The following is a 115228-nucleotide window of genomic DNA, read 5'->3' as shown; positions in this document are numbered from 1 at the left end:
AAGCTAACCTATCTTGTATAGTTACCAGTTTTGTGTGTGTATGTGGTGAGAGCACTTGAAATCTACTCTCAGTAAATTTCCAGTATTCAATACAGTGTTAACTATAGTCATCATGTTGTAGGTTAGATCCCTAGACTTACTTATCCTGAATAACTGCAACTTTTTATCCTTTGACCATTATCTCTCCATTACCCTCACTTCCCCCTACCTGGTAATAACTATTCTCTCTGCTACTATGTATTTGACTTTTTTTAGATTCTACAGATAAGTGAGATCATGCAAGGTTTTTCCTTTCTGTGTCTGGCTTATTTCACTTAGCCTGATGCCTTCCAGTTTCATCCTTGTTGTTGCAAATGGTAGGATCCCCCTTTTAAAGGCTGAATAATATTTCATTGTATATATAAACCTCCATTTCTACTTTTTTTAATGTAAAAAGATTTCTTTTGATTTTTTTGTTCAAAACTTAACACATCTTCAGTTTTCTGAGCCAGTAAGAATGTTCTCTAACACCATATTCTACAAGTGGATATTGACATAAATTTTAGCTAAAATATATCAACAGAAGAATTCCTGCTATTCTTAGAAAAGTTGAACATTTTTGGTTTTTAGCATTCAGTTTATTTAAATTCTTCTAGTACTTATATTGGATTATGATGATTTTTCCCCCTTTTCCCCAGTGTTATTGAGATATACTTGACATATGATATTGTATTAGTTTTAGGTGTACAATGTAATAATTTGATATATGTATATATTGCCAAATGATTACCACAATAAGCTTAGTTAACACCCATCCCCTCACGTAGTTACAATTTTTTTCTTGTGATAATAACTTTTAAGATCTACTCTCTTAGCAAGTTTCAAATATACAATACCGTATTGTTAACTATAGTCACCGTGCTATACATTACGTGTCCAGAACTTATTTATCTTATGACTGGAAGTTTGTACCTTTTGACCACTTTCACCCATTTTTCCAACCTCTTCAAACCCCACCTCTGGCAACCACCAATATGCATCTATGAGTTTGGTTTTTTAGATTCCACATATAGATGAGATCATATAGGATTTGTCTTTCTGTGTCTGACTTATTTCACTTAGCATAATGCCTTCAAGGTCCATCCTTGTCGTTGCAAAAGGCAGGATTTCTTTCATTTTTATGGCTGAATTCCCTCTCCTGTCTCTCTGATATTTATTGATATATTAATATCAATCACATTTTCTTTATCCATTCATCCATCAGTGGACACTTGGGTTGATTCCACATCTTGGCTATTGTAAGGAATCCTGCAATGAACATGAGGGTGCAGATATCTTTTTGAGATAGTGACCTTTCCTTTGAATACATACCTAGTAGTCGGATCGCTGGGTCATATGGCAATTCTATTTTCAATTTTTTTGAGGAAACTCCATACTGTTTTCCATAGTGGCTGCACCTACATTCCCATCAACAGTGTACAAGTGTTCCCTTTTCTCCACATCCTCACCAACATTTGGTATTTGTGGGGGTTTTTTAAAATTTTTATTGGAGTATAGTTGCTTTACAATGTTGTATTAGTTTCTACTGTACAGCAAAGTGAATCAGCTATACGTATACATATATCCCCTCTTTTTTTGGATTTCCTTCCCATTTAGGTCATCTATTTGTGTTTTTTGTTTTTTGGCTGTGTTGGGTCTTAGTTGCTTAGTTGCACACGCAGGATCTTTGATGAGACATGAGGGATCTTTCATTGTGGCGTGCTGGTTTTCTCTTCTCTGGTTGTGGTGTGCAGGTTTTCTCTTCTCTAGTTGTGGCGCGTAGGTTTTTTCTCTCTCTAGTTGTGGCACTCGGGCTCCAGAGCGCGTGGGCTCTGTAGTTTGCAGCATGTGGGCTCTCTAGTTGAGGCATGCGGGCTCAGTAGTTGTGGCCTGTGGGCTTAGTTGCCCCGTGGCATGTGGGATCTTAGTTCCCTGACCAGGGATTGAACCCATGTCCCCTGCATTGGAAGGCGGATTCTTTACCCCTGGACCACCAGGGAAGTCCCTACTTGTTTTTTTTTTAATGATAGCCATTGTGAAGTGATATCTTACTGTGGTTTTACTATGCATTTCTCTGATGATTAACGATGTTGAGCATCTTTTCATGTGCCTGTTGGCCATCTGCATGTCTTCGCTGGAAAAATGTCTACTCAGGTCTTCTGCCCATTTTTAAACTAGGTTGTTTGTTTTTTTGATGTTGAGTTGTATGAGCTGTTTATATATTTTGGATATTAACCCCTTATCTGTCATATCATTTGCAAATGTTTTCTCCCATTCAATAGGTTGTCTTTTTGTTTTGTTGATGGTTTCCTTTGCTGTGCAAAAGATTTTGAGTATAATTAGTTTCCATTTGTTTATTTTTGCTTTTATTTCCTTTGCTTTAGGAGGTAGATCCAAAAAAATATTGCTGCAATTTATGTCAAAGAGTGTTCTGCCTATATTTTCTTTCTCTTTTTTTAAAAAAATAAATTTATGTATTTATTTATGCCCGTGTTAGGTCTTTGTTGCTGTGCGCGGGCTTTTTCTAGTTGCAGTGAGCGGGGGCTACTCTTTGCTGTGGTGCGTGGGCTTCTCATTGTCGTGGCTTCTCTTGTTGCAGAGCACGGGCTCTAGGCACGCAGGCTTCAGTGGTTGTGGCACGTGGGCTCAGTAGTTGTGGCTTGCGGGCTGTAGAGCTCAGGCTCAGTAGTTGTGGCGCATGGGCTTAGTTGCTCCGTGGCATGTGGGATCTTCTCGGGCCAGGGCTCGAACCTGTGTCCCTTGCATTGGCAGGCAGATTCTTAACCACTGCGCCACCTGGGAAGCCCCTGCCTATGTTTTCTTCTAGGAGTTTTATGGTTTCCAGTCTTGCATGTAGGTCTTTAGTCCAGTTTGAGTTTATTTTTGTATATTGTGTTAGAGAATGTTCTAATTTCATTCTTTTACAAGTAGCTGTCCAGTTTTCCTAGCACCACTTATTGAATAGACTATCTTTTCTCTATTGGATTGATATTAATTCTTCTTTTAGTGTTTGGTAGAATTCAGCAGTGATGTCATCTGTTCCTGGATTTTTCTTTGTTTGGAGATTTTTGATGACTACTTCAGCCTCCTTATATGTTACTGGTTTGTTCAAGCTTTCTACAATATTTCTTCTTGATTCAGTCTTGGTAGGTTGTATGTTTCTTGGAATTTATCCATTTTTTTGTAGTTTATCTAATTTGCACACACATAATTGTTCATAATAGTCCCTTCTGATCCTTTTTATTTCTGAGACATCCATTGTAATGTCTCCTCTTTCATTTCTGATTTTATTTGAGTCTTCTCTCATTTTTCTTACTTGAGCTATGGGTTTGTTGGTTTTAGTTTTTCAAAAAACCCAACCCTTAGTTTTGTTGATTTTTCCCTCTATTCTCTATTTGATTGATTTCTTCTCTGATCTTTATTATTTCTTTTCTTCTGTTAATTTTGGGTTTAGTTTATTCTGCTTTTTTCTAGTTCCTTGAGGTGTAAAGTCTGGTTGTTTATTTGAGATCTTTTTAAGGGTAGGTTTTCATCACATCGTCCTAAGTCCTCTTAGTCCTGCTTTTGCTGCATCCCATAAGTTTTGGTGCATTGTGTTTTTGCTTTTGTCTCAAGACGTATTTTGGATTCCCTTTTGGTTTCCTGTTTGCCCTAGAGATTTATTCAAGAGTGTGTTGTTTAGTTTCCATGTATTTGTGAATTTTCCTGTTTTCTTACTTTATTGATTTCTAGTTTTTCCATTCTGATCAGAAAAGATACTTGGTATGATTTTGATCTTAAATTTTTTAAGACTTGTTTTGTGACCTAATGTGATTTATCCTGGATAATGTTTCTGTATGCACTTAAGAAGAATGTGTATTCCTCTGCTGTTTGGTGAAAAGTTCTGTATATATCTTTGGTTTATAGTGTTGTTCAAATCCACTGTTTATTGATTTTCTGTCTGGATGTTCTGTCTATTATTGCAAGTGGGGTATTGAAGTCTCATATTATTATTGTATTGCTTTTAATTTCTCCTCTCAGATCTGTCAATATATATATATATTTTTTTGTGGTACGCGCGCCTCTCACTGTTGTGGCCTCTCCCGTTGTGGAGCACAGGCTCCGGATGCGCAGGCTCAGCAGCCATGGCTCATGGGCCCAACCGCTCCGCGGCATGTGGGATCTCCCCGGACTGGGGCACGAACCCATGTCCCCTGCATAGGCAGGCGGACTCTCAACCGCTGTGCCACCAGGGAAACCCCTAAAGTGAGTTTCTTATGGGCAGCATATAGTTGAATCTTGGTTTTCATATTCTTTTAGCTACTCTGTATCTATTTATTGGGGAGTTTAGTCTATTTACATTTAAAGTAGTTATTGATAGTGAAAGATTTACAGTTGCGATTATGTTAACTATTTTCTCTTTGTCTTGTAGTTCTTTTGTCCTTCTTTTCTCTCTTGTTATCTTCCTTTGTGTTTTGTTTTTGTTTTGTAGTGTTTCGATTCTTTTCTCTTTTTCTTTTGTGTAACTTCTATAGGCATTAACTTTGTGATGACAAAGGGCCTACATAAAATATCTTATAGTTTTAACAGTCTAAAATAGACTTAAAATAAGCTGATAAAAACTTAACTTCACTTGCGTATAAGAACTCTCCATTTTTACGTCTTCTCTACATTTTATACTGTTGATGTCATAATTTACCTCAATTAATAGTATGTATCCATTAATATAATTTAGTTATAGTTGTTGAAATAGAAATTTGAACTCGTATAGAATAACTGCAGGGTCTACTTGCCTAATAATAGGCCGTACTACCCCCGTAAAAATATAACATTGTTCTGTCCTTGGTCTCTAAGTAGATGAATGAATTAGTTTTATTCAGTATCATTCATTCAGAACTTATCAGTGTTTTCAGGATACTGAAGCTTCCTAAGTTAGGATACTCCAGATCCACCTTACAGCCCTTTTTAGTGTGCTATACTCTACAAATACAGGTATTCCATTCTTCCATTCACTTATTCAAATGTCTCATCCTGTCCATCTGATACACATCTGTAACTTGCCTTAATGGGGGAAGAAAAAGCCATTGTTTATCATCGTACTATCATTGAGGCAACAACTAGCACCTTGCTTTGTATTCTGGACTAAAACTGATTAAAAACAGTGCTGTTTTTCAGAAAAAAATAAAATAAAATAAAAAATATTTGAATATTGGGCTTCCCTGATGGCACAGTGGTTAAGAATCCGTGTGCCAATGCAGTGGACGTGGGTTCGAGCCCCAGTCCGGGGAGATCCCACATGCCGCGGAGCACCTGAGCCCGGGCGCCACAACTCCTGAGCCTGCGCTCTAGAGCCTGCGAGCCACAACTACTGAAGCCTGTGCGCCTAGAGCCCGTACTCCACAACAAGAGAAGCCACTGCAATGAGAAGCTCGTGCACTGCAACGAAGAGTAACCCCTGCTCGCCGCAACTAGAGAAGCACGTGCACAGCAACAAAGACCCAACGCAGCCAAAAATTTTAAAAATAAATAATAATTACAAAAAAAGAATACCTTGTAATTAAAAAATTTTTTTGAGTATCTTGTATATGTAGGGCACTATGTTAACATATGTGCAAGACAGGAAGTTAAAATATCCTCCCTTGCTCTAGTTTATGGAAATAAAACATACAGCAAAATGTCATAATACAAAATAGTGTATGGAAAATCTCATTATATTCAAACTCAATTTCATCTCCTTGGTGACATCTGTTCTGGGATCCTCAGTGTCTCCTCTACAGGTGAACTGATCTCCTTTCACTATCATTCTGGGATTTCCTTCCCCTTTCTTAAGTACCCTTTTTCCTTGATCCTATCCGTTCCTCATTTTTTACCTTATTCACTCACTTGGTGGAACACATTTTCCAGTAGCTTCCTGATAAAAAGCATGAGAGCAATAAAAGTTTCAAGACATTGCCTTTCTGAAATTGTCTTTATTTTTACTCTGACATTTGGTTGGTTGGAAACAATATTCCCTCAAAGTCTTAGAGGCATTACTCCATTGTCTTTTAGCTTCTAGTAAGTCTGATGCCTGTTAATTTGTGTTTGATCTATTTACTATTATTATTATTGATCTATTTTTTCTCTCTTAAAAACGTAGATTTTCTCATTATCTCTGGTGTTCTGAAACTGAGCCCCAGTTTGCTTTGTGCTGGGCCTTCTCATGTCCTTTAATTCTGGAAAATGTTCTGGACTTTTTTGATGCTACATTTCTTCTGTATTCTCTGTTCTCTCTTATCCACACTCCAGTGATCTGGATATTGGATCTCATGAACTATCCTCTAATGCTTTTATATTCCCTTTCTTATTTTCTATTTGTCTTTTTGTTCTGTTTTCCAGGAGATTTTCATCATCTTAATCTTCCATCTCTTCTTTGGAGCTTTAAATTTTGGTATCATATTTTAAATTTCCATAGGCTATTTCTTTTTCTGATAGTTCCTTTACAAATATAAATTATTTTCTTGGACAAAACATCTTTTACCTCTTTGAGGATCTTGGTAACATTAAGGAAAGTTTTCATCTCTGTTTAGTCTTGATTTCTTCCAAATTTCTTTTGTTGGTTTGTTTTGTTTTAGTCTGTCTTTTTCATGTTAGAAACTTTCCTCAATTGTCTAGTGATTTTTGGCTGTCTGCTCCTATTTAAATTCATTTAAAGCCTGTGGGTAGCACTGGCAGACTATGAGGTTCATTGGAAAGTCATCTGGCTGAGCCATTTCTTTGAGGAAACTTCTGTTGCCTGCATCTTTAGGCTTGTTCTGTTTGGCTGCTTTGATTCTTCCAAGATTCTTCTGCTGGGCTGGGATGAATATAAGCCTGATAAATAACATTCTGGTCATTCTAGGAGAAGAAAACCAGTGTCCTAATATTCAGTTTATAGGCAGACTTCACTTAATCCTCCTGTTTTCAACATGGTACTCCATTCCTCAATGTCCTTGGTGTTCCCCCAATTCATAGACACTCTGGTTTACTCTTTTCAGGGAGTAAAAACTGATAAGTGTTTGGGATTAGTGGGTGAGGAGCAATTGCCTGGCAATCTGGAATTGGGGAGGGGATCTGTGGGTCTAATTGCTTCATTTTTTAAATTACTGAGGGATAATTGATGTATAATATTATATAAGTTTCAGTTAGACAACATATTGATTCACAGTGTTTAAAGGTGGTTATATTCCATTTATAGTTATTATAAAATATTGGCTATATTCCCTGTGTTGCACCATATATCCTCTAACTGCTTCTTAAACAGGTCTTCAATCAGTCCTTCTGTTTCTAGTGTTCTACTGTCACTGATGCTGCTGAATCTTGAACATTTTGGAGGTTCTGTGGTAAAAATAATTCTTCTTCCCAACTTTCTCTGCTGTTGGCTAAGGATTCAGTTTTCTTGGGTCAGCTAAGTCAGGCACCATTCTTCCTTGTGCTTTTCTGCTTCCCCAAATTTGATGCTATTATCTCTTATTCTATCTTTGTCCATACCCCGTCCTCCCATTACTCTCATTTTAGTGGGATTTTGGAGAGAGAAAGATAAATCTGTATGTTTAATCTACCACCTTGTTTGGAAATAAGAAAAATCTTTACCTAAATTATTCAAAACTGAATAATAATTTGATAATGACACTGAAGGGGACTTTTTGCAAGTGATTTCTTTTCTTAAAAAATTTTTTCTTGACTGTACACCTGAAACTAACACATTGTAAATCAACTCTACACCAATGAAATTGAAATATTAAAAAAAACTTTATTGAGGTATAATCTACTTACCATAATTCATCCATTGTATATAAGGTACATTTCCATTACCACAGCTCATTTTTAGAATATTTCTATCACACCACCCCCCACCAAATTTCTCTTGCTTCTGTTTGCAGTCAGTCTCTACTCCCAACCTGAGACCCATGCAACTACTGTTTTGCTTTCTGTCTCTATAGATTTGCTTTCTCTAGAAATTTTATGTAAGTGGAATCATATAGTTATTTTGTATCTTGCTTCTTTCTCTTAGCATAAGGTTTTTGAGGTTCATCCAAATTGTAACATGTTTCAGTATTCCATTTATTTTATTGCTAAATAGTGCTCCATTGTATGAATATATACTACTACATTTTGTTCATTCACCAGTTGATGGAAATGGGGATTGTTTCCAGTTTTTATGCCATTATGAATAATGCTACCATAAACATTCATATTAAAGTTTCTGTATGGACACATGTTTTCATATCTCTTGGGTAAATACCTACGGGTAGAATTACAGTAAGTATATGTTTAACTTTTAAAGAAACTACCAAACTTTTTCATAAGTGGCTGACCCATTTTATACTCCTACCAGCAATGGATGAGAGTTCCACTTTTTTCAGATCCTTGGGAACAATGTTGGTTTATAGCCATTCTAATGGATGTGAGGTGGACTCTCATTATGGTTATAATTTGCATATCCCTAATGATTATTGATGTCATAGATTGTGTTGGGGGTCCTGAAGACCACCCTCCAGGTTCCATGATTTGTTAGGAGGACTCAGAGGAATTAGCATGTTGTCATGCTCATGGCTATGATTTATTACAGTAAAAGAACTCATAACAAAAGTAGCAAAGAGAAAAGACACATGGAGTAAAGTCTGGAGGAAGTCAAGCACAGGCTTCTAAAAGTCATTTCCCAGTGGAGTCACACAAAATATACTTAATTCCTCCAGCAACGAGTTGTGACAATACGTGTGAAATGTTGTCTACCGTGAAATATCATTGGGAACCCAGAGCCCAGGGTTTTTTATTGGGGGCCCGTCATTTAGGCACCATTTACCTACCATGCACCAAAATTTCAGGTTCCTAGAAGGAAAGTAGGTGTTCAGCGTAAACTACAGTGTTTACACTTTAGGCACAGTGAGTTATTGTTACTAGGGAATGGTGGGAACTCTCCTGAGATCCAAGTTCTCAGCCAAGGGCAGTCCTTGCAAGTAGGACTTTCTAAGCATAGCAGTCTCAGGCTTGCTTTGTTAACTCTTTTCTGCACAAGTATATTTTCATGTGCTTATTAAGCATTCATATATTTTCTTAGGTGAAGTATCTCTTAAAATCTTTTGCTCTTTTAAAATTGGGTTGTGTTACTAAGAGTTGTAAGAGTTCTTTGCATGTTCTGGATATGGTCCTTTATCAGATAAATGATGTGCAAGTATTTCTCTCAGTCTGTACTTATCTTTTTTATTTTCCTTTATCAACTATTCTTTATTTAATTTTCACTAAATTATTTTCTTTCTGTTGGCCTTATCACTGACATCAGTTCCAAGTTGCTTCAGTGGTCACTCACATAGTAGCAATTTTTTTTTTCTTTTAAAAAATTTTATTGAGGGGACTTCCCCGGTGGTGCAGTGGTTAAGAATCCACCAGCCAGTGCAGGGGACATGGGTTCGATCCCTCGTCCGGGAAGATCCTACATGCCGCAGAGCAACTAAGCCCATGCGCCACAACTACTGAGCCTGCACTCTGGAGCTCGTGAGCCACAACTACTGAACCCACATACCATGACTACTGAAGCCCGTGTGCCTAGAGCCCATGCTCTGCAACAAGAGAAGCCACCACAATGAGAAGCCCGTGCACCGCAATGAAGAGTAGCCCCTGCTCCCCGCAACTAGAGAAAGCCTGTGTGCAGCAGTGAAGACCCAACACAGCCAAAAATAAATAAATAAATTTATTAAAATAAATAAAATAAAATAAAAATTTATTGGAGTATAGTTTATTTACAATGTTGTGTTAGTTTCAGGTGTACAGCAAAGTGATTTAGTTATACATGTATATATATTTATTCCTTTTTAGATTCTTTTCTCATATAGGTTATCATAGAATACTGACAAGCATTCCCTGTGCTATACAGTAGGTCCTTGGTGGTTATCTATCTTTTTTTAAGTAGGCACTATCATTTTTTCTTTACTATTTATTTATTTATTTATTATTTGGCTGTGCCGGGTCTTAGTTGTGGCAGGTGGGCTCCTTAGTTGCAGCAGGCTCCTCAGTTGTGGCTTGCCAGCTCCTTAGTTGTGGCATGCAAACTCTTAGTTGCGGCATGCATGTGGGATCTAGTTCCCTGACCAGGGATTGAACCCCAGCCCACTGCATTGGGAGTGCAGAGTCTTAACCACTGCACCACCAGGGAAGTTCTTTGTTATCTGTCATATATAGCAGTGTGTGTGTGTGTTCATACCAAGCTCCTGATTTATCCCTCCCTTCCCCTCCCCCTGCCATGTTTCCCCTTTGGTAACCATAAGTTTGTTTTCAACATCTGTAAATCTGTTTCTGTTTTGTAAACAAGTTCATTGGTTTCTTTTCTTTTTTAAAAAATTAGATTCCACATACAAGTGATATCATATGATTTTTGTCTTTCTCTGTCTGACTTAGTATGCTAATCTCTAGGTCCATCCATATTGCTGCAAATGGCATTACTTCATTCTTTTTTATGGCTGAGTAATATTCCATTGTATATATGTACCTCATCTTCCTTGTCCATTCTGCTGTCGATGGACATTCAGGTTGCTTCCATGTCCTGGCTATTGTAAATAGTGCTGCAGTGAACGTTGGGGTGCATACATCCTTTAGGATCATGGTTTAGGATTATGCTGAGGAGTGGGATTGCAGGATCGTGTGGTAGCTCTATTTTTAGTTTTTTAAGGAACCTCCATACTGTTCTCCATAGTGGTTGTACCAATTTACATTCCCACCAACAGTGTAAGAGGGTTCCCTTTTTTCCACACCCTTCCAACATTTACTGTTTGTAGACTTTTTGATGATGGCCATTCTGACTGTTGTGAGGTGATACCTCATTGTAGTTTTGATGTGCATTTTTCTGATAATTAGTGATGTTGAGCATTTTTTCATGTGCTTTTTGGCTATCTGTATGTTTTCTTTGGAGAAATGTCTATTTAGGTCTTCTGCCCATTTTTTGATTGGGTTGTTTGTTTTTTGACATAGAGCTAACATGAGCTGTGTGTATATTTTGGAGATTAATCCTGTGTTGGTCACTTCATTTGCAAATATTTTTTCCCATTCTGAAGTTTGCCTTTTCATTTTGTTTATGGTTTCCTTTGCTGTGCCAAAGGTTTTAAGTTTAATTAGGTCTAATTTGTTTATTTATTTATTTTATTTTCATTACTCTAGGAGGTGGATCAAAAAAGATATTGCTGTGATTTATGTCAAAGAGTGTTCTGCTTAAGTTTTCCTCTTAAGAGTTTTATAGTATCCAGCCTTGCATTTAGGTCTTTGATCCATTTCGAGTTTATTTTTGTGTATGGTATTAGAGAGTGTTCTGATTTCATTCTTTTCCATATAGCTGTCTAGTTTTCCCAGCACCACTTATTGAAGACACTGTCTTCTCTCCATTGTTTATTTGTGTCTCCTTTGTCATAGATTAATTGACCATAGGTGCATGAGTTTCTTTCTGGGCTTTCTATCCTGTTCCATTGATCTATATTTCTGTTTTTGTGCCAATACCATACTGTTTTGATTTCTGTAGCTTTGTAGTATAGCCTGAAGTCAGGGAGTCTGAGTCCTCCAGCTCCATTTTCTTTCTCAGGATTGCTTGTACTTGTCTTTTCATTCTCTTAATTGTCTTTTTAAATATTAATTAATTAATTTTTGGCTGCATTGGGTCTTGCTCTGTGCAGGCTTTCTCTAGTTGCAGTGAGTGGGGGCTACTCTTCATTGCAGTGCATGGGCTTCTCATTGCGGTGGCTTCTCTTGTGGAGGATGGGCTTTAGGCGCGCAGACTTCAGTAGTTGTGGCCTGCGGGCTCAGTAGTTTGGGCACACAGGCTTAGTTGCTCCGTGGCATGTGGGATCTTCCTGGACGAGGGATCGAACTCATGTCCCCTGCAATGGCAGGCAGATTCTTAACCACTGTGCCACCAGGGAAGTCCCTTAATAGTGTCTTTTGAAGAGTAAATTATTTTTATAAAGTCCAATATGTCAATTTTTTATTTTTATGGATCATGATTTTGGTGTATGTCTAAGATATCTTTGTCTAACAAAGGTTATAAAGATTTACTTATATGCTTTCTTCTAGAAGTTTTACAGTTTTAGGTTTTCCATTTAAGTTTGTGGTGTATTGTGAGTTAATTTTTGTGTGAGGTGGTGTGAGTGTTTAAGCTCTTTTTTTAAATTTCCTGTATATGGATGTCCAGTTATCCCAGTGTCATTTGTTGAAAAGACCATCCTTTCCTCACTGAATTGCCATGACACTTTTTTGGCATCAATCGACCACAAATGTAAGAGTTTATTTATGGATTCTCCATTCTTTTCCTTGATCTGTATGTTTATCTGTAGCTAATATCATACTGTCTTGATTACTTTAGCTATAATTTTGATACTAAGTTTTGAAATTGAATGGTTTAAGTCTTTTTTGTTGTTTTTTTTCAGAACTGTCTGGCTATTTTAGGTCCTTTGCCTTTTGTATACAGTTTTAGGATCAGCACACCAATTTCTGTAACAGAAAGTTTGCTGGGATTTTGATAGGGATTGCACCGAATCTATAAATCAGTTAGGGGAGAATTGCCTTCTTAACAATATTGAATATTCTGATCCATTCATTTATATATATCTCTCCATTCATTTATATCTTATTTAATTTCTCTCAGAAATGCTTTGTAGTTTTCACTGTAAAGTCTTGCACTTAAGGGGTAAATTTATTCCTAGGTGTTGTATTCATTTTTATGCTATTGTGAATTGCATTGTTTTATTAATTTAACTTTTGGATTGTTTGTTGCTAGTATGTAGAAATTCAATTGATTTTGTAATTGATCTTGTCTCCTGCAGCTTTGTTTAACTTTCTTGTTTTTGGTAGTTCTGTGTGTGTGTGTAGAGTTCTTAGGATTTTCTAAGTATAGGACCATGTCATCTGTAGATACAGTTTTATTTTTTCCTTCCCAATCTGGATGCCTTTAACTCTTTTTTCTTTTTTTTATTCCACTGGCAAGAACCTCCAGTAGGGTGTTGAATAGAAGTGGTGAGAACAGACATCTTGTTTTGTTCCTCACAGTGGCAGGGAATATTCAGTCTTACTGCTAAGCATGATGGTAGTTGTAGCTTTTTTGTAAATGACTTTTATCAGGTTGAGGAAGTTCCCTTCTTTCTCTAATTTCCTGAGGATTTTGTAAAAAAAAAAAGAAATCAAGAACGGTTATTTGATTTTGTCAAATGCCTTTCTGAATCATTGAGAAGATCAAGTAGTTTTGTCCTTTATTCTACTGATGTGGTATATTACATTAATTGATTTTCCAGTGTTAAAACCACCTTGTATTTCTGGTATAAACTCCTCTTGGTCATGGCATATAATCCTTTATAAATATTGCTGGTTCAGTTTGCTCATATTTTTAAAGGATTTTTACATTTATATTTACAAGAGATAGTGGTCTGTAGTTTTCGTGTGACAATTTTGTCTGGCTTTGGAATCCGGGTAATATTGGCCTTGTAGAATTAAGTAGGAAGTGTTCCCAAATTTTCTAAAAGATCATGTGTAGGATTGGTGTTACTTCTTTCTCAAATATTTGATAGAATTCACCAGGTCCCCCTATTTATCCTTCTTGATACTTAACATAGTTCATAATGATACACTTGGGCGATATTTTGGTCACCTGCTTCTCCTTCTATATTAAGGTTCCATGAGGTTCCTGTTCCTTGTCTCTGTCATTCAGCACAGTGTCTGATTCATCATAGGATATCAGTAAGTGTTTGTGGAGTGAATGGTAGATGCCCAATTTATGTGTCATGATGGGCTAGTCTTCTATTGGTGCCAATGAAGTTTAGCAATTCCAAATAATTAAAGATGGTAAAAAAGGCAATGTTTGCTAAAGTGCTTTGTACTCAGAGGAGTAACTATAGAGTTTTAACAGTGGTCTACAAAGAGTAGATTTTCCGATGGTATACAGCAGTGAGTTTGGGGTTGGATCGGTTTTAAGGCCACAGGAAAGAAATTGTATAGCTTCACTGAGTGTCAATTTTACAAAAAGAGTTTGGGGAAATATTAAAGATGGCCATATTAAGAAGTAAATATAAAATTTTAAGATAAAATACCATTTGCAGTGGTCCCTAAGATCTCCAGCTTACCCATTCATTCTTTATCCTGGGAGGAAAAGTTTGAAAAGAAAGATCAAAGTGGGCCTGAATCTCAGCTCTAGTACTCATTAGCTGTGTGATCTTGAGTGAGTTTACCTCCTAGCTTCAGTGTTCTTGTTTGCAATATGGGTAAGACAGATTTATGCCAGTTTTAAGAGATGGACAAGAGAGCTTAAGGGAAAGTATGCAAAAGTGTTTAATGCATAGCAAGCGACAGTAAATTCTTCATAGGCAAGGACGTTTTGGAAAAGGATTAGAGAGTTGTTTATATGAGTTAGGGTAGAGTTGTCTGGAACTAACAAGACATGGGCAGTAATTGTAACAGGGAGGGGGAGGAAAGGTTGTCTTGTCCAGCACCAGCTCTACAAAAGTACCAGTGTTGATGCCATTTTATCCATACCATCTTCATCTTTCAAGATCTCCACCCTCTGTTGAGAGCAGGGATGGGGAAAGTTGGGAGTGCCATGGGTTGTTGACAAAGCTGCTCTCCACAAGGGCAGTTTGAAAGGTGGGGGGGTGCTTCTTATCCAAGTCTGGGGGCATGAGTGTGACATTTTTCTTCTGGAAGATTCATAGGTAATGTTAAGACAGCTGTCAAGAGAAGGCTGGTGTTCATCACTGTAGTTCCTCTGTAAGGCCCATGTGATGTTCCCTGTCAATGGCAAGGGATGGCATGCAGGCTTTTCCTCGGCTTCCAATAGCCTCCCTGTCTCCATCCTGTCCGCTCAGGTTTCCATCCTCAGCTGTTAGGGCCCTGACCTCCTACTGAGAAGGCAAGGAGGAGCTTCACCCTCCCCTGTTCTTAAGAATGATCAGTAAGCTTTGCTCCCCTCTGGATCTCCCTCTTTGACTTTTTAGAGCTGAGGTCAGCAAACTTTCTCTGTAAAAAGTCATATAGTAAATATTTTAGCTTTTGTGGGCCAAGAGGCAAAATCAGGAATATTTCTACAAATTTTGTAGACACCGAAACTTGAATTTTATATGTTTCATGGGTCGTGTATTATTCTTTTGACTTTTTTCAACCATTTAAAAATGTAAAAGAACATTGTTAGCTTGCTGGTCATACAAAGACAGGTGGCCGGCTGAATGTGGCCTGTTGCCAATACTTTGCTGAGCTCTATTCTAGAGCCGAATGTGGAAGAACAAAATACAGAAAACTCTGAATATTAAGTGTTCTGCAGTCTAAAATGCCTCTGACTTACTGACTCACTCCTTCACAAAAACTAATGGGAAGAGTGAGGAAGTGTGGGAAAGAAAAACAACCATAGGATTGTCAATACTTGAAGTTCCCATGTCCCACAATGGGGAAGTCATCGTGTTTAATTCCAAACCACCCATCAGAGCAGTCTCCTGAGTTTGCTTTGTGATTCAAATCACCTGGCTTCTTGTTGAAACTAGGGTCCCAGATGAGAGTTATTGATGCCAGTGGTTTCTAGGTAGGCTCTGTAGTGGTTCTCAGGGTCAGGTGAGCTGAAGAAACACTATAATAGGGGAAGGCTGCTTATAGAGAGGGCAAAATAATCTCCCAAACTGTGCTTCTTAAAGTGTGGCCCCTGGCCTAGCGGCATCGGAGTGGCTCAGAACTTGCTAGGTCCACTGAATCCGAAACTCGGGGGTAGGGTGTGGCTATCTGGCTTTTATCAAGCCAGGTGATTCTGATGCACACGGAAACTTGAAGACCACTGCCCCGGCATCATTACTATCACCTGGGGCAGTGATTGAGCACCCACTTGAGCAGTCAAGGCCGAGGCGCCCTGAAACTGCTTTGTTCTCAGAGTGCGAGGCCTGTGTGAAGAGCTGAAGGCATCGATTTCCACAAGGAAGATCTGGAAATGGATGCCTTTCTACACCAAGGGGCACCATGGATCCTAGAGATAGAAAATGCCACCCAGTGTGATGAAGGTGGGGTTTTCGGCCTTTTTGCCCAAGTGAGCAGGGCGTTTGCTGACTTGTGCACCCACGAGCTTTCCAAAGTCGTCACAGTCTTCGCTTTTCCCGAGGTTTCAACAAGGCCCAACGGGGGACCTTGGTCCTGGGCCTGCCAGGCAAGCCGCTGCAGGATTCCTGACCTCACAGGTGCACCCGTGGCCCCGGTGACGTCACAGAGGCCCAGCGGGCCTGGGGCGGGCAGAGGCGGGGCCGGTGCGTGGAGGGGCCGGGGCGGTGCGTGCAGGGGGCGGTCTCCCGGGCCCGCGTGGTCCACGCTCTGTTCTGCCCCGGTGCAAGGCCGGCTCAGGGAAGGAAACGGAAGACCGGAGTTTGCAAAAGGGTCACTTAAGTTTTCTCTGGAGTCAGTATTCAGGATATTTGCCAAGACCCAGGAGACTCGGCGCGCCCCCTGCGAGGCGGTCGGCGTCTAGGAGGCAGCGGCGTGGGATGCCCTGCGCCGGCCTCCAGGCCTGTGCATGGCCCCGATGAAGAGGAAGTGCATCTGCGACCTGTGCTCCTGCGGGTAAGGCGTCCGCGCCCGCGCCTAGGGCCCGGGAACCTGGAATTTCAGACTCTGAAAGCTAGGCTGAGCCCTGACCCTGAGCTTCGAGATCAGGAAGCACCACGGTGGGTGCGTCCACTTGTCGGCGGCCTCTTTTAGGCTGCTGCTAACTGTTGTTAGCAGTTAACGCGCCACGTTGAATCAGCCCCGATGAACGTGGCTGTTCTCAGGCCTTCTCCGTTTTCCTTCCCGCCGAGAGCTGCGCGGACGTTGAAAATGAGCACAGACCCGCAGAGTTTGTGCTCCCCTCCCTGCAGCCTAGAGAGTGTCAGACAAGGATAGAAACCCCCCTGGCCAGGTTGGGCCAAGTCTTGCATCTTTTGTTGGTCTCCTTTTGGGGAAGAGGAATCCTTTCATGTAACTGAATTTCTCATTCAGAGAAATTCTTACTACTTAGGAGTGTAAGGTATTCTAAAACTTATGTCCACACTGGTATAGAGTTGAACAAGAATAAGGAAAGGAAATTATTTTTGCGCTCCCTTGTCCTGGCCTTGCCAGGTGTCTCTCCTGACCATTGCCTTTATTAACCATGCTTGGGTGAAGCAGGTGGTTCCAGGGAGAAATCCCGGGTTTTAGTCAAAGTTCTGCCGCTGACTCCTTTCCTGTATCTCACAACGCCTGAGGTGCTTCTTTCACCTCCTTCTTAGGACATGTAAGAATTGCTGGGCTTGAGGACAGCACAGGAGCAACAGAAAAGAGGGGCGGCTCTGGGGTCAGCCCTCATGGGCTGTTGTTCATTGTGGGGTCTTGGGCAGGTAACTGAACTTCTCCAGGATTCTCTAAGTAGTCAATGAGGTAATGTGTGTGAGACTCCTGCTAATGGGTTGTGCTTAAAATACGCTAGCATCTGGAAAGCTGCAAAAAACACTTGCTAACTTTGTTACGTGAATATTGAAAATGTCATCAGTAGTGGGGAGAATTAAAGGGAACTCTAGTAACTGGGTGAGAAATCTTACACATCTCTGGCATCAGTGGGTGGTTCTCAACCGTGGCTGCCCCCTAGAGTAACCTGGGGAGCTTTAAAGTGATACTGGTTTCCCAGGCTGTTAAATCATCCTCTCTGAGGGTGGGCCCCACAGCAGTCTGTCGGTGATTTCCCCATTTGCCAGGATTGGGAACCGCTGAACTAGATCACATAGAAGCATGGGTCCTGCTTTTTAAGGTTGGTTAGGGGGATCCAGAGCAGTGTTTTAATCTAGGGCTAATTTTCCACACGACTGAGGCAAAACCTCTACGGCTCACCCTCTGCTGGGGCCCTTTACATACCCTCGCGTCTCTTCTTGAGGTATTGAGTTATTCAGGTAGGACTGGGGCTTAATTTGCTCCCTTGTGGACATTGGGATTGAAATATCTGATACAGTCTCCATCTTTGCCCAGTATGCATTCCAGTTAGGAAGCCAGGAATGCTCATTGAAGAGGTACAGAGGGTATGCAGTGAGAAGTCTCCGTCCTGTCCCTGTAGTAGGGGACGTTCCTTCTCTGTTTCTCCTTCACCCCTGAAAAGGGGCTGTTTCCCATTGGATGCAGAGTCTGTCCATGGGTCTCTTCTTTGCTTCCTCCTACTCCTGTACCTACCCCTCTACTCTGATTTCAGTCAGGGATCTCTGGTTTGACTCTCACACCCCTCAGCCTCTCTTCTCTTATTTCAGTCTCCTTTCACTTCTCAGAGTGCTTGTTGGTCCATCTGGTTATCTCATCAACCTCAACTTCAACAACCTTCAGATAGTCACCACGTTCCCTTTCTCCAGTATCTGCCCCATTAATGGTGGCTTCTATTGTCCATTTACCCTGGGTGTATTTATTTATTTATTTTTAAATTAATTTTTATTGGAGTATAGTTGATTTACAATGTGTGTTAGTTTTAGGTATACGGCAAAGTGAATCAGTCATACATATATCCACTCTTTTTTAGATCCTATTCCCATGTACGTCATTACAGAGTATTGAGTAGAGTTCCCTATACTATACAGTAGGTTCTTATTAGTTATCTATTGTATATATAGTAGTGTGTATATGTCAATCCCAATCTCCCAATTTATCCCTCCCCTCCCCTTTCCCCCTTGGTAACCATAAGTTTGTTTTCTACATCTGTGACTCTATTTCTGTTTTGTAAACAAGTTCATTTGTACCATTTTTTTTTTTAGATTCCACATATAAGTGATATCATATGATATTTGTCTTTCTCTGTCTGACCTACTTCACTCAGTATGACAATCTCTAGGTCCATCCATGTTGCTGCAAATGGCATTGTTCCATTCTTTTTTATGGCTGAGTAATATTCCATTGTATATATGTACCACATGTTCTTTATCCATTCATCTGTCTATGGTTACTTACATTTAGGTTGCTTCCATGTCCTGGTTTTCGTAAATAGTTCTGCAGTGAACACTGGGGTGCATGTATCTTTCCGAATTATGGTTTTCTCTGGATATATGCCCAGGATTGGGATTGCTGGACCATATGGTAGCTCTATTTTTAGTTTTTTAAGGAACCTCCATACTGTTCTCCATAGTGGTTGTACCAATTTACATTCCCACCAACAGTGTAAGAGGGTTCCCTTTTTTCTACAGCTTCTCTAGCATTTACTGTTTGTAGACGTTTTGATGATGGCCATTGTGACTGGTGTGAGGTGATACCTCATTGTAGTTTTAACAATTTTTTTTTTTTTTGGCTGCATTGGGTCCTCGTTGCTGCGCGCAGGCTTTCTCTAGTTGTGGCGAGTGGAGGCTACTCTTTGTTGCGGTGCGCAGGCTTCTCATTGCAGTGGCTTCTTTTGTTGTGGAGCACGGGCTCTATGCACATGGGCTTCAGTAGTTGCAGCACGTGGGCTCAGTAGTTGTGGCACGTGGGCCCTAGAGCATGCAGGCTTCAGTAGTTGTGGCTTGTGGGCTCTAGAGTGCACACTCAGTAGTTGTGGTGCATGGGCTTAGTTGCCCCGCGGCACATGGGATCTTCCCGGACAAGGGATTGAACCCATGTCCCCTGCATTGGCAGGTGGATTCTTAACCACTGTGCCACCAGGGAAGTCCCCTTCATTGTAGTTTTGATTTGCATTTCTCTAATAATTACTGATGTTGAGCATCTTTTCACGTGCTTTTTGGCCATCTGTATGTCTTTTTTGGAGAAATGCCTGTCTAGATCTTTTGCCAATTTTTTTCAGTGGGTTGTTTGTTTTTTTGATGTTGAACTGCATGAGCTGTTTGTAAATTTTGGAGATTAATCCCTTGTCAGGATTAATTTGCAAATATTTTTTCTCATTCTGTGGGTTGTCTTTTTGTTTTGTTTATGATTTCTTTGCTGTGCAAAAGCTTTTGAGTTTAATTAGGTCCCATTTGTTTATTTTTGTTTTTATTACTCTAGGAGGTGGATCAAAAAAGATCTTGCCACGATTTATGTCACAGTGTGTTCTGCCTATGTTTTCCTCTAAGAGTTTTATAGTTTCCGGTCTTACATTTAGGTCTTTAATTCATTTTGAGTTTATTTTTGTATATCATGTTAGAGACTGTTCTAATTTCATTCTTTTATGTGTAGCTGTCCAGTTTTCTCAGCATCACTTATTGAAGAGACTGTCTTTCTCCATTGTATATTCTTGCCTCCTTTGTCATAGACTAGGTTACTATAGGTATGTGAGTTTATCTCTGGACTTTCTATCCTGTTCCATTGATCTATATTTCTGTTTTAGTGCAAGTACCATGCTGTCTTGATTACTGTAGCTTTGTAGTATAGTCTGAAGTCAGGGAGCCTGATTCTTCCAGGTCCATTTTTCTTTCTCAAGTTTGCTTTGGCTATTTGGAGTCTTTTGTGTTTCCATATAAATTATAAACTTTTTTTTCTAATTCTGTGAAAAATGCTATTGGTAATTTGATAGGGATTGCATTGAATCTGTCAGTTACTTTGTGTAGTATAGTCATTTTGACAATATTCTTCCAATCCAAGAACATGGTCTGTCTCTCCATCTGTTTGTGTCATCTTCAGTTTCTTTCATCAGTATCTTATAGTTTTCTGAGTACAGGTCTTTGCCTCCTTAGGTAGGTTTATTCCTAGCTATTTTATTCTTTTTGATGTGATGATAAATGGGATTATTTCTTTAATTTCTCTTTCTTATCTTTCATTGTTAGTGTATAGGAATGCAAGAGAGTTCTGTGTATTAATTTTGTATCCTGCAGTTTTACCAGGTTCATTGATGAGCTCTAGTAGTTTTCTGGTAGCATCTTGAGGATTTTCTATGTATATTATCATGTCATCTGCAAACAGTGACAGTTCTTATTTTCCAATTTGAATTCCTTTTATGTCCTTTTCTTCTCTGATTGCTATGGCTAGGACTTCCAAAACTATGTTGAATAAAAGTGGCTAGGTGGACATCCTTGTCTTTTTATCCTGGGTTTAAAAATTTGAATCATCTCTTATCCTTCACCATCCCCAGTATTCATATCATCTCCAAAGTCTCAAACCATCCTCTTTTGAAATCTATATTGGTACCTTCCTTTTTATTCTCATTGGTCTCCCCTTGGGTCTCTAATTTTTATGTTTGGAAGCTGGTCCTAATGTACCTTTCTAGTTCTCTCCATGACCCCCTTACATAAAACCACTCATACTGGATTGGGCTTCCTGGCATCCCCTAAGCAGACCTTGTGACCCTCCCCATCTCTTTTCCCCTACGCTTACTGCCCCTTTTCTAAAATGCTTGTGTCGCCTCCTCCTGTTGCATGATCTTTTAAGGCCCTGCATCTGTTGCCTGTCTCAGTAATCGAGCCCCGTAGCTCCCCTTTGGAGAGGGACCCCATTTTCTGTTAATGGTTCTAGTTATCTGTCTGCATGCTTTCTCCCCTCTTTGTGTACTCGTGGAAAGCAGAGCCCATGTTTTCTATTTGTGTGTGTGTGCTGTATAATACTAACACACTGTTCTCCATAGAGCAGTCAAAACATATCCTTTTGAATAAATAGATGGATTTTGTTTGTCAAGGTGTTATACTGGAATGGATTAGGGAGCCTGGGTTTACAGCTGTGCTGTCCCGTAGGTTAGCCACTAGCAACATGTGGCAACTTCATCTAAATTGTTTGAAATTCAATAAAATATACTCAGTCACGTGTGTAGCCACATTCCAAACACTCAGTAGCTATGCATGTGCAGTGACTACTCTATTGCACAGTGCAAATAGGGAGCATTTCCATCATTGCAGAGTTACACTGGACAACCCTGACCTAGAGTCTCATTATTTGGAAGGCTTCCTCCTCACCCCCAATTAAATCTGCTTAGAAATGGGTTGGGAAGGAATGAGAGGAATTATATAGGTGTTCTCTAAGCTTTAGAAGTCGAAGATTTTTTACTTTGCCAGCCTGAGATTATGGGAAAAAGTGATGAGAAATCTGGTGGAAAAGCATGTGTGAAGATGAACACTACTGGTCAGAGGAGAGAGTGTTTCAGTGGGAGAGGGGAGCCTGGGGTTTCTGAGTGAGTCATTTGATCTCCCAGGGCTTCAGTTCCTCCAAGTTTTTAAAATCAGGAGACTTGTGGAGGCTCTTGGGACTGCCAGGGAGGGAAGGAAGCCCACATCTCTTTTTTCCTCTTCCACTGCATTTTCCTCCTGAGGCTTTGTTTGAGCAAATAGTTCTTTAATGTCCTTTCAAGTTTAATTTTTAAAAAAAATTTATTTATTTTTGGCTGCATTGGGTCTTTGTTGCTGCACACAGGGTTTCTCTAGTTGCGGCGAGCGGGGGCTACTCTTCGTTGCAGTGCGCGGGCTTTTTGTTGCGGTGGCTTCTTCTGTTGCGGAGCACGGGCTTGAGGCACACAGGCTCAGTAGTTGTGGTGCATGGACTTAATTGCTCCGTGGCATGTGGGATCTTCCCAGACCAGGGCTTGAACCTGTGTCCCCTGCATTGGCAGGCAGATTATTAACCAGGGCACCACCAGGGAAGTCCTCAACTTTAACTTTGGGAGACTCTGTTCTTGTTACTGGGGAGGCTCAGGATGCACACGGATAGCTGGATAGGTAGCCGTCCTCTGTGGGAGCAGCTGTCAGAGGCTCGAGGAATGGGAAGCGCTCTTGGAGCCAGTTCTTTCTTTTGGCCACAAGATGGCAGCCTTCTCCCAACCAAGTCTCACTGCTAGATCAGCCTAAAGGGAAAACAACACCTCGTTCTGGGTTTTTCTTCAGCGTAATTTTTTATAGATTTACCTTAAGTTTTATAGAATGAGCAATTAGAGTTTAGGGCCCAGCAGAGCTCAGGAAGTGGTATACCTTGAGAGTAGATCACAGATGACAAAGTGAAGGTGTTGCAAATATCTAAATCTGGAGATTTCAACCCCTCATAAAACTTTTTAATGAGCTTTGCAGGTTTTAAAAAACCAGGCGCGTTTTCCTGAATTAAGCTCAAGGCTTTCCATCCACAGCAGCACTCCACTTGACAATCAAGATCTGGCGATCGGTATTATTACCATAAAGTGTTATACTCTCTTTTCAGTGCGATCAATGCCAAGTAAGCAAAAATATTCATGAGTTATAGAGATACAGTAATGGAACAGTTTTAAAATTGTTTCTAACCATCCCATCACTTAATCATCTTGACACAACAGAGCTACATTGGGGGATTGGAGTGTTTGATTGTAGTCACCTTACTTTTGTATATGAGAAAATAAGATCATCTGAATGTCCCCAGTACTTCTTGTTACTGAAAAAAAGGCCACCTTTCACAGTTTTCAGTATTATACTACCTTACATTTCTGTAGTGTTTCGAAAATTTTAAAAGCACTTTCTTATACATTATTATCTTTCGGGATTGGCGGGGGTGGGGGGTGGTCCCTCAACGTGGGGAGCATTGCTTAGCTTGGAAATTTGATTCCTTGATCTTAGCCTTCATTTTCCCTGGGGATGTTTTCTGTTTACTGAGCTGTTCTTGTCCCAGATTACTAAATTTGCAACTGGGGGTGGGGAGGAGGAGGGTTCTGGGGAGGGCTGTAGATAAAATAAATTGCTAATTAGCTTTTTTTTTTTTAAATAAATGTATTTATTTATTTATTTGCCTGTGTCGGGTCTTCGTTGCTGTGCACAGGCTTTCTCTAGTTGCCGCGAGCATTGCGGTGCACGCGGGCTTCTCATTGCGGTGGCCCCTCCCATTGCGGGGCACGGGCTCCAGGCATGCAGGCCTCAGTAGTTGAGGCATGCGGGCTTCAGTAGTTGTGGAGCACGGGCTCAGTTGCTCCGCGGCGTGTGGGATTCTCCCGGACCAGGGCTCAAACCCGTGTCCCCTGCATTGGCAGGCAGATTCTCAACCACCGAGCCACCAGGGAAGTCCTGCTTATTAGCTTTTTAAATCTGAAAGGAATCTTAGCAGTCTCTAGCTCTTCTTATTTTACAGATAAGGAGTTTGAAGCATTGAGGTTAATTTTAATATACAAGAACACATTTTGTTAAGCTTTAGGCACAATTAGGTCAACAATTAAATTTTTTTTATCTTTTATTGTGTATCAGACTCTGCTAGATGTTACAATTCAGTCTATGATCTGTTTTCAAGTCACACTGGGTAAGGTTTGAGCGTAGATTATAACGGAAAGGTTCCTGTCCATTTGAGAAATATTACCTGATGTAAAAAAAGAGGTGTAATTCTAAAAACCTTTCAGTAAAGTAATATAAATAGCAAATCTCTCTCCTGAGATTAAGATGTAGTAACAGTACTTTTTCTGAAATTCTTGTAAAAAAAAATTGTGGTTAATCAAGGAATTGATACAGCTTACTTTTATATCTGATTATTTTATGGCTTGCAGTGCAGTGTTTTAAAAACTTTGTGCAATCTTGCAGGAAATTCCAGGACTGGGTAATGTATCATGAAATATTTATGTAGCATTGGTAGTATGTGCAGCATTTCATAAAAAAGGTAGTCCCATAGAGGACTTGCAAATTGTTGAAAAGGATGTGAATTTGGCCTTTTCACAGACCTTGGGGAGGAAGGTGATCTCAGGGGCAGCCATGTATCTGCAACTTAAATCAGTTATGTTAACCAGGGAGGAACTTGTTATTTTAATTTTGGAAAATATTTTCTTCACATCGATGGAAATTTCCTTAACCTTAGATTTTATTTTCTTAGAGTCTCTGTTATAAATTAAGAGGAAGGAAAAAAAATCGAGGAGTTGGTTTGATATTACATGTTTCAAGAAGAATTCTTGTTTTTAATTTAAATAAAATTGACTTCATAAATTCTGATTAAGAGAAAAAGACAAAGAACAGCTTTTAATAGATGCTTGCTGGTGACTTTTTATCTTTAACAGAATCCAGATAGAGAAGCCAGGACAAAAAAAAAAAATCTTTCACTTTAACACTGAATTATTTTTATTGTAGAACTTATGCACTTGAATGTTATATGCTCATCAAAAATAATGGTATTTTTGTGATATCAGAATTATTATTTGTTTGTATATACCCTTAATCTTGTAAAATGAGTATAAGTCAGTATACATAATTAGTCAAATTTCAGATATTAGGAAATTGCTGAGTACAGCTTAGTAGTAATTCAAATTAGTTGTTAAAATGATCTCCTCAGTCTTAGAGTTTCTAAGCAGATGAGTTTAGAGAACCCCACTCCAATTCCATTCTGCCCTGGGTAGTTTTAAACACCCTTCCCTCCATCGATATAAATAGACATCGATTAAAATAGACTGGCCTTCAGGTGATAAAGTTCATTTGAGGAGATGACATGTCCCATGGGGGGAAAGCATAGCTAAGCTACAAATGAACGGGATGAATACAATAAGTGACGTAGGATTTCAGAGGTGGGACAGATCACTCTGGGAGGGGGTACCGTGCAAGCTATAGGAAGGGGAAATGATATGCTTGGGGTGGTCAGGAAAGTAAGCTCCAGGGTCAGGCTGCCTGGTTTTGAATCCTGGCTCTGCCGCTTTGTAACTGTGCAAGCTTGTGCAAGTTGAAAACAGGGGTAATAACTATACCTTAGCAGGCGGGGCAAGCTCTGAAGGAAAATGTTATGTTGGTGAGGGCTTGTCTCCACCAGCTGCAGGGGCCTGGGGGGCAGAGACATGGAGACATCACACCCACGTTGAGGGCTCAGGCCTGAAGCGGGGGGGATCATACCAGAAGCTCCATGGAGGCAGGTTGCACGGGGGCCCGTCCATGCCTCAGAATGTGAGCTCACGCAGCAAAGAGAGCCACTGACGGGTTGGAGCAGGCGAATAACAGATAAAGCACTCTTCTCCCCAGAAGAAGTACTTAAAGGAGCAGCATTTCCCTCTCTCGCTGTCTCTCTCTCTTCTCTTTTTCTGTTAAAATAGATGTCCAGTGTCTGAATCAGAGCGACGTTAAGCCTGTTATTCAGTTAGATCTCCAGAATGGATTTGTAGTTCGTTAATATTTTTTTTTTAAATGTATAATCTCCACTCTATTCTTGGCATTTAAAAAAATTCAACAAATAATTTATTGATGAATTTAGTATGAGAGCCAGCTGAGTATAGGTGTTAGCACAGATCGTGAAGCCAGACCACCTGGGTTCAAATCCCAGCCTTTCCACTCGCCAGCTGTGTCTCGTTGACCCATCTTACAGCACAGTCTCCTGTGTGCCGCAGGGTCCTCATCTGTAAAATGCAGATGACAGCAGAGCCTACTTCATAGGGTTGTTGTGAGGCTTATGTCCTTATTAAGCAAACAGAACAATGCCTGGCGTCCATCGGAAGGCATAGATAAGTGTTACTATTTAAATATAAATAAGATGCCGGTCTGTGTTCTAGGTCATGAGGTTCTGGGAGGTGTGAATAAGATCTCTGCTCTCATGAAGAGCTTGCACTCTAGGGGAGAGTTAATTTTGTTTATTCACTGGTAGGTAGTGAAAAATGCTCTGAAGAGAATGAAAGCAGAGTGATGTGCTGAAGTGCTTGGGGACCTTGATTAAATGTGAAGGATGTAGGGATGGTCTGCAAAGATTGAATCTGCTCTTGACACAGCTGGGAGGCCCTCTGCCCTTGTAGGGCCGTCTGCCCTTGAGTCCAGCAATGATTATACTTCTCAAGTTCCGACTGACATTAACAAACATTAAGGTTGAGTTTCTGTTCAGTTTAGAGCTTTCCAAGTCTTAAATACAATGACCCAGGGATTAAAGGCATCCTCACTGCATAGCATACTCTACCATTCTGTTCTGGAGTTTTCTTTACGGGCTCATTCAGAATAACTTTGAAGTATCTGTGATTGTTTCTCTAAGAGGAAACGACAGTGTTTCTAAATGGCTGTCAAGTTAACCACTTAGCCAGATATATCCATGTATTTTAGATATCCAGGATATCCAAAAGCCCCTCCTTCTTATGTCAACAAATTGAGTTGTAAGGTAAAGAACAAGTTAAATTTCTGCCTGTGCTGGTCAGTTACTTAGTTTAGAAACGTTACCATTTACGTGATTATTTTTAAAAATCAAAACTTTTCCTCTTAAACTACCATTTTCTCTTTCAAGTATATCTCAACTCTGTTCTCCAAATAAAGTCTACATAAATCTGTGAACAAGAGCTCAAGATGAAAAGCAAAGAATTGACTGAATCCCTTGTTTTGTATCCTGCTTCAAATGGGAGGGCAGTGGGTAGTGTTAAGGAAAGAATTTGGGACAATGAGTCAGAATGTCTGCATTCTAGTCCTGGTTTTGATTAATGATAAAGTTTGTGAACTTGTTCAGGTCCTTTAACATCTCTGGGCTTCTAAAAATCAGTGATCATCAGTTTTGTTTTTTGATAATAGTATTGTTAAATAACAAATAGTATTTTTTTTTAATAAATTCATTTAATTTTATTTTTGGCTGCTTTGGGTCTTCGTTGCTGTGCACAGGCTTCCTCTAGTTGCGGTGAGCGGGGGCTACTCTTCGTTGTGGTGCACGGGCTTCTCATTGCGGTGGCTTCTCTTATTGCGGAGCACAGGCTCTAGCTGCACAGGCTTCAGTAGTTGTGGCTCGTGGGCTCTAGAGCTCAGGCTCAGTAGTTGTGGCGGACGGGCTTAGTTGCTCCGTGGCATGTGGGATCTTCCAGGACCAGGGCTCAAACCCATGTCCTCTGCATTGGCAGGCGGATTCTTAACCACTGCGCCACCAGGGAAGCCCAGTATTTGTTTTTTAATAATGGGGTATCTCATTGTGGCTTTGCTTTGCATTTGCCTGATGATTTGTGATGTTGAGCATTTTTTCCCATATATCTGTGTCTATTCAAGTCCTAGGCCCATTTTGAAATCAAGTTATTCTTTTTGCTATTGAGTTATATGAGTTCCTTAGGTATTTTGGAAGTTACCCCTTATTGGATATATATTTTCTCCCATTCTGTGTACCTTTTCACACTGTTGGTGGGAATGCAAAGTGGTGCAGCCATTATGGAAAACAGTATGGTGGGTTCCTCAAAAAAGCAAGAATAGAGCTACCATATGATCCAGCAGTCCCAGTTCTGGGTATTTATCCAAAAGGATTGGTATCAGGATCTTGAAGAGATCTTAGCACTCTCATGTTTGTTGCAGCAGTATTCACAATAGCCACGATGTGGAAGCAACCTAAATGTCCACTGATGCATGAACGGATAAAGAAGATATTGTACATATACACAATAAAATATTCTTTAGTTTAAAAAACCAAGGAAATGCTGTAATATGTGACAGCATGGATGGACCTCAAGGATGTTATGCTAAGTAAAATAAGCTAGTTACAGAAAGACAAATATGATTCTCCTCATCCTGTTGTCTAAAATAGTCAAATTTATAGAATTAAAAAGTGGAATGGTGGTTGCCAGGGATGAGGGGAGGGGGAAATGGGGAGTTTCTAATCAACACATATAATTTCAGTTGTATAAGGTGAATAAGTTTTAGAAATCTGCTGTACAGCATTGTACCTGTAGTCATCAGTACTGTACTGTGCACTGAATATTTAGAGGATAGATCTAAAGTTCTCTATAGATCTAAAGATCTAAAGTGTGATAAGTGCTCTTATCACAATAAAACTAAAATTAAAAATTAATGATCTTCAGACAGTGAGGTAGCCCCTATTTTTTTAAAATATGTATTTATTTGGTTGCACTGGGTTTTAGTTGTGGCAGGCGGGCTCCTTAGTTGCAGCATGAGAACTCTTAGTTGCGGCATGCATGTGGGATCTAGTTCCCTGACCAGGGATCGAACCTGGGCCCCCTGTATTGGGAGAGCGGAGTCTTATCCACTGCGCCACCAGGGAAGTCCCAATGCAGTAGCCCCTATTGTCCATAACAGCTTTTTTTTCTAGACCCAGAGAATTTCCATCTCAGGGTTCTGAAGGTGTCTGCAGAGGTCTCCTGGGGCCTCTGTTGGTGATCTCAGAGAAGTGAGGGAAAAGTGGAGATGTGTCACAGAGCTGAAGATGGACAGCTGTTCTCTTGAGTTTGCCAAAAATTACTCAGTAGCTGCTGAGAATGAATGTCTTTCTCAGGCCTCGTTGTGGCCTAGTGTGATCTTGGGGGCATGTCTTACCTGGCTTCCTCTCAGCACTCTGCACCTGTGCCATGTGTGGCTGCCCAGCCCTTGCTTTACACTGCTTACCGTTTCAGGTAACCAAAGAGACTGAGTAGAATTCAGTGTACTGTACATTTCAAGGGGAAGAGGGCCTGGTTGGATCAGCCTGTGACCTGGTTCCTCTGGCATCCGGGGTCCTTCCTCTTGGTCCAGTCAGCTGAGCTGAGCTGTGGGAGTTACATGATAAAAACTGGGCAGTTTGGGGAGGGGGCTGTTTTGTATAAGAGGGAATGGGTAGGAAGAAGAATGATTAGGAGAAATGAATAGCTTCTTGAAGACTCTTGCCGAGATATCCTTGAAGATGAAGTTGGTGAAAGATGGATTGGATGATGGTATAATGAGGTGGATTCCTAGCTCATTGAACAAGCAGGCCCATTAGAGTGTTGACTGATGGCTTTTTGCCTACTTGGAACAATATCACTAGTACCATGCCATAGGACTCCATCATTAGCTCTGTCAGTTCCACATTTTTATCAAAACTTGGACGAAGACGTAGAAGTCATCCTTATCAAATGTACCGAAAACACAAAATGAGAAGAAGATAGCAAGTGACAGACGACAGAGTCAAAATTCAAACTTATCTTGACCGGCTGGAATGCAGGGCCCAAAACCAAGCTGAGACTTAAGAGTAAACATGAAGTTCTACACTTGGGATGAAAAATCAGTTCCACACATTCATAATGGGAGAGGTTTGTCTTGGCCATAGTTTGTGAAAAGGTCTTGGGGGTTTTACTTAACCACAAGTTTCATATGATCTTGATGGTATGATGTGACTGATAAGAAACATTAACTTCGTTTCATGCTAAATGACAGTAGGGTGTCCAAGTCAGCAGATGTAATTACTTCGTTGGACTCGGGCTTGATCCGATCACAACTGAAGGTTGCTTTTCCATTTGGGCACTGTATTTTTAAAAGCCTACCAGCAAGTGATCACGAAGGCCAGGTTGTGGGGAATGCATTCTGGAAGTGAGAGAACTTGAACTTGACAGGGTCAGTAGACGGATAGACAGTCAGTGAGCCTATATTCTGCAGAGGAGGGTCTGTACTTGTTCTGGGTTGTTCAGAGGGTAGGACTAAGACCATGGAGTGGTCACTTCAGGCAAGCTTATCCGAGGTGAATACGAAGAAAGAAGAGTTTTGTAGCAGTTAGAACCGTAGGGACTTGAAGGGGCCTGCCTTTCGCCCTTGAGCTGGGCATGCGCCTGTTGGGATGCTGTGGAAAGGATTCCTGCTTGGACAGGAGCTTTGACGAAAGGATCTCTAGGGTCCCTTTGAGCGCTGAAAACCCAGATTTCTGGAAGGGGAGCATACCATTTATTTTAATATGATGATTGAACTTGAAAGACTACTGCAGAGGAAAGAACTATGGGTACATGTGATATGAAGAATAAGCTGAGATCCATATGTGCCTGAAAAACCAAGGACGTTGAGGGTTATTAAGACGTTTGTATTTAATGCGTAAAGCACATGTGCAGACTTGAGCCTCCTGTCTCCATCCGCTGCTCCTTCTGAACCTGCCTCATTACTTGGTGCCCCTTCTTTTCTGAGAGCCCTTTGATAACCTTCGGATAATGTATAAAGGAGCTTCATTGTTTTGCTTCCGTAACTTTCCCTGATTATGTCTACGTGTAGAAGTTCATATTTAGGAGGCTTTTGTGGGCTAGCCTGGGACTCTAGCCATCACATGAAGCAATACTTTTGTGGGAAATGTATTTCAAGTCCAACAAGCAGTGTATGGACTTTTGAAACGTGTTGCATTGCAATGCTGGAGAGACCCATGCTTCTTTTGCCTTGTGACGATTCGCTGCACACCACCTTGGGGCCTTTTCTAAGCTGGGCTGTGGGCTTGAAAGCCCCTCCTTGCTCCTTGCTGCCAATGATGGCAGTTCCTGAAATTCTAACACTTCCATGAATCAAGCCTTCCTGTTTCTCTTCTACTGCTCTATTTAGAAATGGATTTTATTAAGGTGCTTTCTTCCCCAAAAGGAATTTGGGGAATCTTAAGTAACGTCACATAATGCAGTACCATAGGAAAGAAAAACATGGTGACTAGGTCCAAGTCTTCCATCCCCATAGCGCACTTGGGTGCCTTCTCTCTGAGTCCTTATAGTGTGTGGATTTAGGGTCTCTGTTTTGCTGTCCTTAGCTTCTCAAGCTTCTAGTCCCCGCATAAGGTGTAGGAACTTGGTGTGGCTATCTTTTAATGATGATGCTGGTACTAACGAGAGCTTTTAAGATGGTTATAGTATTCAGAATTCTTGGTTGAAGCAACTTAAATGGACACTGACTGGCTTAAGCAGGTTTAAACAAATGAAAAGCCGTAGTGCAATGCACAGAATGATGGGGAAGGGTGGAGAGCCGAGGATGGCAGATGGGAAGGTATAGAAGAGGCCAGGAGGCCAGAGCCACAGCCCAAGTCATTCTCCAGAGACCATCTGGTGAGGACGCTGCGGACGTAGCTACTGCCCCTGGACATAGCCCTGGCCCTGCCGATGTCACTCCTCTAGAGCAAATTCTTCACTCTCACCCCACTTTTTATTTATTTATTTTTGCATCACTTGTTCTATATTAAAATTTCCAGGTGGGTGTTTCTGATTTGCTGTGCTTCCGTCACGTGCTCAGGCCTCACTGTGGACTTGGGTGTTGGGAGGCGTGTTTTATGTTTTGGTTTCTGGAGGTGGGCGCTGCCTCTCACAAGATGAACATGGTTGGGAGTTCCTTAAAGGAAGGGTTTCGGATGTTAGGCAGCTAAAAAAAGAAATTGCTGAAAATTAACTTGTTTACATTTCAGTACCAACTTAGGAAAATAGAATTAGCTCAGGGTTTCTCAGCTGTGGCACGTTTTGGTATTTTTGACGTGGAGGTCTGTCCCGTGCATGGTAGGACGTTGAGCAGCATTCCTGGCCTCTGGCCACTAGATGTCGGTGGCAGCCACCCAGGTGTGACAATAAAAAATGATTTCAGTTATCTCCGCATGTTCCCTGGGGGGTAAAATCCGCCTGGCTGAGAATCACCGGGCTAGAGGCATTCTCAAACCACGGATTATGATTTGATAGCCTTGCAATGACGACTGTAGCACAGGAATGGATCTTATACTACTGTCCTTGGAGAGAGACAAAGCTTTCCCCACCTGGTGCCCTTCAGACATGCGAATGTCTGAAATTGCAGTGCTCTTCAACTTAAGTGTACTTAAGAATCCGCTGGAGAGCCCTTTGAAAGACGTGAATTCCTGGGCCCTGCCTCTGTATAGTTTGATTCTGTGGGCCTGAGGGTCCAGGGATCTGCAAGTTTTAACAATGAACCCTCGTGATTCTGATGCAGGTGGGCTACGGACCACACGTTAAGAAACGCATAGCTCCTACGTGGAGTATTGGCCTCAAAAATAAAAGGCATGTGTTTCTTTAAGGAGAAGAGACATGGTTTTGAGTCTTTCAGATCTTTTCAGTTGTTGATTAAAAAGAAGCAAGGTAAAGATGTAGTCTGTTCTTACAGGAGTTTTTGGCAAAGGGTTGTTTGGAAGCAGCCTTGACGTGTGATGCGGGCACTCATCGCTCTCCATCGCCATCAGCGAGAAGTGTCTTCTGTTTGGAGCTCTGACTTGCCTCTCAATCCCCCTTGGGAAAGGACCTTTCACTTCAACCGCCACCGCCCCCCATAAGTATTAGTCAAACCTCGCAGGGAGGTTTTTAATGCTTTCCAGTTCTCGCTGGCCTGTCTATTGGTCTTGTTCACGGACGCCCTAACCTCCACAGGAGCAGAGTCAGCATCGCTGGCTTCATTCTGCCTGTGGAGCCTCCACGGTGGGAGGTCCCACATTCTAATTGTGGGTGGAGGAGACATCTGGTAATACCTGTGACACAGCTGTGGCCCTCCTGAGCCTCTGCGCTCTTCTCTCAGGAAGGCTTAAATCTAAGCAAGAAGATCCCACCCACAGACACAGCATCTTGCAGTTTTCTACCATGTTTGGGGGGCAGGGTGCTTACTTGAGCTCCTTGGTTCTCTTTTCCCTTCTGCTCTGGCTGGGACTAGACACAATGCTATTTCTGACAGCAGTTTTTCTAAAACTCGGGTCACGTGGCTTTGGTTCAAAGCCTTTGGTGGCTCAAAGCCCGTTGATCAAAGAACCAACTCTCCATCATTCAAGACCCTACCCTGCCTTTCCCGCTATTCCCTACCATGCACCCTGTGTTCCAGGCTCCGCAAGCTGTGCTGACACCCTGTATACTAACTATACTCGGAATGCTAACTCTTCTATCACCCTGTTTTCCAGGCTCATCAGACTATTCTACAGACTAGCGTGCAATACCCAGTTCACAAATGGGGAGCTTGCCAAATATTTTTCCTCCAAAAAGGAATTGGTTGCTAAAATGTGATATTTCCCAATTTTTAAGAAGTCTGGACTTTGTTTCTCTTGAAAAAGTAAAAGATGTGACAGTTACCATTGCCCACATTCCGAAGTGGTGACCGTCTTGCTCTTGCCCCAAGCTGGGGCTTGTTCTCTCCGTAGTGTCCTTGGATAAAGGGAAGGGGAAGAGCCGTGAAACTTTACCTTCCCATGTCCCACAAGAGGGCAATATAATCTCTCAAAAAGGCAAAGTTGCAGAAGCTGCTAGCCTGGCCCTGTCACCGTAGTGAAGTTATTTGGGCGCCCACCTGCGTTTTGCATGCCAAGTGGGCTTGCAGCAGGCTGTGTGCTCTTCACCCTTGCACGAAGTCCTTTCCCCTCCAGATCTTAAGCAGTTAATCTGAAAGCTAAGCGTGTGCAAGCAGGGCCTACGGTTAGCTTCGGGAGCTGCCGCTCAGCCTAGGTGGAGGTCGTGGAGGGCTGATGGAGGCTGATGAGGCAGGATTGTTTCTGGGAAAATGCCTGATCCGTGGAGACAGCCTAGCATGTTTCGGCAGTGCTTCTCCCTGGCACGGAATCTTGCTTGTCAGCACCCCAAGAGCTGAGCCGTCACCCCTGGGCGTGCCTTAACACTAACCAGGCCAACAGAGACTGATGCGTGAACCCAAATGTCTGTTTCTCAATTTAGAACGAGACGTATCTGCCGAGGGGGCCTAGAAACTCAGTTTTGCTGGCCAGAGTGTACTTTCCTTTCAGAAGAATTGAGAGTAGAAGCCAAAATACAGTTGCCAGGTTGCTTGTCTGCATTCTGAGCAAGGGGAGTGCTCTGATTTGCTCATTTGGAGGTCCCCTTGGGGTGTTCTGACGCCCCCGCCTGGAGTGAGGGGCTGGCTGCGTGGAGCGTCTCTGCCAGGCTTCCTTATGGGAGCAGGGCTATGGGTGCCTTCCCATGTTTGCCTCTGACTCAGTCTGCGCCCTGCCCCTGTGGTCTGTGCCAGATATACAAGTCAGTAGATAACGCCATAAGTTATTAAATTACATTCGCATGTGCCATTTTTTACTTCAGGTCCTGTTTACATCTTAGCTGTTACAGATGATTTTTTTTCTTGTTTTTGGCCGCGCCCTGCGCCATGTGGGATCTTAGTTCCCCGACCAGGGATTGAACCTGCAACCCCGGCAGTGGAAGCATGGAGTCTTAACCACTGGACCACCAGGGACATCCCGTATTACAAATGATTTTATTAATTTAGGCCTAAGTATTTTGGGCGGTGTTAGGGTTGAGGCCCCTTAGCACCTTTGAGTGTACCTGAAGATATCTGCAAAGGTTTAAGAAAATAAAACTAGCTCTTAACTGCATATGGTGACTTAAGTACAGCTAAGTGAAAACAAAGGTTCCAAATCTTACTTTCTCTTTTGGCTTTCTTCTCTTTGCTTGCCTTTGGTTCAAACAACAAAGTGGCTCATCTTTGCCTCATTGTTTCTTCTCATTTCTTTTTTATCCATCCTAAATGCTGGTAATGTTTGCAGTGGTTTAATAAGAATGTGGGGCTTCCCTGGTGGCGCAGTGGTTGAGAGTCTGCCTGCCGATGCAGGGGACACGGGTTCATGCCCCGGTCCGGGAAGATCCCACGTGCCGTGAGCCATGGCCGCTGAGCCTGCGCATCTGGAGCCTGTGCTCCGCAATGGGAGAGGCCACAACAGTGAGAGGCCTGCGTAACGAAAAAAAAAAAAAAAAAGAGAATGTGGAAGTATGGAAAAGTGGGGGAAGAGAAAGAGCATATATGGAATAATTGGGTCTTGGGTTTTTAAAAAACTGGCTGTTAAACTTGTAAATTTTTTTCTGTGTCAGTTTGGGTTGAATAAATAGCCACATGACATTAGGTAAAGTTAATACTGAATTAAAGATACATACATACTAGCCTATGAATCCTATTTTTGCCTTCATTTTCCACTCATTTGCCCTCAGTCAGAAAGGATGTTGACCCAGCCTCGGGTCTTACAGTCTAAGACTTAGTTCTGGACAGGTGAGGGGTGTGAGTGCTGACTGGGAAACATTTCTGGTCATTTTCACTCCTGTGCTCAGTTTAGTTGATGGGGAATCTCCATAGGCTCCAGGGTGTGTCTCCTTGGGTCCGTTTGTTGCTAAAATCACCCATGGTCCTTGGGCTCTCAATGCAAAGGGAGGAAGAGACACGTGTGTGTTGATGCTGTGACTGTGCCCATCCCTGCCTCCCTCATCAGAGAGGGGGCCATGGCTCGGATGCCTCCTTGGGTAGTTCTAGAGGATTTGCAGAAATAGGACTGTTAAAAAATGAGTTATTTGCTACTGAAGTCCATTTGGCATGTATTTAAATGCCTTTTGATGCTCTGACCTTTGCTTGAGTTTCATGGCACTATGTAGATAAGTAGAAGACTTAATTCCTATTTCTATAGAGTTTAAAATTTATGCAGTTTCGTCATGTACATAAAACAATGAGAGAGCAATGCAGGACGGCATAGTGTAGTGACTAGGGTAGGGATTCTGGAGTTAGACAGACTTGCATTTATTTATTTATTTATTATTAATTAATTAATTAATTAATTTATGTTTGGCTGAGCTGGGTCTTCGTTGCTGCGCACGGGCTTTCTCTAGTTGCGGCGAGCGGGGGCTGCTCTTCGTTGCGGTGCGCAGGCTTCTCATTGCGGTGGCTTCTCTTGTTGCGGAGCACGGGCTCTAGGCGCGCGGGCTTCAGTAGTTGTGGCGCACAGGCTTAGTTGCTCCGCGGCATGTGGGATCTTCTCGGACCAGGGCTCAAAAATGTGTCCCCTGCATTGGCAGGCGGATTCTTAACCACTGCGCCACCAGGGAAGCCCCCTGTATTTACTTTTAACCTTTCTGTGCGCCACCAGGGAAGCCCCCTGCATTTATTTTTAACCTTTCTGTGTCTTAGTTCCTTGATACGGTAAAAAATTATATGAGATAATGTACGTAGAGCATTTAGCCTAGAGCCTGGCATGTGGTTAAAAGTTCAATATTTGGTAGATAATCATAGTAATTGGGTCTAATAAAATGTTTCTTTATGCCCTTTTATTGAGAAGGGAAGGGTTTTCCATGTTTACTGCTCAGGTAAATCACTTTGAAAGAAAATTTCCTAAAATACTATTATATACCATTTCTATTTCTTTAATAAACTTTTTCTGTGATGACAGAAATATGGACCCATTGATCCTCTCTTAAAAAGTGCCTTGTTTGAAGTCAGTGTGCCTGCCTGTAATTGTTTTTTTAATCCCTGTTTTTTAATAAGCTGCTTCTGTTCTGGAGAATCAGCTAACCAAACAATGTATACAAAGGAGTTAAGTAAAGGGCCTGCAGGAGGCCTCATAAGTCAGCTCTGGGAGATCTTCAGTGTTGGGGGTACTCCAACTGCTCCCACCTTATTGGCTGTGCTCTGAAAGATTGGGGTTTCTAGAAGCGTGGAATGTGGCTACATGGAGTGTTTGTATAGTAGGACCAGAAGTGTAAAGAAACAGTGAGTAGCCCCTGCATCATCTTTATTTCCCATCCGAGGTGAGCATGATGGAAAGTCTGATTCATAAGCAGGCAGGAAATGGGGGTTCCAGCCCTCATACTGTCAGGGCTGCCTCTCCACGGAATGCGGCTTTCATTGCCCTAGGAGGTCTTCAGAGCTACTGAGGCACTTTAGACCCTCCTGGGAAGAGTAAGGTGCAGAATGAGTGAAACTGAACTTACTACATCTCAACTTCATATAAGATTTCTTTTTAGGTTAATAATGTTTATTTGTAAACCAACACCCCCCTGACCCCCAAAAACTTTAATGGACTTTGCTTCTTGAAAGAGTGAATATTCTCTTTTGAAGGTGATGGAAATTGCATGAGTAAAGGAAAATCTGACTGGCTTTGGTAATGAAAGAGTGTAAGAAAGTCAGGATTTCTCACAGCTGTTTTAGTAGGCAGAGTGCTTGCACTTGGGGAATAACACCACAAGAAATCTTGATTTTCTCTGATACTCGTTCCATTTTGTTCTGTGTACTCCTGTCCTCACAGATTTAAATACCAAATTGCTTCTCTTACTTCACAGTTTCCACCTGGGGTCTCAGGAGTTTGCAGAGAGCCAAAAAAGCATCTGCTGTTTCCCCCACATCTTAGAACTGGGGGCTTCTTTGTGAGCTGTTTATGTCATCATCGCTATATCTCTGGGTATTCCTAGTTGAGTTTTTAGTTTCAGCTGAAGCTGGAATCTCAGAAGTGGTGGGTCTCCTCTCCCCCTGCTTAAAAACCAACATCATCTTGGAGAGTTTTCTGCTGTGATGCTTTGGGGCGACTTAATTTTTGAAAATCCCTTTTGACCTTTCTCATCTCTGCTGGGATTTTTTTTTCTTTTCTTTTTTTTTAAATTTGGAAGATTTTTAAAAATAAAGATTATTTTTTCCTCTGCAGAGACAGAAAATAGCTTTAGTGTAACCTTGTCAGCATCAGTCTTTTATTCTCTGAACACAGAGAGGAAAAGGACGGGCAATAAAGATAAGATTCAGTTCTGTCTGCCAGAGCTGTGTGGCACTGATTAAAATGAAGCATCTTTGTTTATTTGAAGGTAAAATATGGATTTTTGTTGGGAAATAAGTTTGCATGTATGAAATTTGGCCATTTTGACTAAACTGATCCATCAATTAGCTGGATGATGAATTGCTTTTGATTTGGGGATTAATGAATTTTGGGTCTTGTCATCAACGTTCACCTAGCTGAGGGTCTAAGTTGCATGCGTGCTCAAAAGTGCTTCCAGAGAGCTGGCCTGTCCTTGGAAAGGTCCCCACAATGGCTAGGGCACACTTCCCTCTCCGCAACTCCCCTTTTTAAACCATTATTGGAAAGATTTTTTTCTTTTTACAGTTTTTTCCCTAGCTTTATTGAAGTATAATTGACAAATAAAACAGATATTTAAAATATACATCATGATGGTTTGATATACATTATGAAAGGATTCCTCCCATCTAGTTAATTAATGTATCCATCACCTCATATATTTATCTTTTTTTTGTAAGAACATTAAGTTTCACTCTTAGCAAATTTCAATTTTACAATATAGTGTTATCAACTATCGTCATAATGTTATACATGAGCTCCTTAGACCTTATTCATCTTAGAGCTGGAAGTTTGTAAGTTTGTACCTTTTACCAACCTCTCCCTATTTTTCCTACCTCCCGTCCCTGGCAACCACTTTTCTACTCTGTTTCTATGAGTTTGGCGTTTGACTTCGTTGTTCTACATATAAGTGTTATCATGTCCTAGTTATCTTTCTCTGCCTGGCTTAATTCCCTGAATATAATTCCTTCAAGGTCCATCCATGTTGTCACAAATGGCAGGGTTTCCTTCTTTCTCATGGCTGAGTAATATTCTACTGTGTATAGATACCACATTTTCTTTGTCCATTCATCGTTTGATGGACACTTAGGTTGTTTCGATGCCTTGGATATTGTGAATAGTGCTGCATTGAATGTGGGCGTGCAGATATCTCTGATATCCTGTTTTCACTTCCTTTGGATGTATAACCAGAAGTGAAATTGCTGGATCATATGGTAGGTCTATTTTGAACTTTTTGAGGAACTTCCATGCAGTATTCCATAGTGACTGCACCAATTTACATTCCGTGCCCCCCAACTCCATTTGTCCCATTCTTCACCCTCTGACACCACAGGTGAGCTGAGTGCCATCACAGTAACAGCTTGCCGGGGGTGAGAGATTGGACATGAGATGTGGGAAAATGTCTTACAGGTCCCTGTGGTCCTTCTATCACATCCCCTTCCTAGCTGTCCGCTGCCCCATCCTTCAGGAGTTCAGTGTCCTGTGGCTGTGCAAAGACCTCCAGTGAGACCCAGGGCTGCCTGCCCCCCTGTGTCCCAGGCTCTACCATTATTTCTCCTTTCTTTCCTGACATTGAAATGCCCTTTTGTTATTTGCAACTTGCATTTTACTTGTTTGATGACTGACTTATGGTTATATTTCCATAAGGACAGTGGCACATAGTAGTCACTCAATGAGTATTTGCATGAATAAATGAATAATTAGTCTATTGATGGAAAGCAATCTGACTATACTAATCTGTCTTAAAATACAAATGACTGCCCCAAATCTTTCATCATTATTATTTGAAGCATTCTAGGGAATTTAGGCTTGAGTTTGCAGCATTTGTACTATTAATTTATTTTTCAGAACTTTAAGATTTAAGAAAAAAAATTTTAAAGGGAATACAGGTTCATGACTAAAAAGTTTAAATAGTCCCCCAGTTCCTTTTGCCTAAGGCACCACTGTTTTTGGTTTCTTATGTATCTTTTCTGAGAGTTTCTATAAATATACAAGCATATGTACAAATTGCAGCCTACTTTTTAAATAATATGAGACATAATATGCCCATTTGTTATCCTCTGTTAATGTAAGGCCCTGACCAAATGGGTCACCTGACTCCTTCCCCTCAGCCATTCCCAAATAGGCCATATATTTGTCCTTAAAATTCATCTCATTCAGAATTGTGTTTTAGGGTTAACTTTACCTTTATTTCTTTTTTTTAAATGTATTTTTAATTCATTTCATTGTTTTTCACCTTACTGTTAATCAAGACTTAAAAAAAATTAATTAATTAATTATTTTATTTATGTTTGGCTGTGTTGGGTCTTTGTTGCTGTGCGTGGGCTTTCTCTAGTTGCGGCTAGCCGGGGCTACTCTTCGTTGCGGTGCCCGGGCTTCTCATTGCGGTGGCTTCTCTTGTTGCAGAGCACGGGCTCTAGGTGCACGGGCTTCAGTAGTTGTGGCGTGTGGGCTCAGCAGTTGTGGCACATGGGCTTAGTTGCTCCGCAGCATGTGGGATCTTCCCGGACCAGAGTTTGAACCCGTGTGCCCTGCATTGGCAGGCAGATTCTTAACCACTGCGTCACCAGGGAAGTCCGTACCTTTATTTCTTTATACCACTGTAGTATTTAGGACAAGGTTTGACCACATGTGTTAGAAAATGTGAAATGGCAGTGGCTTACACAAGATAAAAGCTTGTTTTTCTTTCCCCGAAGAGAAATCCAGGGTTAATAGGGCAGCTCACAAGGTCAGGGACCTGGGATATTTCTGTCTTCATGACTCGCCCTCTCTAGTGCTTTGCCTCATAATCGAATATGGCTGTTTAACCTCCAGCCATTACATCCATATTCTAGGCAGCAGGAAAGGGTAGTCTCCCTTAACCCCCAAATCACGTACACTTCACAGAAGTGTCATACAAGCCTTTCTAGCTGGTGCAGCTAAACATTGGGGATTCTGTTACCACAGAAGAAGGGGAATATAGATAATGGGGTAGGTAGCTACTAGCATTTTCTGCCACAATCACTCAACTCTTCAAATATAGTGGTGACCGCCCCCCCAGATTTCTTATTCACCATGGTCTTTAAAATAACTTTGTGCTTCTTTCAGAAATTTTGATTTGATTTGTGAAAGTAAAGGTCAGTTCAGTCTGAAATGGCCACCAGATCTATTAAAAAAAAATGACCAAGTGCTGCATTAGCTCAGTGGAAAATTCAGTGTGGCTTTACATTGCAGTTTGGCCTTTTCCAAGTTGATCGTTTACATCAGGTGTTGGCGAAGGTTTCCTGTAAAGGACCAGATAGTAAATATTTGGGGCTTTGCAGGCCAAGTCCTCTGTGTTGCAACTACTCAATTCTGCCTTTTTAGTATGAGAGCAGCTGTGGACAGTACATAGAAGAATGAGCATGGCTGTGTTCCAGTGAAACTTTATTATCACACTGAAATTTAAATCACATATATTTTTCATGTGTCATGAAATATTTGTCTGAATTTATTCAGCTATTTTAAAATGTAAAAATCATTCTTAGCTTACATGCTGTACAAGAACAGGTGGTAAGCCAAATTTGGCCCCAGAGCTATAGTTTGCTGGTTGCTAATTTAGATGATGGTTGTTAGAAATAAGCTCTAAGAAAAGAAAGTAATGTTTTGCTATTCTAAATAGAAGTTGGTCAACCAGGGTGAGATTTAGGAATGGGGCAGAGGGAAGGAGAATCTAAAAATATTTAGAAGAATTGATGAAGTTTTGAGGCCACATATTCTAAAATGCTTAAAAATAGATCACCAGATTAGGAAAATAACCATATTTTAAAGAAATGCATTGTCTTCATTCTTTAGTATGATAAAATATAACAGAATTTACCATTTTAACCAATTTTTAAATGTGCAGTTCAATGACATTAAGTACATTCAAACATTACCACTATCTATTTCTAGAAATTTTTCATCATCCCAAATTTAAACTCTGTACCTGTTAAATAATAACTCCCTATTATACCATCTCCTTAGCCCTTCATAACTTCTATTGTATTTTCTGTTTCTGAGAATTTGCCTATTCTAGGTTCCATATAAGTGGAATCATACACTATTTGTCCTTTTTTATCTGGCTTATTTCACTTAGCATAATGTCCTCAAGATTCATCTATGTTGTAGCATGTATCACAATTTCATTCCTTTTTAAGGCTGAATAATATTCTATTTTATGTATATGCCACGTTTTGTTTATCCATCTATTGATGGATAAAGTGGCTGTTTGTACTTCTTGGCTATTGTGAATAATGCTGCTATGAATATTAGTGTGCAAGTATTGTTTGAGTTCCTGCTTTCAGTTCTTTAGTGTATATGCCTGGAAGTGGAATTGCTAGATCAAATGGTAATTCTATGTTTACCTTTTTAAGGAACCTCCATACTATTTTCCACAGAGGCTGCATTCTTTTTACATTCCCATTAGTAATGCACAAAGGTTCCAATTTGTCCACATCCTCACCAACACTTGTTATTAAAAATTTTTTTGTACTAACCATCTTAATGCATGTGAAGTAGTATCTCATTGTGGTTTAGATTTGCATTTCTTAATGACTGATGATACTGAGCATCTTTTCATGTGCTTATTGACCATTTGTATAAATCCTTTGCAAGACACCTGTTCAAGTCCTTTGCTGATTTTTAAATTGTGTTTTTCTTTGTTGTTGTTGTAGTTGAGTTGTAGGAGTTCTTTTATATATTTTGGATTTTAATACCTTATCCGATTTTTGATTTGCAAATATTTTCTCTCATTCTGTGGGTTGTCTCTTTACTCTCTTGATAGTATACTTTGATGATGAAAGTTTCTATTTTGATAAAGTCTAATTTATCTGTTTTTGTTGCTTGTGTTTTTGTGTCATAGCCAAGAAATCATTACTGAATCCAGTGTCACAAATCTTTCCCTCTATGTTTTCTTCTGAGAGTTTTATAGTTTTTATTTTTACAGTTAGGCCTTTATTCCCTTTTTTTTTTTTGCGGTACGCGGGCCTCTCACTGTTGTGGCCTCTCCCGTTGTGGAGCACAGGCTCTGGACACGCAGGCTCAGCGGCCATGGCTTATGGGCCCAGCCGCTCTGTGGCATGTGGGATCTTCCTGGACCGGGGCACGAACCCGTGTCCCCTGCATCGGCAGGCGGACTCTCAACCACTGTGCCACCAGGGAAGCCCTATTCCCTTTTGAGTTAAGTTTTATATATGATGTAAGGTAAGTGTCCAACTTCATTTTTTTGCATGTGGATGTCCAGTTTTCTCAGTGCCATTTGTTGAAGACTCTATCAATAGTCCTGACACCCTCTGAAAATCATTTGGCTATAGATGTGATGATCTATTTCTGAGTGCTCTATTCTGTTCTTTTGGTCTATATATGTGTTCTTATTGCCAGTACCACACTCTTTTGATTACTGTTGTAGTTTTGTAGAAAGTTTAAAAATCAGGAAGTGTGAGTCTTCCCATTTTATTCTTCTTCTTCAAGATTATTTTGGCTGTTTGGAGTCCCTTGAGATTACATATGATTTTCAGGATGAGTTTTTCTTTTTCGGCAAAAAATGCCAGGGAATTTGATAGGGATTGCATTGAATCTGCAGATTACTTTTGGTAGTATTTCCATCTTAATAATATTAAAATCTTCCAATCAGTGAACATGGAAATGGAAATGTTTTTCCATTTATTTGTGTTGTCTTTGATTTCTTTCAGACAGTTTAGTTTTTAGTGTACAAGTCTTTCACCACCTTTGTTAATTAAATTTATTCCTAAGTATTTTACTCATTTTGGTGCTATTATAAATGGGAGTGGTTTCTTAATTTCCTTTTTGGATTTTCCATTGTTAGTGTACAGAAATTCAACTGATTTTTGTGTTTTTATTTTATCTTTTTACCCTGCAACTGTGCTGAATTTACTAGATCTAACAGTAAAAACGATTTTTTTTAGTGTTTTTACATATGAGATTATATCATCTGTGAACAGAAATAATTTTACTTCTTTTCAAATTTGGGTGCCTTTTATTTCTTTTCCTTGACTAATTCTCTGGCTGGGACTTCTAATGCTATATTGAATAGAAGTGGTGAAAGTAGACATCCTTGTCTTTTTCCTGATCTTAGGGCAAAAGCTTTCAGTCTTTCACCATTGAGTATCATCTTAGCTATGTGTTTTTAATATATGGCCTTTATCATGTTGTGGAAGTTTCCTTCTGTTCCTAGTTGTTTTTTTTTTAAATCAAGAAAGGATGTTCAATTTTGTGTAAAGCCTTTTCTGTAGACATGCATATTAAAGTATACAAGGGTCATTTCTGAGCTTTACTTTAAAATACTTCAGTAAAAAAAAAAGGGGTTTGAAGTGTGGCAAAATCTGGATAATTGTGGAGAATGGATGATGCTTTGGGAATTTATTAAATGATTTTCTACTTTTGAGTATGTTTGGAAATTAAACTTTTATTAGGGTACTTATTTTATTGTTTTACATTGTTGAATGCCCTTATTTATTAAAATTTCTGTTTTAAATTCATTATTGTTTTGATTACTTTTACTTTCTCCTCGTTTTAGGGTTTCCTGTGTTCTTTTGCAACATCCAGCTATATTATACTTTTGCCTTTTCCCAAGATAGAAAAAGTATCTGTTTATATTTTTTCTGTTTGTAAGAGTCTCACTCTTGCTTAAAGTGCTCTTCCTGCCTTTAGAAGTTGGTAAAGTTGATTCTTGTGATCTCTTGGGTATTATGAGTGTGCAGTTTCTAAACCTGAATGACTTGAGGGGGCTTTGAAAAAACTGTAGATTCTGTAGGACGGATTCATCAGGCCTGGAGTGGGATTTAGTCCCCAGAAATGTTTGCGATGCAGCCAGGTTTGGGAATCGTTAAACATGAACAAGACTTCAGAAAGGGCATGGGGGCAACATCCCTTTGTGTTCCCTCCTTCCAGCCTAGAGACTATCTTGCTTCAATAGGAAGAGAGCAGGACTTGGAATCAGAAGTTCCAGTCCAGGCCATAGACCTAGATGACTTTGGTTGAACAGGTAACTTCACTCTCAGAAAAATTAGGAGACTGAACCATGCCAGTGGTGAGCTCCCTGAATGAGTTATTTCATGATGAAACTTTGGCTAATGCCAGCTTCAGCCTGAGAGAGAGATGTTGACCGCTAAAAATGAGGGGATCAATGTGGAATAATTCCATGAACCGAAGAAGATGTTTGTGTATTAGGTTGATTGAAGTTTAGACAAATAGCTCAAAGGAAAAACTACAGATGACCAAAGGATTTTTTTTTTTTTGGGTGGGGGGTTGGGGGAAGAAGCTTACTTTATTCATTTATTTTTATACTTATTTATTTAAATCAGTATAAGCGGTAGAAACGTGGCCTTCTATAGTTAGTTTCTACGTTTCAAAAAGAAAAACTCGATCTCTTCTTGGATGGTCTAGTGGAACCACAACCTTGACATATTTAATACATCATAATTAAGCATTATACAAAGAGCTTTTCTTCTGAAGCCTTGAAGAATGTTCAGATATGCCTTGTTAGCTTACTCAAGCCAAATTGGGAGGTCAAAAAGATGCTGGCAGCCTGTCAGATCCTGAGGCCCCCAGGCACTGAGATTAGCCCCAGATCACATCTGAGGGTTAGTGTGCAACTGCTAACAGATTCGTCTTCTAAAAATCCAGGCTTCAGAGGGGAAGGGATCTGAGAGGCTTTTGGTGCAGCCCTTCCTTTTACAGATGACAGAACTGAGACCTCCAAAGGGACGGCTTTGCCAGGGCCCCCTCATGCTGAGCCCAGCGTTTTCCATTTACTTGGTCTCTGTTAGGATGGCAGCACCTTCAGAACATAGAACACACTTCCCTGCCGGAAGCCACATCTTTCAGTGGTGACACCCAGAGGTGGCCCCTGTAGTCTTTTGCTTGTTTTGGAGAGATGCAGCGTGACTGCTTTTGTTGTTACAGCACTGGGTGGTCTGCTGGTGAGCACGTAGTATAAATAACAACTAATAAATAATTTTACAGCGGAGGTCCTAAATCTTTCCAGATAGTGCACTGGTGTGTGGCTGTCAAACGCCAGACAGATCTTAAGAAAATAGTAACTTTAACCCATCTGTCTTTTATGTACATGGCACATTATTGTCATAAAGTTTTCCTAAGGTTCTAATGGCTTAAAGGAAACAATGTACACGTAAAAACACACGTACACAAACACACCCACATATGCATAGCTACCCTAGCTTGCTACGTGATCACTTCTGTTTTTAGAAATCACCAGTTTTATACCTTTCTGAATTTTTTTTCTACTTTGGCTACAGGAAATGATTTTAGTTCATACTGCAGTGGATTTGATCGGACTTGGTATTTTTGAAATACAATCCTTCTGATTTTGCGTGCTGAACCATACTTTTGCTTTTGTTTTTAGTGTCAGAAACGATAAGATGATGAATTGGCTTTACTCATTTTGTAGTTTTGTAGCTCTTGAGAGCCAGCTCTGAGTCCTGTGCTGTGTAAGACCTTTGGGTTTCCAGGTGAGCTGGAGGTTAGGATTCTCGCCTTATTCCCCTCCCTGAAATCTCCAGGCTTCAGCTTCTTCACCCGTAAATTGTGGAGGATACCCATTGCCTAGAGTTATTGTAAGGACTGAGGGTGGTAGCTTCCAGGAGAGCCCCGCATCACAGGCCCTCCATCTAAAGCTCTCGACAGGTATTGGCTTTCTTTGCCTTCTAGCTGTGTGTCTTACACCTTCTCATGCTGATACCTGCCCATAGCAAAGCTTGCCCTCTCGTGAAGCCATCCCCAGTTGGAATGAAGTTGTGCTGCTCTGTATTTCCATAGTGCGCTGTACCTTCCGCCCCTCCCATGTGGTCTTGGACGTGATGTCTTTCACTGTGGTGATGCTGGAGGAGCTCTCTGTGTATCCCCCCATCTCCCCCCACAGCTGAGCCACTGAATGAAGGCTGTCTGAGGACAGAGGCTGAGGCTGGCCAAGCCCTGCACTTCCTACAGGACATTAACGCATCCTGGCCACACAGCAGGTGTGATCTCGGATAAGCTCTCGGTGGATTTGTGGGGTGGTTTTTGAAACACATCAGTAGAATAGTACACGCTCAAGAGGTGGTCCCGGTTTTCCTCGTCCCTGCTGCCTCCTACGCCCCACATCTCTCTCCAGCCCTCTCGCTTGGAAGGCTCTACTCTGTCACCTGAGTGGGCTTGGCCTCCTCAAGGAGCTCAGACTTATTGATGAGTGGTCAATCAGAGCCAGCCTGACTACGTAATAGCTGTGTGTCATTGGTAGAATTGTGTCCCCCCCAAAGATGTCAGAGTCCTAACCCCCAGTACCTCAGAATGTGACCTTCTTTGGAAATCAGGCCTTTGCAGAGGTAATCAAGGTCACGTGAGGTCATGAGGGTGGGCCCTAATCCAATACGACTGGTGTCCTTATTAAAAGGGGAAATTTGGACAGAGGCAGACACATACTGAGGGAAGATGATGTGAAGGCACAGAGAGAACATCTAGAAGCCAAGGAATGCTTGAGGCTGCCTGAAGCTAGGAGAGAGGTGTGGAACAAACACAGATTCTGCCTCGCAGCCCTCAGAAGGAACCTACCCTGCCACCACCTTGATTTTGGATTTCTAACCTCTAGAACTGTGGGACAGTGCATTTCTGTTGTTTAAGCCACGCAGTGTGTGGTCCTTTGTTATGGAGGAAACGGATATATTATGTGAAGCAGTCAAATTTCTTAAAATTTTCAGCCTTATTTCCTTATCTGTAGAATGGGATGGTGTGACAAATCACACCTATCTCATAGGTTCTTCTGAGGATTACATAGTGCCTGGCACTTTGAAAAGACCTTTACTGATGGTATCCCTTTGCTGTTATTGCATAGATTCCCAGACTTCCTCAGCCCTGGGCCACTTTGCATTTTTCAGTCCCTTGTTTGCATTTCTTCAGAAGCTGTTGAGCCAGGTCTGGTTTCTGTGGCCATAGATCTAGAAACCTTAATGTAAAGCAAATCATATTTTCCTATGGAAATCTAGTTTAATTAGGGGTTTTATTTCCAGACAGTGTGCTCAGTGACAAACAGATAATCTGCAAAACCGTCCCATCCTAATAGGTTAGTACGTGTTAATGGGCCGAGGACCCTCTCTGGTAACCATTTCAACAGGGAGTCTTTGTTAGGTTATACAGTAACCTTTAAGTACCTATTGATTTCCTTACTTTTGAATGCCTGTCACTGTAGGTTATAGGAAGTAGGACCTGGATTATTTGGTGATGGAAGAAAAATTAAAATCTATGAATTAAAATCCTTCTCAGCCTTTGGGAGGCTTTGGCGTCTGGAATCAGATGTGGGCTCCAGTCTGACACTTGGACCTGTGTGGCCTTGGGCCAGTTACTTTCTGAGCATCTACTTTCTCTATAAAACAAAGGCGATGCTACCTGCCCAAGTGGCTGTTTTAAGGTTTAAGGAAGATAACATAGGTAGAGAAACACCTCTTCTATGTGGTACATCCTACTCACAAACAAAAAAGTTCCTCTCCTCCCCTCTTCCCCATTCCTCAACTGTCGGTGGCTCAGGTGCCGGTCGCCTCAGGCTTGATGTGGAGGTTGCTTTGGGATAGGTTAAGAGTTTATTGTGCCCCTTAAATTATACTCGGGAGAAAGCTACCCACCACCTACAGGCTGAGAACCTTTGAGTGACGTAATTCAGATTCAAAACTTTATTTCAACATGGTACGAAGTGAATTTGATATTCTTCTTATGGTTCTTTTGGTGATATAACTTTTGGGTTGTTTATTTTAAAAAAAAGTCTGAAAGGACTAAACATTTGAAGAATGAGGTATCATGAGACAGGGGTGTGTGTGTGCATGATGACTAAAAAAGTAAATTTTCCTATAGCTAGTATTCTTTAATTATGAATTGGTCATCTCTAGGAATTAAATGTATATTTTTGAAGTTCTCTAAGATAAATCTGCATTAATAACTATGGCTATTTGAGCACTTGGGGTTCAGATAACATCAATAACCTAAAAATCTCTAAGCTCTTTATAAACACCAGTGCAGACTGTACTAATATCCATATAAAACAGGACTTCTGTTTAAGCTTAATTGAATTAGTCTTTTGGTATTGCATGAGGAGTCTACTCTCTAGTTTCACTTAAAAAGCAATGGAGTAGGGAAAGAAAGAGGCATAGAATGTTAGGTTTTGGCATCGTTTTGTTTTATTCATTTTCTAGTCTCAAAGCCATTCTCAGATGATTCCGTTAAAAGGAGGTAGGATATTTGCCATTTTCCAGGAAAGTAATGATAGATGATAGGAGAGAGAGATTATTCATGCCTGTTATAATCAATATAACTTCATTCTATAACTGCGTTTTGTGCACTTAAAGTCAAATGATCTTACTTCCTTTTAAAAATAAAAAACTTAGAAATTCCATAGGGGAAAATTAAAAACAGAGGAAATTTCCAAAAGTTTTAATATCCTCTTTTTCTAATTATTTTCACAAACTGTGTTCAGGTAGGACCCTGATTTGTGTAGCTATATAATCTGGAAACCAGTATAAAATGAATCATCATAAAGCAAATCATATTTTCCCACAGGACTCTAGATTGATTGATAGATTGATTTTTGGCACGTGCTTCAGTAGTTGTGGCTCTAGAGCGCAGGCTCAGTAGTGGCACACGGGCTTAGTTGCTCTGCGGCATGTGGGATCTTCCTGGACTAGGTATCGAACCTGTGTCCCCTGCATTGGCAGGCAGATTCTTAACCACTGCGCCACCAGGGAAATCCCTGAATCTAGCTTTAATTAGAGGTTTTATTCCTGACAAAGTGCTCAGCATGGTATAAATCATATATATTACCACTAATATGTTATAAAAATAAAGATACAATGATAATACATCGTGTAATAATTTAAATAATATTATACTCCTAGTTACATACAATGGGCATGCATATAGTACATACACAGATTATCCAAAGGCCCAAGTGCTTTATAAAACATACATTCAGCATATAAAATGCACAGCTGTGCCATGATTTCATGTATATGAAAGAACTTAACTAATAGAGTGCTATACAAATGTAAACTGAAATTTTATTAGCGTTGTGCATATAGCCTGACGTAATACACGTGCAATAAGACATTCCTAAATGTCTAGTTAGGAATATTTTTCTTCTCCTTAGAATTTGGAAGGACATTTGGGGGTTTGGGTGACTCATGAACTAGGTAATATTTCTTACACTTACATGCTTTGTTTCAGATGTTCTTTTTACATGTGTTTTGTAGCCTCATTACCACCTTTTGAGAGAAGATGCCATTGGCCCGATTTTGAAGAAGGGGCAGTGATGATCAGAGATGAGTGGCACTTTCAGAGTCACTCTGTCACTAGGAAGCTGTAAATCCCACACTAAAACCTGTTCTTCCTGATTCCTCATTCTATGCCCTTTCAAATACACCATGAGGACCTGACATTTTTCCTTGGGACAAGCAGATGGCTTCAAGATTATTTCAGGCATCCTAGAGCAGTGTGCAAACTTGGGGTCACTCTCAAAGGGAACTGTTAAGTGTCTGAAAGCGTGGAGTCCTCAGAGAAGACTTCAGCTGTGAGGGTTCAGAGAGTAAGAGACTCTTGAGTCCTTGCTCTCCCTGCTCCCTCCCCCTTCCCCGTAGCATTACTGAATACAGGTGGTCACGGCAGGCTGGGCAGGTGGACAACCTGAGGAAAGTGCATGGAAGGGGCACGCAGGGCCCTATGTCTTTACCTTAGTGTATTAGTCAAGTAATACTAGTCAATGCTGCAGGAACAAACCCTGTCATCTCATTAGTTATGACAAAGGTTTATCAAAGTCAGAGGCTCTTTTTGTGCAGTGACCAAAGGATCAGGGCTGCTGCCATCCTGCAGCTTAGCCATCTTGGAGTTCCTTGTTTCCAGGTTTGAGAAAGAGGGAGAGGAAACACGTGGCTGCCCCTGGATTAAGGGGTGTGGCGTGTGGTCTCAAGCTCACCTGTTCTTCTCTGTGCTGAGACGATTGCTTCTCCAGCAATTGAATCATGATGCTGTCTTCAGTAACGTCCTGGTCAATCACCTGAGCTGATTGTACCTGACACTCATGTTGGTGGCTTGTTTTAATAAACATTTAAGGAGTGCTATGTGCAAGGCACTGGGTTGGAAGGCTGACACAAAGCAGCAGTTCATTCCAAAGAATCACGTGAATTGTGTCATCCAGAAATCATAACTTTACCACCAGAGCCACTGTTACCCATATGAAGCCTTTGTGCAAATTAGAAACAGACACCCCTTCCTCAATGTGTTTTACTTTCACCTGTCAGAAAATTGTCATGCTGAGTTTCAGAGCAATACCTTTCACTAGTGTCTCCTGAAAAACTGTCTAAATTGACAATGTCTCCAAAATGAACGGTGTCCTCTTAGATGTCACCCTGTCATCCTTGTGCAGTACATAACCTGTACAACTGTGTATAACAGCCTTTGTTCCCCTTGCCTCTTACTGTTGAATCTTTTTGAAATTCTACAGGTATTTCCAGATAAAAATCTTGAAAATCTTTGTAAACCTGGTGGGATATTAGTTTTTGGAAGAAGATGATTTCAGTTCTGTTAGGCCACAGGAAGGCGAAGTCTCTTTGCCATCTTCTGAGACATACATCATCCATCTTTAGTCTGATTTGTTTGAAAACTATATTTAACTTCCTCAATTGTAGGTTTCTCTGTTCTTTGACCACTTGCTGCATTTTGAAAATATGGAGTCACCCTGGTACAATAGTCTCTTTTTATTAAAAAAAGCTTTTACTCAAATAACTTAGGATTTTAATGAAATATCCAAAGAGTGATAAAATTCTTGCCCCGGGGGCTAAAAATTATTGACATCATTAGGAAAATAGATTTTTTGTTGCCGGCATTTGAAATAGACCAACCCAACAGGCAATGCTGTTATTTGTTAAATGAACAAATGAGTGGATACATTGTGAAGGACATTTAGTCTTAACTGTAAACCAATTGCTTTTGTAAAAAACAAAACAAAAAACCCCCACAAAACCTGCTTTATGACTGTATGTTATCACAGAAGGACCCAAACCTAGAAAAGCCCATTACTATTTCTCTGAGTTAAGGACCCTTGCTAAAAATGCAGGAGCAATCATGTGTGAAGAAAGGATAGTATGTTTAAAAAAATTCCAAGACTGCTCTAATTGCACTTTGATTACTCTCTCTAGGGAGTAATTCTTACTCCTTTGTAGGAAACTGCACGCAAGTCCGACCATTTGGTTTTGTGAAAATAAACTTCGTTTAATTTATTGACACGTTATATGTACCTGCCAAATTTTCTCATGCTTTTTCCCTGACATGTGTCTTGCCTGATGGAGTCACTGTAAGGCAGTCCATGTATTTTTAAAGAAATTATGTTTTGCTAAGGAATGTATCAAAACTGTTAAACCATTTGCACCTTGTTCTCATTAGTCTTTGGAATGCAGCTGCCGGAACAGAAGGGGCAGGGGAGACAGAGACGGAGAGGTGGCCCCGAATACTCTCACCTCTTCTGGCAGGAGACCTCTGGGCTCCATTCTGAGTTGCAGGAGCCCGCTTCTTCCTTGGGCAGCCATGCCAGGAGGTGCAGTCGGGGAGCCCCATAACCTAAGCCCAAGGCTGCTCTGTTTCGCTACCAAACCAAATAACAAAATGGACCTCACCTCTCCGTGCAGTCCAGCTCCCGTTGTCCCACTGTGTGTACAACACTGTATGTAATTAAACTTCCAACATTCGGGTTTCCACTGAAAATACTCGCTAGAGCGAGGCCTGTGTTGGTTCTTTAACAGCAGAGAACGCTGAAGAGTGTTCCAAGTCCTGACGATTCTACTTCCTAACATTTCTGCTCTCCACTGCTGAGACCCCTGCCTGCTTCAGGATCCCACGAATCGTGTTTGAACTGGTGCAGGAGCTTCCGAATAGGCCTCCCTGGGCTCTCCAATCCACCCTTTACGTTGTAACCAGAGAGATCTTTGAAAGACACGTGACCTTCTCTTCCCTGCTCGGGACTCATTTGGGGTCCCTGTCACCTCCAGCTTATAATGAGAACTTCTCTGAATGTCGTTCAACTTCTCTGCATGCCCTTCAAGGTGTGGCCTCTGCCGCCTTGTCCAGCCTAGTCTCCTGACCTTTCTCACCTGTCATTCTGTGCTCCAGGAATATAGGACTGATGGTGATTTTGGAAATTTACCTTGCTCTTGCACACTTCGTACCTTTGCTCTTTCTTCCTTGGATGTCCTCCCTGCGAATGGTCGATCTGGCTAACTCTCCTTAGCCCCATCCCACCTCATTTTGGAAACCCTTCCTGATTTCCTCTCCTGATTTAGGTGCTCAGCATTCTGCGCTCCCTTTGAGCTTTATGTCAACACAGCCATCAAAGCAATTGCCTAGGAGCGTAAATACTTGTTGCACTTGGAGCTCCTTGAGGTCAAGGATCATAGCTTTTAATTCATGTCTCCATAAACTATCACAAACTGGGTATATAGAAGTTCCCTGAATGAATTAAGGAGAGATTACCAAGGTCAGTCTTCAAACGCCGTTCTTTTCAAAGGCGGGTATCTCTAAATCCGGCAAGTTAACCTAGAATGGAATGGCTTTGGTGAAAGAGCTCAGTTATCTTGGTGAAAAATCAGCTGAACTGCCTTTTCATGTCTGTGCTTGTTGCTTTCTCTCCTATGTTATGTTACATACAAAGTCACCTGAAGGAAGGCACTGCTCAGGGTCACCCCCCCACCGCGATGGTGACGCTTCTGAAGTCTGCCGATGACTCGGGGTGGTGCAGGACATGTCAGTTCATCACGCGGCATTTTGTAGTGAAATATTTTCTCGGTTTCACACTACAGGGCTTATATTTTCTCCAGATTTGGGGACAACTGTATCTTCACTGCTTGGGCATCTTAGTATTGTGGCCTGTGGCCAGTTTTGGCCGAGTGGGTTGGTGAGGGCTCTGTCGCCCCGTCCTGCAGGCCGCCCTCGGGAATGCAGCCCTGCCTGGCCACGGTGGGGACACAGGGTAATGTGTGAGAGGTCTGAGAGCCTCTGCTGGGATAGGGTTTTCCTCCTCCCGGGTGACAAGGTCCAGCTCCCCCAGCTTCCGGGAGCTGAATGCCTCGGAACTTCAAGAGTGTGGCAAAATGCAGAGCTGTGCAGAGCTGCATTTAGAATCCTGTTTCTGGAACTTACTGCGGGACTTTGGAGAAGTTGTGGAGCCCTTCTGTTTGGTTTTTTATACTTATAAAATAGGGCCCAGGCTCCTTGTGGGTTGCTGCGAGATGATGTGATGCATATCAGGAGTGCAAAAGTTATGACTGCCAATTGTGCATATCTGTTCTTTCAGTACATTCGAGAAGTCTGCGGAGGCGCAGAAAGGGAGAGTGACTTGGTTTTGCACGCTGGACCAGTGAGATGGCTGTGATGACTAGTATCACACCCGCGCAGGGAGGGTTCCCTGCTGTGTGAGGAGCTTCCATCTGCTCCCTTCTGCAGGGGATCTGCTCGGGGGCCCCTCTGGAAAGGGTGGAGGGGGCACATTGCCTGAGTTCTAGTTCTGCCTTTGCCCCCCAACCACCTGTATGACCTGTGGTGAGTCACTTGCCCTCCATTCGCCTCAGTTTCCAGACTCCTTTGGAAATCCGTGAGGACCAGCCTCACTCACCTCCCAAGGTGTTTGTTGACATAAAAGCAAATAACGTAGGTGTGCAAGTGTTGTTATGAGAACGCCACGGGGTATCTTGTGACTGAGAGTAGGGGTGAGTGGGGGGCGGCCTTGTCCTCTCTCTCTCCCTTCCTTCCACGAGCAAGCTATTTAATCATCATAGCCACGAAGAAATAAACTAGGAGCACGGGGGAGAAGCGTTTCTGTTAAAGTGATTGCTCATCGATGTGGTCATATCCATTTCCGGAGGTTCTGAGGAGAGACTTTGAAGTTGGTTTAACACTCGACACCTGTTCTGCTGTCAGGTGCTGGACTAGGGGCTGGTCAGATCTGAGTTGCACAAGTCCATGAGTCAATTTATTCCTCAGCTCTTAGATAACGCTCTACAGGATAATCACATTTTAAAGGTGAAAATCCCTTGACCATGTTAAAAACGCAGGTGGAAAAGACTGGAAGGTAATGTACCAAAACGTTGACTGATGGTTCATCCTTGAGTTCTCAATGAGATTTTCTTTTTTTCTTTCTTCCCTTCTTCTGTACTTGGCAACCTTTCAAGAACGAGTTTTGTTGTTTGGAATCCAAAAAATATATGCGCCTCCTCACACAAATTGAATGTAATGCTATTTCAGATTGGAAAAATAGGGATTTTGAAATCTACCAGTATACTGAAGAGGCCTAGTGTATCTAGAAAATTCCCAAAGGCAAGCTGGGCCCACCCAGGTGGAGACTTCCCTTGAGTTCAGCACAAGGGGCCCCCTCCGTCCTCTCCCGCAGCTGCTCGGAGCCGGGCCAGTGGCCACAAGGCTTCCCTGCAGGCCAGGCCTTACGGAGCGGGGAGTTTGGTGAGCATCACATAACCAGTTTCGGTGGGTCTGGAGGATTAATGAGCTGCTAAAACTCGCCTTCTTCATCTCCTGAAGCTTCCTTTTGAACGACAGATTCCAAATACAACCTACCACAGCCATGTTCCACCTCCCACTGTACTTCTGACTTGTTTGCTTAAACACACGCTCCCAAGCAGCGCCTCTGTTCCTACTATTGCCTCTGAGAGTTTAAGCCAAAAGGTGCCAGAAAACAGCTTTATGAAAGAGCTCAGCAACCTCAGAGCATGAAAATGACTCCAGAATGACCCTGTTTCCAGGTCTCCGTGCCAATTAAACTTTGAAATTAGTCTAAATTGTTAATCCTAACGTGTAAATACTTGAATCAGTCAGAATCAATCAGTTAGAAAACCTGAATTCCTTCCCTTTCTCTAGCAAAACTCCCTTTCTAACTACCCCGTTTCAGACTGTTTCTCTGGTGGAGAATTTCCTTGCATTCCCCTGATACAGCCGTTTCTTAACTCCTTACTTTCTCGCTTCCACATTCTCGTTTAGGCCTCATCATCTCACCACCAGATGACTGTAACTGGTCTCCCTGCTTTTGGGCTCTTCTCCCTCTGTACACTTCCACCAGATCAGTTCTGCTGGAAAATAGAGTTGATCGGGTCACTTCCAATCCACGACCTTCATTGAGCTCCCGTTGCCCTCACTGAATGGAGCAGGTCGGTGAGCCCTTCCCAGTGCAATTCCCAGCCTCACGGCCACCTCCAGGCCATGCACTCCCGGCAGAGAGTGGCTGTGGACCGTCATGCCAAGGGCCTTGTGCCTTCTCCCTGAGCCTTTGCTCAGACACCGCCCTTCACCTTTGTCCGCTCATCCCTCACAGGCCACAGCCCGCTCGTTCTCAGCTTGGGTGCTATCTCCTCATGAATTCTGTATTTATTGCATACCTTCCTCCCTACCCCCATCCCCACCCCCGCCCCCTTGAAAGTCAATTTGTCCTTATTTCCTTCCTCTGAGGTCCATTAGCATACTAGGAAATTGTTCTTCTCTTGCTTTAGCAATGTATGAAATAATTTGGGGATTCGTCTGCTCAACTGATTGGAAGATCCATGGAGGGGCCAAGGCTACCTCACTCTTTCGGGTTTCTCCACACTTTCTAGCTCAGTGCCTTGAACCTCCTCTGTTTGTTGAATGTAACTGAATAATGGGATTCAAAAATGACTTTTAGTGAGGCATCTAGAATAGATTTAAGAAATATACAAATTGTTTCTTACCTTCACTCGGGAAGAGTGGAAAACATTCTATGCTATCCCATTTTAGTATCGATAGAGTGCCGTGAAATGATAGTTTTGCAGCTATTTAAGATGTTGAGGCCTGGACATCTTTGCTACTTTCCAACTTGAGTAAACTTTCTCTAAAAAACAGAATAATTTTAGTTCCATGAGAAAATGGGGGCATGGAGGGATAGAGGTGTGTAAGGGTTTTGGCGTTGGCCCAACCTGGGGTCAGATCCTGGCTCTTAAGAAGTTATTGAATCTTTCTCATAGGACTTCAGGTTCTCCATTGGCAAAATGTTGATAATATCTGCCTAAGCTGTTGTGAGGATTGCAGGATGATGGATGGAAGCGTCTAGGACAGTGCCTGACACACAGGCATGCCCAAAGTGCAATAATGGGTTATTATTTTCCTATCCATTACACACGGTTCAGTTGGAAATTGGGGCATCTGTTAAGTGCAGCTGCAGACTGCAAACCAACTTTACATATTTCAAGAGCTCACCTTGCACAATGGCTTTTATTAAAATGTGAGATTGTTCATAAAGCAGAGAATTACTTGACAGCTGACTCTGAACATGGGGCTCGAGTTCACGCAGAAGGGCCAGGTGTGCTGCTATGCCGTGCTGGGCATGTCTTCCCCAGCAGGTGAGCTTTTCAGGTCAGAACAAGCAGATGTGTGGTTTTCTGGGATGAGAAGGCAGGATGGAGTCCTGTTTGCTCTTTTGTAGCGTGTGGCTGCGAAGGGCAACAGTGTGAAAGGCTGGACCCTGGAACTATGCTAATGGAGCTCTCACGTGTGCGTGGCTTAAAAACAGAACTGTAAAAAATTCATCACTCTGATTGTGTCTCCATGGGGGCAAAGACTAAGAAAGGACCAGAGAAGAGAATGGGGTCAATTAGATAACTGGTGGTTGAGTACTTATCATGTACTAGGCACTGCTTTTGGGTGCTGGGGGCAGTGAGGGGAGTGGTGGTGCAGAATATAAAGATGATAAGATATAGTCCCACCTGAGTCTGGGCTTTTTTAAATATATTTTTTGAGTCCTGGACTCTTGAAAATATGGTAAAAGTTTTGGACTTTCTCCAAGGAAAATGTGTACGTACACATACCATTTTACATACAATTCCAGGGGGCTCATGGATCCCTTGAAGTTCATTTAAGGATTCTAAGTTAAGAACCCTTTATTTAGTAATGACAATCTAGTGAAAAACATGAACACGGACACTGGGTTCAGAAACACCTGGTTCGAGTTTGGTTCCACCCCCTTGCCAGCTGTGTGTCTCACTGAATGAATGATCTTGGATAACTTTAACCTTTCTAAGCCTCAGACATCTCATGTAGATGAGAATAACAGCAGCATCTCATGGGGTTGTAGTGAAGATGAAATAATAAACAAAATGATTAGCACAGTGCCTGGCATGTGGCAAATGCTCAAGAAATGTTGACACATAATTATTCCTAGTGAGCCTGTTATAAGGGAGCCATGAAAGTACCGCAGGAGATTAATTCCTGTTAGCCTCTGGGAGGAGAATATGAACCACAGGTTTCAGTGGAGGTCCTTGTTATAGGAAAGACTGTGAAGAACAACATGGTGGGTTTTTTTTTTCCTGTATAAACAACACATTTATGGTAACTGTCTTCTGCCCATTGGTAAAAAAGGGCTACCACCACAGCATTCCATAGGGGTGTTTCTGTGGTTATGTGCTCCATGCAGATGACCTCATTGGAGGGAATCAATCTCACAATGACTGCTAAATACAAACAGTGTTATAGTCCATCAGCAATAACGAAGAAAAAGGAGGATAAATGGTAACAGTTATGAGCTTCTGAGGGGTTACCATGAGCCAGGCGTTGTGCTAAGTGCCTCACGTTTGTGTGGGTTGAGTGTCCTTTCTGACGAAGCTTGATCACTTAGAAGAGCCGAAGTCAAACATAAAGCACTCTCACTGGGTGTAGCTGGAAGTCAGCAGGCTGTGTGTGTGTGTGAGTGTGTGTGCGTGCACGGACACACACGCATGCAGGCTAGCAAAAACAGAGCTTCTTTTTATCAGCCTTCACTCATTTGACTGCTTTCTGAGCCGCGAGTTCAAACATTTTGGAATGTGCCTGTTGAACACGAAGGTTTATCACGCAGAGTGTAAGATGACAACCACAAGATTCAGAAAGATTCTGAGCTTGGGGGAGAGTTACAGTTAACCTCATAAAGAGCGCAGATGAAAGCCGTTCCCATAGTTACAATCAAAGACACTTTAGGCCACTCTTTCCCCAGAGGAAAAGTTGCTTTTTATGGCATGTTTTAAAGTTTTATTTCAAAAACAGTCAGCATCTTTAAGCAGAATGTAGTATGCTCCCCAGGCTTTCCCTTGCAATGTGTTTCCAGTTTTCTCAATCGTATTACCAAGTTTCTGGATGTGCCGTGAGTTGCTACCCTCACCAGATTCGCACTCAGGAGGATTTAGCCTGATGGTCTTGTGCGCGTAGCAAGAACGCTCTCCCAAACCTCCTTGCTCTTTTCATTCTGAGAGGAGAGTTCAGAGGCAGCATTATTATGTGTGAAGAGATTATCTTTATCGTTCTCTCACTTTTCAGTCAAGGAAACCGAGGCCCAGAGAAGAGATGAAACCCAGTTCTACCCAGTACTCTTGACTACACCCAGCACTCCACTGCTCCTAAAACTCAAGAAACCAGTTTCTCGCCCACATCTTGGGTTGGAATGCTTCCTTATTGTGTCCTAGGTCTCTGCGCACACAGGGGTTTATGAATGTATGTGCATTTTAATTTAAGCGCTTAAACTTATTTACAAAACAGATAAAGAGGGCTTCCCTGGTGGCGCAGTGGTTGAGAGTCCGCCTGCTGATGCAGGGGACACGGGTTCGTGCCCCGGTCCGGGAAGATCCCACATGCCGCGGAGAGGGTAGGCCCGTGAGCCATGGCCGCTGAGCCTGCGCGTCCGGAGCCTGTGCTCCGCAACGGGAGAGGCCACAACAGTGAGAGGCCCGCGTACTGCAGACAAAACAAAACAGATAAAGAGTCACAGATGTAGAAAACAAACTTATGGTTACCAAGGGGGAAAAAGGGGGGGAGGGATAAATTGGGAGATTGGGATTGACATATACACACTACTATATATAAAATAGATAACTAATAAGGACCTACTGTATAGCACAGGGAACTCTACTCAATACTCTGTAATGACCTATGTGGGAAAAGAATCTAAAGAAGAGTGGATATATGTATAACTGATTCACTTTGCTGTACAGCAGAAACTAACACAACATTGTTAAATCAACCACACTCCAATAAAAATTAATTAGAAAAGAAACAAAAAAAATATAAGTGCTTAAATATCATGTCTTTTCCCAAGATGTAGAAACTGCGACTAGTTGCCTTTCAATAATATCCTTTAATTGAGCACCTCAGTGTTGCAAGGAATGACTAGTAGTCTGATAGCACCTGATACCTGATAGGTGTTACAGTACTGCTGTGGTCAGTTTGCAACTATGTTTGTGTGGAATTTCAAGGTTAGTGAAACTTACATCTCTCTTGGTCGGCCTGCTTCGCTCCTAGTGTAGTCTGTTTTCCTGGGTCTCACTGTCCCCTGAGCACAGCCTTCAGCTTGCCTTGGATTTTGTTGTTTGAAGAGCACTTTATATGCTTTCTCCACCATAATATGCCTTCTGACAACGAGTAGCTGAAAGCTTGGAGTTTGACCAAATACTGACTTTGTTTGCATGTGCACCTTTCCTTTATACATCGCACAGGACTATCGTAGTGACCTTCTCACCTGTCTCACAGTGCCTGCAGTCTGTTTCTTTTTTATTTATTGATTGATTTTGGCTGTGCCATGTAGCATCTTAGTTCCCTGACCAGGGATTGAACCGGCGCCCCCCCAACACTGGAAGGCGGATTCTTTACCACTGGACCCCCAGGGAAGTTCCCTGTAGTCTGTTTATTTTTTGTTTTTTGTTTTTTTTTTGCGGTACGTGGGCCCCTCACCGCTGTGGCCTCTCCCGCCGCAGAGCACAGGCTCCGGATGCACAGGCTCAGCGGCCATGGCCCACGGGCCCAGACGCTCCGCAGCATGTGGGATCTTCCCGGACTGGGGCACGAACCCGCATCCCCTGCATCGGCAGGCAGACTCTCAACCACTGCGCCACCAGGGAAGCCCTGTAGTCTGTTTCTTGACCAATCTTTGCTGCTGTGCTGGTTGTGCTCCATTAAGAACAGAGCCAATCTTACCAGCCACCTGTTAAAAACCCTGTAAGTTTCCCTGTTGCCTAGAGCAGGGGCGGCAAACGATTTTATTTCAGATGTCAATTCCAGTTATTTGATAGTGGCTGTCTGAAGCGTCATAAAGTGCCATGATTTGTAATGTCTGATGTGTAGGGAGAGGCGCTGATAGCAGATGTGCCGTGTCCTCCCTAGCCAAGAGGGCAAAGTGTCAACTTTAAAAAAAAATTATTTATTTTATTTATTTATTTTTGGCTGCGTTGAGTCTTCGTTGCCGCATGTGGACTTTCTCTAGTTGCAGGGAAAGGGGACTACTCTTCGTTGCGGTGCGCGGGCTTCTCATTGCCGTGGCTTCTCTTGTTGTGGAGCATGGGCTCTAGGTGCGCAGGCTTCAGTAGTTGTGGCGTGTGGGCTCTAGAGCGCAGGCTCAGTAGTTGTGGCACACGGGCTTAGTTGCTCGGCGGCATGTGGGATCTTCCCAGACCATGGCTTGAACCCGTGTCCTCTGCATTGGCAGGCAGATTCTTAACCACGGTGCCACCAGGCAAGCCCCAAAGTGTGAACTTCTAGGGCTTCCCTGGTGGCGCAGTGGTTGAGAGTCCGCCTGCCGATGCAGGGGACACGGGTTCGTGCCCCGGTCCGGGAAGATCCCACATGCCGTGGAGCGGCTGGGCCCGTGAGCCATGGCTGCTGAGCCTGCGCGTTCGGAGCCTGTGCCCCGCAACGGGAGAGGCCACAGCAGTGAGAGGCCCGCGTACCGCAAAAAAAAAAAAAAAAAAAAAAAAAAAATAGTGTCAACTTCTAAACATGGCATGTCAGACTCTTCCTGATCTGGTTTTTGCCCACCTATCACTTACCCCTCCCCAGCTGGCTTCCTCCCTCTGTGCGCTGCTTCCCCAACACCCCTGCCGCCACGCCAACATGGCTTTGTATCTGCCGAACTTCTGCCTGAAATCCCTTGCCTCTTGCCTCCCCTTGCTTCTCCATTGCCTTCTCACCCTTCAGCATCAACTAAGTATAACTTGCCTTTGAACCCTCCTCACCCTTTTGCCACAGAGCCAGACCCCACAAAATCACTTTGTTCTTTTTTTAGTTGCTCATTGCATTTTGCATATACATAATATTGTTAACACATTATAGTATAATCATTTAATCATATATCTGCTCTTCTACTAGGTGGTTGGTAGGAAAATCAATGTTGATCGAGTTCCTTCAGTGTCCTAAATACACTGGGAAGAGCTGCCCATCCGAAAAGCCCAGTGCAGTAGAATGAAGGTAGGGTTTTGAAGCTGACTTCCTGGCTTGAACCCCTGCTTTTTTACTGAGGAGAGGACATGTGATTTCTCTGAGTCTTAGGCTATTCACGTTGTAAATTGAGAATCATAATACTATGCCAGGTTGTTGAGTGGTTTAGAAATAGGATTTCTAAAATGTGAGCGTACCATAGTAAGTCCTCAGTAAATGGTGACTATTATTGGTTATCTGCTTTAATCTCAATTTTGTGAGGCACAGTAGGAATTAATTTTAAATGCTGTAACTGAACCTCAAATTATTTCCTTAGGGTCCTAGATCAAATAAATTACTGAGTTAGAATTTAAACTCAGGTCCTAGTGGCGTCAGGGCCTCTTTCTTATATCATGCGTTTTTATAAAAAATGGCAGTGGTCTCAAACATACAAAAAAAATGTGAAAACAATATAAAGAATTCTATATCTCCTCCACCTCACTCAGATTTTCCAGTTGTTAATATTTCACTTCCATTTCCAGTCACCCTCTTTCTCTCTACACATGCACGTGGCCACACATGACACACATCTTTTTCTGACATGCTCATCACCACTAATGTTGCCCCAAACAAGGACCTCTCCTCCTGCATTATCATTGTATAAGCATCCCAATCAGGAGATCAGCATCGATACAACAATACTCACTGTACAGTCTATAGACCCCATTCAGACTTATCCGAGCATTCCAACAATGTCCCCTTTTCCTTTCTGGTCCAGGATCCTATCTAGGAACATGCATTCTATTTAGTTATCTTACCACATCAGTATCCTTTAACCTGGAAACATTCCTCCGTCTTTTCCCTGTGTCTCATGCCCTTGAAAGACCTTTCATTCTGTAGGACAACCTTTCACTTTGGTCTGTCCATTGTTTCCTCCTAATTAGACTCAGGCCGTGCACTGAGATATTCCTGGTGTATCACGTCAAGAGACACATGATGATGACCTGTCTTATCACTGATGATGTTAACCTTGATCATCTGGTCATGATGGGGTCTGCCAGGTGTCTCCACTGTACAGCTGCCATTCTCCCTTTGTATTTAATTACTATGGTATACAGTACTAATATCCTGTTCCTCATCAAAATATCACCCATCTGGGCTTCCCTGGTGGTGCAGTGGTTGAGAGTCCGCCTGCCGATGCAGGGGACACGGGTTCGTGTCCCGGTCCGGGAAGATCCCACATGCTGCGGAGCGGCTGGGCCCGTGAGCCATGGCCGCTGAGCCTACGCGTCCGGAGCCTGTGCTCCGCAATGGGAGAGGCCACAACAGTGAGAGGCCCGCGTAACAAACAAAACAAAACAAAACAAAACAAAACTATCACCCATCAACCTTATCATCCGTGGTCGACTCCCACCTGCACGCACCACCACCATGGTTGCTGAATAGAAATAATCTGTTTCCACCATTTCTGCGTTTATTACTTGGCTTTCTACTGTAAGAAAGAGGGTTCCCTTTTCCATTTATACATGTATGTTCAGTATGGACTCATGGTTCTATTTTAACCAATGGGTTATAACCTGTTAACTATCATTTCAATCCTCAACTTGTTCCTGATTTGTTTCTTCAAGCTGGCTCTGTCCTCTTGACAGATGCCCATCATTTATTAAGCAGTTCCTTATATTCTGACACAGATGTCCCAGGATCATCTTGTATTTTCTCTGCTCCAACTCTGAAATCAACCTTTCTTCAAATTGTTCTGATTCACTTTAGTGGAGGGTGATATTTGGAAACCAAAGTTTGATTGCTCACTGTGCTCATTGCTGCCGTGTGCACACACACAGTCGTGCATGTAAATATGTATATACACACACACAAATACAGAAAAAATAAATATTTAATCTATTTTTTATTTAAAAACCCATCACTTTACACCAATACTTCTAATTCCAATCCAACACCTCAGAGGTCTTTCCAGCCTTCTTTCCATGTTCAGAAATCCCTTCTCAGAGTGAGAAAACTGACTCCTTTTACTCTCACTATATTTACTTATTTGTTCAGTGTAACTGATCTGCCTGCCTATGTGGCTGCCTCTTCTGTCTGCCACCTCCGTATCTACGACCTCTTACTGCCTGCTCTCTTGGCCCTTGGGGATGCTGCCACCAATGTCTTCATAAGGCATAAGGGCTTCTTCTCTTGCCTCCCCACATTTCTGAATGCTGAGTACCAATGTCAAGAAGTGGAGATAAGAAGTAATGGATATGTGCTTTCTCTTTTCCCCACCCAACGTGGTACAACTTTATAAATGCTGTATGAATGAATGAATAAACGGATCAATGAACAAATGGAAGCGTAAACAGACTTGTACTACTAGTGTGCGTTGTTTATCTTGTGAGTGTTATGTTGGGATTATCAGAGGATGAGAATAGAATAGGTAAGACCAAAGCATCTTCTCTATCCAGGAAGATGTTTGTCTCTTTTCACCCTTATAAGCAGCTTTGGAAGGCTACAGGGGAAAGGGGAAGATATGGGAATACCTGCTCAAGCAGCCAGAGAAGCTAAATGAAACTCTGGAGTCAGTTGACAGAGGAGGCCACCAGCTTGTCTTTGTATCCAGCACAGCTCCAGGGGACCCTTGAACCAGGAGGTATAATGATACAATGATGGGAACAAGTGCAAGACACAGTCTGAGCTTTGGCTGCTTTGTTTTGTTTGAGATTCGTGTGTGTGTGTGTCTGTGTGTGTGTGTGTGTGTTAGAGCTAATACAAGGCAACACTCCAGAGTAAACAGTTCTTGTCCCCCTATGTGATTTCTGAAATTCTATTTGGCCTGCAGTATTTCATGACATTTTTGTCCAACTCCATTGGGACGTGCAGCTTTACGGCAGCTATGTTGACAGTTGCTAGACAGTTGCTAGCGTAAAGGTGCTAGTGCTTTAGAATCCTCTCTAGTAGTGTGCAACTGGAAATAAATGTGCGTATTAGTTTTGTGAGTACTTAAAACCCATTACTATTCCATTAGAGTTTTCACCAATGCTTACATGGTACCTGCATGTACTACATGACGATACATAAAATTAGAATCAGATTCTGTTGGGTGACCACTCAAAGCATCCCCATCTGTCTTGCCTGTTGCCCACTGTGGTGACCAAAGAAACCCGATCCTTGACTTCGCAGCTCCCCTTGCTGCTGGGTGTGGCTTATGACCTGATTCCAGTTAGTGAAAAGGATTATGGGAAGTAGCTTTCACTTTTCCTTTGTCTGGTTGCAGAAGGTCGGCTTCCTGAGTGCCTGAGGCCGCCGACACTGTGTTCTCTCAATGGGCTTTCTCTCCCTGAGTGTTGTCTAGGTTGGGGATGGTCTCTGCCTTCAATCCTGAAGGACTCAAGGTTTAGAGTAGTGTGGGCACCAAGAGGAGAAAAAGAGCTAGGGGAAGAGCAAAGGGGAGAGGATGAGGAAAGAGATGGAGTCTGACGGAAGCTTGGGGGAGGCGCACCCTTGGCACCTCAGGCTTCCTAGAGCTTCAGGTCCACTCCCTCGTTCATGCCCTCGTGTGCCTTTTGCATCGACCTGCTCCTCTAACTGCCCTTTGCAGCCATGGGCTCTGTGCATCGTGACTCACAGCCTGAGGATCTGGGTTTTTTGTCAGCCTTTTGGTCTAAGGGCAGGTTATTGTAAAGACTGAGATAATACAGATAAAGAGTTAAGAGCTGTGCCTTGTACGTAGTCAGTGCTCCATCAGTGTTGAGTATTCATATTGTAACCTTTGAAGGTGTACAGATCTACCGGTGTACGGATTTTCTACCATTACGGAAAGCCAAAGGCCCCATGGAGAACTGTTTTCATCCAGGTTAATGGAAACGTATGGTGTTTATTTCTTCAGTGGTTTGAGAAGAGAAAGGGGAGGTCACTTTGCAGAGGTGATAGAAAGCCAAGAATTTTATTTTTGCGAATCTCACCTTTTTGGTAAAGGGCTGCCTTCTACCAGAAATCAAGACCGGAATTAATACCCATCGTGTGTGTATATCTGCCTGTTCTCTCCTAACGCCTCCTCATTCCCGAGGACTTTGCCAGCATCTGGGAGGTCCAGGAAGAAATGCTCTTTAAATCCTCTGCATTCTTCCAGAAGCCCAAGGGGTTTAACAAGTTCTGATTTTAGCTAAAACATATAAACCTAAAAAGAAAAAAGTACAGTTTCTGTAACTCGGTTTTTTTATGCCACACATCTTTGTGTGTTTGTCAGGTAACAAAGTAAAACTTGAATCTTTTGTTATTGGTTATTGGGCAGTTGATATAAAGCAGGATATTTGTTCAGAGATAAGAGTGGGTTGCCTTTAACATTTTATAAGGTCATGTTTTATCGAAGGAGTGGGTTTTACACTATCAGTATGAAGTTAATATCAGTAAATTTGAATTTCCAGAGCAAAGACTATATTGAAAAAGTACAGTTGGAAAGAGATAATTTAAAGAATTTCCCTTTAAGCTGAACATCTGAGGAGTAAAGTCATTAATGAAATCAGAGATCACTTGTATATGATGAATTAGGAACACACAGCACAGTGAAGTAATTTCATTCCAGCTGCTCATCTGTGGTCATAATTAAACTGGAAATTCAGCCTCCTGCTTTTTTTTGGGGTGGAGGTGGTGGTGCTCTCGTAACAGTAACTTCAGTCCCTAAGAATCAAATGCTTGTTTAAAAATATTTCTGGTACTCAAAGGAATACATTTAGCTCAATAAGGCTGTTTTTCAAAAATCATTCCACTCGTTTAAATTATTTTTCTTTCACTTTAATGACATTATAGGAGATTTGGCTCAAATCTTGAAAGGCTCCTTAGAGGCAGAGGAAAAAAAAATGTAGATTAGTATTGGTAAATCTTTTTCGATGGAGGATATAACAGTAGTTGAAATTTTGGTATCAGCTGAAATTCCAAAGGTTTCTAGAATTGAAGCAAGCAGCAGTGGGGCACGGGGAATCCTCAGTTTATGATGGTAGAGTCAGTAGCTTATGAGCAAGCAGTGGAGAAAATCCTCAGAGCTGAAACTGGGCATTGGCTACTAGATTCAGATCTGTTCTCTCTGCATGTCTTGCTTGGCCACGTGCTGCTCCGAAGGACAAAAGTACTCCTTTCTGTGGCTGCTTAGGTGGGAAATGATATTGGGTAGGAGGGCTGGGGCTGCGGATAGGTGATGGGAACCATTTCCTCCTCATTACCCCACAGCATGAGACAGGTCCACATTTAGAGAAGGAAAGGTTCCCAGAAATCTTGACACAGCAAGACCTTGGCATTGAAAACCTAGCATGGAGGCTAAGATACCTCAGCATCGAGTTTTGGAGCCCAAGGCAATGGAATATCAATAATCTTCAGTGAAGTGCCTGGTAATTCCACAGTAATTCACAAGGCCCTTGACAGCTCCCAGGCCTGTCGGCAACTCCCTATCTGAAGGAGGTGGAGCGCAGCTGTGCCTGGAGACCTGCTCTTTGGACCTTTGGCCCCGTGCAAGTTGCCAGTTCACCTGCTGAAACTCAAAGCAGGAATCCTGGGCTGCATTTCATGTGTGCGTGGATGGGTTCAGGGAGGGCATGCACCTCAGCTGATGGCGTTTTATTTATAGATGCACCAGAACTTCCAGTTCTTTCCCCCAGCTTGAAGCTAAGAGAAGCTAAGAGAAGAGGATGAGTTTTGTGTGAACTACTGCTTGGGGGTAATTTGACCTCAAAGATGACAGCTCAGGGTAATCCTAGCCAGCCCCTGATCCTTCCAAAGGGGCTATGAAAACAGCACTTGGTTGTTGTTTATGCAAAATGAGGGAAGGGGCATGTTTGGAGGGAGAAATTTTGCAACAGATTAATGCATGTCGAGCAGCTGATGTCAGCTGGCTGGTGGAGATTAACATGGTGTACAGCGCCCCTCTTGTCTTTTTACCTTAATTAATTAGATGAGACATTTAATATGTTGAAACAGCAAGCCGAACATCTGGGCTTTTATGGGTAGTGGCGTTTATCCAGCTGTTTACTCTCCCTGCTTTCCGAGGAAGATCCATGCTCCCTGGGTCCTGTTCACTCTTAAAGTGAGTCAGTTCAGAGGCCACAGGATCCCTAACTCCAAGCGTTTTGATCGTGCTTAGAGAAGTGTCTCGTCTTCTGAGTGATCAACTTGAATTTTCCTCAGAAAGGAATCTGATATGATGAAAAGAACATCTCAAGGAGTTAGCAAAACTGGCCCTGGCCCAGGTTTTACCACTGATGGTTCTGTGAGATGGAGCGCGTCTTGAATGCCCCCTTGGCCTTGTTTCCTTATCTGGGATATTGCGGGGAGGCAAATAATTTCTGCCCTGCTTAGCTCTTAGGGTGGCCGGAGGAAGGAGACCATATGGAAAGGCTCTGTAAACTGTGCGAGTTTTACAGATGGTTCACCCAGCCACCCAAAACTATTCTAGGAAGCTTGTAGGTGTTCCAGGCGTTGTGCTTAGCTGGTTATATAATAGTGAACAAGATACCCCTCCCCCCACTCCCCATACCAAGGAGCCCAGTCTGGGCAACAAACAAGCATTTTGTAATATTGTGGGATAAATGCTGTGATAAGAATAATTACAGTGAGCCCGGCAACAACGCAATCTTGGGTTGGGGTGAGGTGGTGGGTCAGAGACAGTTATTATTTAAAAATAGGGATTAAAGAGGCTTTGGGTTTTTTTTTTTCTTTTTTTGGCAATGCCTGGAAGAGAGCCTTGGGAAGATTTGCTGAGCACAGCTGTTGGGTTTCATCTGAAATGCGCGGGGTACTCACTCGATTTCTTGAGAAGAGAGTGAAACTCCGGTTAAGTATGTGAGCTTCCTGCTTTTTGGCTGGAGAACCCTAAAAGGCCACATGGGAACAAGTCCGGTGCAGCTGACACAGACTTCAGAGTGTGAGAAGGAAAGCTTCCTTTGGTTGCTGGCTCTGCACTTATCATCAGCTTAAATCAAGATCCTCTTTTGTCCCAGGTGGTTGGATTAAAGCCGTGTTGGCCTCGGAAACTCTTGCTGAAGCAGATACATGCTTGTTTCATGTAGGCCCTGCCTCTTAGGGATTTGTTTTAATATTTCTTTAATTAAAGAAATTTAAATCTGCAAAAATGAGAATAGTGATGAACCCCCGTCAATAATTATCTTCCAGCATCAATAATTATCAAGATTTTGTCACATTTGGTTCATCCATCAGTTCCAGGCGCCATGTCATTTCACCCCTACCTACTTCACCGTGCTTCTCTAAATGTGTGGACACTATATTACGTAACCACAATGCCACGATCACATCTACAGAGGACTTTTAGAAACTTGTTCTTGCTCTTTTTCCTCTCCAACATTTGATTATGAAAAATTTTGAGCAGACTTCCCTGGTGGTGCAGTGGTTAGGAGTCCGCCTGCCAATGCAGGGGACACAGGTTCAAGCCCTGGTCCGGGAAGATCTCACATGCCGCCGAGCAAGTAAGCCCGTGCACCACAACTACTGAGCCTGCACTCTAGAGCCTGGGAGCCACTGCTACTGAGCCTGTGCACCATAACTACTGAGCCTGCACTCTAGAGCCTGTGAGCCACTACTACTGAGCCTGTGCGCCACAACTACTGAAGCCCGTGCGCCTAGAGCCCATGCTCCTCAACAAGAGAAGCCACTGCAGTGAGAAGCCTGTGCGCTGCAAAGAAGAGTAGCCCCCGCTCACCGCAACTAGAGAAAGCCCACGTGCAGCAAAGAAGACCCAACATAGCCAAAAAAAATAAATAAAAAAAATTTTTTTGAGCATATGTCAAAGTTGAGAATTTGAAAGTGCACGGCTGTATATCCACTGCCTAGATGCTATCATCCACATCGACACACCTCTCCATCTAGTCCTCTCATTATCCCTCCATCTATCTGTCAGTCCATCTCGTTTATGTATTTCAAAGTAAATCACATACATCAGTAAACTTCTCCCCTAAATAGTTCAACATTCGTGTCCTTAACAGTTTAATATTGGTTTCCTTTTTCTTTTGAGATAAATTTACAGTGACATGCACAGATCTTGAGGTGTTGGCTGAATTTGACAAATTCATGTGCCTGTGTAACTCCAATCCCTATCAAGACGTAGAACCATACCTGCGCCCCAGAAAGTTCCTGCATACTCCTTCCCAATCATTCTCTTATCTCTCTCTCCTTGTGGTAACCACTGAGCTGATTTTTTTCTACTATAGGTTAGTTCCTACTGTTCCAGAATTTCATATAAATGGAATCGTCAAGTATGCACTCTTGATATTGTTCACTCAACAAAAGTGTTCGTGGGATTCATCTATGCTGTTATGTGTCTGCTGCTTTGTGGCTGCCAGTAGTTTGCTTCTTTTTATTGCTGATTAGTATCCCATTGAATGATGATACCACGATTTATCTGTCCTCCCATTGATGGATGCCTGGGCTGTTTCTATTCTTTGGTTCTATGAATTAGCTTCTTTGGATATTCTTGTCCAACTCCTTTTTGTGAATGTATGGCTTTTATTTCTTTGGATAAATTCCTAGGAATTGAATTGCTGGGCTGGGAGGTAGGCCAGCATGTAGAAACTGCCGTAGCTTTTGCCAAATTGGTTTGGACCTTTTTACATTCCTACCAACAGTGAATGACAGTGCTGGTACTCTACTTAGCCAACAGTAGGTTTTGTTAGTCTTTTTAATTTTAGCTCTTCTGGTATGTGTGTAGTGGTATCTCATTGTGGTTTAAACTTGTCTTTCCCTGATGACTTGTGATGTTAAACACTTTTGTATATGTTTCTTGTCCAATTTGTATACCTTTTTGTGTCTGTTCAGATTTTTGCTTGTGATTTTTGTGTCTTTATTATTGAGTTATAGATGATTTTATATATCCTGGATAACAGTCCTTTGCTAGCTATCTGTTTTGCAAATATTATTTCCAAATGTGTGGCTTGCTTATGTTCTTAAATATATCTTTGATGAGCAGAAGCTTTTGACTTTGTCTAACTTAACCAGTTCCTTCTTTTATGCTTATTACTTTCTGGGACCTAAGAACTCTTTGCCTTCTGCTCTTACAAAGGTATTCGCCTGTGTTTTCCCCTAAAAACTTTATAATTCTAGCTTGCACATTAAGGTTTGTTGTGATCCAGCTCAAATGATGTACGTGTGTGATTTGCGATTGGGTCAAGGATTTGTTTTTTTAAAACCAATTGCTAAGCTGCGTGTACCTAGGAAGCGCCGTGCCGCAAGGGTCAACACATAGGAGTCTAGCCGCTGGGTTTGCTTTTTAAGCAGTTTGCAGGTGTGCTGCTGGCTCAGGCCACAGTGGACACGACTTAGCCGCATATGGTACTTGCCCCTGTTCTTCTTGCCTGTGTTCAGCAATCGAGTATTGAATGCCTACCACGTGCCAGGCACGAAGGCAGTGGTATCCGAGACCCGCCTGCCAGGACGTCAGACTGAGCAGGTGGCTGCCAGCATGTGGTGTGAGAATGGGGGGGATGAGCAGAGTGACCGCCATCTGATGAGGGGTCTGGGAAGTCCTCCTGGCAGGAGGGATTTTTGAGCTGAAATCTGAAGGAGGTGAAGGGGCTCAGGTAGGACTAGGGGTCTGGGTAGCGTGTTGTCAGGGCTGGTGGGGAGGAGACGTGCCAAGTTGGAACAGCCCAGGTGGCACCTGCCTTCCCCCAGAGGGTTGGTTGTCTAAGAGGTAGAGAGAGAAGGCGCCTTGGTGACTGGCATGGTCCTTTCTGTGTGTGTCTCCAAGACTCAGTGGGGCCATTGCCAAAATGCCTGCCCTGTGTCTCCTCAGGATGCCTTGAGCAGTTGCACCTTCTTGAAGAGGTTTCCTCAATTCATCTATTTTATTTTCACCGAAGAAACTCTTCTTCCTTTCGACTGCTAAGGCGGAAGGGACAGGGAGAGCCCCTGGGGTGCTCTTCTGTGGCTCTGAACATACTCTCTGCTGCTCTCTCCAGGCTCTTGGCGTTTCAAAGGACCATTGGCTCTCACTGACTGCCCTCCTGCCCACTCAGCCTGCTGGCTGCACGCCCCACCAGAGCCCCTCTCATTGGTGCCTGCCATCCCACGAGGCCCTCTGCCTCCCAGTCTGCTGAACCAGAGCATCTTCCCTCAGAGCTGCTGAGCATTGCCGCACAAGGTCCTAGTTGGGCCCCTCTCCTTTGGCATCACTACTCCTCGGAAGCAAGTCTGCACTTTTCCAGCTGCCCTTTCAACGCACTCCCTATGGAGTGCCCTGTGCATGCCTTGCACCTCTTCATTTCATCCGCTTTCTTTCTCTCGCTGCCTTTGTGTCCTGCGTCAAGGCCACCAGACTGGTGCTGCTCAGGTTCCCATCTCTCCTCTCAAATTGTCTCTTGAATCCCGCCCGCCTTCCCGCCTTCATCATATCTCCTTTGTAGTCCAGGCTCTGGCTCCAGCCATTGTTTTTGCTCATCAAAGAATCCCTGTCGGGGCTTCCCTGGTGGCACAGTGGTTGAGAGTCCGCCTGCCGATGCAGGGGACACGGGTTCGTGCTCCGGTCTGGGAAGATCCCACATGCCGTGGAGAGGCTGGGCCCGTGAGTCATGGCCGCTGGGCCTGCGCGTCTGGAGCCTGTGCTCCGCAACGGGAGAGGCCACAACATTGAGAGTACCGCAAAAAAAAAAAAAAAAAAAAAAAGAAAAAAAGGAATCCCTGTCTGCTACTCTGTTCCTCTACCTACAAAGATGATCTGATTTCACTTCTTTTACCCAGTACCGCATGATGATAATCGCATAGTTAGCAATTCTTGTGTATGTCCTGGGTAACTTCTTGAACTCCCATTGGACTTTTCTTGATGGTTTTGTCGCCAGAGTTTTCAGCGTGGTCTCCCTCCCCTCCTCCACTTCCTCAGCAGCATCCGTTCCTTGGATGCAGCACAGCCGCTCTGCTGAAGCTGCTTTCTAGTCAGCATATGAGATTTTTCTGAGGCGTTTAACTGTTGAACACTTAAAATCTTTTATTTGATCTGTCACCGAATTTTCTCCTTTTTGTCAGTTTTTTCCTCCTGAGACTTCTTTATCCTGCTTCCTAAATGTGGTGTTCTTCAAGATTTTGGGCTTGTTTTTATTCCTTTTTTTCTCATCTTGGCAACTTTACATTCTTATGACTTTGTTGTTTATAGATGTCTTCCAAACGTGCGATTCCTGTAAGTCACCATTTAGGACATTTCCACCAGAATGCCTTCCCTCCCTTTCCTTGCATTCATATATTTATCACCCATCCTCACTTCCCTAAACCAGCACCCTTGACAGGCATGGCTAATCAATCAAGACGGTCATCCTCACTAGACTTGGCTGTGACCTAGGAAGTTTTCAGTGTGGCTCGCAGGCAGCCTCTGCTAGTTGGTACATCAGTTGCATCTATCTGTCATATTTGTACCAGATGGCCCTGCTTTCTGTTACCCAGAATCTGATCCCCTGAAGGATTAGTCACCACCAAGGTTCAGTTTGTAATCCCTGCCCAATTTCCTAGCACCGTGGGCAGGACATAAGCTGGAGTTATTCAGAGTTCTCACAATGCAACATTTCTTTAAAGATCTAGGCAGAAGATGTAGGTAGGGGGAATGTGAGTCGTCTTAAGATTGGTATGAAATATATCTGTGTATGTTCAACAGTGGTCTTATTTTGCAGTTCATAAAAGCATTCTCACTTATCCCTTTGCCTCTGGGTATATTCTAAATAGGAGAGAACCAAGTTTAGTAAACGTTTTAAAAGTTTATAAGCCACTGCAGGTAGATACACATGCACGTTGGGAAAAGCACTGGCTTTGTCCATCCTCAGAGGCTAATTGGGTTGGCTTTGTGAGCTGTTCAGGGAGAAGACCATTCCAGAGATGTAGGTCCTCCTCTGAGAGGATGCTGCCTCTAGGGTCTCAGAGTTCTTCTTACTCCAGACACCTGGAAATCGTTCTAAACCGTCGGCATAGAATGATGACTTTTTGACTTGAGGTTTGGTGATGGTTGGCACCCTCGCCTCTTCTAGACCAAGAATGCATTTTCCACTCTAAGTGTTTTCCTCCGTCGCATGGCTGCTGTGACAGGTCACAGTCTCCCAACTACCGGACAAAAGGAAAACTGGGCTGCAAATCCTTTAAGAGTCTGCACTTGGAGTTTTAAGTCAGGCTGTAAATGGAAGTCAGTTATGTGGGAGGTGGTGTGGGACCCGGGGTGGACGCTGCCGCTGACCAGCTGTGTGACCTTGGCTGGAAGCCTGGCGTCCCTCCATCTCAGTGCCCTCACCTGCCTGTTGAAACTGAAGGGTTGCCTGATCTTGAGGGTCCTTTGAGACCCAGCGTTCCATGTTCTTTGTTTTCCTGGTTGTTACTGTTATGACTTTATCTAATGAGACTTTCTTGTTTAGACAGTAAAGAAAGTTCTGTGGAATGATCAGTGTTTTAAAAAGCCTATGCTCCGCAACGGGAGAGGCCACAACAGTGAGAGGCCCGCGTACCGCAAAAAAAAACCCCCAAAAACAAAAAACAACAAAATGACACATGTGGTTCTCATTCATGGCTCGCCTTCTGTTTCTATTGGATGGTGCTATTCTGGAGGGACTTGTTCTATACTTAAAGTTCTATCATCCATTCTGGGGTCATCTGAGTCCTAGATGGCTTTGAGCTGGGTGTACCTCAGGAAACATACTTGGTCATTCAGATATGATGGAGACCTAGTTTCTCTCTATGGCTAGGTTACACACATGGTTCTCTGAGCTTCAGAGACTTCATCTGTGTAGTGCGGACGTTAGATCAGATATTTTTCCATGGCCCCTTTCAATTAAAAAAATTCTATGATTCTAGCTTGGTGTCAGCTATTAACTTTTTCTGGGTTCCATTGAAAGGTCTCTACTGCTCCCTTTACCAAATGTCAGAAAAAGTCTGGATTATTTCCTCTTACTTGTGTTCCTTTAGTAGTTCTTGGAGTGGAAAGACTTCAGGGTTCTGATAGATTAAGGAAACCTTCTTACTCTCCTTCTCTTCTCTGTCTGTTGGCCCATCTTGGCTTGTTTCAGTGTGCTCCTGAACAAGGTGGCCCACCAGCTCCTTTAAAATGGTAGAAGCATCAGAGAGCTGGGAGAAGAGGTCTCTCCTTTCTTTGGTTCATGACTGTTAAGACTGCTTTTGAATACCCCATGCACGGTGATCCCATAAACTTTATTTAGACACTGTCTAGGTCCATAAAAACTGAGAATCTGATCTGTATTTTCCCTTTTGGCTCTACTAATGTTAGAACAAATCAGTCGTGTCTTTGTAAATATCTTTTCTTTCAGCAGTTCATCCTCTTATACACTGTCCATCTGCTATTAAATAAAATATATCAGGTATTGGGCTAGTTTCCAGAACACAGAAGTAGAAGACTTGGTCTTTATCCTTGAGGAGCTCCTGGATAAAGGGGTTCCACCTTTAAACTTCACCAACAAGGTGAATACATGGTGCTTTCTGTCTTGAGAGGGACATTCAAGCTGGGGTGGGCACAGGTGAGGAAAGAGGGTGGCACCATGAGCACACTAGGCGATGAAAAGTTGACTTTCAGTTGAGAGATTTTGATGTTTCAAAGTGAGACAAGGTCTTAGTTAACTACCAACACGTCAGATGAATAAAATCTGCCCTATAAATATATATTATATGTAATTCCATTGAATGGAACATCAATGTCTGGATGCAACTGTGTTGCTATACTGAAATCCCCTCTTATAATACCAGTTGCAATGTAGTTTCTTGCCATTTAATTTATTTTTCTTTTGGAATGAGCCTTTTACAATATGTTACATTTTTTGAAAGTAACAATATAGAAAGGGGGTATATAAAAGCAAAGTTTTACTGGTTTAAAAAAGGGCACTAGAGGGCTTCCCTGGTGGTGCAGTGGTTGAGAGTCCGCCTGCCGATGCGGGGGACACGGGTTCGTGCCCCGGTCCGGGAAGATCCTACATGCTGTGGAGCGGCTGGGCCCGTGAGCCATGGCCGCTGAGCCTGTGCGTCCGGAGCTGTGCTCCGCAACGGGAGAAGCCACAACAGTGAGAGGCCCGTGTACCGCAAAAAAAAAAAAAAAAAAAAAAAAAAAAAAAGGGCACTAGAGAGGGAAAATACTGTTAGGCCTGTGGAGTCCACTTTATTGCAAGTGCCTGAATCTGAGTTACCCTTAATAAAGTCTTGATTTCTGTCTCAGAGTATGGGTGAATAAAATATATCTGCAGAGGTATTTTTGAGTAACCAGCACTTCTTGGCTTTTAATTTGAGGTTTGTAGGAATCCTGATCTGATACACAAATCTACACGTGAAATGAAAATAGGGATAAACGTGTTCATATGCAGCTCTACCCGTACGAACCATGCAGGTGTTGACCATTTTCCCTGGTGGGGGCAGGTGACAGGGCGGTGGTTGGAGGTTGAAGAGAGGCACACAGTAATAACAGTGGTGGCAGCAATATTCATGTAGAGGGTTGAACTTACTAACAATGGGAGCAGCACGCTAACTGTTGCCTAGAAACCAGCTTTTGATTGGAGCAGTGATGAGTTCTCTGTATGTCTGTTTCTCTTTTCTCTGATGTGCTGCCCCAGAACACTGTGTATCTTAGTTTCTGTAATCAGAATCAGTTTAGTGTAAAAAGTTTTTTAAAATTCTGTGCCATTTCTGGATGTAACTAAGTTGGAGATCACTAACATGGAGTTTTGTGGATGTGCTGGTGTTGATGATTAGACGTACCCTAGCTGGTTTGCAAGGATTGTATGTGGGCATTTAAATAATTGATACACTGCTTTGTTTTGGACAGCTCAAATAGCTGCCCTTTATTCACCTGCAAGGAGAATAATAAGGTCATTTATTACCATGCATGTAAAATGGAAAAACTCACTATAAATTATAACTTCAAATTATTATCTATCATCTCCCTGCATAATGAGGCATAAAGTTTATTTAATCATTCCTTCATATGTTCAGTATTCGTTTAATAAATGTTTATTGAATGCCTACTCTGTGCCAGGCAGGATATGAGAGGTACTAGGGATGTAGCAGTGAACAAGATAGAAAAAGGTTCTGAGCTTGACAGATGAGACAGATAATAAACTCAGCAACAAATGTGCCAATTACAGATAAGAGTAAGCGATGGGAAAGGCATCCACGTGATGAGAGAAACTCTGTTTGAGAGGTGAGGGTGTGGAGGGGTGTATTTTAGGTAAAGATGATCAGCGGAAGCCTAAGTGAAGTGAGACCTGAAAGAATAAAGGAGCCAGGCTTTCAATGTAAAAATGGTTTCACATAGTCAGTGGTGTTTAGTAGACTCAGAACTGAGGTGGTTCTGCTATGTATGATGCCACTTGTGTGCGAGGGTGATATTCTGAATTGACCCAGGAACTAATGAGGAAAGACAGTAGCCTGGCCCTAGAGCACAGCCTTGGAGCCCCCATTAGGGCAGGTGTTAAGCCCTTAATTGCTGGGTGATGGGGAGGGCGGGTTTCAGGGGAGGGACTAGGTTGGCACTCAGATGCCTTGGGGGCCACAACCGTTCACCTATTATGGTATGGAAGTATTTCAGTATTTAAACAAGCAGCATGGCACGTGTGATGGCTGGTCATCAGCCGTGCTTGTGCATAATTTTATGGTTCAAGGTATTTTGACCATTAACCAATGGCAGTTACAGATCATTTAAGAAATTCTGGCCACCTCACATAGTTCAGTAGAGAAAAGGAAGGGTTAAAGTGCTGTTTTCAATGCCGGCAGTCATGATTTTATACTCTGGGTCAGATTTTGAGGAGGTAGCAAACTGAATGTATTCTTCCCAAGAAGGTAACTAACCTAACATTCCTGTTTTCTTCTTTCTTTTTTTTAAATTAGGCGGCATCACTGTCCACACCTCCCTACCAAGATATATGATAAAACAGAGAAACCATGTCTTTTCTCCGAATATACCAAGAACTACCCTCTCTATCGCTCTTACCTGCCCAGAGAGTCCTTCAAGCCCAAGCTGGAGTACCAGAAAGCGTCCGCGCCAATGGAAGGCCTGACCACATTTAGGTGAGGGCAATAGTGTGAACGTATAAACGCACACCACTACTGGAGTAACGTACAGCATTAACCTAACGTTCAAATTGCATTGACGTGCACTATCAATACATGCTATTAATGCTTGAATGTTAATTTACTGTATCTCTGAAAGAAAATCCTGCATTTATTAGCCTGTTTAGTTTTCCCTAGCCCCCTCTTAAAGAGAAAGGATTCTTACTTGGGGCTGGGGCGGGGGAAGGGGGAGCCGTGGGGTGGGAATTGTAAATTGATCTGCATCAAAAGGGTGGGAGGTTACGTTAACTATGCAAGGAAAATAATAACTAGAAAGAGGGTGGCTACTGCAGAAAAAGGAGCTTTGGGCTTCTGCACAGAAGCTCTAGGTCAGCTTGGGTGGTGGTAGTGATGTCGGTCGTGGTGAAAGAGAACTTGAGCTTTTTTGAAATTATGCTATAGAGTTTGAGTTGGGGTCCCCTTGAACATTCTTCAGGAATATGAACAAAGAATATTTCCTTTTACATTACCCTTGACTTAGCAACTCTGGCTCTTGAGCTCCAGCTCTGTGAGGAGACTGAACCCCGTGGCTCAGCGTGTCAGGCCTGCAGAGGTATCTGTACTGAGGGGGTGGGCACACATGATCAGTCTCAGGGTTGTTCCACATGCTGCAGGGCTCTAACAGAATCTGCTGTTGACAGCTCAGTTAGTGATCTCCAGGTGATGACCTGTGACTGGTGACCCAGAGGAGTAGAAACGTGTTTGAGTCAGTTGGGCAGTGTTTCAGGTTGTAGAACTTAGTCCCCACATGAGACCGGAGAGCTGGGCGCCTTCTCTGCCTCCCAAGTTCCTCATCCCTACAGGGCAGGATTGCTGTGTGGTGGAGGTGAAATTGTTCTACCACGATGCCCGCACGTTACGGGTTTGCAAGACCTGGTAAAATTTCTTCCTGTTGCTTCCCCCTTTGCCTCGCAATTTTGTGCTTTTCTGTAAAGGTCCCAGGTGACCCTGGCTGAGCAGAACACCAGTTCATTCAGTTTCCCCCAGGACGGGCCTGGAAATGTCCTCTGTTTAGAATGTGGGTTGGAGGCATGAAGTATTCCTCCTAAAAGCTGCTGTCTTCTAGATCCAAAGGAAGAAGTCCATGTCTGGGTTATCAGGAAAGACCCACAATGTGGGGAATGAAGCCCAGGGATTTCTCGGCTTTGTGGGAACCCCTGGACAGGGGCCGCTTGAGAATGAGAGGGACTCGAGGGTCTTATCTGACTCTTGACTTGAATCAGGTCACCTTTATGCTGAGTAGTTATATTAAATGATTTGAGGTCAGCACAAGGTTTCTGGGTCCTGATTCATGAAAAAAAATGTAATCTATGCAACCTGTTTTTCAACCTGTGACTTAGTAAACAATATAAACCTTAAAGTTTGGGCTTCATTTTCCCAGGAAAACGGCGTTCTTTGTTTCTATGAGTCTAAAGACCACAACAAGAGAAGTGGATCATTCTGGAGCATTGCTTTTCGTTTTAAGAAACCACAGTCAGTGCTCATGAAAGGAACTAGGCTTATGTATAAGAGACATGTAATTGGTAGGAAAGGATAAGAGCAGTGTTGAGGAATGGATTACAAACATCACGTTCAGTTTCTAGATGCTGGTCTTCACTTCTCTTTGTACCCAATTTGCAGGAAGTCAAGAGTGCCTTGTGGAATACAGAGTACAGGCCAGTTTCAGATATTGTCCTGGAAATATTTGGATACTTGGAGTGTTGGATGTTGAGGAGTGCTTTCTTTTTGTTGCCCACAAGCTCAGGAGAATGAGAACAAATCCTTTCTCTGGAGCAGGCGTCCTGTCCCATCCCCTAGCTCTGAGGCCTCCAGTGGAGCCCCACATGCCCTCCCTCTTCCCGATGGTGCTTTGCAAAACAAAAACTTGCCCTTTGACCTGTCCTAAATTATCCTTGCCTTGTGTCACTTACAACAATAAACATTTCACCCAGAAAGTCTCTCTGTCCCTGCCAAGGCCAGAATAACAAAATCATTCATGTTAAGATACGGCCGAAGTGGAAGAATGAAGATACTGAAAGAATTTCCAAAACAACTTATTAATGATTGTAAGAGCCTTAAAAAGAAAAGTGGCAGGATCATGGTTACCCATGGGAAGAAAAAAGAACAGAAGTGCTTCTCTCCTCTCCTTTATTTCCTTCCCCAGAAAGAGGACTAAGGGACGGATGAGCAGAAGGCATCTCTTCTCTCCCCCGTCCCTCAATCTCATCATTTCTCAGCCCTGTGCCTACCCTGCTGGGCACATTTTCATAGACTGAAAAAAAAAAAAAAACCTATGCCCCTGTCAGGATGCCTTCTTTTTTTTTTTTGAGCTTTGGTGGGCTTTTATTGACATAAATTAACAAAAATCGAGATTGTACTAACCATCTTTTCTGAACTTTATAAACTCAGCAGAGACTCTGGCCCGTATCTGAATACATACAGTAAAAGTGTTCCCCATTGGGCAATGTAGAGTTGTTGTCATCTAGGTTCTCTGCCAGAGGATGCTGGGGAAAGGATGGGCCAGCCCTGTGTCTGCACACCTCTGTGTCTGTGTGGATCGTCATCCTTCTGCCCTTAGAACTCTGATTATTAGAATGTCCGACCCACTTACCTCTCTAAAGGCTGACCTGGCTTAGTTTCTGAGATTGGGGCTGCCACCTGCTGCATGAAAAAGTCATGTGGCCCGTGGCTTGGCTAGGTTTGGCGATTAAGCTCAGACACAAAAAACACCTGGTTTCCGGAAAGGTTATCATCCCAGCATGAGGCATGATTACAGCTGCACACAGCTCTTACTGACTGTAAATCTTGGGCATTTACAGCAGGTACCATGAGGTGAATGCTTGTGCTTTTCAGCCCTTCTTAACGTTGAACTGTTTCTTGCCGCCCTGAGTAATTCTCTCACAGAGGATCTGCCTTTAGTTCGGGTAGACCTGAGATCAGTTTATGAATAAGAGGTTTGTACTTCAAACCTCATTTCCCCTTAGGCACGTCACCATGTAAAACAGTTGGGCCCCATTTGGGGACATTATTTTGTTAGCTAAGTGAGATCCCTAAAGATGGGCAAAGTGACAGCCTCAGAAAAAAGAGGTGAGTCTTCAAGATGGTGTTAGACCTTTATTCTTAAAGGGAGAGGGGCCGAGGGTAGGGTGAAATGGAGGTGCAGAGGGGGAGGATGGAATCGGGTTCACCCCTGATGGGTTTGGCTGCAGGGAAGAGGGCAGGAAGTTGGTGGCACAGATTCCTTCATGTATTGACAAGACTCCTTGGTAAATCGGAGTGTAAGGGGGAAGAGCTAAAAGTGAAAGGGCTTTTAGAAAAGCCAGGAAAGAAGCAAGATGGTAGTAGGCTTGAGTCTTTTCCTACCTATTGAATATTACACATTTCCTGTTCAAATACATATTTCTCTACTCACAGCTATGCCAGTGCAGGTATACTTCCTCACCTCTATAGATTGGACCTGAGAATTAAGACATGCAGTAAAAGGTCTCGGCACTAGACTTGCCTGGGTAGTTTAAGAGCCTTTGATGTGCATCTTTGATTAATTTGGGGGACATTTTGGCCGTTCTTTCTTTAAGTATTTTTTCTGTACCCAAGGCTCTGTTCATTTCTTTCCCCCAGTCTTTTTCTCTCTCTATCCTTCATATTGGAGAGCTTCTATTCAAACATTTTCAGGTTCACCGAGCCTTTCTTTCTTCCTCTATTTCCATTCTGCTATTAAGCCCATCCAGTGAGTGTTTTATTTTAGATGTTGTGTTTTTCAGTTTTAGAATTTACATGTGGTTCTTTTCATATGCAGTTTCTCTTTCTCTTCTGTGATTCCCTGCCTTTTAATTCATTGTGACCTTATTTTCCATTTTGCAACAAAGCATAGTGAAAATAGCAGCTGTCTAATCCTTGCCTGCTAGTTGCAACATCTGGGTCAGCTTGGGGCTGGTCTTCATGATTATCTTTTTTTTCCCTTGAGAATGTGTCACATTTTCTCTGTGTATGTCAAGAAATTTGGATTGATCCTGTACGTTGCTCTTTTTTTTGGATTGTGTTTTTTAATTTTTTTAACATCTTTATTGGAGTATAATTGCTTTACAATGTTGTGTTAGTTGCTGCTGTATAACAGAGTGAATCAGCTGTATGTATACGTATATCCCCATATCCCCTCCCTCTTGTGCCTCCCTCCCTCCCTCATTATCCCACCCCTCTAGGTGGTCACAAAGCACCGAGCTGATATCCCTGTGCTATGCAGCTGCTTCACACTAGCTATCTATTTGACATTTAGTAGTACATATATGTCCATGCCACTCTTTCACTTTGTCCCAGCTTACCCTTCCCCCTCCCCATGTCCTTAAGTCCATTCTCTACATCTGCGTCTTTATTCCTTTCCTGCCCCTCGGTTCATTAGAACCATGTTTTTTTTTAGATATGTATGTATGTTTTTTAGATATGTATGTATGTTAGATAGATATGTATGTTAGCATATGTTGTTTGTTTTTCTCTTTCTGACTTACTTCACTCTGTATGACAGACTCTAGGTCTATCCACCTCACTACAAATAACTCAGTTTCATTTCTTTTTATGGCTGACTAATATTCCATTGTATATTTGTGTCACCTCTTCTTTATCCATTCATCTATTAATGGACACTTAGGTTGCTTCCACGTCCTGGCTACTGTAAATAGTGCTGCGATAAACATTGTGGTATGTGTCTCTTTCTGAATTATGATTTTTTCTGGATATATGCCCAGTAGTGGGGATTGCTGGGTCATATGGTAGTTTTTTAAGGAACCTCCATACAGTTCTCCATACTGGCTGTATCAATTTATATTTCCACCAACAGTGCAAGAGGGTTCCCTTTTCTCCACACCCTCTCCAGCATTTGTTGTTTGTAGAGTTCTTGATGATGGCCATTCTGACCGGTATGAGGTGATACATCATTGTGCTTTTGGTTTGCATTTCTCTAATGATTAGTGATGTTGAGCATCCTTTCATGTGTTTGTTGGCAATCTCTATATCTTCTTCGGAGAAATGTCTATTTAGGTCTTCTGCCCATTTTTGGATTGGGTTGTTTGTTTTTTTGTTATTGAGCTGCATGAGCTGCTTGTGTATTTTGGAGATTAATCCTTTGTCAGTTGCTTCATTTGCAAACATTTCTCCCATTCTGAGGGTTGTCTTTTCATCTTGTTTATGGTTTCCTTTCCTGTGCAAAAGCTTTGAAGTTTCATTAGATTCCATTTGTTTATTTTTGCTTCTATTTCCATTTCTGTAGGAGATGGGTCAAAAAGGATCTTGCTGTGATTTATGTCACAGAGTGTTCTGCCTATGTTTTCCTCTAAGAGTTTGACAGTGTCTGGCCTTACATTTATGTCTTTATTCCATTTTGAGTTTATTTTTGTGTATGGTGTTAGGAATTGTTCTAATTTCATTCTTTTACATGTAGCTGTCCAGTTTTCCCAGCATCACGTATTGAAGAGACTGTCTTTTCTCCATTGTATATTCCTGCCTCCTTTATCAAAGATAAGGTGACCATATGTGCATGGGTTTATCTCTGGGCTCTCTATCCTGTTCCATTGGTCTATATTTCTGTTTTTTGTGCCAGTACCATACTGTTCCGATGACTGTAACTTTGTAGTATAGTCTGAAGCCAGGGAGCCTGATTCCTCTAGCTCCGTTTCTCTTTCTCAAGGTTGCTTTGGCTATTCAGGGTCTTTTGTGTTTCCATAAAAATTGTGAAATTTTTTGTTCTAGTTCTGTGAAAAATGCCATTTGTAGTTTGATAGGGATTATATTGAATCTGACAATTACTTTGAGTAATAGAGTCAATTTCACAATGTTGATTCTTCCAATCCAAGAACATGGTATATCTCTCCATCTGTTTGTATTGTCTTTAATTTCTTTCATCAGGGTCTTATAGTTTTCTGCATACAGGTCTTTCGTCTCCTTAGGTAGGTTTATTCCTAGGTATTTTATTCTTTTTGTTGCAGTGGTAAATGGGAGTGTTTCCTTAATTTCACATTAAGATTTTTCGTCATTAGTGTGTAGGAATGGAAGAGATTTCTGTGCATTAATTTTGTATCCTGCTACTTTACCAGATTCCTTGATTAGCTCTAGTAGTTTTCTGGTAGCATCTTTAGGATTCTCTATATATAGTATCATGTCATCTGCAAACAGTGACAGTTTTACTTCTTCTTTTCCAATTTGGATTTCTTTTATTTCTTTTTATTCTCTGATTGCTGTGGCTAAAACTTCCAAAACTATGTTGAATAGTAGTGGTGAGAGTGGGCAACCTTGTCTTGTTCCTGATCTCAGAGGAAATGATTTCAGTTTTTCACTACTGAGAACGATGTTAGCTGTGGGTTTGTCATATATGGCCTTTATTTTGTTGAGGTAGGTTCCCTCTATTCTTACTTTTTGGAGAGTTTTTTTTTTATCATAAATGGTGTTGAATTTTGTCAAAAGCTTTTTCTGCATCTATTGAGATGATCATATGGTTTTTATCCTTCAGTTTGTTAATATGGTGAATCACATTGATTGTGTATATTAAAGAATCCTTGCATTCCTGGGATAAACCCCACTTGATCATGGTGTATGATCCTTTTAATGTGCTCTTGGATTCTGTTTGCTAGTATTTTGTTGAGGATTTTTGCATCTATGTTCATCAGTGATATTGGCCTGTAGTTTTCTTTCTTTGTGACGTTTTTGTCTGGTTTTGGTATCAGGGTGATGGTGGCCTTGTAGAATGAGTTTGGGAGTGTTCCTCCCTCTGCTCTATTTTGGAAGAGTTTGAGAAGGATGGGTGTTAGCTCTTCTCTAAATGTTTGATAGAATGCCCCTGTAAAGTCATCTGGTCCTGGGCTTTTGTTTGTTGGAAGATTTTTAATCACTGTCTCAATTCCAGTGCTTGTGATTGCTCTGTTTATATTTTCTGTTTCTTCCTGGTTCAGTCTTGGAAGGTTTTGCTTTTCTACGAATTTGTCTGTTTCTTCCAGGTTGTCCATTTTATTGGCATAGAGTTGCTTGTAGTTATCTCTCATGATCCTTTGTATTTGTGCAGTGTCCGTTGTTACTTCTCCTTTTTCATTTCTAATTCTATTGATTTGAGTCTTCTCCCTTTTTTTCCTCATGAGTCTGGCTAATGGTTTATCAATTTTGTTTATCTTCTCAAAGAACCAGCTTTTAGTTTTATTGATCTTTGCTATCGTTTCCTTCATTTCTTTAACATCTATTTCTGATCTAATCTTTATGATTTCTTTCCTTCTGCTAACTTTGGGTTTTTTTTGTGTGTGCTTCTTTCTCTAATTGCTTTAGGTGTAAGGTTAGTTTGTTTATTTGAGATTTTTCTTGTTTATTTGAGATTTTCTTGTTTGAGGTAGGATTGTATTGCTGTAAACTTCCCTCTTAGAACTGCTTTTGCTGCATCCCACAGGTTTTGGGTCGTTGTGTTTTCATTGTCATTTGTTTCTAGGTATGTTTTGATTTCCTCTTTGATTTCTTCAGTGATCTCTTGGTTATTTAGTAGGATATGGTTTAGCCTCCATGTGTTTGTATTTTTTACAGTTTTTTCCTGTGACTGATATCTAGTCTCATGGTGTTGTGGTCAGAAAAGATACTTGATATGATTTCAATATTCTTAAATTTACTGAGGTTTTATTTGTGACCCAAGATATGATCTATCCTGGAGAATGTTCCATGAGCACTTGAGAAGAAAGTGTATTCTGTTGGTTTTAGATGGAATGTCCTATAAATATCAGTGAAGTCCATCTTGTCTAATGTGTCATTTAAAGCTTGTGTTTTCTTATTTATTTTCATTTTGGATGATTTGTCCATTGGTGAAAGTGGGTTGTTAAAGTCCCCTACTATGATTGTGTTACTGTCGATTTCTCCTTTTATGGCTGTTAGCATTTGCCTATGTATTGAGGTGCTCCTATGTTGGGTGCATAAATATTTACAATTGTTATATCTTCTTCTTAGATTGATCCCTCAATCATTATGTAGTGTCCTTCTTTGTCTCTTGTAATAGTCTTTATTTTAAAGTCTATTTTGTCTGATATGAGAACTGCTACTCCATCTTTCTTTTGATTTCTGTTTGCATGGAATATCTTTTTCCAGCCCCTCATTTTCAGTCTGTATGTGTTCCTTGGTCTGAAGTGGGTCTCTTGTAGACAGCATATATATGGGTCTTGTTTTTGTATCTATTCAGTGAGCCTGTGTGTTTTCGTTGGAGCATTTAATCCATTTACATTTAAGGTAATTATTGATATGTATGTTCCTGTTACCATTTTCTTAATTGTTTTGCATTTGTTTTTATAGGTCTTTTCCTTCTCTGTTTTTCCTGCCTAGAGAAGTTCCTTTAGCATTTGTTGTAAAGTTGGTTTGGTGATGCTGAATTCTCTTAACTTTTGCTTATCTGTAAAGGTTTTAATTTCTCCATCAAATCTGAATGAGATCCTTGCTGGGTAGAGTAATCTTGGTTGTAGGTTTTTCCCTTTCATCACATTAAGTATGTCCTGTCTCTCCTTCTGGCTTGCAGAGTGTCTGCTGAACGATCAGCTGTTAACCTTATGGGGATTCCCTTGTATGTTATTTGTTGCTTTTCCCTTGCTGCTTTTGGTATTTTTTCTTTGTTTAATATTTGATAGTTTTTTAATATATGTCTTGGCACATTTCTCCTTGGATTTATCCTGTATGGGATTCTCTGCACTTACTGGACTTGATTGACTGTTTCCTTTCCCATGTTAGGCAAATTTTCAAGTATAATCTCTTCAAATGTTTTCTCAGACCTTTTCTTTTTCTCCTCTTCTTCTGGGACCCCTATAATTTGAATGTTGGTGCATTCGATGTTGTCCCAGAGGTCTCTGAGACTGTCCTCAATTCTTTTCATTCTTTTCTCTTTATTCTGCTCTGTGGCAGTTATTTCCACTGTTTTATCTTCCAGGTCACTTATCTGTTCTTCTGCCTCAGTTATTCTGCTATTGATTCCTTCTAGAGAATTTTAAATTTCATTTATTGTGTTGTGCATAATTGTTTGTTTGCTCTTTCGTTCTTCTGGGTCCTTGTTAAACATTTCTTGTAGTTTCTCCATTTCCAAGATTTGGACATCTTTACTCTCATTATTCTGAGTTCTTTTTCAGGTACACTGCCTATTTTCTCTTCATTTGTTTGGTCTGGTAGGTGTTTACCTTGCTCCTTCATCTGCTGCATATTTCTCTGTCTTCTTATTTTGTTTAACTTACTGTGTTTGGGGTCTCCTTTTTCTCAGGCTGCAGTTCGTAATTCCTGTTGTTTTTGGTGACTGTCCCCCATGGGTGAGGTTGGTTCAGTGGATTGTGTAGGCTTCCTGTTGGGGGGCACTGGCACCTGTGTTGTGGTGAGTGGGGCTGGATCTTGTCTTTCTGGTGGGCAGGACCACATCCGGTGGTGTGTTTTGGGGTGTCTGTGAACTTAGTATGATTTTAGGCAGCCTCTGTGCTAATGGGTGGGGTTGTGTTCCTGTCTTGCTAGTTGTTTGGCATGGGGAGTCCAGCACTGGAGCTTGCTGACCGCTGGGTGGAGCTGGGTCTTAGTGTTGAGATGGAGATCTCTGGGACAGCTCTCTCCAATTGATGTTAGGTGGGGCCGTGAGGTCTCTGGTGGTCCAATGTCCTGGACTCTGCTCTCCCACGTTGGAGGCTCAGGCCTGACACCCGGCCGGAAAACAAAGACCCTGTCAGCCACATGGCTCAGAAGAAAAAGAAGAGAAAAAAGAAGAAAAAAGAAATTAAAAAAATATTTAAAAAATAAAAGGAAAAAAAATAGAAAGAAGAGAGCAACCAAACCAATAAACAAATCCACCAATGATAACAAGCACTAAAAACTAAACTAAGATAAATAAAAAAATCAGAAACAAATCAGTCGCAGACAGCAAACCCGAAGTCTACAGTTGCTCCCAAAGTCCACCGCCTCAATTTTGGGACAATTCGTTGTCTATTAAGTTATTCCACAGATGCAGGGTACATCAAGTTGATTGTGGAGCTTTAATCTGCTGCTCCTGAGGCTGCTGGGAGAGATGTCCCTTTCTCTTCTTTGTTTGCACAGCTCCTGGGGTTCAGCTTTGGTTGAACCCCGCCTCTGCGTGTCGGTCGCCCTCAGGCATCTGTTCCCAGACAGGAGGGGGTTAAAGCAGCAGCTGATTAGGGCTCTCTTGCTGTCTCAGGCTGGGGGGAGGGAGGGGTACAGAATGCAGGGTGAGACTGCGGCAGCAGAGGCCGGCGTGACATTGCAGCAGCCTGAGGTACAGTGTGTGTTCTCATGGGGAAGTTGTCCCTGGATCTCGGGACCCTGGCAGTGGCGGGCTGCACAGCAGCAGCAGCGTTAGCATTTCATGCCCATCTCTGGGGTCTGAGCTGACAGCCGTGGCTCACGACCATCTCCGGAGCTCACTTAGGCGGTGCTCTGCCTTCTGTGGGCACACGGGGAAGGAATCCCCTCTCCTTGTGCACTTCAAAACAGGCAGGTCCAGACTTTTATCCGGACTCCCTCCTGGCTAGCTGTGGTGCACTAGCCCCCTTCAGACATGTCTTCATGCAGCCAACCCCAGTCCTCTCCCCGCGCTCCGACCGAAGCCCAAGCCTCAGCTCCCAGCCCCGCCCACCCCGGCGGGTCAGCAGACAAGCCTCTCGGGCTGGTGAGTGCCGGTCGGCACCGATCCTCTGTGCGGGAATCTCTCCGCTTTGCCCTCCGCACCCCTGTTGCTGTGCTCTCCTCCGCGGCTCCGAAGCTTCCCCCCTCCGCCACCCGCAGTCTCCGCCCGCGAAGGGCCTTCCTAGAGTGTGGAAACCTTTCCTCCTTCACAGCTCCCTCCCACTGGTGCAGGTCCCGTCCCTATTCTTTTGTCTGTTTATTCGTTTTTCTTTTGCCCTATCCAGGTACGTGGGGACTTTTTTGCCTTTTGGGAGGTATGAGGTCTTCTGCCAGCGTTCAGTAGGTGTTCTGTAGGAGTTGTTTCACACGTAGATGTATTTTTGATGTATTTGTGGGGAGGAAGGTGATCTCCACGTGTTAGTCCTCCGCCATCTTGAAGGTCCCCCCAGATTGTGTTTTTGTTGTTAAGTCTTGCATGGCAGTTGCTACATGTTGGCTACTCTGTTCCACAGGTCTTCTTATTCTGGGGTACCAGAGTCAAAGAGAAGCTCCTTTTGGGGACATGCTGCTCTTGTGGCAGAAGGCAAACAGCAGAACCTTTTTTTTCTTTTCCTTTGTGCATCATCTAGTTTCACTTGCTCATAGGGTGCCAAATGCAGAGGCCTCTTGCCCACCCTTCAGAGTCCCTCCTGCCCTGTGCATTGTTATTGTTATGTTATGGAGACTCTGGATTTAAAAAAAATTTTTTTTATTGGAGTATAGTTGGTTTACAATGTTGTGTTAGTTTCTGCTGTGCAGCAAAGTGAATCAGTTATACATACATATATCCACTCTTTTTTAGATTCTTTTACTGTAGAGGGCATTACAGAGTATTGAATAGAGTTCCTTGTGCTATAAAGTAGGTCCTTATTAGTTATCTGTTTTATATATGGTAGTGTGTATATGTCAACCCCAATCTCCCAATGTATCCCTCCCCCCGTTCCCCCTTGGTAACCATAGATTGTTTTCTATGTCTGTGACTCTATTTCTGTTTTATAAATAAGTTCATTTGTACCACTTTTTTTTAGATTCCACATTTAAGCAATATCATATGATATTTATCTTTCTCTGTCTGACTTTCTTCACTATAACAATTTCCTAAGTCCATGTTGCTGCAGATGGCATTATTTCATTTTTATGGCTGAGTAATATTCCATTGTATATATGTGCCACATCTTCTTCATCCATTCCTCTGTTGATGGACACTTAGGTTGCTTCCATGTCCTGGCTATTGTAAATAGTGCTGCAGTGAACATTGGGGTGCATGTAGAGTCTGGATTTTTTTTACATTCCTCTGTAGAGTGTGTTTTTTAAAGCAGATAGTAAGTTGATTGGACTCAAAATGGAAACTTGGTGTTTTGGGTGCAACTCTAATCTCAGTTCAGTTCTTTATCTTTCGCGCAATTGTTTGAAGTCTGTCCCATGCAAGTGAGGTCAGCCAGAGATTTGAGCCCAGTTTATAAACAGAATTTGAGCCTTCCTGTCTCTGGTCTCTCCTTTTCAGGATTCCTTCCTCACTTTCTAGCATCTGTGGTTGTCTCAAACTTCATCCTCTGGTTCTTCAGTCAAGAAGGATGGAAGGTTTTCTATTCACATTTTAGCTGCCTTGCCTGGCACAGGCTGGAGCCTGCCTTCAGACTGGAAGCACTGAAAAAAAAAAAAAAGGAAGCTTAACACAGAGACTCACCCAGTACCATTCTCTTCTCCCACCTGTTGGTTCGGCTCCAGAATTTGCCTATCTTTGTTGCTCTTTAGTGCTCACAGGTAGTCATTTTCATATTTTGTCCAGAGTTTATATAAAGCAATGACAGATTTTATCCTCAGCTTTAGTGGGGTTTGGGAGATGAGAGAGTAGAGGAATAGACAGGTACAGTCATCCCTCCATATCTGGGGGTTCCACATCTGTGCATTGAAAATATTTTTGAAAATTCCGGAAAGTTCCCCAAGGCTCAAGTTGAATTTTCCATACACTAGCAGCCATTTACATAACATTTACATTGCACTGGGTATTGTAAGTAATCTAGAGATGATTTAAAGTATACAACAGGTTGTGCACAGGGTATCTGCAAATACTACAGCATTTTATGTAAGGGACTTGAGTATCCAGAGATTTTGGTAGCTATGGGGGGTCCTGGAAGCAGTCCTCCACGGATACTGGATACTGAGGGATGTCCATACTGGAGGCGTATTCTTGGAATCCGTCTGTCACAGAGAAGATTGGGAGGGCTCAGTGTGTCCTTACCAGGATAAGCGGCGCGAATCAAGCCCTGTGAATCAGCCTAGGGATCTTTCTCAGTGTGCTGGAGTGGCCTGCCCAACCTGCCTGCAATGACATAATGGTTTCCTTAGAGGGTTCCTGTACCCCGGGAGTTTCAGAATTACATGTGGAAGTAGTGAAATGAAATTAATGGAAAGACAAAGAGCAAAACCCCATAGAAGAGATTAAGAGGACAAATGACAAGGAGGAGTGTCGCAGAAGTCAAGGGAGAGAGTATTACAAAAATGAGTGAGGGGATGGACGCCATGAAGATGTGCATAATGGTAAAAACCTGGGGACCAGTGACTGGATTTGGAAATAAGGTGGTACTTTTGAGGCCTTGGCTGAAGCAAGGAGTGAATAGAATGAGATTTGATAGATGGCGCATGAGTAGGGGGTGAGGAAGGCAAGCCTGTATCTGTAGACAGCCCTTTCTAGCAGAGAGAAGTGGAGGGGAGAGAACTGGAGGAGAGTGAACTCCAGTGAGGGTTGTTGTTGTTTATTGTTTTCCTTTAAAAGTGGGAAAGACTGCAGCATGTTTAAATACTGATAGAGGGAATTCCCGCACTTTTACTACCAAGGGCCTGGGTTCATTCCCTGGTCGGGGAACTAAGATCCCACAAGCTGCATGACGTGGCCAAAAAACAAACAAACCCACCCCCCCCAGAACTGACAGAAAGCAGCCAGTAGGAGGAAAAGGTGAAACCACTGACGGGCTCCACAGAAGGGGTCCTTGAGAAAGAGGTCGGGGAGATTTAGGGCAGGGGTGAAGGAATTGGCTTTGGGCCAAGAGGAGGAACTCTTTTTTTTTTAAAATTGGAGTATACTTGATGTACAATATTGTATAGGTTACAGGTGTACAATATAGTGATTCACAATTTTTAAAGATTATACTCCATTTATAGTCATTATAAAATATTGACTGTATTCCCTGTACAATATATACTTGTAGCTTAAAAATTTTTTTTAATTAATTTTTATTCGAGTATAGTTGTTTTACAATGTTGTGTGAGTTTCTACTATATATCCTTGTAGCTTTTTATGCATAATATTGATAGTTTATACCTCTTAATCCCCTACTGGTATATTGCCCCTCTCTCTTTCCCTCTCCCCACTGGTAACTGATGGTTTGTTCTCTACATCTGTGAGTCTGCTTCTTTTCTGTCGTATTCACTAGTTTGTTGTAATTTTTAGATTCCACTTCCACATGTAAGTGATATCATACAGTATTTGTCTTTCTCTGTCTTATTTCACTTAGAATAATAGCCTCCAAATCCATCCATGTTGTTGAAAATGACAAAATTTTATTCTTTTTTATGTCTGGGTAGTATTCCATTGTGTGTGTGTGTGTGTGTGTGTGTGTATATATATATATATGTATATATATATATACACACACACACACATACACACCACATCTTCTTTATCCATTCATCTGTTAATGGACACTTAAGTTGCTTCCATATCTTGGCAATTGTAAATACTGCTGCTATGAACATTGATGTGCATGTATCTTTTCGAATTCGTGTCTTTCTTTCTTTCAAATATATACCCAGGAGTGGAATTGCTAGGTCATATGGTAGCTCTATTTTTAGTTTTTTGAGAAACCTGCATACTGTTTTCTACAGTGGCTGCATCAATTTACATTCCCACCAACAGTGTACAAGGGTTCCCTTTTTTCCACATCCTCTCTGACATTTGTTACTTGTGTTCTTTTTGATGATAGTCATTCTGATAGGTGTGACGTGATATTTCACTGTGGTTTTGATTTGCATTTCCCTGGTCATTAGCAGTTTTGAGCATCTCTTTGTGTGCCTGTTGGCCATCTGCATGTCTTCTTTGGAAAAATGTCTATTCAGATCTTCTGCCCATTTTTTTTTTTTTTTTTTTACGGTATGCGGGCCTCTCACTGTTGTGGCCTCTTCCGTTGCGGAGCACAGGCTCTGGACGCGCAGGCTCAGTGGCCATGGCTCAAGGGCCCAGCCGCTCCGCGGCATGTGGGATCTTCCCGGACTGGGCCACGAGCCCGTGTCCCCTGCATCGGCAGGTGGACTCTCAACCACTGCGCCACCAGGGAAGCCCCTGCCCATTTTTTAATCAGGCTTTTTGGGGTTTTTTTGATGTTATATGAGCTGTTTATATATGTTGGATATTAACCCTCCTTACTGCTCATATCATTTGCAAATATTTTCTCCCATTTCATAGGTTATCTTTTTGTTTTGTTGGTGGTTTCCTTTGCTGTGTAAAAGCTTTTAAGTTTAATTAGGTCCCATGTGTTTATTTTTGTTTTTATTTCCTTTGCTTTACGAGACAGATCCAAAAAAAATATTGCTACGATTTATATCAAAGAGTATTCTGCCTGTGTTTTCTTCTAAGAGTTTTATGGTTTCTGGTCTTACATTTAGGTCTTTAATCCATTTTGAGTTTATTTTTGTATATGGTATTAGAGAATGTTCTAACTTCATTCTTTTACATGTAGCTGTCCAGTTTTCCCAGCACCAGTTATTGAAGAGACTGTCTTTTCTTTATTGTATATCCTGGCCTCCTTTGTTGTAGATTAATTGATCATAAGTGCATGGGTTAATTTCCAGGCAGGAGCTCTTCTTAAAATGGATTCCATTTAATATGATGAACTCTCTGGGCATACTCACAAATTCTGAAGTTTGCATAGATAAACATTAAAAATAGATTAAAAAAAAGTAAAGTATTGCATATCCTCTTTATCATGATGAAAATATCCTTTTCCCTCTTCCAGGCTCATGACCCTAGTTAGCTGTTACGTTACAGTTTCTTTCCTTTTGCCAGACTCTTTTCAAATGCCTTTCTTTAATTTTGCCTAATGATGGGAAGTCAAATTGTTATGGCTTCCCAGCAAGTTCTCTTTAACCTTTACTTAACTCAGAGTTTAACTCGGGGCTTTCCATACTAGATAACTTTCATGGCTATGCACCTAAAAGAAACTTATTAACATCTTTGACCAATTTTTTTCTTGGTTCATAGTCAGAATGGGCACAGAGACTAGGAAATGTACCACAGGAAGAGAAGGGAGTGTTCTTAAACAAAAAAAAAGCTACTAAAATTGAGCAATTTCTGGGAAGGATAAAATATTTTTCTTTTACGTGAGCTTAAAGGCTGTAAGATTATGTGAGGTTGGGGACCTGCAGTTATGTTGTGGTTAATGATAGGTTTCAGTGAATGTTCTGAACATAAAAACATAATGAGAAAACACATAAATTCTGATTAAATTCACCCTTAAGCCACAGTAAATAATTTTGGGTGGAAGAGAAATGAATTAGACTTTAAACTTCTTTCCTCTCTTCAGAGGTAGATCACTACCTCCGTAAATTCAACCCCATAAATGTACTTTCATTACAATAACTTAAATTTTTTGTCGGAGGAGGAGATTCAGTTAACAATTTCATTCCCTGAACATGGTCAGTAAGGATTTTGCTGCGTCACATTTTGCTTTTGAAAAACCAGCTTCAGGAAAGTCCATGAATTGGTGAGTTTGGTGGTGGGCATTTATCTGTTCTTTTCTTGTAGCAGCAGGAAATGGGGGCATTAAGCACATTTTAGTTGCCAGAGAGCTTGGCAGGCCTTGTAGGAAGGTTCTTGCAGTATCTCTGAGGGGAAGTTGGTTCCCTCAGTAGAAGTAACAGCAGAAGAGAATGTTGTGCCCTGTGTGCGGGGTTCCAGGGTGCGACAGGGCCATGACAGGAGAGCGCTCCTGGCTGCTCTGGGCTTCGGGGGGCTCCACGGGGCAGCTTGGGCATTCAGCTTTGTTTCTCAGTGCCTGCCCCTGGTATCCCCTGGTATCTCCTTTGTTCGAAGCAAAGAGGGCTGAACCCTTGGGTAGGCGTCAGTGAAGACAAGTTTGTATGGAGCTGTGTGGTCTCAGGCTGCTTTCAACCCCACTCCACCCCTTTGGAGCCCTTCCCTGAGAACAGAGACTTTCTGACCAAAGCCACTTGGCAGTTAACTGGTTTTCAGCCAGGGTTTTCTGGGCATTTCCATTTCTCTCTGAAGCCCAGGGCCTGACGCTTCTGGTTCCCTGCTGCAGTTGGTTTAGCACTGAACAGACACCAGTGTGAGGTACTTGCACACTAAGGAGAGTAGGAGCATGGAGTTGATTCTTGGGTTCTTGTTTAGCCCATTCCTTCCATCAACCCCGACGTACACAGTCAGCTTCCAGTCGCCTCGGGTCACTGGGCTTCCTCTTGCTGTTTGCCAGCATGGGGCCCCCGAGAAGGCAGCCCAGGCTGCAGGTCCGGTAACTGCTGCTGAGATGTGTTTTTAAACCTACCCAGAGGGTATTACAGGGAGTTCAACTGAAGCATCTCCTATTTCCCCCTTTGAGCCCTAGAGAGACGAATTCTCCGGCTTCCTAACTCCCTCCTCCCATCCCAGCAAGCATTTTCAGGCCCCGGTTTGGGTTTATCGACAACCATGTGTATAATTCATGCAAGACAGGTTACAGTGGAGCGTGTTACCTCTGCTAGTCAAGCATGGCTCAGTAATGCTGCTCCACATTTTGGCCAGGAAGTAGGTTTTATTGGTATTTGGGCCTGATGTCTTCCTGTCCGGAAGCCTTCCCTTTCCCTTGGTGAGGTTGTTTTAGCAAGCACCATCAGGGAAAACCTACCTTCCTCTTGTCCAGTTGGATAAATGGCTTTCAGGCAAAAACAGGGCATTGTGTAAAGCAGAAGTTCTCGGAGGATGGGGGGGGAATGTTTGCTCAAGAGAGTTTGCCCTGGGCGGTGGGAGGCTGAGACTGCCCCGGTAGGCGGTGGGTGCCCAAGCTGAGCCCTGGTGCTGCAGGGTGCTTCGTGGTGGTGTTGCAGTCGCATCTTGGCCTTTTTAGAACTGTGGGATGCTTTGGGAAGAGAGCGCTTCCTACACTCTTCAGTAAAGGGTGTCTTGCTTTTCCTATCCCATTGTTTTCATATAGCCTGAAATAATGGGGGTGCTGATGCCAGAGAGCTGAGAAGTGAAAGGTTCATTGCCTCCATTTATTGGCCTTTTCTACTGGGTTTTCTGTGAGATCGAATAGAGGCAGGAGATAAATCTCAGCAGGAGCTCTTGGGAGCACAGAGAAAGAGGTGGTGGGACCTGAAAAACAGAAGTTAGCTCCACAGTGAACAGGTTGGGGGAGGGAGGTGGAGAGAGCAGGCACAGGGGAGACCTTCCCAGTGGCCCAGGGCGGCTGAGGTAGAATGTGCGTGGGGAGTGGGAGAGAGAGGGGGCAGCTGTGGTTGGGGAGGCCGAGGCAGGTCCAGGAAGGCTTGCATACTATGCTGGAAAGTTGGGTTTTATCTGGAAGATTTTTAATCTGAGGAGTGAAAGGTGCGATTTTGGTTTTAGAGAGTTGATTTTGACCACACTATGAGGATGGAAGTAGGAGTGGCGGGAATGATGCAGGAAGCCCGGGGGATGGGTTGTCACATGACCCACATGAGAAATGGTCAGGGTCTGAACTGAGGGGGAGAGACACACCGAGGAGCTGTGAGGCGGGCACACTTGGGGAATGACTGGACCGTGAAGGCGTCTGACTTGAGAGAGGAGTGAATGGCAGTATCTCTCTCGAAAGCCGGAAACAGGAGGAAGAGTGCTTAAGGGATAGAGGAGAGGATGACTTCTCAGCAAGCATTTGTAGAACTGGGTTGAATGGAAACCATGAGCCTTATTCCAAGGCAAGGGCCCCCAAGGTGTGTGCTTATTTTCCTTGCAGGAGAGATTTTGGGCCTCACAGGGTGTTACCGGTGAAGATCCACCAGCCCGACCCGTTTGTCCCAAGCGAAGAGGATATGGATCTGCTCACGACGTATAAACAAGATTACAACCCGTACCCTGTCAGTCGAGTGGACCCCATCAAACCTCAGGACAGTAAATACCCACGCGGGGGCAAGATGGAGTGTCTGCCTACTTACAAAGGTGGGAGAGTGCCCGAGGCGCAGGTTGGGGGAAGGATGGGCTGAGCCTGAGTGCTGGCTGGGAAGTGGGTTTTATACACACACCCTCAGCGCGGAGGTTGGGCAGAGTACTTTTTTTTTTAAAAACATCTTTATTGGAGTATAATTGCTTTACAATGGTGTGTTAGTTTCTGCTGTATAACAAAGTGAATCAGCTATACATATACATATGTCCCCATATCTCTTCCCTTTTGCGTCTCCCTCCCACCCTCCCTATCCCACCCCTCTAGGTGGTCGCAAAGCACCGAGCTGATCTCCCTGTGCTATGCGGCTGCTTCCCACTAGCTACCTGTTTTACATTTGGTAGTGTAAAATACTTGAGGACGTGTCCTCAAGTCCATCCTCTTCGTCTGCGTCTATATTCCTGTCCTGACCCTAGGATCTTCAGAAACGTCTTTTTTTTTTTTTTGATTCCATATACCTATGTTAGCATATGGTGTTTGTTTTTCTCTTTCTGACTTACTTCACTCTGTATGACAGACTCTAGGTCCATCCACCTCACTACAAATAACTCAGTTTCGTTCCTTTCTATGGCTGAGTAATATTCCATTATATATATGTGCCACATCTTCTTTATCCATTCATCTGTCGAGGGACACTTAGGTTGCTTCCATGTCCTGGCTATTGTAAATAGTGCTGGGCAGAGTACTTTTTGTGGCCAAATCTGGCCTGAAGCCTGTTTCTGTACAGCTAGAGAGCTAAGAATGCTTTTTAAATTTTTGAATGCTTAAAAAAAATGAGAAAAAGACTATTACTTTAGAACATGTGAATAGTAAGTGAAATTCAAAGTTCAGTGTCATGGCTGTGTTTTGCTGGAACACAGCCACACCCATCTGGTTTCTCTGTTATCTATGGCTACGTTTGTGCTACAGCAGCAAAGCTGAGGGGCTGAGACAGAGACCGTATGGCATGCGAGGGCTAACACATTTAATATCTGGCCGCTTACAGAAAATATCTGCCAACCCCTGCCTCAGCTTGCCGTTCCCATCCTATATGAGGGAAGCATTTCAAGTTTAGGCTTAGTTGAGTTCCACCACTGACTGATGGATTGGTTCATTAAAAAAATTATGAAAACGTAACATACAGGAAAAATGCGCAAATACATAATGATACAGACCAGTGAATTTTGAGTAAATACACGTGGAAACAGGATGCAGATCAAGACATATAGCATTGATACTCCCTTCCAGTTACCATTTCCACCCAGTATAGAACCATTATGCTGACTTTTAACTTCATAAATTACTTTTGCCAGGTTTGAACTTCATTTTAATGGGACGATTGCATTCTTCATTGAGCACCTCCTGCATCCCAGGCATGGTATTGGGAACTGTGACCTGCCCTTGACTTTACAGTCTAGTAGGAGAGACAGGGTGTGGAGTGGCGGGTGTGGTAGCGCAGGCAGCGTGTCGCTCTCTCCGTGCAGCACGAGCCACAGGGCTGAGACCATGAGGATGGAGGCCCGCTTTGTGACCATTAACTTTGCTGCTTACGATGCACGTGGCTGCCTTAAAAGTATGTGCTAAACTGTTCCTGTCACATGTCTGTGGGTGTCTATGTGATCGTGATGATAATGGCTTTTACTTAGCCATGCCAAACACTTAGCCGAGGGGAGGTGGGGAGGCTTGAGGGGTTGTAGGAATCTTCCTGAAGCCCTTCCAGGAGCTCTAGATCTATTATTCTTGAAGATTCTGCATGTGGCTGAGCTCCTCTGCTTTTTCTTTTTGTGTGTGTGTGTGTGTGTATGTGTGTGTGTGTGTGTGTGTGTGTGTGTGTGTGTCCTTTTACTTTCTTACCTTCAGTGTCATCCTCTTCCACTCTTCTGTAGCTGCCTTCTGCCAAGCCACATTCTGGATGTCGTCGTACCCCTGCATGGCTCCACCTTCGTGCCCTCCACCACCGGGTCCTTCTGGCTTGCTCCCCTATTTACGCCCACCTTGACAGTCCTTGGCCTCACTGGGATCTCCAGCCCACTGACGCCTCAGCCTTCCTTCTCAGCATCAGCCCCGCCTGTGCTGTCATCAGACAGCCTATTCCACATTATATCACTGCAGCCCGTCTCCTACTCCCTCTCTCTTCTGTCCTGCGGTTGCTTCCTCCTAGCAGCAACCGAACCCTGTCTTCTCCATGTCTACACCTGGACATGTGCCTGAGCGTCGCTCCGACCTTGTCAGCTCATCTCCACTATCCACAGAATGGAAGCAGAGAGGGCTTTTGCAGATGACGTGACCTCTGCCTAAAACTCCTTAAGTAATTATTATGGTTCTTAGGATAAAATCCTCTGCTTCCTTGCAGATTTGGTTCCTTCTCCCTGAGCCCCTCTGCTCCGACCACAGGAACTTCTTTCAGTTCCTTTGCTCTAGTTCTTTTCTGTCTCAGGGCATTTTGCACTGCTCTTCCCTCTTTAGAGAGCTGTCCTCCTGTCTCCTGTCCAGCATCATCCTTCAACGAGTGGCAGAAGGATCACGCCTTCAGAGGGAGTCCCAGACCTTCCCTCATGTCAGACCAAACACACCCTGTTAGGTGCTCTAAGAGTGTCTTGTGCTCGCTTGTTTTGTAATTCATTTTGTAATTTTGTTTAACATTGTCTCCTTGGCTAGACTGCAAGCTCCTGGAGGGCAGGGATCTTTTTCTTTGCCTGTTACCCTCAACAAAGCAGGCACCATAGCAGATGTTTTACTAAGGGGTCAGCGCAACCAGGCATGCGGTGGGATGGCACTCAGGCCTCTGCAGGGCTCGTTTGTCTCCCTTTTCATCCAGTGTTTACAGGAGGGCCAAAAATGGATGCTGAGAACCAGGAAAAAACAAAGCTGCCGTGAGCACTTCCTTCACTGGGGGAGGGGCAGGGACTTGGTCGGGCTCATCCAGCTACATCCTCTACTTTCCACATCCTCCCTGTGGGCTGCCTGGATTTACACATCTTGGAATAGTTAGAGATTCTTCAGAACAACTGCCTGCTCAGCTCAGTTTTCCTTCCCCGCCTTGCCCTACATGCAGGGAGAGGTCTAGGGGTGAGAAATGCTCCTTGCTTTCCTTAGGGGTTGGCAAGGATGGAGTAGCCTAGTGGTGTTATTTTAAGGAAAGTCCCCCCACTTCCTCTCACAAAATACTCACCCCTCAAAATCAACACACAGAAAAAAAAAAAAAAAAAAAAAACAATCCTAATACTTAAGTTTTAATCTCTCCTACCTCCAGCTCTCCCATATTCCTCCCCTTCTCCAAACAGTTACATCTCAAATTGCCCTCTGCAAACCAGAGAATAGTATTCCGCTGCTAAAACTGAATCATGGCTGACTTTTCCCTACTGAGAAAGTTAAGATTGAGAAAACCTTATTTTCTTCTCTTTTATTTTTCTTAAACTTCTGGCACCTGTTAACTGCTATCTACTTACACGTATTTAATGAATGTATACCAGTGAAGTAGCAACAGGACTCTTCTGAACCAGGCAGGCTTAGACCCTTTGTTTTTTTTAGTTTAGTTTTGTCTGTGTTGGGTCTTCGTTGCCGTGCACGGGCTTTCTCTAGTTGCGGTGAGTGGGGGCTACTCTTCGCTGGGGTGCACGGGATTCTCATCATGGTGGTTTCTCTTGTGGCGGAGCACAGGCTCTAGGCGCGCGGGCTTCAGTAGTTGCAGCATGTGGGCTCAGTAGTTGTGGCACGCAGGCTCAGTAGTCGTGGTGCATGGGCTTAGTTGCTCTGCAGCATGTGGGATCTTCCTGGCCCAGGGATTGAACTCGTGTCCCCTTCATTGGCAGGCGGATTTTTTTTTTTTTGAATTTTTGGCTGTGTTGGGTCTTTGTTGCTGCACATGGGCTTTCTCTAGTTGCGGTGAGTGTGGGCTACTCTTCGTTGCAGTGTGTGGGCTTCTCATTGTGGTGGCTTCTCTTGTCGTGGAGCACGGGCTCTAGGCGTGTGGGCTTCAGTAGTTGTGGTGCACGGGCTCCAGTAGCTGTGGCTTGCTGGCTCTAGAGCACAGGCTCAGTAGTTGTGGCACACAAGCTTAGTTGCTCTGTGGCATGTGGGATCTTCCCTGACCGGGGATCGAACCCGTGTCCCCTGCATTGGCAGGCAGATTCTTAACCACGGTACCACCAGGGAAGTCTCAACCCTTTGCTTTTATTCTGGCTACATATGTACTTGAGGGTGGATTTCGTAGTTCTCCTCTGAAATTCAGGTTTAAAAAGAAACAAATCAGTTTGTAGTCAAAAGAACATATCTGTCATGAGAACTCACCTATAGGTGTCAGTTTGCAGTCTGTGTGTCTTACTAGTTCTTTGAATAATACTTGTCATATCATATAATCTCAGTGGTTTATTTTTTCCATGACTCCTCTATGGTACAGTGGCTTCCAAAACTTGGTCTTGAATGCCAAACACGTACTTACAGTTTTTAGCACAGGAGATGCAGCAACAAAGGTGTGTTTAGTGAGGGAATAAATGAACGAATGGTTCTGGATCACCGTTTACGAGGGCTCCAGGTGACACCTTTTGGCATTAGATTTGCGCAAATCCCCATCAGGTCTGTTACTCTGTGGGTGCAGGCCAAGAGCAGGAGTGAAGATTAGAGAAGACCCATGACGTTTGCTCTGCCCTGTGGTTGGTCCTGCACAGCCTCACGCATCTTTGAGGGTCCACACCCTTGCCTTATCTCTTGGTTTATCACTCATTTGATGACTTGTTTCTCTTGTGGAAATTTGCTTTCCTAAGTCTTTTTCGTAGCAACCTTCATAGTTTTGTGGCCATACATTGATTCTCCTTACAAAGGAGGGGAAAATAGAAATCAAAGACCAAGGTCATTAAATATATGTATTTCAATGGGTGCATCTATATTACGTCTATATGCTCTGCTTACTATTGGTTCCATAGGAAAAATATTCAAAGTTTTCTCTTACTACTCTTATGGCCAGCACCTCTACTGGGCTTCAGAAAACCACCAGTAATATATGCTCCAGTAGCATTTGGTTGTAATTTTGACATTTTCAAAACGCTGTGCAATTGGAAAGACTGAGAGTGTAATTAGTTGATACTCAGCTTCAGGTTTAGCTAAGTTTTTTTTTTTAAAGACACATTATTGAATGGAATCTCTTTTAAAGAGGTTCTTGCCAATTACACACATGACACTCTGGCCCTGAAGGGCTTTTACTGGTGGCTTTTCAGGCATGTGAATAGTTTGTCATGTGGAATTCTGAGGTTTTCAGGGTCCTGTGGAGGTTTTTTGTAACATATGCTGGGTGGAGGAAGTTAGGAGGTTAGATAATAATGTGGTTTCAGCTGTATTGTTGGGTATCAGAAATCACATGAGGCAACTTTCAGTTTAGGAACCTGTTTTCGTAACACTTCATCCATCCCAGAAGAGGGCCAGAAAACCCTGTCCTACCCACCCCCAGGCACCTTGAGGCAGTGTGTAGGCATCTACAGGTAGATGCCCCCATTTCAGTGAGGCTTAAAGTCTGAGGGGGAAACATGTGGTTTATATTCAGCGAGATGGTTCCCTCTAAGGCCCCCTAATGCTTTCAAGATGCTGATAGAGCCATTAATGGCTCTTGGAGAAAGATTAGATTTTCAATTAAAATGAAGCCAATTTAAAATAAATAGTTGGTAGTATTATTAGCCTAAAATCAGCTTAAGAGTGTGCCTGGGGGGTGGGGTATGTCAGGCCTTACAGAGTGGTAGAGTGAGGAGCCTGACAAATTCTCTTCCCAAAAAAGGAACAAAATAGTAAAAACCAATCATTTTAGGACTCTGGAAATCAACCAAAGGCATACAACAAATTGTGAACCATTTATTCAGGAAAAACTACTAAACCTTGTTATGAACAGTGGGGGTGTGTGGTGTTTTATCCTGGGGCTGCTTCCATCACCCCTCCCCCAAGTTCCCTCTGTGTGGTAGGTTCTGCCTGGGTAGGCTGGGCTGTGAAAACCAGCAGCTCTGCTGCCAGTGGGGGCTGATTGGAGTAAAGTACATACGCAGGCATTCCCATAAAAAAATTGTGATATGAATGGCAAAATAACCAGGGAAGACAACTTGTGCAGTTAGTCTGAGGTTGCAGTACTACTTGAAGCAAGCAGCAGTCCAGTAGAAGAGTCAGAAATTTCCCAGAGAGATCCAGAGAATGAGACAGACACAGAGTAGGCCTTGATAAGCTCATACGTATTCCTGGTGGTCTGGAAGACTGTGCATATGGGCAAGGCAGTGTGCAGGCTCAAGAGATCAGAGAAAGGGTCTAGTTATTTACTCATCTTTCCTGGCTGGATATGATGCCTAGTGCATGTGCAGAGGAGACAAGAGACAGCCCAGCAGAAAATAAAAGCCGGGGAAGACTTGTTAGTTGCCTGATCTTTGACTCTATTCTCCAACCCACACACGGATCCATTAGCAAATGGCGAAAGCCTTAGCGGCTTAAGGTGATGAAGTATAACTTCTGGTGAATCATAGGCTGATTGCTAAACTATGCTGATAGAGGGTGGCGCTTAGGAACCTAGGCTTAAAAATAAAATCAATTAAAAAGAAAACACTCAGCAAAAACATCAGTGGCCGCACGTTGCAGGGGAGATAAGTCTCTATAGAATTACTGCAGGCAGGTCACTAAACAAACAGCAAAAACTATTCCCGGTGGAAGATCAGAATCCAGGGTTGCTGAGGCATATTGTCCAAAGTGTTGAGTTTTTAACAAAAAATGATGAGGCATAAAAAGAAACAGGGAAGTGTGATCCAGGAAAAAAGCAGTTAATAGAAACTATCTCTGAAGAGGCCCAGATGTTAGACCTAGCAGACAGATATTTCAAAGTAGCTATTATAAATACGTTCGAAGAACAACAGGAAACCCTGTTTAAAGAAATAAAGGGAAATATAAAAACAGTTTCCAGTCAAATAGAGAATACTATAAAGGGAGATCCTAAAAATAATTGAATGAAAACTCTGCAATGGGAAGGACAGTCATCAAAATAAAAAAATTCATTAGAGGTGCTTAATAGCAGATTTGAGCTGACAGAAGAAAGAATCCATGAAAATGGAGATCTCAGTAGAGATTATCCAATCTGAAGAATGAGAAAAAATTGAGAAAAATGAACTCAGAGACTTGCGAGATACCATTAAGTGTACCAACAGACAGATAATGGGAGGCCCAGAAGAAGAAGGGGCAGAAAAGTATTTAATTGTCGAAACTGTTAAGTTTGATGAAAAATATTAATCTGCACATCCAAGAAGCACAATCCAAAGAGAAGAGATGCAAAGAGATCCACCCCTATTCACATAACAGTCAAACCGTTGAAAGCCAAAGATTTGGAAAAGAGCAAAAGAGAAACAACTCATCACATACGGGGAAATGACAACAATAACTAACCTCTCATCAGAAACAGTGGTGTGACCTACTCACAGTACTGAAAGGAAAAAAAATCCTGTCAACCAAGAATTCTATAACTATTAAAGATTATGCTTCAAAAATGATGGGAAACGAGGTGAGAAAGTGGCATGGACATATAGACACCACCCAATGTAAAATAACTAGCTAGTGGGAAGCAGCTGCATAGCACAGGGAGATCAGCTCAGTGCTTTGTGACCACCTAGAGGGGTGGGATAGGGAGGGTGGGAGGGAGACGCAAGAGGGAAGAGATATGGGGACATATGTATATGTATAGCTGATTCACTTTGTTACACAGCAGACACTAACACACCATTGTAAAGCAATTATACTCCAATAAAGATATTAAAAAAAATGATGGGAAAATATATTCCCAGATAAACAGAGACTGAGTTTATTTGTAGCTCACTGACTTGCCTTACAAGAAATAATAAAGGAAGTCCTTCAGGCTAAAAGAAAAGAATACTGAATGTTAACACAAATCCATGCAAAGAATAAAGAGCACTGATAAAACTGCTTATATAGGTAAATATATACTTTTCTCTAAATTAAAAGACAACTACAGAACCAATAATTATGAAACTGTGGGGTTTATTCCAGGAATGCAAGATTGGTTTAACATCAGTAAATCAATTAATGTAATATACTATATTAATAAGGTAAAAGACAAACCTACATGATTGAAAGCCACAGATAAAGCATTTGACAAGATCTGATACCCATAAAAGCTCTCAGGAAACTAGGAATAGAAGGAAACTTCCTCAGCCTGATAAAGTGCTTCCACAAAAACCCCTATAGCTAACATCATACTGAATGTGGAAAGACTGAATGCTTTCCCCTTAAGATTGGGAACATGGCTAGGATAGCAGTTCTCACCTCTTTTATTCAACATTGTAGTTGAGGTTCTAGCCAGTGCAGTAATGCAAGAAAAACAAATAAATAAATGCATCTAGATTAGAAAGGAAGAAGTAAATCTGTCTTTATTCTCAGATAAGATAATCCTAAAGAATCCACAAAAAAAACCCTACTAGAATGAATTCATCAGTGTGTCAGTGTTGAAGAGCAATATATAAAAATTAGCATTGAAAAAATATATATTAGCATCGAAAATCTGAAAACAAAATTAAGGACAGTTTTCATTATAGCCTCAAAATGAATAAAATATTTGTAATAAGTTAAAAAAAATAAATGTAAGACTTGTACGCTGAAAAGTACAAAATAGTGCTGAGAGAAATAATATGGAAACAGGTAGCGATAGTCCATGTTCATAGACTGGAAGATTCAATACAGTTAAGATACAGTTCCACCCAAATTTATTTATAGATTTAATGCTATTCCTATCAAAATTCCAGCAGGCTTGTTGTTGTTGTTGCAGAAATTGGCAAAGTGATCCTAAATTTTATATGTAAAAATCAAACCAAAAGAGCTGAAAATTTGTCTTTTTGACAAATGATGCTGACATATTAAATATCCACATGCAGAAAAGTGAGCATAGACCTTACTTCACGCCATACTAAAAAATTAACTCGAAAAGTGTTAGAGACCTAAATGTAAAAGGTAAAATTTTAAATCTTTTAGGCTAAGACATAGGGAAAAATTGAACTTGATGAAAATTCAAAACCTGTGTGCTTCAAGAGATACCAGCAAGAAAATGAAATGATAAGTGATAGACCAGGAAAAAATATTTACAAATCACATATCTACTATTGGACTTGTATCTAGAATATGCAAATAACTCTTATAACTCAAAAATAAGACAAACAACTGTTTTAAAAAACGGGCAAAGGATTTGAGTAGATATTTTACCAAAAAAGACACATGAATGGCTAATAAGCACATATAGAGATACTGAACATTTTTAGTCATCAGGGAAATGTAAATTAAAATACGATGAGATACCACTAAACACCCACTACAGAATGTCTATAATTAAAAAACAAACCATAATAACAAGTGTTGAAGATGTGGAGAAATGAGAACCTTCATACATTGCTGGTAGGAAAGTAAACTGGCACACCCACTTTGGAAGAGTTTGCAGTATCCTGAAAAGTTAAACATAGATTTAACATATAACCTATCAATTCTGCTTCTTGGTGTCTATGTAAGAGAAATGAAAAGATATATCCACACAAATACTTGTCTATCAATGTTCATAGCAGAAATTTTCATAATAGCCAAAAGGTGAAAACAACTCAAATGCCCATCAACTGATGAATGGATAAACAAAATTTGGTATATCCATATACTCTAGTACTATTCAACAATAAAAAGGAGTGAACTGATATATGCTATGACAGGGATAAACCTCCATTACATGCTTAGTGAATGAAGCCAATGCAAAACACTACCTACTGTGCAATTCTCTTTATAGGAAATGTCCAGAAAAAGGCACATTTATAGAGACCAACAACTGATAAATGGTTGCCCAGGGATGGGAATGAAAATTGCAGATGGGCTTGATTGATATTTTTTGGGTTGATGGAAATGTTTTACAAATAGATTTTTTTTTTAACATCTTTATTGGGGTATAATTGCTTTACAATGGTGTGTTAGTTTCTGCTTTATAACAAAGTGAATCAGTCATACATAAACATATGTTCCCATATGTCTTCCCTCTTGCGTCTCCCTCCCTCCCACCTACAAATAGATTTTTTAAATTTATTTTTTTATTGAAGTATAGTTGATTTACAATGTTGTGTTAATTTCTGCTGTACAGCAAGGTGACTCAGTATAACTAGATTTTGATTATAGATAGTTGCACAACTCTGTAGAAGTTATTGAATTGTGTATGAAGGATGGTACATTTTATTTTATGTTACACAAATCATACCTCAAGAAAGCTGTTTAAAGAAAGTGTGCCTGTGGACTCCACTGGTGTTGGCTATATACCTCAAAGACTCCTGGGAAGCTGCTTTCGTTTTCTTTGTAAAGTTGTAGGCAAGAGAATTCCCTGTGGATTCCGAGTTGGCTAGCCAACACAGTGCCCTTATTCCCTTGGAGCGCCATATTTGATTTGCATAGATTATAGGGGCTTAATGGCTGTCACGCCACGGATGACCAGGGAGGCCTGGTAGGTCTGGCTGGTGGCCCAGCAGTGGTGGGTTGTGAATCCCCTGTCTCACTGCCCTGCCTGCACCTTCACAGCCACTCTTTGCTGATTCACAGAGGCCACCTTCCCCTTAGAGGAGTGGAACTGTTCTTGGATCAGGGTAAACCAGCGGTTGGACTTCTCTGTTGGAATCGCTTCCCTGTATCCTCCCACGGCTGTGGACGCTCTAAAATCCCTGCATGCAGCCTTGTGGGTATGATGAGACTCCTCTAAATTTGTCTCTTCCGCACAGCAGCCCTCAGATACCACAAAGTTGGAACACCAAGCCCTTGGTTGAGGTGGTAGCAGGGATCTACTCTGTTCTTTGTCTCAGGGAACATCTCACTGGAGATTGGCTTGTGGCTTTGGGGCTTCTTGGAATACATGCAGGTTGAGTGACTGGATTTATGAGTGATTACCACTTCTGCTTTATTTTCAGCTGATTATTTACCCTGGAACCAACCAAGACGAGAACTGCTTCGTGTGCCACACAGCTACCGGCCAGCGTCAACCAAGTTTGATAGCCGAACCACACACCAGGATGACTACTCCATGAAGGGCCTGGTGAACACCAAGAGCTGTAAGCCTCCGGCCGCACTCAGGCTCTGTAACATCCCCCTGGAGGATCTGACAGACTACAAGATGAGCTACGTGGCCCACCCCATGGAGAAACGCTATGTGTATGAGCCGGAGAAGTTCAAGCCCTGTGAAATCCCCTTTGAAAGCCTTACCACTCACAACGAGTCATACCGGGGCCTGATGGGGGAGCCAGCCAAGAGCTTGAAACCTCCAGCCAGGCCTAGTGTGCTAGACACGCCGTTCTCTAACACCAGCGAATTTCGAGATAAGTACCAAGCTTGGCCAACGCCCCGGATGTTCTCCAAAGCTCCCGCCACCTATGTCGCTCCTGAAGAAAAGATGGACCTTCTGACAACAGTGCAGGCCCACTACACGTACCCTAAGGGTGCCCCAGCTCAGTCCTGCCGACCGGTGCTCTCGGTCAAGAAGGGTGGCCGCTTTGAAAGTTCCACCACGACCAAAGAGGACTTTAAGCAGTGGGTCGGCGTGCAGACCAAGCCAGTCAAGCCCGTCTCGCAGCTGAAACGTCCCACCGAGCCCTTGGACCACCTGACCACCACACGAGCCCACTATGTGCCCTGCCCTCCCGTCACTACCAAAAGCTGTAAGCCCACCTGGTCTGGCCTCCGACGGAATATCCCTGTGGAGGGCCAGACCACATATACCATCAGCTTTACTCCTAAGAAAATGAGCAGGTGCCTGGCTTCATACCCTGAGCCTCCCGGCTACATCTTTGAGAAAACAGATGCTTTGGGGCACAGAATATACAGGCCAGTTTCCCAGACAGGCTCTCGGCCGAGCAGCCGTCTTTCTGTAGGTGATTCAGAAAATCCTAACCAGCAGGAGTTGACAGTGTCAGCTTGATTTTGAAAGATTGTAACTTAGAAATTGCAGACTACTTTTAAAAGCAGATGATTGAGTTATTCGTTGGACAAAAAAAAAAAAAAAAAAAAAAGAATTCCCCAAAATGAAAAAAAAGAAATCTTCACCATCGTTTCCAGCACACTTGAATAAAATGAGAATCACTTGACTCAAGGAAAATGACATTTAATCACTGGGTAATTAGTCCCCTTAACCCTCCTTCTGCTGTCTTCCCCTCTTGGGTCCTTTACCTTGTGCTCATGGAATCAAAGCTGGTCTCTGAGGGTTTTTTTTCCCATCCAGATGTATTTTATTAATTTAATCATTGTATTAATTGACATTATGATTAACCCTTGCCGAGTATGAAGTGCCAAAGAATATAAACTTTACTTTGGGGGGATCGAATCTGCAGGTCCACGTGTTCACCCCACATGCTGTCTACACAGAGAGCAGGCTGTGTTCTTTGTGAGCTTCGGGGAGATTTCAGCCTAACTCTCTCATTGCCTCCGCGTCCCAGTGGGAGTGCCTTGGGCCTGATCTGGAGTCTTGTTTTGGGTTCTCTCTGCCCAGGGCTGTTGCACAGGGCATCTTTCTACCTCTTTACATCATGGCGTATGAGCACAAGCAGTGTTGTCTCAATGGGTGTGGGTCTGGTCATGGGAGTTGGAGGGGTAGGAAGAGGTTCTATGGCAGTCCCAGGAAAGCATGGACCTGCCAGACCTCTCTCACTCCCAAACCAGCGCAGGCTCTGAGTCCAGGGAGAGGAGGGGGAAAAAGGGACCCTTGGCAACCAGGCAGTTGGCAGCTGGCCCTTGAGCTGTGAGCTCTTTGAAATGCTCAGAACCTGGAAAAAATGGCCTCAGCTTGGGCTGGTTCCTGGACCTGCTTGTCCTAAAATGACAGCTGTGATCAGACCTCTCACAAGGCTTGACACAGTGGTGAGCTGGATCCTATCCTGGAGAAAGGGCTGGAGGTTCCTCTTTGGGGCCTAAGGTTTGATCCTAAGGCTAAGTAGTTTGGAGATTTTTTTTTTAATTCAGAAGAGTCAAGGAGGGACTTTGTTCAGGAGGGCCCAGGCCAAGATCAGATGGATTCAGGGTCTGGGTGAGCCTCATACAGAGGGATGCAGATTGACACCTGGGATACCCACCTCTCTTTTGAGTCTGTGGAACCCTAAAATATACTCCATGGTCTCAGGGAACTGGGGAACAGTGTGGAGGGGAGAGGGGAAATTTCAGCTCAGTGCCTGTTCACAGGCAAGAAACCTGTGTCTCTTATCCAAGTCTGTCTTTCCATGGCTCTCACCTGCCTGGCCCAGACATTCAGGTCCCCACCCTTTTCTTCTCACGAGCTTTGCTTCACTGGGTTGGGATCTATATTATTTAATCCTCTTGGTTGTATCAGGTCTGGATGCCTGCCCTTACGTGGTAAAGAAGCTGAGAGAGATTGTGCAGCTTGTGGAAAGCCACAGAGCTTGGAGCACCAAGGCCAGGCTTGGAACCCAGGTCTTCTGTTTCAAGATCCAGGGCTGTTCACCCAACACCAGGCACCCCCCATCTGCAGTGGCTCAGATCGCATGGCTCCACAAACCACATCAAACCACACTGTCTCTGTCTGAACTCCTTTCTGGAGTCCATTAAGCTAAAGGAGACCACTTAGGAGGGTAGGTTTTATTATTTTTGTTTCATTTTCACAAATCAAATATTGGCATTTGATTTGAAACACCAAATGGTGCTAAAATGCTTATAAAAATGTAGCAGTCTCTTAAGTAGCTGCCCCTTGGCCTCTACTGTGACTTCCCCAGAGAACAATTGTAAATTATTGGATCTGTTTCTGCTAATATTTTCCTTCAGATTCCTAAATAATATACTGCTGTCTGTTGATTCATCCATTTTATTTTTTAATGAAAAAAAAGTTAAAAAAATATTTTCTCACTATTTTTATTTATTTTTTTTGGCTGCATTGGGTCTTCACTGCTGCACATGGGCTTTCTCTAGTTGCGGTGAGTGGGCTTCTCATTGGGTGCCATCTCTTTTTGCAGAGCACGGGGTCTAGGGCGCAGGCTTCAGTAGTTGTGGCTCATGGGCTCAGTAGTTGTGGCTCACGGGCTCTAGAGCGCAGGCTCAGTAGTTGTGGTGCACGGGCTTAGTTGCTCCGCAGCATGTGGGATCTTCCCAGACCAGGGATCGAACCCTTGTCTCCTGCATTGGCAGGCGGATTCTTAACCCCTGCACCATGGGGGAAGTCCCTGACTTATCAATTTTAGACATTGTCTGTTTTGGTAGATTAGGAATATTAATTCTTTTACATCCCTTCCTTCTCTCCCCCGTCTTCTTAGTATAGTTATATGATAGTGTGTGGTTATATCAAAACTAATAAGCTTTTCTAATGTGTCTGATGAGTAGGAAGGGAAGAAGCTGAAGAAGGATGTGCAGACCTGGCTGATTCAGGAGCACTGAGTCCCCTTGGGGTGAGAAGTTTCCTCTGAGCCCTTCCTTTGGTACATTTGGGATCACCTCCATGGTGATCCCAGGCTAGATGAGCCACCCAGGGCATCCCTGCCTTACCTGTCTCTTTAGGACTTAAGGAGTTGGCTCTCCCTCTGATACCTGTCTTCCTTCTTATGAAAGTGGTTAATACAAGTAAAAAAAATTCATAAAACACATAAAGAAGGACACAAGTGGCTATTATGGGTACTAGTGGAACACCATGACTAAGAGTGTGCAAGGAGAGTCCAGCAGACCTGGGCTTACATCTTGGCCCTTGTCACCCACTAGCTATGGGACCTTGGTCAAATTCTTTAAAATGTGGATAATAGCAATACTGGTCTCATGGTTTTGTTGTTTGGATTGAATGATTGAGTATGTTTCAGTCACTCAGGCCTGGCTCACCTTTAATTTATTAAACATAGGTGAGGATGAGGACGGTGGTGGTGAAGACAGTGGTGGTGATGGCTGAATTCCGCCTGGCTGAATTTACCTGTGATTTTATTGGTCAGTGTTCACAAGTGTGCAGGTAAGGATAACTGCTCATGTTTTAAATTTTGTATATTTTATAAAGTTAAAGTACCTCCTTTTTTTTCATATAGTTAAGTTTACTTTTTTAGTTGTTCCGAGGCAGGGTTGCTAACTGTGCTCCCTGGAAATGTCGTTTTAAGAAGTTACTTGGGCCATGAGAAGGGAAAGAGAAGGTGAGCTGTGCAGATGGGGCCTTGATTCCCCTCCCCTGCTTTGCCATGGTAGCTTCTTGTAATCAGTTCTGTGTATTGGACTCCCATATAAGAGTTTGTGAGAGAAAGATTCTTTAGCAGCTGTGAAAACACGTGCACATGCGTGCACACGCTGCTCTAATACCCCATAGCATCCTATGCAACAAACTCTAATGATGGAAGACTTCAAACACGTTGCCTTCTTTTGAAATACACATTTATAATTTATTTCATGTATTTTTCATTTGTGGGAATGATGTGGGAGCTTAATCACCTACGAAAGCACAGGGTTTTCAAGGCTTTCAGCATGTTATAAAACAAAAATTATTAGAGACCAGAAATCAAACACGAAGAAGAGTTACAGCCAAGCAGGGAACCTGCTCCAGTGCAGAATCCAATATGCTCTGAGGATGAGGCGCTGGAGAAGAAAACAGGTGGAGCTTTTAAAGCCCAAAGATGGCAAACTCTATCCTGCTTAAGGAAGGCGGAGCCTCAGGATGAGGCTGATTGGCTGGAGATAGTGGGACTAGTTGGTGTGGAGACCCTGGGTGGGGTGGATGTGGTCTGCTGGTGTAGCATATGGTGCCCGGGGGCATCTGCTGGGATGTCCCACTCCTGACGATGGTGTCTTCCTGCCCGTGCTTTGTACGGGGCAGCCCTGTGTCAGCAGGCTAGGTGGCCAGGGAACGCCTTATCCCCTGGTTCACCTTCCAGTGGGGCCACCTGTGTGGATAAAGACCCTGGCACATCACTTGTATTTTTTGAAGATCAGGAACCGTCTTTCGACTTGGCTTCCCAATTATGACATAAATACAGCACCAAGAATAGCTTGAAGGATCTCCGTTTTCCTGCTTGTTGCATTTTCACAGGGGTCAAAGTCTTTGAAGATGGGCCCCCCTGTTTTGGCTTGGCTTTGAGATCTTATGCCAGGCAGTGTCTAGAGGCTGGGGAAGGTGGGGCCCATTGTCAGTGATTCTTTCGGCAGTCCCCATTTTCAGCACTGTTTGTCTCTCTGCTTTCTGTGGTACCTGCTGTTTCAAATCCTGAGCCCCTGCTGGGTTCTGCCTGGCAGACCTGCTCCCTATCAGCCCCAGCACGCCTGCGGCATTTTTATTCTGGGCTTTGCTCTGCGCTCGTTCTGCCATCTACCTCCCATCTTCTTCCATTTTCTTGAAAACCCTTGTTCACTGATGACCCTCCTCCCGCCTTCTTGCCTGTGGTATTTCATAATTTCATTATTGCTTTATTAGAGTTGAATGGTGTATGTGACGTAGCGAGAAGGCACTTGCCTGGGCAGAGGGCCTGTTGAAGGTGGTGCCGCACTAATGGACTTCTGTGGGGTCTTCTCCACTGGAAAGCACACGTGGAGGGTGACTTTTAGCGCTTATGGGACCGAAAGGCAAACCTGGGCAGTCGGTGTAGAATAAGTGCCAGGCCAACCAGTGTATGCAGTGATGGGAGCCCTGGATCTTGGGCCACTACCCGCTGAGCCCCAGGCCACTCCCCAACGCTGTGCAGACGGCATCAGACAGTGCTCTCCCACTCCGTCCTCGGCCCCAGTCACCCTCCTTCCTACCCCTTTCAGACATCACCAGCAATTTCATGGCGGAGGGTCTGGGGGCTCAGGGAGAGCCCTCCACTAAGTGGAAATCACAGCCCAGTTCTGACACCGGGAGCAGCTGTCCCGGCCAGGGCCTTGCTGGGGGTGGCAGGGGAGCAAGCACTCCCTGCTCTGTGTCCAGACGCCTTTTCGTCATAGTCACACGGCCCTGAAAGTGTTTGCAGTAATGTACATGGTTAGAGTAGCTGTGCTCCCCACCCCGCTCCATGCTTCTGCCTCTAATGCAGGAGTGAAGCAAAGTGCCCCAAGGCCATGGGATCGGCACAGCAGAACCTTCCCAGAGGGGCGCACCTTTTTGGGATCTGGTCATTTAGGCCATGAAGATGGGCTGAGCAATCCGTTTCCTCCAAAAGTGCTCTTCAGCTGTGCAGTTGTCAAGAGGAAGTGGGCAGGGCGGGTGAGGGGTGTGTACAGGTCCTAATTGAGGCTTAAATGGCCCCCTGGCTCTTCAGGCCTGCCCAGCCATCACCCGGGCCCGCATCTGGTCCTCAGGCCTTGAAGTGAAGTGGAGGACAGAGGCCCTTCTGAGCATAAACACCAGGGGTGGGGACAGACAGGGGTGTTTACTTCGGCCAGGCAGGCTCAGAGTTTCCACATGGCTGGCTGAGCAGGTGCTTGGTTCCTCCCCACACTGGGGGTGCCCTGGGGGAGCCTTTCAGAACACGTGCTCTGGATTCTGGAAGAGGCATCAGGGCAGTGCTAAGCTGGGCTCCTCTTTAAGCCGTACCTCTGGGTCACAGGGTTGGATGCCGACGTGAGACGTACTGATGGGTTTTCCTCGTCAATTGAAGTGTGGCAGCAAACCCAGCTTGATGCTAACTGAAAGGATTCAGGAACTTTCCATTCCTGTGGTTGAATCTAAAACACTGATTTTCTTGGGCTTTTAGTGCCCAAGACCAGCCAGCCCGCCTGCACGCCTCATCTCATCGGGACCAAGGCTGTTCTTTCAACGACAAGGGGGAAGCTTGGTTTCTTCCCTGATGTCCCCAATACCCCATCCGTTTCATGTTATAGGACAGGGGAGCCCACAAATACCCCTTAAAACAGGCAAGCGGCTACTTGAGAGTTATAGACAGACAGAATACCTAAAAAATGACTGAAATTTGACATCTATGCCAGTGAATGACGTATAAACTAAGAAATGGAATTTTTTTGGACTATAGGCTCTCCTGGGCATAAAAAAAACCAACAAACCTTTTTCATTTTGAAGTTTCTAAGCAGGGCGCGATGCTTACTGTTGACTTGGAGGGGCTCTTTTCTTGGCTAAGCATGGTAACATCTCCTACATTTGGAGGTCAGTTATTTGGAAACTTCAGCTGTCCCAAACTGAGGCAAGAACCTGGAAATACGCCGCTTTTAATCTGCCGAAGTCACTGACATGCAATTCATGTATGGAAACTCAGGTGCTTTACGCAGCGCCCACTCTCAGCATGTTGGCCCGTCATCCACACTTTTTTTTTTTTTAAACACACAAAGTTCCCAAAGAGCTTCTCTTACCTGGTTTACTAGCCCAGAGAAGAGTCAGAGACTCTGCTGCTAGAAGTAGACACATTTAGAACAGAAAGCAGTGACAG

The 115228-nt window shown here is 42.8% G+C and overlaps 1 protein-coding gene across 1 annotated transcript; it reads left to right on the top strand.

Moving 5' to 3' along the window:
* Positions 1 to 16513: 16513 nt before the first annotated feature.
* On the top strand, positions 16514 to 108922 carry SAXO1 (stabilizer of axonemal microtubules 1). The gene is made up of 4 exons (XM_082656995.1): positions 16514 to 16566; positions 77863 to 78042; positions 96699 to 96901; positions 107825 to 108922. The coding sequence occupies exons 1-4, from the start codon at positions 16520 to 16522 to the stop codon at positions 108826 to 108828; spliced, it is 1434 nt and encodes a 477-aa protein (XP_082513121.1). The 5' UTR covers positions 16514 to 16519; the 3' UTR covers positions 108829 to 108922.
* Positions 108923 to 115228: the final 6306 nt, after the last annotated feature.

The sequence above is a fragment of the Grampus griseus genome, assembly GCF_964374135.1.
Source record: "Grampus griseus genome assembly, chromosome: 6".
Classification (NCBI taxonomy): domain Eukaryota; kingdom Metazoa; phylum Chordata; class Mammalia; order Artiodactyla; family Delphinidae; genus Grampus; species Grampus griseus.
Note: the sequence above shows the minus strand (reverse complement) of the source record. Positions and strands in the feature narration are given on the sequence as shown.

Bases quoted from the DNA above. Each gene is read 5' to 3' on its own strand.
- SAXO1 (XM_082656995.1), top strand. From the start codon at position 16,520: ATGGCCCCGATGAAGAGGAAGTGCATCTGCGACCTGTGCTCCTGCGG. The intron at 16,567-77,862 runs GTAAGGCGTCCG...TTTTTAAATTAG, and splicing joins TGCGACCTGTGCTCCTGCGG to GCGGCATCACTGTCCACACC. The intron at 96,902-107,824 runs GTGGGAGAGTGC...CTTTATTTTCAG, and splicing joins GTGTCTGCCTACTTACAAAG to CTGATTATTTACCCTGGAAC.